Source organism: Neolamprologus brichardi, chromosome 9 (assembly GCF_056152115.1).
Source record: "Neolamprologus brichardi isolate AB-2024 chromosome 9, ASM5615211v1, whole genome shotgun sequence".
NCBI lineage: Eukaryota > Metazoa > Chordata > Actinopteri > Cichliformes > Cichlidae > Neolamprologus > Neolamprologus brichardi.
Genome location: NC_142112.1, coordinates 11,080,312 through 11,211,049, shown reverse-complemented (window position 1 = coordinate 11,211,049; position 130,738 = coordinate 11,080,312). Strand labels below are relative to the sequence as shown.

Genomic DNA, 130,738 nt, shown 5'->3' with positions numbered 1-130,738 from the left:
TGGGATTGATGTTGGTGAGCCCCACAACCAGTGTAGGAGTCGTTACTTTAAAAAAGTAGTTTAGACACATGACTTGTTAGTTTTCTTAAAGGCAACACAGTACATTACACTACTCATTACATTACTTACTACATTACTCATAGGATAGGATCTTCCCTTTAGTATTTCCATATAAACACAAACGGGGTTAAGGCAAAGCAAAGATGAAATATAGCACAAAGAGATTTCAAAGCGATCGCCATGGTGATTCTGCTTTTAAAAAACACACAGTTGGAAATGGAGCCTGTCCTTTTTACCTGTTGAGGATCAGGGTCCGGCTGCTGGGCTGGGGTCAGCATGCAGTCGGGCTTTAACATCATTCTCGGCTTTGGCTACACTGCAAAAACTCAAACTCCTACCAAGTATATTTGTCTAATTTCTAGTCAAAATATGTCATCAAACTTGTTTTTAGACTTTTTCCCACTTAATACGAGATATTTTTGCTTGAAATAAGTGGAAAGAAATCTGCCATTGGAACTGTGGGGTAGCATAACGTAAGCAGCAAGGAAAATGATAGGAAGAAAGCATCAGCAGACTGTTCAAGTTTCCTTTAAGTGTCCTTTATTTTCTGGCATCACCATTCAACAGTTTTTCACTCAAGCATAAGAACGCTGGCAGTCAAAATCTCACCTGCTTTACACAGAATTCCACCCACAGCTGAACCCTTATTAATCCCTACCATTGAGAAAACAGGTTAGACCAAATAACACAGTCTAGACAAAGAAACAGGAATAAAATCATTCTTCCACTTAACGAACTCATTTACCCAACTGACAGTTTGAAAAGTCAGTCTCTTCACACAATCCGACTCATGAGGTTATTTTAAAGTAAATAAATAATTTTACACAAAAGAAAAACTCCTTCATTTGGTTACACCCAATTAACCCGATCATTGACATCACACCCTATATAACCAAGAAGTACTGGGCGGCCCCTCTCATACACCTGTTTTATATACTGGACCTGCGCAAAGGAACACAGAATGGTAAGTGTAACCAAACTACATGAACAAATGAAAGATTCAAATCAACTAAAGATTAACTGACATTTAGCTTTAAGAACATTTGCACAGCTGTAATGAATGTAACCAATGCTGCCACAAACAGACCCGAGATAGTATGTAGAGCCAAGGTTACATCTGCAGTGTCTACATTAAAGCATTATGATTCATTATAAGATAACACAAGACAAATTAACAACATATGTGACAAATGGTAAATGAATTAAATCCCAGCCACTTTGTCTGTTTGTTTGAATTCTGTCTAAACACAGCTTTCTATATCTCACTGAAATGTTACTCTGTAGCTGATTGTGTCTTATTTTAAGAGTGATGAGATATTTTGACTAGAAATTAGACAAATACACTTGGTAAGATCTTGAGTTTTTGGGTTGGCGTGCAGTAAATGATAAATGGACTGATTCTTATAGAGTGCTTTATACAACTTGCCTCATTCACTCATATTTACACACATAAGTGCTTTCTATTCACACAAGATGGATTCACTGGAGATCAACTTGCCCAAGGGTATTTGGCATTAAGGCCGGAGCAGCCAGGGATTGAACCACCAACCTTCCAATTAGTAGATGTCCAGCCTCCTGAGCTACAGCCCCCCATCTGTGCAGATGCTTGTGGCTAATGTCATGTGATTACGAATTACTGTAATCACATTCAGTGTTGGGACTAACGCGTTATTAAGTAAAGCGTTACAGTAACTACGTTATTATTGTGGTAACGAGCACGGTAACTAGTTATTATGCCAAAATCAGGAACGCGTTAGTCGTTACTGGGATTTAGATAGGGTCGTTACTCGTTACTTCGTGTGGTGGCTATCGCGGAGCTTCCACAGATTCAGTAACATTAGCAAGTGGTGGAGGCCAGCAGGTGGATGAGAGAAAGGGGAGGCAGGAGGAGGAGCAGAGACCCGAGGCGGCCGCCGGTCCGAGTGTCAGGTGAACTGAACTTCAGGTAAGAAGTTATGACCTGCAGTCTATCTGAGTCAGATATAAACCAAGTTTAGGTGGAGTTTATTTTCGTTATTCTGACTTTTTCCGTACTGCGTACTAGCTAGCATGACGGAGTTTCTATACAGCTGGGTGGGTGCTATGTTACTGATGTTGAACTTTATTTTGTTCATAAGAATAATTATTAGAGTTGCCAACCGTCCCGTAAAAAACAGAATCGTCTCGTATTCAGAGAAAATATTGCGCGTTTCGTATTGAGGTGAAAAGGAACAGTTTGTCCCAGACTTCAGCTACAATGAAAAAGACACAAAGCTGGAGTTATTCTGTGTCTTTGCTGCACAGCTGCCTCTTCTTCTTTCATTCTCCCCCCTCTCTCTCCTGTTTCTACTTCAATCATGAAAACTGATCAATGATCAGCTGATCGGCTTTTCTCTCTTGTTTGTTTATCGCCCACTTTGTGCCAGAAAGAAACCAGCGGAGTTCGCGCTAAACAACAGCAGCACGTTTAAGCTTGATCAGCTGTTGTTAGAATTTATTTAATAGTAATTTCTAGTATCAGCTGATGTTTGCTGGAGCCACAGCTGTAAAGCTGCTGGTCATGATGTCGGTTTGGATATGTGGTGAGAGGGAAACATGAAGATGAAACCAGGTGATGTCCTTACTGAATCATCAGAGCTGTGATGGAGAAACAGGTTTACCTTTTAGGTGACATGAATGAGTTGACGGGAAGTTATGAACTGTTTCTGAGAGACAAATAACACCAGGATCCTTTTCTAAGTAGCTGACAGCTGGTAACTGTGCAGGGGCGGGTCTAGCAAAGTGTTGCCAGGGGGGCAGGTAGGGCATTAACGGGGAGAGGGGGGCACAAGGAAATACTTTTCTTTCTTATTCTCATTTAAAATGTCTAGCTTTTAAAATATAATTATCTGAATCTTACAACAAACGATTGATAGATTGATGCATATATACCATCAGAACAGTGAACATCACTGTCACAACAGCGTTTGTTTTCATTCAAAGGCTTTATGATTTTTCCTATAATGGCGGGCCGGTCTCTAGTCAAATTCCCCGGGACGATTTTTTTTTTGTCCCAGTCCAGCCCTGTATGCAGCTCATCTGCAGTCTGGTGTTACCCACATCTTCCTACTCGGAAGTCAGAATTTCCGAGTTCTGAGTACAATCAAAGCATCACGACTGCAGTTTTTGTGTTGGATGTAAAAAGCGCACATGATGCTGTGACGTAGGCTAGAATCATGGCCACGGTCAACGACGGTCCAGGCGTGGGATTTCTCTTGTGGAAATATGCACATTATTATTATTTTTTCTATTGTAGGTGGCACAGTGCACTTGTTGCAAGTAAGCAAGCTAGAAGACTGGCAAAGTTATGGAAGCAACACATTAACAAGAGAATTCTGAGTAAAACCAAAGTTACTTTCCCTAGTAACTAGTTACTTTGAAAGTAACGAGTAACTTGAAGTAACTGAGTTACTTTTGATAGGAGTAACTAGTAATGTAACTAAGTTACTAATTTAAAGTAACTTACCCAACACTGATCACATTACATTTTTCAGTGATGCAGTAATGTAGATTGTTACTAAAAAAGTTTCACCCAACACTGCCCATGACCCGGACCATGATAAGCCACAGATGATGGGTGGATTCATAAAGTTCTGAGGAAAAACCTCAAATGACCAAAAAAGCAGAACAAAATGAAGCAACAGTTTCACATTTTAGGAAACACTTTTTAGCTTCAGCGGAAAACATTAAGACACTTCATGAAATATTTGATGTGATAGAACGAGAACTGAAAAACAAAACCTTTTAGTGGAGACTTGACTGCATTTCAGTCAGCGTCAGTAGCATTCACAGATCATCAAGTTACAGACACATGGGCACAGCTGTTGGTGGACCCAACTTGTTTTGCTGATGAGGCAAAACAAGTTGGTTTTGCCTCTGTGTGACAGGAACATGTACATACATGTAGATGGAATAGTTTGAAATGGAGAGCAAGATGAAAGTAAACATCACAATACAATTTCATTAAAAGCTCTAAAGTACTTTATATTGAAAATGAGGCAGCCAGAGCTTTTTCATGTAATGATAATACTATATTGTTTTTAAATTGTGTTGATAGGCCACGTAAAACCAGAGTTATGATAAAAATATCTGCAATGTTTGGTTTTCTTCCTGAGTACTATAGTTGTTTATATTTACTGCTGGAAGAAACGGTGAAAAAGGCGTTTTATAAGGAAAACGTTCAAAAGCACTCTCCGACTGTGAGCAATAACAAAGAACCCCACACCCTTTCCTATTGGTCGAAAAATGTAACATGTCGACCAATCAAAAATTATATGGCAACATGGCATTTAGTGGTTTATGAAGGGGGGAAAATTTAGGAGTGATGGCGGTGTTTCGAGATGTGAGAGATTTGAGACGTTTAGTGCAAATCTTGTGTAGTTAGTGTGTAGTGTAGTCAACAGTTTTGTTGTGTGTGTCAGAACAACGAGGCGACTGCTGAATGTTACATCTCCTGTTGTCAGGCCTGCAGGTATCAAACTTGTGATGTTCTCCTTTATCTCATGGTGGACAGAAATTATTTTTTTGGAGTGGCACAAATAATTTGTGTGGCATCAAATTTGATGCAGAAACAGCTGATTGTTCTGTAAATAGTTTGAAATGTTTATTTAAAAAGATGCCTTGGCTGCATTTTTAGGTAAACAGCTGCAAAAAACTTTGTTTGCATAACTCAGTTACTTTTTTGAAGAAGTAACTATATAAATAATTGCCCAACATTGGTCATTATATACTGTATTTTGCAGACAGAGTTACAGGACTCTCTCCCAGACCACAGACTCATAATACAATCAGAGCTTTATTTAAAAAAAAGAAAGTTGTGTTTTCAAAATTGGAGTTAGAAGAGAAGTTATTTTTACTTCCAATAGTGTTAACATACTACACAGATCATGAACAAGATTTTTTTTTTAATTTTTAATTGTAAGTGGGCTAAAGCAGTTAATTAAAAGTAGTCTAACATAAATGTAAATGCTGTAATTTGATTATTTTAATAAACCATGTAACTTGGATGGATTCGATGCTGGTTTGACCACAGTGCACACGTCTGCTGTTGCTCACAGTAGGTGTGAGTTTGTGTGTTCGCTCAGACACATGAAAAATTAGAGGGAACATTGGTCACAAGTGGTAGTTTATTTATAAACCATGTTATCTGAAGTGGTTACATAGTTGTGAGATCATGGAGGCGTAACAAATTAATCATAAGAGCCAATTTAAACCTTACTCCATCATAAAAATAAAATTTAATAGCAGGGTCACATGTTAGTGATTGGGCAGAATCATTCAAGCCCGTCTGGTTATAGACCAGCCCAAGGTCAACCCTATTGATCCAGATTAGGTTTCCAGGAGGTTCGACCCTCCTCCTGCCTCCCCAAACCCACCCCCTCCACTAACATGAATTAGTAATGGAATGGACTGAAAATCCATAGTCAGTGCGGGCGCTGTAAATGATACAATAGCTGGTGAACATATTTGATAGTTATTCTTGCATAGTGTATTCTTTCTGCCTTCCCAGAAGCACAGTCTCGCTTTGGATCCCTAAGGATGATTTTGGGGGCATTTTAGGAACATCCTTAAGTCTTAAGAAGATGCTCCTGAGCCAGAGTCTTTGTTTTAAAGGAAGGAAATCGTGGGTGGGATGGGATTCAAACTTCCTCCTTTGTCTCTTTGGAGACTCTTTGATTGTACTATACATCTGCGATCTGAACTTACGGGAGTGTTTGTGAATGTGGTGGAGGGGGACTGTGGCGGAGAGATATAGAATAATCTGTCAGGGGTTTTGCTCTGCAGTCATATTAAATAGGTCTTCAGAGACATTTATAGAGGAGGGGGTTTGGTGGTGGAACAGCGCTTTATAGGACAGCTCACACCCTAACATTAAGGTGTCAAAACATCCAACAGCATCTTGTAATTGTACCTGTAATAAATGTCTTTAACAGTGGTCACAGCAATACTCAGACTCCATTCTGAAATTCCACAAAGGTTAACCAGTATGTAGCCTGTGGCTCCATGTTCAATATGTGGGGCCGTTTTACAGGCTTTCAGGCCAATCCGGGACTAAAAGCCAAGATATTGCCATATGTTCTGCTGGGCTCAGCATTTCAAAGGAAAATTGAAAAGCTATAACTGCTAAGAGGATATGGAGTGCTCTTGCCAATAATGGTGCAAAAGCCTGATGAAGTATCATGGCTGCCGGGACTCTGACACTGAGCCAAACCCAGGGGGCCGAAGCTCCCCGGGGAAATTTAGAGAAAAGCCGGGAGGAGGAGGCAGAGGAAAGAAAAACCGGCGCTCAGGAAATGGCAGTCACTTAAATATCATGTTCATTTACTCAACCACTAAATAGCAGAATGTATACAAAGACGTGTGTGTGTGTGTGTGTGCGTGCGCATATGTGTCAGAGAGCAGGCTAATATGCCACTTCATTTGACAAATTGCTGTTTCAGAGCTCTAGTTTAACACAGCGGTCAGCAGAAGCTCATACATAAGTGAAACCTGCGCATCAAACTACATTATATAACCATGGCCTTTACAGGCTCATAAACATACCCAACAAACAATTATAACATCTTTTTTTTTTTACTTATTTAGCAAAGCCACGTTAGCTATACTGCGCTAACAAGTTAGCAATTATATCCCGGGACAAACATGAAACTTTATGTGCAACAGGACTTCATGAAGTATTGATCTGTTTAACTCCTAAACCATGAAGGTAGAAGGAAACAGTCACACTTCAGTCATGAACAGAAGCTCAAATCAAACAGTCAATCACGGCTGTCGAGCACAGGCCACAAGAGAGACATCACAGGCTTCTGCAAGCCTTCAAACTTTAATAACAGAGCAGTCGTTTCCAAAATGACTAAACAAAACTCTTCCCAGAGAGCAATTTAACAGCCTTAATCACTTGTTCAGACACGAGTGACCATTTCGAGAGATCCTGATATTAACGTCACAGACGTCCAGCTGCTGTTAAATTAACAAAACAAAGGCTGATTTAAGCTAGCATCAAACTAACATTAGCTATAATATATATTCATCCATATATTGTTTTTTGCTAGTTCAACTGAGGGTTGCAGCAGGCCACATGCTTTCATTTTTTCCATGTCCTTCTATCAACACTACCAACACAGCCGTAAACAAACATGTTTTAGCCCACTGTAGTGATTCCTTCAGGGTTTTTTGTGAGTTCTGTTTAAGCTAAAGTTTTGGCGAGGGGAGCCAAAGTATGAATGGCCTAGATTTTCCCTTTTTTGGGAGAGTAGGGGTGCTAACAGAGGGGGACAGAGAGCTCAGTTGTTTTTATTGTTGTTGTTCTTTTTTGTTGTTGTTGCATATACCCCATACACTGTGATCACAGGAACACTGACTAGGACCCCAAACTTTCCTCCACTTGTAGATAAGCCATGTTTTTGTGAACTGTTAAACAGCTGCACCCTCAGAAAAGCTGTTACCAGCCTCGAGTCCTACAATGCTGCTTCTAAACTCCTGGGACAGATGTGATCAAGGCACCTCTTACCACCAATCTCATAGCCTCATAACCTAAACCACAGGTTTCAAGTATAGTCTGTTGTTTCCTTACTTTCCCCAAACTCCACTCTGTTTCATTACTTGATATGTTAAAAATAACACATCAGCTTATTTGTGACTAGCTGAGGCCACATTTTTATGGGAAAGCACTGCAGAAATCCTGGTAATTCCCCCGGTACTTCCACAAAGTTTTCTTTTTCAGCTGCACTTGTGGTTCCTAGTTCTGTTTTATAAAAATAAGCTGTAAGTGTTCTCCTCTCGTCCACATTTATGAGAAACTGTTGCACTGCTGTCTGTATGTCCTAGCAGGACAGGGTTTATCATGAACATAGGAAAGCACATGTCACGCCCACTGATTTACCATAATAGCTGCATGATAATGTAAACACATTTTTATAACATAATTATGTTGCTGTTATGCATACCAAAAGGTTGTCATATTACATTATTACATAATATAATTCAATTCAGTTTCAATTCAATTTTATTTATACAGCACACAAGTCGCCTCAAGGCGCTTTATATTGTAAGGTAGACCCTACAATAATGCATATAGAGAAAAACCCAACAATCATATGAGCTCCTATGAGCAAGCACTTTGGCGACACTGGAAAGGAAAAGCTCCCTTTTAACAGGAAGAAACTTCCGGAAGAACTAGGCTCAGGGAGGGGCGGGGCCATCTGCTGTGATTGGTTGGGGTGAGAGAAGGAAGACAGGATAGAAACCTGCTTGAAAGACTATTTATTAGAAGAAAATTGTAAGTAACACATAAGATTCATCAGCAATCCATGCTGACACAATGTGTTAAGACAGGAAATACACTGTGACATTTGAATACTAATTAAAAACATGTGCTTAGCTCTACAGTTACAGTCCGGGGGGGGGGGGCTTCTGGAGTAAGTAAATGGATATAGAATTGGTTGTTCAATTTCAGCAGTTATGTTTTATTATTATTTGATTTTATTTAAAACAAACAAAAACATCTGACTCAAATATAGGTGTGTGTCTCGTCCCTTTGCATTGTTCAAAGGATTGCAGAGTGACCAGTATGGGAGGTCAGTGAGAACGTGTGTGTGTGTGTGTGTGTGTGTGTGTGTGTGTGTGTGTGTGTGTGTGTCAGTCAAATGGTTGATTGGATTGTTCTGTGTTTGGCTCAGACTTCAAACATCTCCCTGGTGAATTACCCTTCAGCTACAGTAATATGAAACCAGTCATTAACCATGTTGAGATCCGCTGAGGTTTTCGGTGTCCTTGTTTAGCGTGCAGCCGTTATCCTGCAGCCTGGTCACCTTTTACCCATCACCTTAATCACAAATAAAAGCTTTACCCCTCCTTGCCCACCCTACCACCACACACACGCAGACAGTTTTGCTCCTCTTGCCTTCGAGCTGAATCCTATTACAGTGTTTCTCAGAGATAAGCCCTGGTGAAATCTATCTATAAATGAAATTTATGCATCATCGTTTAAGCTTGTAATTGCTTAGAGGCTCTATTTATTTTATTAGGCAGCATATCTTTTCTATTGGGGAGCTGAAAGCGTGTTAGTAGCTGAGATTTTGCTTTCTTTTTGGGTTGCTTTGTATTAAGGACAATGAGATGAAAGCTTCGCATGTCAAATCTCTCTCTCCCTTCCACACGTACATATATTTAGAGTGTTAAGGCTCTGGCAGTTTCGTGCTTTCTTTTCAGGGTGAGGTTCAGGGCTGAGTTTCACCACTTCCCCTCCTCGTTACCACATTGGGACTAGAGTTGCGCTAGAAAAACACCAGCGCAACCACAATCACCTCGCAACCTCTGCCTCTGCAGACACACACACACACAGAGCAGAGCAGCCGATATTTGCAGGTAAGGCTGGCCCTCCCACACTGCTGGGACAACATGGAGCAGTTCTCAGTCATGACTAGAATAACAAGGAGCTGCACAGAATTCAATTAAATGGTCTGCTCTTTGAAAAGCTACCACCCACCTGCCTGCATACACACACTCACACTAAGCTCTGTGCTGTAAGTAACGCACCTCCACCCATCTACCCACTCTTGTATGCTTTGGTCTTCCCACACATGCAGGAAAGCATGCATGAACACACATACACAAGCTAATATCCATTTCTCCTTTCTCAGTCTCTCTGCTGTGTGTGTGTAATCCCATTGTCCCGTCCTCCTCAGAGGAGCACGGACCTTCAAGTGTCGTCTCTAAAGCTTCCACCTAATTGGTTGCTGGTCGCTGGATAAGCCCATAAAAAAGGCGTGACATCTCTTTACAATGCCTTAAAGGTTCACCTTTTTGTCCTTACAGGGGCCCGTATGCTTCAAGGACTACAGAGCATCTCCCCACATTTCAGCTCTTCAGTTAGTGATGTTTCCTTCCTAGATGTCATCTCACAGGATGTCCTTGTGACCCAAGACGCTAAGAGAGAGAAATAAACTGGAAAGCTCCACATGTTGATGTGGAAACAGTGGAAGCTGTCACAGACTCCTTGATGATGCTTTTACTGTAGATGTCCACTACAAAGCCATAAAGCTTTGGTGTAGAAACATCCCGTACGTGCACAGAATGGAAAACTTTTGTTTTATAATTATAACCATGAACATATAAGACATTATATTTACACTGTAAAAAAAAAAGAAAGATGTTATCTCATTTAAATAAGCGGTTTTTATTTCATTGATACCAGTTTTTAAAGTGTTTTTGATTATTATATTTAGTCTTCTAATTTCTAAGTGGATATTGTATAGATAGTGTATAATTGTGCCTCTTAACCATTTTTTAAAATCTAAATATACATCTAACTGTTAATGTTGAACTAAAATGCCAATTTTAGTAGAGTTGTGATTCTGATTGAAATGACGTTGTGTTTTGACTTTTGATTCTTCTGAATGTTTGATGTGGTTTGTGGTTAAGAGTTAAGAGCAGAAGGTTTCTAGTAAGTGAATAAAGACTCCTAGTGTTCCTGTAATCACACAGTGTATGGGGTATATGCGACAAAAAAAAGAACAACAACAACAAAAAACTGAGATCTCTTTATTTATACAGCACCAAATCACAACAACAGTTGCCTCAAGGTGCTTTATATTGCAAGGTAGACCCTACAATAATACATACAGAGAAAAACCCAACCCTATGGGGGGTCACATGCCCCTATGGTGCCAGTGGGAAGGAAAAGCTCCCTTTGGGTGGCTGTAGCTCAGGTGGCAGAGCAGGTCGGCCACTAATCAGAAGGTCGGTGGTTCGATCCCAGGCTGCCTCCTGGCTGCATGCCAAATATCCTTGGGCAAGATACTAACCCCATGTTTGCTTGCTGGTGGACTGATTCTTATATAGCGCTTTTCTACTCTCACAGAGTACTCAAAGCGCTCTATACAACATGCCTCACTCACCCAATCATACCCATTCTCACAAGCACTTTATCTACACGACATTCATACACATTCATACTCCGATGGATGCATCGGAGAGCAAGTTGGGGTTAGTATCTTGCCCAAGGATACTTGACATGCAGACTGGAGGAGCCAAGCTACAATAGTAAATGGCCTGTATTTATACAGCACTTTACTAGTCCCTAAGGACCCCAAAGCGCTTTACATATCCAGTCATCCACCCATTCACACACACATTCACACACTGGTGATGGCAAGCTACATTGTAGCCACAGCCACCCTGGGGCGCACTGACAGAGGCGAGGCTGCCGGACACTGGCGCCACCGGACCCTCTGACCACCACCAGTAGGCAACGGGTGAAGTGTCTTGCCCTGCTATCACATTATTTATGTGATAGCAGTGATAGCACAGCTGTATGTTTGAAATCCCTCAGCCACAACATGGTCTCATCTTTAGATGGAAATTAGCGAACTAACACCCTGCTAGCTTCAAACTCCGTTAAACTTCATAAATCCTGTTTTCATGGATGCCTGGATGTTAAACTTTATTGTTACACCTGGGAGAGCAGCCACGCTGACCATTTTATTAAAGACAAGTTTGTAGCTGCAGCACGGTGGCACGGTGGTTAGCACTGTTGCAGCACAGCAAGAAGTTCTGAGTTCTGAGTTCAATTCCAACATCAGGCCAGGGTCTTTCTGTGTGGAGTTTGCATGTTCTCCCCGTGTTTGCGTGGGTTCCCTCCGGGTACTCCGGCTTCCTCCACGTCCAAAGACATGCAACTTGTGGGGATAGGTTAATTGGAAAATCCAAATTGTCACCAGGTGTGGATGTGCGAATGAAAGCGAGTGCGAATGGTTGTCTGTCCCTGTGTGTTGGCCCTGCAACAGACTGGTGACCTGTCCAGGGTGTACCCCGCCTCTCGCCCTATGACAGCTGGGATAGGCTCCAGCGCCCCCCGCGACCCTGAAAAGGATAAGCGGAAGTGAATGGATGGATGGATGAAGTTTGTAGCTCTCAGTGATGCTGCAGTGTTCGTTTGACTTTGGGACCTGAATCAGAGTTTGGACCCAGAAACCGCTAACGACGTCAGACTTAAAGACTGGATATGCATACTTGCACACTGCTAACACTTTGCCAATGTCAAAGTTTACAATAAATACATTTTTTCACACATTATAGCTTAATAAAAAAAAAAAAAGGGTAATAATTACTTTTATTATTGTAAGAGTATTTATGGACAATAATAATACTGTGTAACACATCACATGTAAACATGCTAGTTACAACACTGCTTTAATATTTAATATTTAAATGAGCATAAACTCTTGCTGGAAGTTTTAAACACTGTGGTGGTCTCTGTCATGGTAATGGGTTACATCATTTCATTTCATTAGGGACCTTGCAGTAGCATTATGTAGTTTAAGAGCAGTTAGCGTCTTGTCTAAAGAGTCTTTCTAAAGAACAGAGAGTCATGCAGTAAACATCCAGATGTGTTACTGAGCTGTGAGTCACTCAGCAGCCAACAGCTGAGCTCAGATAAACCGACTCTCAGCTCTCTCACGTTTGGGTCACCTCACCAGTGAGGTCTCTTTTGTCAATCCGCTCGTTTCTCCCTCATCTATTGCGCTCGTTAAGAATGTGTCCACCATCACCATCCCGCTGCGCTCGACCTTTGCCTGCTCCCAAGGTGTACATGCCTCGGTAGAGATGACCTTTAACCTACACCGTTCTCTTACTCTACAGGGAGATGGCGGTGTGTATGTGCATGTTTCATGGGAGTACGAACAGAGGTTAACAGAGGGGGATTTCCTGCGCTTTAGCAAGGCTTGTTCATCACTACTCCTTTCACCGATACCTGCGCTCCAAAGCACCTTCCAAATCACTCCCTCACAGTCTTTCTCGCCTCCTCCTCAACGTACTTTTCACCCCCAGAGCTGTGGTTTTCTTGCTTCTCCTCTGGCTGATCGGGACCAGAAACTTGGACGGCACCTGTTGTTTTGAATCCAACGATTATCAACAGTTTTGGTCTTCCTCCCTTGTGCTAACAGCAGAGTCTATCAGCTCCGGCTGAGCTGCTGTTGTGTCTGAAGCCCAGGCTCCAAAGGCTCCACGGCTTTTTGCATAACAGTGTAAAAAGTGCAAGTAATGAAAGGAGCCCCTGTTTTCTAATTACAGACAGAAACTAGAACAGAGAGTCTTGTTGGGGATAATTTCATATCATCACATTTGGATGAATACTTTGTAATAGTAACGTGGGCTTTTAGATTCAATACGAAGCTTTTTTTTTTAATGTGGCTTGCAAAAAGAAGCTAGAATGTGCCTACACAATAGTGAAACCACAGAGAAAAGTGGTGATTTGAGCCCTCATAAACGACACAATTCATTAACTGTGTTTTCTTCACCGTCGGCACGTGACAGCGGTGCAGGAGAACACAGTGTATGAATATGCAGGGTGCGATTTGTGTCTGTTTTTGAAACATGTTTATTCAGGGAGCACAGCGGGTACACGATGAAAGTTTATTTACCGCTGCTGTCGATGTGAATTTATTCAACTAAACATGTTTGAAACTTAAACAGAACTACTGCATTATCAAGAGTATTTTTATATATTTTAAAAGGACTCATTTGAGGAATATTCTCAGTGTCACCTTTTGTCCTTATTAAGATTTAAGCAAACAGGTTAACCTTTGGAGCTGAAAAAATAAGCCAAAACCTGCAGTTCCTCTAGCTGCCACACGAGACTGACCTCCATCTATACACTACCATATCCAACTTTGAACAAAACTATTTAATGTAACGTTCTATTACTGTGGATAATTTTGTCTGGTTAGTTTCTTTTCTATAAATCATCCACCTGGATAAACGAGTTAGTGATGTAACTGCTTTGACTGATGAGTGTCCCACCACAGGCAGCTTGATGTTGGTGAGTGCTGTGCTGTGCAGGGTCTGTGTAATAATAATAATAAGAATAATAATAATGGATTGGATTTATATAGCGCTTTTCAAGGCACCCAAAGCGCTTTACAATGCCAGTGTAGTTGGTGCTCAGTTTTAATACAACATCTGACTGCTATTATGACTTTGTTGCTTTGAAATTCTATCATCAGTCCATTACTTAACACTAATTAGCCAGTATGTCATACAGTTTATGAATGCAGCTCGGCAACCGAGTTACATAGAGTTAGCGGATAAATTAGCATTCCACCCTCTCATCCATCTAGGTAACTTTTAGCTTTAAAAAAAACAAACAACAACAACGCAGCGTCGGCCAAAATGCTAAGTACAAATTTTCAAAAGATTCAAAAAGCAGAGCACAAAACAACAGGTGACGAGCACAGGCAGTGTTAAAGATGGATGTAGCTACCGTAAAATCCTCCATTAGTTTTTGAAGTCCTGTTCTGAAGCTTTGAGATGAACGTTTCCATCATATCATATTGGTTGCAAAAAGATTTTACGCTGTGTACAGTGACGAGATGAAGAGAAACAGCAAGCTAATGGGATACACTATAATTAACATCATGAACACATTGCTAGCTTAAAAAAAAAGTGCTTAGCATTGGCGTTAGGTCTAGTGAGCTTGTAGTATACCATTAAAAACATGGCTAACTGTAGGACCTATGCACATGACATTTGGGCTTGTAGTTACCTGATGATGTAAGGCCCAAGTAAATGATCTAGGTCTTTAGCTCCTCAATATTTTATTAAACTAAGCGGCTGCAAAACTTTTTGGCAGACTGATGAGTTTATGATAGTGGTGAAAGAACCAAAACAATCAGTTCATGGGCCATAGACAACCAAAACAGCAAGCTAATAGGTGCTAAAACTTGCTGTAATACTCTGATCCAGACAAAGTGCTTCACATTTCTTCATTAATATCAAATATTATAGAAGCAACGATTACAGAAAAACAAACATATTCTTTTTCCAAACAACAGTAAATCAGAGTTCATCTACATCTCTGCTCAGACTGCTGGCCCGTGACCTGAACCCAGGTAAGAAGCAGAAAATGGATGGATAGTTTGTGTGAAAGTGTATATTCCCAATGAAGGTGAACTGTTGCTACGCATTGTTGTGTAGACATTTCAAATCAATTTGTGCTTCAGCTACACTTCCCCCTCATCTTGGGCAACTTGAAAGCGCTTATTCTAGAAATAACCTGGAAATTTCCGAATGTTCCCATCTTTCTTGGAGACACCATTACCTCGCCCCGGGGATGCCAACGTGGCTCCTGTCACCTACGTTCCTTAAACTGAGGTAAAAAAGTGCCAAAATGTGAACGATGGAGTTTCCGCCTGTCAGCGTTAGCAGTAGCTTGTGTGTTTTAAAATCTCTAAAACGACTGAGGCTAATTCACATCATTACTCAAAGCCTCAGCTGTACACTCGCACTTTCATTTGTTCTTCTTATCACAACCTTTAAAAATGACAATAGAAATGAGGCTCCCAGTCAGAGGGTGACAGAGGGAAATGAAGAGGAAAAAGGGGTGGGGGTGTGAGGGGTGGAGTGAGATGATGAGGAGGGATACTAATCAGTGCAGGCAGCATCCATTCTCTCCTTCTGTCTCTGTCTGTCCCCATTTCCTCAAGCTCTTTTCATTAAGACGCTGGTGGCCTCATTTCTGTGCCAGCGTCCAGCAGACCCTCTGACCTTTTGATGCCCTCTGTGCCCCCCACACCCACACCCGGTGCAATTGTTAAGAAATGTTTGGGTGTCCCTTTTTCACCAGCGGCTGACTGCTGCACGCCCTGCCGTGCCTTCTTTTCCATGCCATTTACTGGGTGTGGCAAGAACGTCAGAAGCAATCTTGCGTTGGGTGTAGCTGACCCACAATAACAACACGTTGTCCCCAAACGTTAAAGAAAAAGAAGACAAAGAGATATCATAAAATCCCACAGAGTACATGCAGCATGTGTGTGTAATCCAACCCGCCTCCCCTCTCAGGAAGGAGAACAGGTTGGAGGCCCATCTTTCTGTGCCAGATGGCTCCACATTGACAAATCAATTAAGCTCCACCTCATCACCAGGGGGAACGGCCCCTACCTCCAACACCCTGGGGTTCTCGCTCGACCACTCCTCCGTCTCCCCTCACCTTAATCACCCCCTTGATCCCCAGGAAAGCCTTGGCTGGGTAAAGGGGGCGAGGGAAAAAAAGATAAAACAAAGAGGCTGGCAGCACATGAATCACCTAGCATCAATATGGATGACTTCCATGCTAATGCAGAGGGGACCTGGAGAGGAACAGTAGCAAAAGCTTGATTTTGTCTGAGTGTGTGTGTGTGTGTTTACAAGCTCAGTCGGAGCAGATTTGCCATGTGCCAAAGATCCAAATGTCTCTAGTTGTTTTTCCTCCTCTGTGGAGGTGGGAGAAGAGGAGGAAGATGAGGGGAGGGTGGACGTTTGGGGAAGTTAATCCAAGGAGAATAAACAGCACAGCCTGGAGCAGGTATGCATCTGGGTCGCCGGAGCGGAGGGTGAATCCATGTTCTTCGCTACAACCTAGTGGGAGAGAAAAGGCACTGCAGAGAGCGAGAAAGAGTCATGTAGACTCGCGGTTGATCGGCAGGAAACTGTGGACTAAAATAACGTGTTGATAATGTATAGAAATCCAGGCAGAGCTGAAGGTCAAAGAGCATTCTTACCCACTGACACCTGAACATGTGCACTGTCTGTGAAATGTGATCCTATTAAACACCACGAAAAAGCTTTGACAGTGAAATTACTGTAATAACAGACAATAATCCCATCCCAACAAGAGTAAAACTCACCACAGCAGGCTTCCAAAAGAGAAGAGTCATCAATTTATGGAAAATATTTTAAAAAATGACAAAAACGCAAGCCTCGCTGTAAAGTTAAAAAGGTATTTACAGACTGAGGAAGTAAAAAAAATCCAACTAGTGTCCCAAAATAGGTGCTGGAGTCTACCCCTGCTGACATTAGGCCTGAGGCAGGGTAGACCCCGGCCATGTTGATAGTGTGCCACAGTGCTAACGCAGGCAGAGAGACTACCATCCACACCTACGACAGATTTAGAATCTCCAATTAGCCTAACACAGATGTGTGTGTCCTAATTTTGCCAAGATTGTGATTTTGCCTCAGCTAATCATTGTTTTTGATGTCAGAACAGAGCTCAGCTCGCCAGTCACTATAAAGATAAATAAAAAGGCTACAGGGAAAAATCACAGAAGGAAAGCCTTCAAATGTATCATTTAGTTACTATTTACTTTGATACTTTTATTAGTTTACAGTGTGCTGCTAAAACTTTCCTTTTTGATTACATTAAAATGCATTTTAATATCATATTTGCTTCTTCGCTTAACATTTTTTCACAATGGAAATAGGGGAATATTTGCTTGCATGGGTTTATTACTAATAGTAGAGGTATAGATTAAGCTCTAATGTAAAAGATACTGCTAAGCTAAAAGTTGCGAGTGCCCTGAATAGATTGGCAATCAGAGAGACACTCACATTCACACTTAACCTAACTTGCTTCAGTCTAAGCTGAAAGACAACAAAATGTTGAGCTGAGGAGCTGCACAGTCATTACGAGTACCACCTTTCACACCACCGATTAGTCTGGCTGTAAAGTTTGTTAACTCGTGGCAATGGTGACGACGAAAGTGAGGAGTGTGGGAAGGTATCAAAGCAAAAAAAGGGGGAGAGGCAGATCAAATGTGTCATCTTCCTCACAAACACCCCGAGTCGAGGCCTGAGCGGGGAAGGTAGGAGGCAGGTTTGCGCATTAGGAGGGGCGGTGGTGTGATGAGAGATGTGTGGGTGCCCTCCTGGCTTGGCTCAATCCCCCACGTCCCTTTACTCATCCGATCTGGGGGCAGCGACGAGAAAGAAAGAGAGAGCTGATGCTGAGACCCCTGGGGAGAGATTAGCGCTGACAGCACAACAAAGAAGAATTATGCCAGGGGGTCCTCAGCTCTTCGACAAATTCAAATGTAATGTATGGCTTTAACCACGCCAAAGCAGGATCAACATAATATATGATCGACCCACTTTGCGGTGCGCTCCGTTGGCAGTGATGTAAAAGCGATTTATGCCCGTAAAGATGTGCAGGCTAATTAAGTAAGACATTGGCACAGGAGCAAATCCAATGAGCTTATGAGAGAGCTGGCAAACTAGCGCAGCCCTCCCTCTGAAAGGTCTACCTGCGGTGAGAGAAAGAAAACTTCCCCGAGCTCAGACCAGAAGCAGGAACTGTCAAAAGTGGCTTGTCGAACGCGGACGTCCACGTGTGAGGCTGTTGATCTGCTAATTGAATTCTTGTTTGTGATTTGTTTAGGGTCCCTCCTCTCCTCGCCCGACAGCATTGGAGGCCCAGGGCCTCTGTAATTACGCTGGGCCTTTTCCACCAATCAGACAGCTGTGTTGAAAAGGCTGTGGTTGAAATGTCCTAATTACAGCCTCGGCGGAGACCGGCCCCACCAGGGGAATACATGCGCTGTTAGCTAACATATTCCAGAGCCAACAGTGTTAATGAGAGAGAGAAAGGAAAAACAGAACCACCCCACCTTCCCCCCCAATCCAGCTCCTTTCACATTAATCAGAGCACCTAGTTCTTCCTTTGTCTCACTGTCAGTACTTATCACGGCCAACCTCCACCTCACATCTCCATCCAGGCTGGAAGATCACTTCACAGCTGCCCTCATTTCCAAACGAGGAGCCTCTCCCTTTGCTGCCGATTGCTTCTGATTCCTGCATCAATTAAAAGCAACACACCGAGTGTAATCATCACTTGATGGCCCCCAAAAGCCATACATGCCACTGGCACATAATCGAAAGGTCTCCGGGGGGGAAGAAAAAAAAGAGAGGGAGGGTGTTGGTGCAGATGAAGGGAGGGGCAACCAGCTCAGCCCATTTCTCTAATGAGCTGCTGAACAGGCTGTGTCACGGACCTACAGAGGCTAACAAGTACCTAGTTTCCTAGTACCTAGTTTCCTAGTTTCCTGTGACGACGAGGAACACGTGGCGTGTTCCTCGTCGTCACAGGAAAGCAGACTTGATATTAATATTGAAGCTGGAGCATGAGGTTTTAACCACCAGTTGACAAAGCCAGGAAAGAAAGTATTTTTTATGTGTTTTTTTTTAAGCTTCGAGTTGATTGAAGTCCCGTTCCACCTCTGCATATATACAGCATGCCACTGTTGTCTTTGTGTTCTCGCTCTATCTACAGTTAATTTCCCCAGACCCCCATTGCAGCTGCCGCAGGTAGACCTCAGAGAGGTGTAAGGAGGAGGCCCCGTCTCTCCTATTCACCCTCTTTTCCTAAGAGCTGCCTCATTTCAATTCTCACTGACAACAAGAGAAAATACTGGAGCAGAAGAGGCGGGTTTAGACTACCCGTGTGTGTCTGCTACAACAGCAGCTGTAACTGTCCAAGGGTAAATAAATAGATATTCTGGAGAGAGCCCATTATCTGTCATGGAATGCTGATACAGTCTTGCCTTGTATTTATTGCCTACTTAATGGACTTGATTGTATTACTGAAGGTAAGGAGGAGGGGGGAAAAAGTCCATTGCCAGCTAGAAGGTGCTTTCAGCATCCTGCAATTACCTTATGTAAATCCTGGCCTGGAATGTTGATCCACCGCTATTTAAAATGCATTGAATTTCCATGGAAAATGATCCACTCCTGCCACCCGAAGCTCATTAATAACAACGACGAGTCGGGCTGACGTTTGGAATACTTACACGCTTACTTAGCATCACCATGCATGCGAGAACACAGCCCAGTCAGCCACGCGCTGCATCTATGACAGCACATTTGGATAAAGGATGGCTTTGAGTTCAAGCGCGCTGGCAAAATGAGTTATTTCTGCAACAGGAACTGGTTCTTCTTCTTGCACATGATGTTATACTTGTAAGCGCTCACACCATCTTCGGTTAGACAGCGTAGGAACGTGCAGACTTCAATGCACCCCCCTTTTTTTGTTGTCTTAAATTTTACCCTCACATTAAAAATGTTACAGTGTGTGGGCCGTGTTAAAGGCCAGCTCTCTCAAATAACTGAAGAAATGCTTTCTCATCTACATTTTTGCTTTTATGTCTCCAGGTTATGTGATCTCTCTCTGAAGTGTTTGTCCAAACCCCAGTGCACTTATAGAACCTTGGACATGTTGTGCTCACAGCTCAAATGCATTTAAAAATCCCTCCAGCTGAGCTCAGAAATAGCAGTTTGTCTGGTTTTTGTCATATGGAAGTGAAACAGCTGCATTTAGGAAGTCTAGAGGAGCTGCCGAAGGTCTGAGGTTGTCGGTAGAGTCACAGGTTAAAAAAAAAAGAATATAAAACAGCATCATTTTACAAAATGACTGATAGGACATGAGGGGAAAAGGTCCTACTATAGGTACTTGTAAAGAACTGCAGTGATCATCAGCTCATGTTCATACATCATGTGGCATGGGCCAGAGAGGTGATGAGACTGTCCCGCACTGTTATACTAGTGTAAAACAACTGAGAGTCCAGCATATATGCTGTATACCTGAGAATAGCTACAATAGTGACAACAAACTTGATAATACTGCCTTCTGTCACTCGTTTTATTCAATGTAACCAGAAATGGGTGAGTGCAAATACACCCACTCGGAAAGTGCTTACAGAAGTCAGGGCCACATGACGTTTTCCCCTGGACAGGAAGTGTTTTTGTAACCACAGGTTTAGTTTAAAGGTCATTACATCTCAAATGAGCAAATTTCTTTTTGAATAATTTCACCTCTGATTTAAATAAAACATTCATGGTCAAAGGTTTGAATATATGAAATTTTAACTTCATATATCAAATAATTTGTCCATCCATCCATCTTCATCCGCTTTATCCGGGGCCGGGTCGCGGGGGCAGCAGCCTAAGCAAAGAGGCCCAGACCTCCCTCTCCCCAGCCACCTCCTCCAGCTCATCCGGGGGAACACCAAGGCGTTCCCAGGCCAGCCGAGAGATATAATCTCTCCAGCATGTCCTGGGTCTGCCCCGGGGCCTCCTCCCGGTGGGACATGCCTGGAACACCTCACCCAGGAGGCGCCCAGGGGGCATCCTTACCAGATGCCCAAACCACCTCAGCTGGCTCCTTTCGATGTGGAGAAGCAGCGGCTCTACTCTGAGCCCCTCCCGGATGGCCGAACTTCTCACCCTATCTCTAAGGGAGATGCCAGCCACCCTTCGGAGGAAGCTCATTTCCGCCGCTTGTATCCGCGATCTCGTCCTTTCGGTCACTACCCACAGCTCGTGGCCATAGGTGAGGGTAGGGACGTAGATCGACCGGTAAATTGAGAGCTTCGCTTTTACACTCAGCTCCCTCTTCACCACGACGGACCGGTGCAGCGTCTGCATTACTGCAGCTGCAGCCCCAATCCGTCTGTCGATCTCCGGCTCCCTTCTCCCATCACTTGCGAACAAGACCCCGAGATACTTGAACTCCTCCACTTGGGGCAGGACCTCATCCCCGACCCGGAGTGGGCACTCCACCCTTTTCCGGCTGAGAACCATGGCCTCAGATTTGGAGGTGCTGATCCTCATTCCCGCTGCTTCACACTCGGCTGCGAACCGCTCCAGTGCGAGCTGGAGGCCCTCACCCGATGAAGCCAACAGAACCACATCATCCGCAAAAATCAGAGATGAGATTCTGAGGCCACCAAAGCGAAAGCCCTCCGCCACTTGGCTGCGCCTAGAAATCCTGTCCATAAAAATTATGAACAGAACCGGTGACAAAGGGCAGCCCTGGCAGAGCCCATCACCCACCGGGAACGAGTCCGACTTATTGCCGGCAATGCGAACCAAGCTCTTGCAACGGTTGTATAGGGATCGAATGGCCCGTAGCAATGGGCCAGACACCCCATACTCCCGCAACACCTCCCACAGGACACCCCGAGGGACACGGTCGAATGCCTTCTCCAAGTCCACAAAACACATGTAGACTGGTTGGGCAAACTCCCATGCCCCCTCAAGTATCCTCGAGAGGATGAAGAGCTGGTCCAGTGTTCCGCGACCAGGACGAAAACCGCATTGTTCCTCCTGCATCAGAGGTTCGACTAGCGGACGAACTCTCCTTTCCAGCACCCTGGCATAGACTTTCCCGGGGAGGCTGAGGAGTGTGATCCCCCTGTAGTTGGAACACACCCTCCGGTCCCCCTTCTTAAAGATGGGGACCACCACCCCGGTCTGCCAATCCACAGGTACTGCCCCTGATCTCCACGCAACATTGCAGAGGCGTGTCAGCCAGGACAGCCCTACAACGTCCAGAGCCTTCAGGAACTCGGGGCGGACCTCATCAACACCAGGGGCTCTGCCACCAAGGAGTTGTTTAACTGCCTCAGTGACCTCGCCCCCAGAAATTGGCGGGTCATTCCCCTCATCCCCAGACTCTGCTTCCTCCTTGGAAGACGCGTCAGTGGGATTAAGGAGGTCCTCGAAATATTCCTTCCACCGCCTGACAATTTTCTCAGTCGACGTCAGCAGCGCTCCGCCAGCACTATACACAGTGCAGGTAGAGCACCGCTTTCCCCTCCTGAGACGCCTGACGGTTTGCCAGAACCTCTTCGAGGCAGTCCGAAAGTCTTTTTCCATGGCCTCTCCGAACTCCTCCCACACCCGAGTTTTTGCTTCAGCCACTGCCCGAGCTGCATTCCGCTTGGCCTGTCGATACCTGTCGGCTGCCTCCGGAGTCCCACAGGCTAACCAAGCCCGATAGGACTCCTTCTTCAGCCTGGTGGCTCCCTTCACCTCTGGTGTCCACCATTTGGTTCGGGGATTACCACCACGGCAGGCACCAACCACCTTGCGGCCGCAGCCCAATGCAGCAGCTTCGGCAATGGAGGCGCTGAACATGGTCCATTCGGACTCAATGTCCCCCGCCTCCCTCGGAATGCTGTTGAAGCTCTGCCGGAGGTGTGCGTTGAAGATCTCGCGGACTGGGGCCTCTGCTAGTCGTTCCCAGCACATCCTCACTACGCGTTTAGGTGCACCAGGTCTGTCCAGCGTCCTCCCCCGCCACCTGATCCAACTCACCACCAGGTGGTGATCAGTTGACAGCTCAGCCCCTCTCTTTACCCGAGTGTCCAGAACATATGGTCGCAGGTCTGGTGATACGATTACAAAATCGATCATCGACCTACGGCCTAGAGCGTCCTGGTGCCACGTGCACTTATGGACACTCTTATGTTTGAACAAGGTGTTCGTTATGGCCAAACTGTGATTAGCACAGAAGTCCAATAACAAAGCACCGCTCGGGTTCAGATCAGGGAGGCCGTTCCTCCCAATCACGCCCCTCCAGGTCTCGCTGTCGTTACCCACGTGAGCATTGAAGTCTCCCAGCAGGACAACAGAGTCTCCAGGTGGAGCACCTTCCAGCACCCCCCCCCCAGGGACTCTAAGAAGGCTGGGTACTCCGAACTGCCACTCGGCGCATAAGCGCAGATGACAGTCAGGACCCGTTCCCCGACCCTAAGGCGCAGGGAACAAACCCTCTCGTCCACCGGGAAAAACCCCAACGTACCGGCAGCAAGCCGAGGGGATATTAGAATACCCACCCCAGCCCGCCGCCTCTCACCAGGGGCAACTCCAGACTGAGACAGAGTCCAGCCCCTCTCCAGGAGACTGGTTCCAGAGCCCAAGCCGTGCGTAGAGGTGAGCCCGACTATATCTAGCCGGTACCTCTCAACCTCACGCACTAACTCAGGCTCCTTCCCCACCAGAGAGGTGACATTCCATGTCCCTATTGCCAGTCTTGGCAGCCGGGGGTCAGTCCGCCAGGGCCTCCGCTCCTGGCCGCCACCCGGCACACAATGCACCCGACCCCTATGGCGCCTCCTGCGGGTGGTGGGCCTGCGGGAGGATGGGCCCATGTCTCCTCTTCGGGCTGTGCCCGGCCGGGCCCCATGGACTAAGGCCCGGCCACCAGACGCTCGCCCTCGGGCACCCTCCCCGGGCCTGGCTCCAGGGCGGGGCCCCGGTAACCCTATCCCGGGCAGGGTAAACTGTTCCCTCTGTGTTTTTTTCATAGGGGTCTTCTGAATCGCTCTTTGTCTGGTCCCTCACCCAGGACCAATTTGCCATGGGAGACCCTACCAGGGGGCAAAAGCCCCCAGACAACATAGCCCCTGGGATCCCTGGGACACACAAACCCCTCCACCACGATAAGGTTGCGATTCACGGAGGAGTCAAATAATTTGTGTTTTCTGAAAATGGTGTGTTGACTATTTCGGGGCTGTTATTCGCTGAAATCTGCAGCAGTGTTTAGCCCTGAATATCTCAACAACAGGATCAAAGTCTGAAAACTTCCCTGCTTTTACTTACTATGAACTATGAGGATTAGCTAGCTGAATACACATGGAATGAAATTGAATAAAAAAACGTGACACTGCAAACATAAACCAGTGATATAGCAGCATATAGTTGACAACCATGCAGACTAAAACCTGTAGAACACTTTATAACTTTAAATTCTTACACAACCTGATTCACTGTGATGGATTAATTCACACAGTGAATCAGGTCGTCACACAGATGCCGGTCCCTTTGTTTGCCCTGACAAATGCTGCTGCCTGAAAGCTTCAATCACTGATAAATCATTCAGTATTTTTAACTATATCATCATAAATATCATTATTGCAAATTTCGATGAAATATCGTGATATAATTTTGAGGCTATACCGCCCTAACTGTCATAGGTGACATTATATTAGGTACATTCATCCTGTATTAACAGCTTCAAAAACATATCGAGTTCGCATCAGTGTCAGCAGACGTCTAAGTTTGTGTTATCAGACATGAAACTGCAGCGCTGAGTGATGTCGCCCTGCTGCTGCCACAGCAATCATTAATGGTGGCGTAGCAGGCTGGTGGATGGATGCAGAGGAGGTGGAGGAACATTAGTTCGTCTGTCAAAGAGATGTTTGGACTGGATTGTCAAATGAAACGTCACTTCTAATGCACATTAGGATCTTCAACAAACACGTGGACAAATAAATAAATCTGATTTTTTGGTGTGTGATCTTATCTAGGTGATAAGGTTATTTGGAAACTATGTGATAATAGTTTCACTTTCAGCTGCAGAAGAATATTTTCACCAGAAACAAAAGAGAAAGAAAGAAAACCTGTGTAGTAAAAAAAATAAAATTAACTGTCAGTCCTCAGGTGTCCAGAAACACAATGTTTAAAAGCTCCAACGCTCTAACTGCTGCACAGCTCAACAACCAATCAGCATCATGGAATCTAAAAGGCTCCTCTTGGATGTCTTCATCTTGCAGCACTGAGCTAACAGCACCTCACGCTTGCTCTCTGAGCTATTGGTAAAAGCAGTTGGTAAAAATGTCTTTACCACAGAGTAGAAAAAGTAAAACCTCCCAAACCATTTTGTTCCTCATTCAGCCACTTTGCTGACAGCCCACCTGCAAATGAAGCGGGGGGAAGATCCATAAATCTTTTATGCGCCATAATGGCTTGTTCACATTACCTGCCCACACCTCGGCCTCCACGGAGCAGATCAGGCCTGAAAACCACTGCAAGCATACGGAGCATTTCAAACACTCAAAGCCTCTCCAGGCCTGCGCTGTGGTCACATCCATGAATTATAGAAATGATCTAATTGTTTTCTCATTTGGAAATACTGGGGGCCCTCCTCTTTGCATCTCAGTTTTAACGGCCTGCGGTTTTCAGCGGGGTGCACGACTCAGTGCTGCCTACCTTTGACACGTTTGTTGAATCCAGGGTGGTCCGTCCTGTCAAAACAGAGCCAGAGCTGGGGTATGAGTTAAACCTGTTGCAATAAATTAACACATAGGCAAAGAGAGCGGAGGTGGTTCAGAGTAGTGGCTTCAATCAGAGGAGGGCATGTGGTGGAAAGAAAAGAGCCTGGAGGCTGGATGAAAAGTTCTGTTTAACTCCCTTAGAGAAAGTACAGAAGATAAATACTGCCAAGAAAGAGGGAAAAGTCACACGAGGTATTCTGCTTACAGTATTAAACATACATGTGAGTCACATGTATGTTAAAAATCTAACATACATGTGACTCACACATGTTGTCACACATCGCACAGCTTTTGTCATCTGTGAGATACGGTCAGTCATAGATTCTAAACCCTCACATTAATGTCTGCGGGCTAATGTACAGGCTGAAATGTTGAATCAAACCAGGGAATCCACCAACAGCAAGCTTTGTGGTTGATCAACTGGAAAACTGTTTCCATTTCATTTGGGAGATCCTGAAAACCAGGTAAGAGTGAGATCTTCTGCTAGGCTACTGTCTTCAGGTGTTTGACCTGCCCATTGAAGAACTCCTTTCTTTGCTTTGAGGAACTCTCGGGTCGATTTTGCAGTTTGCTTTGGCTTATCCATCTGCAGTGTGAAGCGCCGTCTCATCAGTTTTGCAGCATTCGGCCGAATCTGAGCAGCGGTCCTGTACACTTTAGTTCATCCTGCTACTTTTGTTAGTAGTCATAATCGACAAACACAATTTACAGGTTTCTGCTGACAGCCAGGCCTGTGCCATAACATCGCCTTCAGCGTGTTTCACAGATGCTGTGGAAAGCTTTGGATCATTTCTCTTCTCATCATTCTGACAGAAGTTAATCTTCGTTTCATCTGTGAAGACTTTTTCTGTCACATCTGCAGCTGATCTGTCACTATGTTGTGTCCTCTTCTGTTGTGCTTCTTTATGTGTGTGTGAGCTTTTGCATTCTTTTTCTATTCGCTGGTGCTTTTGACCTCTCCAGGCCACCGTACTTTCACGTTTTCTGTCAGTCCAATCTAGCCTTGCTGTTTTTAGTATCCGGTCGTTAAGTGATGACGTGACGAATCCTACTTCCGGGCCTAAAGTAGTCTGCGTTTAATATGGCTTTTGTGTTGTTAACATGTTTAATGTTTTGTATTTTCTTCTATTTAATCTCAAAAAGCTCCTAAAACAGTCAGTGATCACTGTTGACCTCCCTCGGCTTTTATTACCGCTAATCATTTATTTAAGCTCAGTTTTTAAAACCTTAGGATGTAACTACAGCCCAGCCCATGCAGCAGTATATGAATGACTAACCTCGTATTGTGGATGGATTATCTCAGTTGGTCTCCTGGCTGAAGTTTGGTCCTTTTACAGCATCCTGCCATGCGATTGCATTTGTTCTTGACCACCGAGAACACTCACGTTAACTTTTATCGAGTGGAAAAAAGTTAGCTTGTTTATATTATGCTAACATAGCTGTGTCGCTAGCGGTCACGTAGCACATTATTATATACCAGCTAGCCAAACGTCAGTAACCCTACAAACATCACTGCTGTTTAGTTTTCTGTCTTCATTTATGTTGGAAGTGATAACAGAGCTGTACGTTTTAATTTGTTTCCAAAACCCCGCAGTCAGGACATGCTATATTGTATTTAGATAGAAGCTAGCGAGCTAACTTCCTGCTAACTTCTAACTCCGTTAAATGTCATAAATTCCGTTTTCATGGATGCCTGGATGTTAAACTCAATTGTTACACCTGGTAGAGCAGAACACTGATCATTTTATTAAAGGTGAAAGACTTTAGACAGTTTTTCAACTCTCAGTAATGCCATAGTGATCATTTGATATATGGACCTGCAGCGGAGTTTAGGCCCAGACACGGCTAGTGACGTCAGACTTAACGACCGGATAGGCAAAGGTTTACACCGTGTTGTAAACGCTGTTTACATTCACGACATTAGACATTATGATATTATCATCATTATTATGATACACCTACCTCCCCAAGAGTTTAGTTGCCTGCTGTGGTCTTTCAGGCCTTTTGGTTTTCTTTGTACAGCACTGCTAATTTGGCTACTCTTAAAGTTTTAGCTCGCTCCTTCACTCCATTAACATTTCTTTGGACCTCATACTGAGTTTCAGTGAAAAGATACCAAATGTATTGACTTAATTTGTCATTAAATAGCTTCATCGGGCCAAGAAACTACATATATATATATATATATATGCACAAAAAATTATATGAAAAAGAGGTTAAAGTTAACAAGGTGAAAAAAAACATTTTACCTAACTAAAATAAAAAGACTTAAAGGATATTCTGAAACTATAAAAACAGGAGGTGTCTTTAGTTGACGTCTTTGATGTGGCATTCCCCCGACAAATGCCACATCCCAAAAATCAAGGAAAATTAAACACTGGCGCTAATAAAAACTAAATTAAATTAAAGCAAACCCACTCTGGAATCTTCCACATATGGAGACGACTACAGAAAATATACACACAGGCTCTGTGTGGCTTTCAGCAAAGCAGAGTTTGCTCCACTTCGTGCTTCTTAATCAGAACTGACACTGTGGCAATTACCTAATTAGACATCAATTAATCCACACCCTTCAGGTCTGCAGCCACGTTTGACCTGAGACGTAACGACAAAAACGGCGTTTGAACGGAGAAATCAGATTAATGGAAGTGGAGCGGAAGAGGTTGGGCCGCGTTCAAGAAATCTCCAGAAATACACCGACATTTCATTTCATAATTAACAGGTAGGAAAATAATTGATTGAGACATGAAAGCTTAATCACTCAATTCAATAAGCAGGATATCAGTGCTGAGTAGATTAATTCAATTATGTAATTAAAGACGAGGGAAAGGGGGGAAGCTTTAGAGCTGATTGAAGGTTAAACAGCCTGCTAACCTTTTCTTCACTTCACATCCACACAGCCACCACAGCACACACCGACGTGGGTTTGTCTTGTTTTTTTTATTAGACATAGCAATTTCACAAACAGCAGTTAGCCTGAAAAGTACATTCAAATGTATGCCTGACCATGAGCAAACACTCCAGATACACCTGCAAACAAAAGTAACAGTCGGTCACGTTTTTTTTTTCTTTTTCACAATCTGTCTATTTTTCACGTTTTTGATTCAAACTTCAACAAAGTCAGACTCTTTCACTGGTTCGCCATCAAAAGCACACATACCTCAGTCACTACGACAGTTTAACAGCTACTTTCTTTACATACGCTCCAAAAGGGTTTAAAGGCTCTTCTTTGCGTTCGAACAGCCGGGCGCCATGTTCCCCTGTCTGAACACTTTGTAATATTAGCTTACGTGAGGAGAAGGGTCAGCAAATTCACGTGAAATGGTAACACTGAAGTTCCCAGAAGTCTGCTTTGTTGGTTTCCAGTAACACCAGGACTGAGGTTGGCGACCTTTGTCGCCACTGAAGTTTTAATGAAGTTCACGAAGGATTGCGGCCGGCTTAACGCAAATGTTACCAAAGCACGTTAGACTACACGACACACAGTTTGTTACAAAGTGGCAACACAGGGATGCTTCTGCTCCGATTTGATGCCATTTACCTCACTCGGCACACTCGTGTGTCAAAGGGTTAATGGCCAACACTGGTTGAAAGTGGGGGCGGGGGTGTCACTAATAAGTGGGATAAGTGTAATTCCAGTTCATCCAAGAGCCAAAAGACAGTCTGTTAGCTTAACACTGATTATTTTTCCACCTCATCCAAATACTCAAAGGGCTCACACGTCACAAACGAAGCTTCACGACACAGAAACCAGAACCACTGCTGGTCGGATTCCACCAAGAGGCGCGAGCAGCTCCACTTTCATTTACTGGCCACAGGGAATCCAGTGTATGTGAAAAACACCTGAATACTCAAATCCACCACATCGTCCACACGTCATCGCAGCACCACTCTGAAAAAAACTCATCTGGCCCCACTACTCGCAACAGGAATGGCAACTGAACAAGTGGGTGAGATTTATACACTTTGTTTTTTTCTTTTAAATCATCTCCAAAACCTCTTTAAGTGCAACACTTTAGGAATTTTTTTTCTGCTTGGTCCACAGCAATGTTCAGTTCAGTCCAGAAACAAAAGAGGAGGGGAAATGGAAAACAAGTCCGTGTTTGAAAAGTGTGGCATCCTCTTCCTAAGTAGGCACCTCTACCTACCAAAAATACTTTCGTACTCGAGCAGTATAAGCTCTACTATCTGGTTCTGGTAGACCATGTGGACCGCGATGTTGCCCGTCTCGGTCTCGGGCCTCAGCAGCGTGGGTCCGAACACGATGGCCACGCTCTGCGTGGTCATGCGGTTGGCCTCTCCGTGGTCCACCACCCTGGAGGGAAGAGGAGAATGGGGAGAAGAGGAGATTTAGAGATTGCACGTTTTATAGACAGCTTCAGATGTTCGCCGGCGTTCCGGTTTCATCTGGAGAAAAGTGCATTACATACATCTTTAAGGCTTGAGCCGGAGCGCAGAAGCAAACTTGGTAACACGACAGAACGCTCCAGGCAAGAGCATAATAGCTTTTTTAAATAGAATCTACATCCTTGCATGCAGATGCACAAAACAATAACATATTCATGGAGCGAAGGAAAAAAGAAGGCAGATTAAATCCCCCTGCTGATATATGTAGACCTCCATATACAGAATGTCACGCTATAAATTTCCTCATGAAACACCACTTCACAGGTACTGAATTACAGCAAACACGGCACCATATAAATGCAAATTGGAAAGCTAGGCAAATGTCATTGTGAACATATGATATTGCCACTGGCTGCAGTGAGCCAAGAATACACCGCTGGCTCAAGTTTGTGTTTGCATGTAGGCTGATCGGAACGAGGGAGAGTAAACAGCTGAACGGGTCCGTTTGAGCCACGCGTGTGAAACTCGTTCAAGTAAAACATGACAAAATAAATCAAAGAGGACGGGCATTAGAGAATACACACTTGAAGGCGTTTACTTTCTCCGTGTCGGATGTTCCTCATGAATGTTTATCACCAGTTATATTTTTCAAAGTGACTGCTGATGAGTTGGCCAACTAGTTATGATCCTGGGCTTCACACTGGGCTGGTTACAGTTGTCAGGCTGTACTTTTCCCATGTGTTGATACAGACACAGGTCCGAATATTTGTTTTTATTTGATGGATCTTCAGGGTAAAATGATTTATATCTGGGCTGAAACAATGGTTTGTCATTATACCTTAGTGTATAACAAAATACACAGTAATAAATAACTAACATACAACACAGTGGCTTTAATTCAGAGAATATCCGACTTCAATTGGGAAACCTAGAAGTGAACAAGTCTGACTGATGACTTTCTTACTTCTGAAGACAGTGATGAAAGTTCACAGGTTTCAGGATCTGAAGAAGTTATTTATTAAATGGATGAATGGAAAGTGTCCCAGCACACTGCTTACCTCCTCAGGTGTTTGAAGAGGATTTGCATTGTGTCATGGTTGGGCTTTGGCAACTTCTTGATTAAATCTTTGATTGAATTCACTCGCTGCTTGTAGTCAGAGCACTCTGAAGAGGAGAAGCAGAATCAGTGAAAACACATGGATGCAGTGCCACCTTGTGGTCACACCAGGCAAAGGATTTAACCTAAAGATTGAGAGCGGCACTATTTTAACCGTATAACTCACTGATGGCATTCACAAAGTCATTGAAGGATCCGTATGAGAACAGAGGCTCTGGAAGCTCCCTGAAAAACATCTTGAGAGCTCCGGTGGTGACGTGGATGTCCTCCCACTTGCTATCATTGAGATCCACCTTCTCATCTGACAGATGACGAGGAGGTAAGGCAGAACACAACTATTACCAGAAAACTGACCCTTTACATCACATCACATATAGAGATACAGTGTAACTAGATCTTACCATGATTCACAGCAAAGCGAAGCTTCTGGATCACTGCCAGGTTCCCGCTCACTCGATATAAGCCGTCAATATTAAGACCTGTGGGTGTAGTTGAGAGGAAGGGAACACAGACAGGAGCAGGGAGTGTAAACGACAAGGCCGCGTTTATGTTTCCTGACTTTAAAGCAGCAGCACCAACAAAGAGAGACTGATCAAATGCTTTTCTCTTCACTGCCTCACTTTGTGTTGCTCTGGAACAAACTGCAGGTAGTCTGAATGAAAACAGTTGAGTTGATGCTTGAAAGAGACTAAAATTACGCCTGATACAGAAGTCGCAGCATCAGAAGCAAAAACAATTTAAAAACAATTGAAATTCCACACAGATGTTTAATATTCTGAACTGGCAGAAAACCTGAGTTTACTTCTGAAAGACTCTGCCTCTCTCCGCCATGACCTGGACACAGGTCATGTTACTGGCCTGTGTCTATGCAGGGCTCGCAAAATCGCTAGCCCGACGTCCCGGGGCTAGCGATTTTTCCAGTCGGGCTACCAAAATCTATCTCTGCCCTGCCCGTCGGCCTATCGTAGGAAGGAAAAATATATGTCAATGCTTTTGCATTCTTTCGGAAATGTAGCTGGGTAATTATGTCATTGGCATCGGTGAGCCACTGTCAATATGTGACATATTGAAATCGCGTTTGAATTTGCGCTTGTTTTTTGCTTTCACTTTGCAATCGCGCGAACTGTGTATAGAGAGCAACAGCACTGATTGGTGAGTGATGATAATTTGCGCACCAATTCCTCTGACATCGTCTTATCAATCGTTAGCTTACTATGCAAACATGACAAGTGAAATCTCCTGCAGCTTAAACATGTGAGAGGTTGATCGCGCAGAGAATCGCTGAGCGTTATGTGAGTGCGTGTGTAAAAGCAGCAGGATATATATTTTAGTTCTGCTGAGCCAAATAAGACAGGTCAGGGTGAAGAAGTGACAGCCAAAGAAAAGCTTACCACAAAACGGAAAAGTTATGACAAATCAGACTATAAGGCAAAAAGAAAGTGCAGCTTTATGGTTTCATGGACAAAAGAATTTCTGTGGCTGCAATATGACGAGCTAAATAACCAGGGCTGCACATAAGTGGTCCGCAGGTGCGCATTCGCTGTCAAAATAAAAAACGCGCACAAGATAAGAAGTTGCAACACGTGTTTGCGTACATAAGCTTTTCTGGAGGAGGACAGACATTTGTTTAGAACTCTTAAAGATGTCGAAGAAGCTCCTTTAAGCAATTACTTTGGTGTTCCTCCACCTCCAAAGAAATGTCAGGAGTCCGAACCACAAAAGAAGCGCGTATTCTCGGAAAAGTGGTTGCAGGAGGTGAGCTGGCTTCAAACAAATGATGAACGCACAGAGATGTGGTGCAGAATGTGCCGTGAAAATCCCACTCTAGCGGACAAAAACAGTGCCTTTTATATGGACGCAAACGCGCGTTGCAACTTCTTATCTGGTGCGCGTCTTTTATTTTGACAGCGAATGCGCACATGTGGACCACTTATGTGCACCCGTGTAAATAACATAATGTTCTGCCGGGTGTGTTGTTGGTTTTCCCTCGATTTCTGAGTCGACAAGCGCCTTTGTTACTGGGACCAGTAATTTTAAGAAAGGCCCCCATTAGAACCCATGAGAAATGCAAGAAATGCATTATTGCTTAGTCTGCAATATCTTTCCCAGACAAACACCAATTGCAAATAACATACTAAAAATAAACCTGAAAATCAGTTGAACTACCACTGGCACAATTTAGCAGTCTTTGCAAACTTCAAAAAGCAAATGGCCTCGATCTTGGTTCCACTTGCCTCTTACCCGTGACTTCAGTGGAAATTTCAAATTCAGGATCTGACACAGACTGATTCATGTCCTACACAGTTCTTACAAGTTCATAGAAATTTCTGTTCAATTAGAACCAAGTATTTGAGTTGATAATTGTAATTTTTATAATTTGTAATTTGTTTTTCAACAATTTTTTGATTAATTTTTTGTTTCCTTTACAATATTATACTTTAATGTATAATATTGTAAAGGAAATAAAACAGGAAACAAAACATCAATCAAAAAATTGCTCTCTTTTTTATTCGGGCTACTTAAATTATTTTGGGCTACCAAAAACTGAAGAGTTCCTGCCCGAAGGGCTACCAGGGATTTTGAAATTTTGCGAGCCCTGCTATGTAACCTCGTCGGCTGGAAGATCTATTTATTTTTGTATTTACTGATTTTCAAACATTTTTTCATTTAAATACTTTTACACAGCCTCTTCCAGTTTACGACTCAGGTAATTGGCTCGTGTACTTTTAACCTCTGGAACTCTGTTGTTTAATGTGTGTGAAAAAATAATGCAACTGTAACAAATGACTGGCTGAACATGAAATAAAACTGAGCCGGAACCATCGCCATGGTGATGCATGATTTATAGCAACATATTCTGGATTCTTTAGATTAGAATGGGAGAGCTTAATGTCTGCATTTGTGAAGTTGTATAAAAAATCTATAAAAATAATACGCAGTGTGACATATGTGTATGTACGGGGGGCTCGTACCTGTGTTCTCCACATGGTCGATACACATTGTGACAAAGTTGGGCACTGATGTGTTCTCCCGCTGACACAGACTGGTCAGACTGCAGCCGAACACCTGATCTGTGAGCACACACAAACATTTATTTCCATCTTTCACCCGTCTGGTGGAACATCACACGTGCATAGAGCTGCTGTCCGCTTACCTTTAATGTATCCTTTGTCTCGGACAGCCTGGTATGTGGGTCGACGAGTCAGGAACTTCTTGAGCTTCATCCTGGTTTTCTTCTGGTCTGATGAATCCATGCTCACAGAGTTCTTCATTGCTGTAGGAAGACAGGCTCCATGTGAGTGCATCTCTTTTGCAAACACACTGAATGCCCATTCTGTAGCGCAGGGACACTCGCAGACTTACCTCGGCTCTTCTTAGAGTCCCGGTGCTCCTTCTCCTTGTCCTGTTTCTCAGCTCCCGGAGACTCTGGCATGTCCTCCTCAATGGCTTCATCCGACTCCCACGCCTGGACGGTGAAGACACATACGTGCTGTTAGCTTAAGCTGGCTCAGAATGAATTTGCTCTCAGTTTCTATTTATTCTGTCCACTCCTGAATATTTAACCTTTCACTGCAGTTTGTTTAAACAGGTGTAAACTGGGATTTCAGCTCTGGCTGGGCTTGCACTGAATTGTGGGAAAAGTATCTAAATTAAAGGTAAAGCTTCTGTGTCCTCCACTCACATGTGTGTTGATGGTCTCTGTAAGGGCGCGGTACCAGTCACTGATGACACTGTCGATCTCAGACTGTATCAGGAGCTCTGTTCCCTGACGGGTCTTCAGCTAGAGGAGGAAAGGATAAAAAGCCAAAACAGCTCAGCTCGTTCTGACATGTTTGAACCAAAATGACTGAAAAAACAAGAGCTGAGAGTTGGGAGCAGGTCCAATGGGTCCAGCACCTCGATGACGTGCTTCTTGCTTGATTTGTCCTTGGAGGCCCACTCCACTGTCCCCCCGCGCAGATCCACAGTGAACTCAGGCTTAGACTGATTGCTGCCAAACTTCTGCAACAGAGAGACGAGACACAGTATGAGAGACAACATCTGACACACACATGATATAACAGGGATGTCCTGCTGTGTCTGTACAAGGATGAAACCAGATATGCAACAAAGGGGTAAAGACTTAACACTGGACTCAGTAAATAACACAACAGTTAATAAAATAGTCATTAAATCATCCAAGAACCTCAGTTATGTTCATTAATATTGCATTGATGTCAGAGGAATCACTGGTGGAGCAGGAGGTACATATTGGATCTCTTCACACACAAAGATCTTTAGTTTTGTGTTACGAAAAAGCAAAAAGGCTATTAGTTATTTATATTAATGTCATGCATATTAATAAACACGATGTTTGGAGGTTTTAAATCTAACAGCGTTGTAATTCAGTCAGAGCTGAGAGATTTTAAATTTGGCTCTGGATATTAGAGTGACTTGCTTTATTTTATTGTGCCTCACTCTGGATAATGTAATATATTTTTGGAATAAGACCAGGGAACCCCTCTGACTCCTTGGGTCCTGGACCTATGCTTGGTAGGCCCTGTTAGCATTCTGTATTTACTCCCTGTGTCTATATATGCTGCCATAATATCAACTCTTGCCTCCTCTCTCTCCCAGTGTGCACTTTGTGCTTGTCTCTCCGTGCTCTCCTTCTTTTCTCTTACTCTTTACTCCACACACAACTACCAGCCAGAGGTTTCTTCCAGCTAAACGAAATATCAGTACTGCTTAAAAAATCTTTCAGTGACATCACAGAGAAACTGTATGAAACACACTGATGCAGCTGTTGGGTGTGAACTTTTCATGAAGGTTTGATTACACTTTGTTCTTCCTCTCTTTAAATCACTTTTCTATAGTTACTGGAATGCTGATTTTCTTTAAACTCTTTGCATTTTTTCTTTCTTTTCTGCATATTTTTACTCACTTAATATTTAAAGAGAATTCCAGAATTCACAGAGTTGTGCGTCCACATTGAAACGGGCGAAAACGCTTGCGTTCCAGTACTGCGCATGCATGAAACGCAAGACGATTCGACCTGCCTCATTTCTGCCTGCCGTTTATTTACTTTCCGACTCTTTGAAACGTCGCGGCAAAATGTCGAGAAAAAGCACAGAGTTTTTTTAAATGGACTAACAATGAGGTGGAGTTGTTGGAATTTGAAGAAAAGCTATCTGGGGGATGTACAAACTGATATTAATCTTTAATAGGGCTGTCAGAGCAAATAAAACAACTGCTGTATAATGCCCACCGGTGTTTAATTGGCCACTTGATTGCATCACATGACTAAAATGTGTCATTGTTTTCAAAAAGTCTCAGTTTTCGCTGTCCACACTGCGCAGAAGCACCCCTTTCAAGTGTATGCGTTTTTGAGAGCGTTTTCAGAAAACGCTGTCTGAGTGTGGACGGGACGCCAAAATGGAGAGAAAACTATGCTTTTCAAACAAAAACGCATTCGTGTGGACGTAGCCTAAATCCTGGCTGCTCTCCAAGCACCAGGTAAAATGTGCAAGTTTAATGCCACAAAGTGCAACAAAGATCAAAAATGTACGGTAGCTGCTTTCTTGTAAATTTAAGATAAAAGTATAAATATCACACAACCTTTAAAAGAATCCTTTGATCTCTCTATAAACTGCTGTTTCTCTAAAGTGAAGTTGAGGTGAGTCAAGCTTGACAAACACACGTCAGTCAGTCTCCTGGTCAGTCACAGCAGGGGTGAAGGAACAAATGGGAGAGAGGTGGGAGCGCATGCAGAGAGAGAGGGAACATACAGCGGCAGCCTGACCGGGCCTACAGTTCACATAGGAGACAGCGGGACGGGGCTTGACTGAGTGCTTCCAGCTGCTAAGAAGAGTGAGGAGCAGCTCTGGGATAGAGTCGCTGCGGTAGTAAGACTTCAGAGAGAAGAAGAGAAAACTAATGAACAGAAGTTGACAAACGTCACAACACAGATGGCATGAAGGCCGGTGAATACGCAGGAATATGGAAAAGGAAAATATCAGAGAAACAAATGGAATGATTTAAAAAAAAAAAAAAAAAGCAAAAGAAGAAGTCAGAGGTCACAGGATACATACCCAGCTGGTGCTGCCCCCCTGACCCTTTGCAAAGAGCAGGGATGAGCCCTGCAGCACAGTCCATGAGGAGGTCCAGTTCTTCCTGTTAGTCAGAACAAATGTGTTAATGAGATTCTGTGGATGCAGAGAACACTTTTAGAGAGTAATCACTACTTACCTGACTTTCTTTCCATTCTCTGTGATTTTGGTGACATTGAGAACTCCACACTTCTCTGAAGGCTGAGGAGAGAGACACACAGTGGCAGATAAAAACCTGCTGGAACACATGAATGAAAATACACGCACGCGCACACACACACACACACCGATCCTCAACAAGCAAATGGAGCAGAGCAAACTGAGTCTTAAAGCTGCTGTGTTGCCTTGTGTCATAGCTAAACACCACCAGCAGATGGCACCCTAATGCTGCAGTGTTGAAATAGTAGTTTAGTAGGTAGGTGATAGGTTTGATGCAGGTAAATATGGCATGCAGCAGACGATAGTAAACCAACTGGGTTGTTGAGAAGATTAAAGATGAGAAGTGTTGTCTTTACATGCAGAGACAGCAGGATGATGATATGCAGTGTGAAGTGCAAGCTGGGATACTAACGGTCAAGGGGTGCTTAGGAGATGAGGGGCAGGAGTCAGAGTCTGGAGAGCTCTGCTTGGGCACCGAAGCACACTCCTACCAACAAGAGGCACAGTGTGATAAGTCACTAATAACTATACATGACTATACATGAAGACAGTAGGTCTGAGGTTAGTGAGTGATGGAGAAGAAACCTGGGATGGAATCACAAGAATGAGTTATTGTTAATAGAAGTCATTAAAAGAGAAAGATAAAAAAGAGAAGTTACGGTTTAAACTGCAAACATCTTGGATTTCGGCTTCAGAGATGTTCAATATTTAGTCCAATAAGCTTCTTCTTTTCCTGATCTGCATCAACAACAATGTACACTGAAGAAACTAACAAAACACCAACATATAGGGTGTTGTTTTTAAATCTAGCCACTCTTTAGCCAGTTCTTTTAACTCATGCATAGTTATATCCCATATTAGAACCATTTCTTTAATGTGACTTGCTAAACTCTGCATCAGGGAGGGTTAAAAAAAAAAAAAAAAAAAGTGCCTAGTTGCATAATAAAAAGTGCAGGGACTAGTTTTTGGAGCTTTGCCCAAACTGAAGGCTAAAGTTGAGGATGTCTAAATCTCTGCAGCGTCTCCTTTCTTTTATCAGTTTGTATTCTGTGAGCTTTCCTTTCAGAAGCCCTGAGCAGAAAGTGAGAAAAGCTTGTGGTGATTCATTTTCTAATCTCTAACACGTTTATTTTCCTCCTGACTTAAAAGGTAAAAATCAATTTCAGCCCATGTTACAATGTTTTACTTTTTCTACCTGTGAAATGGGAAGAAAAAAGTTCTCCAGTTGAAACAGGTGAAAAGAAAATTAGCCAAGTTTGTAAAAATGTTTCTTAGGTAAAAAAACAAAACAAAACAAAACAAAAATGTATTTTCAACCTGTGAAAAAAGTTCTTCAGAGAAGCTTTGACAGGGGGGGAAAGCCCCCCACCCAAAAAACCATTACAGAAACAAACATTTTTGTTCTCACAAGAGACAAAAACAAAAAAGCACTCTCACAAACAAAGACACAAGCGAGACTGACAACTGACCCAGATGGTAACAGATGTTGCATTGTTAAAAGGAATTCAGGGACATTCAAGAGTCAGCGTGTGGGTTTGTGAGCTGTACTTTGTGCCTCTGGCCCGTTTTACATGTCACAAGATTGTATCACACACAACATGACGAGCAGGTGTCCATTGTCCTCACAGAGATATGCTGGCTACACACACCATGAAGTCTTCCCCAGAAAAAGCAAACTTGTTAATCCATTTTTTTGGCCATCATTTTCACAACAACCTGCTCTCTTCTTTTCACACACAGAATAATTCACCACCTTTCCATATGCTGAACTCAAAGTGCACACAAAACACAGCATGAACAACACAGGAGAGCCTTTTTCCATCAGCCTAACACTGTTTAACTCCACATTAGTGGTGGTCTCTGTCCTACCTTGTCATTGAGGTCTAAGACATAAGTGCTGTGCCTCCACTTAGTGAGGACAATGGGCTCCGGCTGCTTTCTCTCCAGGCTGCGACTCTTAGGAACCTCGCCGGGCTGAGGGGAGATGTTGTACTGCAACGACAGAGACAAGTGGTGATGTTTACGGTCCAGATGTTTTTCTAACAGACTTCAGATTCCCTTTCCCTACCTCTCCTTTTACTGTCCACAGGATCATTGGACAGAGGAACTTTCCTTACACGGCAGGCATTGTTTACAGTAAAGTCCACTGACTGTACCTGCGTGTGCACTGGACCACTGTTTACTCACTCTGCATACGAAGCGGTCTATTCTGATCGCCTCTAAAGCCTCCAGATTAGGTGGTAAAGTGCCACTAATAGCCAGTCACTTAGAGTTCAATGTAAACTTGGCTCTTCCGTGAGCTCTCAGAACTTCATCCACTTACAACAACAGCACTGGTCTCAACACTGCTAGGATGAGGCAAAGTGTGTTACAGTGCAGTGGTGCCAGGTGATGTAATACGACAAGACTTGTCATTGTCACAGGAAGGAACCTGCATTAAGTGGTGGATGTCTGATGTAAAGAGCGAAGACAAAGCACACGGACAGCCAAGTTCATCATGTAATCTTACCTTAGGCAATTCCCACTCTGACCTGGAGCCATCAGCGCTGTAGTAGTAGGGTCGGCCTTGTTCGTCCACATGTTTTATCCACTGTAAACATAAACACTGGTCAGCTGCAAATAAAGAAAAAGCATCTGATGGAAGTGCAGTCACTAAGGGTGACAGGTGAGGTCACCCAAACTCTTTTAAGCACAATCAAAATCAGATTCCACCTTCTCCTGTGTGTATTCAGACACATAGAGGGTGTGTCCATGTTCATCCAGCTCTTCAGACCAGCCTCTAGGGGGTGACCCATACTGGCTGTCAGACTGACTGGAGTGGGTGCTGTGGCAGTTTTCCTCTGAGGACAGTGGCTGTGGAGAAAGAAGGACAGCAATGAAGACCTTAAAGCAAAGAATTGGCTGAACCAAGGGTCACACGTATGACCACACATATGACCACATGGCAAGTTTGTTCTAACAGGACACAAAGTTATAGAAAAGCAGAGTAAAAACTGGCTGCTGAGTATAAAACTCCAACATGTGAGTTACAGTGGATGTTTTGCACTTCAGCAGCATCTCCATAGCTTCATTTTGATACCACTGTAAGCTACAACACCAACATTTAAAAGGTTCTCAAGTAGTTTTCAGCATCAATCATTTTGCCCAACTGTAGGCAAGAATGTAAACACAAAAATATATTTTTTTTTAAAAAAAAAGAGTAAAACTGTAAACATCATGTAAACATTTTGATGCAAAATGCTGCAGCTACACTACTTATGAGGACTACAAAGAAAGAGCATATTTCGCCAGTATCAGCTTCTCTTCATTAGGTTCCTGTTGAATCCCCCTCCTCACATATAAGGTCTTAAAAAAAAATCAGGCCCCATCTTATCTTAAAGACCTAATAGTACTGTATCACCCTGATACAACCACTTTGACTGCAGGTTTACTTTTGGTTTCTAAAATATTTAAAAGTAGAACGGGAGGCGGAGCCGTCGGTTTTCAGGCCCCTCTTCTCTGGAACCAGCTTCCAGTTTGGATTCAAGAGACAGACACTATCTCTGCTTTTAAGATTAGAAGTAAAACTTTCCTTTTTGATAAAGCATATAGACAGGGCTGGATCAGGTGACCCTGAACCCTCGCTTAGTTACATTTCAATAGGCCTGACATACTGGAGGCTTCCCACAATGCACTGACTGTCTCTTTTTCACTCACCTTTTTTCCCACTCTTTGTGTTTAATTCAATTCAATTCAATTTTATTTATAAATCACGGGGCCATCTGCTGTGACCGGGTGGAGAAAGAAGGAAGACATTTAATCATTAGTAATTAATCTCTGTCTTTTGTTTTGTCTTCCTCTCCTCACCCCCAACCGGTCGCAGCAGATGGCCGCCCCTCCCTGAGCCTGGTTCTGCTGCAGGTTTCTTCCTGTTTAAAAAGGGAGTTTTTCCTTCCCACTGTCACCAAAGTGGCTGCTCATACAGGGGTCATGTGATTGTTGGGTTCTCTCTGTATGTATTTACCTTAAAATATAAAAATATAAAAGGCCTTGAGGTGTTACATAAATAAAACTGAAATGAACTGGATTGTGGATGTGTAATCCGACCTGTGTAATCCACATAGTAGCTAATAGATAAATTAAGAGCAATGCTTCTGGCTGCTGGTGCCAGAAGAGAAAAAGAGTAGTGAAGCGTTCAACCAACTATATTTAGTGAATATAAAAGCTGAACAACCCAAGCATCAAATAACATTTGACGTGTTTCTTTTACTTTATTTATTTATTTATTGTTCTTACTTTATAGCTGACTAATGCTTTTATTTGTGTAAAAATGGTTAACAGTCACAGCTGGAAAATAACATATTGAACAACTTCACACTAGTAGCTGATGGTATTTGCAAATGTCAGTGGCAGATTTATCTGTCGTGTATCGCCACGTTTTTCCTCAGGCTGGTTTGAATTTCATGTTTTAAGTCTTTCAGCCGAGCAGCACAATCAACAACAATAAAACAAAGGTCCTGTGAGAAGCTGGAATCAACACGTTTGTTTTTTAGGCAATAATAAGCCACTCCAGTGCTCTATCAGTTCTACATCAGTACATTAATGCTTTACAAGGGGGCAGTGTTGGATAGTTAGGATGAAATGACAACCTACTAAGAAACCGAAAACATGGTTTCTTTATATCAAAGGCGCACTTGTCTTCCCACCTTCGTCTAACCACAACATCTTTTAAAAGTGAGGTTGACCACAACTTCAACAGAGCCTGTTTATTTAACGTGAACTGCCAGAGACGCCATTTACAGACCATCATGACCTGATTCCTGTTTCCACATCCACTCACACCTACTAAACTCACACCTTTGGCCCAAACAAAGGATTATTTGTTTGAATGCTTGTTCATGTTTGACATTTATGACTACGTACAGAAACAGATCATTTTTAGCATCTCTCTCCAAATACTTCAGGCACCCCTCACCTCACTCTCCGCTGTGCACTGACTGTCTCCTCGAGTACTGCTGGTGCTGCTGCTAGTATCCCTGGTGCGTGGTGGCTTCCAGGTCCGCTCCCCAGTGGCCCGGTTGTAGTAGAAGTGCCTGCCACTCAGATCTTTGTGGGTCTCCCAGTCACCCAGGATGTGGATTGGGGAGCCTGAGGGCACAGGAGGCAGGCTGGACTGAGAGATCTTCAGCTCCTGGAGGTTGGTATAGACGGGCGAGTCGGACCGGCCCTGACCTGTCGGTGACGTTGTCTGGAGGAGACAGATGGAGGAAAAGAGGGGGAAAGATCAGGATTTGTGGTGCATTCATTCACGGGTGGCTCATCTTTTTTTCATTTATATTCACTGAGTTGTCCTGGGAATTTACGACTGTCCTCGCTTTATTCTGAAAATTTAATGACATTCCAGGAATTCCATGACCACAATGTCTGCTGACATCCAAGTATGTGTTGGAAACGCTCGGCCCAGCTACAAACAGCAGCAGCTGTCACAGCGTGGACCCAGCGGTGGAACGTGATCAGCTGAGCGGTTTGCTGCAGCACAGTTAGCATTACAAACATAAACACAAAGAAATATAACTGTTGCACAATAATCTAATTTCTCCATTTAGAAGAAGGAAAGTGAGTGAGTGAGGAGGCAGACAAAGGCTTTGAGCAAGTCTGGCAGTCTGCACGGCAGGATGGAGGCGGCACATGTGGCTTGCAGTCACAGAGGTTGAAATCGCACTATATCAGTGAGATTTGAACCACATGCATTCAACAGAGTTATGTAATCATTTATCTGTCAAATCAGAGGCAAATGCTCTGAGGACAAATGGCTGCTGGTATTTTAATGCAAGAAATACCCATGTGGGATAAAAGATATGAAATCCAAAAGAAATTAAATGGTGAATTTCAGAGATTTTACTTCACAGTTTATGCATGAGGGTGTTTAATAGTTATATTAAACAATATGTAGATTGTTTTGGTATGAGCTGCCCAGTTTTTCAGACAACTTCTGCAGCAAGGCTCCTTGAATGTATTGGAACTGTTTCTACTCCTGTTCACAAAGTTATCTATTATCATACAAGCCTAAATCGTAACCTAAAACTAATGATAGCATGCTGTCACACTGGCATTAGCACTGCCAGAGGTGCAGGTGTAGTTTCAACTGTTCACTAAAAGGATTGCAGATTTTTTTGAGTAACTGGGTCTTAATTCCTGGAAAGAAATTTGGATTTTTGGTGCTTTGAGCACAATTTACTTCATCAAGAGAAGGCAGACATACAGCAAATTTCCCCCTAGCACACAAAAAGAGCACTACAGGTCAGAGGAAAATACAGAATTTTAAACAGAAAGTTTACACAGGACTCTGTGCAGGCCTGTGAAGAGCTGTCCCTTTAAATGTGGCTTTTTGCCATAACAGACAGCACTGTCACGGCACGGGGACCTAACAGTTAAACATCTCCTTAGCAACCATAAATATTGCTTCAAATTGTGCAACAGCAGGTTAGAAAGATTGAAAAATTTGGGGAAACAAGCGTTAGAAAAAAAGAAAAGAAAAGAAAAAAAAAAGCCCGTTGCACAGCAAAAGCAAGAGGAAGTAGAAGAGATAAGCTACGTGTCTTTTGTGCAAATGGCTGGTATAAAGTGCCGATGCGGTATAGAGATAAAAAGGTTTCTATTAACTAAACAGTTTGTCTTCCATTTAGATCTTTACTTTTACACAGTCTAAGAGATGCCGTCTGAATATATTTTCCTGGATTTGGACCTGGCTCTGCAGTGTCAGAGCAGATAAACATCAAAGACAGTTTTTGAGATGGTCTTTTAAAACTTGGCAGCATCCGAAGGTCACTCCACAAAAGGGAAAAAGCTAAGTTACCATGGCTACGACTCAGAGCGTTTAACGTTCTGTATGCTCTGAAAAAAATATTTGGGGCTTTTGGAGCTGAGCTGAGTCTGACCGGTGCCAGCTTTGGGTGTCTCTAGCGAGCAGGAAAGCATTAGATACAGAACGCTGTGCCAGCACTGCCTCTGTTTGTTACAGGTGAGGAATGTAGGGGTGGAAACACATTTCAGTTACAAGCTTTTGGGCATCTTTCAGGATGCAGATGGAACTTCCTGCCGGTTTTGGAATAACAGGAATATTTTTCAGATGAATTATTATTTAATATCCTGCACACGTGCTGGACCGGAGCAAAGGCCTCGTGGCACCCTGCTGGCTTCAGTTAGTTTTACCCGCTGCTTCTCAGTTTCAAGTCCAACACAGAGCGAGCAGCTGAACGAGGCAAAGCGAAGAGACATGACAGTTTGGCTGAACTCGAGTTCAGACTCGTCCGTCACCACCAGAATGGATCCAGTGTGCTGCAACTTTAACTGCTCTTTTTTATTAAAAGGAAGTAATACAGCAATGATGGAGTCTCGCGGCTGTGGAGAGCACGGCTGGGGTCAAATCCATTTAGATTCCACTCAGCCCAATCAAACCTGAATGCATCTGGTGGAGAAGTAATTTATATGCTTTAATGCCTGTTTTGACAGAAGGGAAACCAAAACATTTTTTTGGTTTCTGCATCCAGAGTCATTTCAAAATGATTGTAGTCTGAGTGGAGCGTGCACACGCTTTATTACTGGGTAAAGGAACACAGTTCAACTGCTGACCACACATGCTACAATCATTTTATATCATATTCTGCTGCCTGCATAGAGAGTGGTTGTCTTCTTTAGCTGCACTGGTCATTTTGCACCACCCTAACATGTAAGGTTTAAAAGGACGCTCAGCTCTTTGTTGTTATTAGTGTTATTACCAAAGACTGGACGAACCTCCCTCTGTGTTTCCACAGTGCTCCCCTCAGCCTGATTAAGTGCTGTTAATGTGGAACATAATGAGTAACAAGAAGAGCACAACCAACAGAGTTTATTACCAAACACCCGACTGATGACTACTGTACACTCAAACTTAAGGCAGTGAGAAAATGCAGATCACAGTCACTGTGTGTTAGCATGACAACGTAACCACAAAGCTATAGTGATAAACTCACTATAACCTTCACCAAATTCTGTCGTAATTCCCAATGACATGTAGATGTTTTGTCACATGAACACTCACTTTCTGTGTGAGATCAAGCGCACACCTTAAGGTTTCCAGTACATCAAACTTTATATATTATTTGCTTCCAGAGAAGGTACCATGATGGTGCACACACATGCACAGAGACTAAATCACAGGATGAAAACAAAACTAGCTTTGCTGGTTAAAAACAAAACAGGAAGCCAAAAAAAACAAAAAAACACAGCCTCTAACACCATGATTCACAGCTCTTTCATCCTCATCAAGCCATTCAGTGAAAGCTCATTACAAATGATGATCCACTGCTTTCCAGGAAGAGACCACTACCATCAAGATAGATATGTTTCATCGCAGCATCCAGGTGACGACTCAGGACCATTTCTAGTGTACACACAGAACTGAGATATCACCATCAGATTCCCTCCTTACTACAAATGGTAAATGGACTGGTTCTAACACTTAAAGCTCTTTAGCACTTTGCCTCATTTAACAGCTGCGCTGCAAGCTGGATGCATCAGAAAGCATGGGGTTAGCATCTTGCCCAAGGATATTTGGCTGCAGACTGGAGCAGCCAGGGTTCAAACTACCAACCTTTTGATTAGTGCTCCGACTTCTGACTTGCTCTACCTCCTGAGCTGCAGCGACCCCATGCAGGAGTTCAAAGTCTAGCTTTTCCTTTTTTTTAAGTTTGTTGCTAATCTGTATGACATCTAAACAAGAAAGAGGGGAAAAAGTGGCAACTCCCTCAAAACTAGACAGAAATGAAAATAGCAACATGAAGAGAGGCTGTTCTGTATGAGAAAGAAAAGCTTCATGCAATGTACACCATACACTAAAACACAACACGATCTGGTATTGCAGGAGACTTCAAAATTAAACTTGACATGAAGAGAAACATCACTGGCAGTCACCATCTGTTCCCTAAATTCAGACTGGCAAACTTTCACTATGCTGTTATTAATAATACCTGGAATCCAATGCAACAGTTTCAGGAGAACAAAGCTGCTGCTTGCTGCCAGTGCTGATGGAAAGGTCTCAAACTATAAATGAACAGTTTGAGGAAGAGCACAGAGGAACTAATTGTTATGGGACATCAAAGACCTGAAATCCATCTGTGCTGGCAACGCAGAGGCACTGTGCTATATTAATGCAGAGGGCAGAGATCTAAGCAAGCTGACATGGTGAAAATATCTAGCAGTCTCATTTGTGTCACCTTGTGTCCAGAGCTGCACACAAAGACGTCGTCGTCATCCTCCCCGGCTCTCCTGTAGCCTCTGAACACACTGAATGCACGTCGCATGGTGATGCACGGCGGCCATCAAGTGCAACGGGGCACACGCTGTGGTTTCAAAGCACCCCTCACCAACACAGATACAAAGAAATACACCGCTTTCTCTCAGTCCTTCTGACTTGTAATGTTCCAGCTGAAGGTAAGAGGAAATCTGAGACCTCACTTTGTGTGTGTGTGTGTGTGCGCGAGGTGGAAGGATTCTGTTCCCCTTTGCACTTGTCAAACACACACACACAGCGCGGCAGTGTACACAAACGCAACTGACACAACAGGAAACTGCTGAAATAGTGTGAGCTTCCCCTACGAAGAATGACTTTCTGTGGGTTTCGCTCAGACCAGCCGCCGACAAAACTGCTTCACCAAAGGCCAGACTCTATTTTTACCACAGTGTAGAGACCTGAGTGTGCTGAGGAAAGATAACACCCCTGATCACTACTCCTGTGGACTCTTCTTTCACATGGACAAATGAGTGCCATATGACAGATTAGGCAAAGTATATTTAAAGGAGGTTTGACAGCCAGTAAAAGTGATTAGGAGAAGAGGAAGGTGTTATTTAAGTTTTATCACCAACGGCAACAATTCTCTAAAGATTTTTGCAATTCCATGTGGCAACATGCTGAAGCTCTTTCACCATTACAACACTTAGTTTTGATCACCGATTTCACTTTGTATTGTTTCTAGATGATACCTGGCACACGACAGGGTGTTAAAAATTATGATAAGATGTGAGAATTTTGTCTTTTCATGACTTTAGTTGACCGCTACCTGCAAATAAATTCTTTCAATGAATTTGTATAAACACACAGGTTTACGCTGGTAATCTTTTAACATGTTTTAGGTGCCATATTTAATGTACTTGAGAAACAGTTGAAAAATACATCTGAGAACGTTACACTACAGCAGGAAAAGCCATAGTTAAACTTCAGGTATGACAAGCTGCAGCCGACTAAATTTAAAGTACACAAACATGGCATCAGTTACATATGTGTATCATGTGAAAGGGGTCACATGTCATGATGCATGTGCAGAAAATTATTCCCAGTACTGTCATATCTCACAAGAGCTGCAGGGACCAAATCACAAAATGGGATGTAATGACCGCACCCCCTCTGATAGCAATTACCCAAGGTAGGCTATTAATGCTATTTTAAATATGACTTGAACCTATCAATGAACACCAAAAAGTAATCAGTAAAATGGTAAATTAGGTCATAAATCAAGTGAGAAGTGGGGCAATTTCCTCATTAACTTCAAAAGCGCAAGCTTTAGTTGACATTCACCTCTTTTTGCAAACACTTTATTTCAACTCATTATATTTATTTAATGCTAAATCACAACAGTCGCTGCGTTATATTGTAAGGTAAAGACCTAATCAGACGAACCTCTGTGTACAAGCACTTGGTGACATTAGGAAGGAAAAACTATCTTTGATTAAGGAGAAAACTTCAGCAGAACCAGTTCAGGGATGGGCGTCCATCTGGGGGTGAGGGGAGGGAAACTTGACAAAACACAACGATCAATAACAACAGGGAGGCTTCCCCTGCTGGTCAACAGCAAGACTGCAAGTATAAGGCACTTCCTTACCTGTAAGGTAAGTAAGATACGATTGTCATGACAACCTTAATCTTATGGTCTATGACGGCTACTGCTTTAAGAGAATGTGTGCTTATGATGATGATTATTTTGATGATAATGTGCCAATTTTAAAGATAATAAGCACTATTTAACCAAAACGTATGACACATTAATTTAAATAATTCACTCAATTAAATAACACACTTTTTAAAACACTCTTTTTCAACAGTACCAGAAAATACAGGTACACCTGCTAAAATCTTCCCCGTGGTATTACACAGTAAAATATAGCAGGCAGCAAGTAAGAAGAACTTCAGCATGACGTCCTCCCACAGTACACTCACTGTAAATCGCTGCCCAGTGTTTATACTGTATTCTCAACAGGCAGATTCCTGGCTGAAGTGAATGAGATGTGGCAGAGAGCGGGGAAGGAGGGATCAGGACCCAGGGTCTCTGACAGGTAATTAAAAATAGAGAGGATCTAGGGGATGGGTGGAGGGAGCGAGAGAAAGAGAGCAGGTGATGAGGAGAGAGGGAGAGAGGTGCTGTTGAATACAGAACAGTCTTCTTCACAGCAGAGCAGCCTGTCTGTTGGCAGAGCCGTGATAAATGAGTTTCAGACTACAGGCCAGTACAGTATAGGATCTCCACAAACTGCATTAAGAATGCATTACGCAGGCTGAGTGTGTAGGCCTGTGTGGTTTCGTGTCGTTAATTCAACTCAGAGGTCTAATGGAGAAATTGAAGGAAGCTGGGAACGGACGTGCACAGCAGAAAACAAAACAACTGATTAGAGAGAGGTTTGCTAATAGATCCCGGTGAGCTTAGGCTCTGTTGCAGTTTGCTATCGCCCTTGTATTTATCGCCATATTGAGAAAAGCACACTATAAATCGCCTCCCTTCAGTCAGCCTCCTGTCCCACAGAGCTTGTACAATCGCTGGAGAAGGACCCAGCAGTGCGCTGTAAATTAAACCATAAATAATTCTCTGTGTAAAGAAGTACAGGTCAGGGTGAGGGCAGCAGGGACGCACAGGCTGCAGTTAAACTACAGGTCCAGTAGGTGTCTCCCTTGGGTTACGACAGTAGGCACAGGGGTGGGAGGGAGGAGAGTTTCCATCACAAATATCTGGCCATGAGGAGAGTACCGTGAGGGGGAGGGGTTTCTAGCACATGGCAACCCACTCTGCAGCATCTCCATCAATGGTAGCTGTGCAGCAGTTTGCAGTCCAAACAGCACACAAAGGCAGATCAAACACTGCATTTTCTCATTTCAATCACCGATTCACGATGCTGCTGCTACTGCTGTCAGGATCCTGACAGACTAAAAAAGCCGAACACATTACATAATGTTTACAGATCTCACTTCCCTCCTTTGTGACACAGAATCTACGTTTCTGAATAGACACAGATATTTAAAAATGAACAGAAACAAAATGTCTTTTATGTCTTTTAAATGTCTTTAAATTGTGGGTCTGAAATGACACAGCCCCTTAAAGACATCCATGCTGTTGCACTTGGTTTTGCAAATGAAAAGAAAGGGAAGTAGTTCCGCAAAGATGAAAGCACACAGCATGAAACAGAAGCTCAAACTTCCTTAACACGGCTCCACCTGTACTGCAGGCCAGAGACTGGATAATACAGACCTACTGTGCAGTGTTTTGGGTCTGATCACTAATAGTGAACAGCAGCACATAAATCCTTACTGGTAAATGTGATGTTATTTATTTGCTGGTAGGCAAATATTCTTTCCCACAGAGTCAATCTTAGGAGGTCTGCATTGAAAATTAAAGGCAGCAGAGAGATTCAACAACAAGCTCCACTCTCTGTAATAACTGTTGTTAAAATAATAATTCTTTATTCCTCCCTCTCGTCACCGACAGCACACGGGTCAATCTCACCTCTGAGCGTGGCTCTATTCCCCCGGTAACCGCCTTACATAATGCGACTGAGTAATTGAATTAGATGAAAGCAGGTTAAAGGAAGTGTGGTGGTAAGAATAGACGGCCTGGTGACTGAGAGAGCTGCGTCTGTGGCCATGGAGACATCCAGCCAATAAGGTGGTCACCACGAGAACCGTTTGAAGCTAGGTCATGAGGGTTGGAGAGAGGGAGGGCAGGGGAGAGCATGCAGCATCGCTGAAACGCTGCCTCAATCTGCTCCCATTCCCTCTGTTCTTTTGTCCTCAGCTCTCTCATCTTTCTCTGCTGACCTCTTCCCACCACCGCCTTCCTCTCTCGCTTCTGTTTCCCCTCTCAAGCCACGTTTCTCTGCAGACACACACACAGACACACACACTTTCATCTGCTGCATCTTTTGATAATCATGCACCAAAACCTCTTTGGCCATTCTTTCCTTCTTTATCCTGTGCCACCTTTCAGTCAGACAACGCCCTACTGCTACCCCTCCTTCTCACATTCATCATACTTTCTCTCCCTCTGCTCCAGGAGATATGATGCTGATGACGATGGCCACATCCATATGATCAGATTAACCTACATTTCCGCATTGCTAGTCATCGCTCCGAACACATTCGCCCACTCTCTCATCATAATATTTCTGGCAAAGCCCCCCTGTCTATTTTCCATGAACATGAGAAAAGACGCATGCACACACGCGCACCACTCCTCACCTCCCTTAGCAACCAGTTTAACAAAAAGAGAAAAAAAAAACGTGTGAATAGTTTGTGCAGGGAAAAATATGTTAATGAAACATATATATGCAACCTGCACAGGTAGACAGGTCAGCACTTGACAACCAGGGTTAGGCACAAAAAAAACAAACAAAAAGAAAAAAAAAGCAAAAACCAAGAGATTAAAATTGAGTCAGCATCTTTTCAGCGGTCGGCATGACGACAGCTCCTTTCATTTCACGGATCAGAAGGTTCGGTGAGGCTCATGCGCTGATAGAGATGCGAACAATTAACCTTTCGGTGTGGAGCTGATAAGGCTCAGCTAAAATGTCAGTTTGTTGTGATAAACCTCCAGATAGCTTGTTGGAGAATAACAAGTCTAATAGACACAAACTGTTGCTGCCTGGATACTGCAGACAAAAAAGGCTCCAAGGCTCCAAGTGCTAAAACGAGTTTTTGTTCCAAAATCATCTGTTTTACATGATTTAAGGCTTTTTTTTGTTCAAACAACATCTCTGCAAGGAACAGAGGGAGTTTCACTGCCACACACTGCCTCTCCAATCAGGTTTCCTTCTTGAAATATTAATTGAGGGGTGGATTTTGAGGACAGGGGAAGCCTGCAGCCATGTTCAGTCTCCTGTGCATAAGGGGGAGACTGTCGTAGAGCCAAGAATGAGTGTGCGGCACTGTGCTCTGCCTATCTGCAACAGCGCAACTGAGAATAACTAGAACGAGCCAATCAAAACCTTCATTTGTAAAGGACCCAAGGACCTGGTTACTTTACAGGTAAACATCAGATCACAGGGGTTGGATTCTATTTGGGCCTCAACACGAGTCAAAGTGTGCGAACACAGACGCGGAGAGAAACTCCTTTTTTAGTTTTGATCTTTTCTTTAAAGCACATGGAGACATTCCCAGACTATTTAAGAATGTGTGTGTGTATGTGTGCCTCTCAAATATCACCAGGTCAGTGCATGCAGCTGCTCACACTAGCAGGAGAGACAGATCAGAAACATGTTTGTTGCATGTGCTGCTACTGTCAGTGTATGATGTGATTTGTGTAACAAGCCGTTTCAGGTGGGTACCACATGTACCTTTGCTTCACCTGGCTGTGCTCAGTCTCAGTGGTCAGTGCCTCACTGCAAAATCCAGGCCTTGAGGGCGGGTGTCCTGCAGGTTTTAGATCTCACCCTGGGTCAACACACCTGAATCAAATGATTAGTTCATTACCAGCCCTCTGGAGAACTTCAAGACATGTTCAGGGGGCAGTTTAGCCATTGGAATCAGCTGTGTTGGATCAAGGACACATCTAAAACCTGCAGGACACCCGCCCTTGGAGTTCAACACCCCTTTTCTAGAAGCTCCATGCAGTCTCTATACTCACAAGCGTAAATGATTAAGTGCATACTTGACAGATCTGTGGACCTATTACACTCCAGTCTTACGTCTTGACTCCAACAGACTTCCATTGAATAGATTATTCATATTTCATTAACCAATTACGACAGAGAAACATATCTGCCTGTAGCAATCAATTCCATAGCAGTGCATGCAACATAGTGATTTTTGCTGGAATTTTTCTAGAGTGGAGCAAAGTTGCTTCTGTTATCATGCACAGCGCTATACAAATGAGCTGATGCAACAGAGTGGATGAATTCGAAGATCTGGACCTAGGCATATTAACTGCTCCTGTAGCTGAAAGCCAACCATAATGTTATTAGCAGGTTGGACTAGTCACAGCATACATCAGCACTTCAGTTTTCTCTCCACTCCATCTTTACGCATCGGTTCAATCAGCATGTATGTAACCACCTAACGTGTTCTCACTGGTTCTTTTGGATGCCCAGAGGTTAGTTTATGGTAGTTATGGACACCCCTGGCGCTCCATTGGCTAATAAAGTTAGAGGCATTTAATGTTGTTTTAAATTAACAAACTTCTGTGGGTTTAATTCACTGCAATGTTTCACTGTTTAAAGTGCTGGTATAACTATGCCTTTTCTCTGAGAAATACTCAGTGCAAAAGATTGTCTAACAGAGTAATAGATTGCAACAAAGAATCTGAATGTGCATGCTGGGGGAAGTTAAAGGCCACCGATCTGCACAGGAGGACAGACTCCCAGACCCCCCAGGAATGTGTCCAGTCTGGGTCATACCCCCCCTACTGTTCAAGTCCTTTTGCTTTTTATTTTCTGCCAAACTTGGAGTCAAACTTTCACTAAAAGCTGCGAGCCAGCGCGTGTGCTCTCGATCAAAGTGTGAGACACGCAGCCAGACTTGTGGGAAAGGATGACAGAGCCGTGCTGCAATCTGTTACCCACACAGCCGTCCAATAAAAAAGGAAGAACAGGATGTGATGGATTTTGCGTACGCTCCTGAGAGAGAACTGGAAGGGGTCTGATAAATGAATTCAGGCTGCACAAGTCAAACGACCTGCCAGCACCCTGACAGCATCAATTTGTTCTGTTTAGTTGCAGTGGGGTTATGGGGGTGGGGGGGTGGGGTATCGATGACGCGCTGAAGGAAAATTCAATTTCTTTAATGGAACTGGCGTTGCCAAATCTCACTCTTATTTCTCATTTCAAGTGGCCCTCACATTACAAAGAGCCTCTGTGTTCAAACTCGCTGCCATCAGGTTTTCTCTGACTGCAGAGCCAAAGCTAACAGAGGGGCTGTTCTGGGGTGACACCACTAAACATTACACATTACATTCTGACACTTCTGACTATGAAAACTTGCTTAATTAACACAGACAGTGTGCCTGTTTTCAGGTCCTCCTGTATCCAGGCTCACAGACTGCATTACTGCACCAACATCTGTTGGACATTAAAAGAGCAGCACCGGGCTACATATGCAACAGAGATATTTACAGCTGGTGTCTGATCCATTCACCCGTGGCTATGGCTATTAACAGAGCAGAGCTGCAGACAGCGCCACTGTATTTTAAGAACTATTTCGCAGGCGTAATTTTTGTTTTCTTGCCATGTCTTGGTGGCACGGGGCTGAAGCAGAGGCTTAGCAGCATTCCTCTGTGGCTGACAGCTGACAGCTAAGCCCCCAGTTAATGACTAATCCTGCCCTAATGCCTTCAGTGTGATTGGTTCAAGCTAATTACACCGACTCCCTTCCCTGGGTGCGGAATGGCTGGTCGGGTGGGATGGAGAAGAGGTCAAAAGGTGTGTGGACTTGTGCAGCAGAGATCTTGGTGAAAGAACAGTCAGAAAACTAACAAGGACCGATTCTAATCAGCTGATTAAGTTGATTGATTTAAGCAAAGCTTTAAAGCAGATTTGTCAAAGTTTTGATAGTTCTAGCTTTTCAAATCTCAAAGCAGCTTCTTTTCACTTGTTGCAACTAAAAGCAGCTACTCCAAAAGTCAAGAGTGCTGAGGCTAGAAAGCAGAAAACCCCACAGGTCTCCCCCAGTTTTAATTTTCACTCTACTCAAAATACAAGACAAGGTATTGTATTTCTTTGAAATATTTCATTAAAAAAACATAAACAACACAGCCTGATATGTAAAAACTGCTTCTGCTTTTTGCAGTTAAGGGCGATATGTGACAAGCCTTCCACTAGGACAAACTCCAATGCAGAGCAGTATATATATGTATTGACCCATGTGCCTGTTCATCTTAGCCAATATGATGCCTGACAGGAGCTTCCATGTAGTACTGAGGCAGGTTATTGGTCGGTAGTTGGAGGGGACCGGTGCCTTCTTGGGGTCCTTGGGGAGCAGGACCGTCCGACCTTCGGTTAGCCATTCCGGGTGTCTCTCATCAACTAGCAGCTGGTTCATTTGTGCTGCCAGACGCTTGTGGAGTGCAGTCAGCTTCTTCAGCCAGTAGGCGTGAACCATGTCGGGCCTGGTGCTGTCCAACTCTTCATACTAGAGACCCTTGCTTGGATATCTGCCACCGTGATGGTTACTGGACCCTGTTCAGGGAGGTTGCTATGGTCTGCCCTCAGATCGACTAGCCACTGAGCATTGTCGTTATGGGTTGCGTCCTTCTCCCATATGCTCTTCCAGTATTCCTCCGTCTCCAGGCTTGGTGGTGCTGTTCTCTTATTGTTCCCTTGCCACTGAGACTACACCTTTGCTGGTTCTGTGGAGAACAGCTGGTTTATTCTCCTGCCTTCTATCTCTCTAGTGTACCTCCTCAAGCGGCCGGCCAAGGCTGTGAGTCTTTGCTTGGCAGTTTCCAAGACCTCAGGTATGGACAGCTTGCTGTATTTTTCATGCACCTTCTTTGTCGCACCTTTCTGCAACTCCGTTAGTTGGCTAACCTCCCTCCGTGCTACTTTGATCTTGCCCTCTAGCCTCCTTCTCCATGGAGGGTACTGCCCCTTATGGCTGTTCAACTTATAGCCAAGCATCTCACTGATCACTGCTGCCGTATTGTAGATCAGCTTGTTAGTCTTGGTAAGCGTGGCTGTAGGTATCGTCCATAGTGCTGCATTATCATCATCTAGCAGACCTTCTGAGGGTACACGTAATATTTTTTATGTTGTACCTCGTCAGTCTCTAGCTGTGAGAGCAGTCCCTTCTTTCGAATGTTGGAACACTGAGCTACTAGTTGTTTCGCCGTCATTGTGGATGTTGGGTATCGAAAAATCCATAGGTCCCTCATCCTATTCATGTAGCCCCTTCCGCCAGGGTTACTTGCCCCGCCTCTCACCATGTGGTAGCTGGGATAGCCTGATAGTTTTCAGCGTTGCTTCTGAAAAAACACTTCTGCAGAACACACAACCTGCTAGAAAGATGGTTATGATCAGCTTCGAATGGATGAAAATAAGTTTTGAATATGCAATCTGTTGAGCCGTACATTGGTAAGACCACTGTTACCATGGGAACCTGCAAGCGTTCAGATAATCCAGAAGAGGCATGAGTGTGTTTTTTGACGTTATTACTATTTTTTCATGCCCGGACTTTATCTGCCGACAAACACTGCAGCACTGCTGATGCTGCAGCTAACAGAACACAGACAAGAGAACTGATTGGTTTGTTGTACTAATTATGTTCATGTACATAATATTTTTTTTTTAGTCTTAATTTTGGTAAAAAAAGCTTTTATCAATTAGACCTCAATTACACTCTTATACTTCTTGGAAGTCCACCACCTGGGACACACACATAGTTGGTGCCTTATAATTAAAATTCTCAGCAGACGAGTCTGTTACGTCACAAAAACCATTCAGATTCACGTCCACACAGACCTGTGTCACATTGATCCGGGAGGACCCCAAATAGTTGCCTTTCCTTTCTGTTATTTATTGACCGGGCTAACTCAAAGAAAACTTGACTTGATCCACTATCCTTGTAGTGCATTCCTCCGCAAATGCAGCAGCACAGGATCTGTGTTAACCCAGCTGCTTAAACAAAGCCATTATCCTTCCACTTGATGGTCTCATACTGAGCATAGCAGGCAGGAAAACCTCGGCTTTCATCACACACAGAGCAGAGCTGTTATTGGAGAAGTCTATCCAAATGCGGCATTCTGACTGACCCATGTTCGTTTCTGGTGAAATACAGATCTATTTTTATTGTACAACATTGCTTTACAGTAGATACGACACACTTTACTGAAGCACAAACTACATATTCAATCTGTAACAGCTCATTAGACAGAAAAACAAGGTCAGCGGAGAGCTGAAGGATTTCATTACAGAAACCAGGCTGTTATAGCATGAATCTACTGCCACACCAGCCTTTACTTTTAGGATTTTAGCTTCTACCACAACACTGATTGATTACAATGTTTTAAAATTTGTGTCTGAAAAAAGGTAACTACATTACCCAGGGTGCACCTTGTTAGCTGACAGTTGTGTTCGGGTGGTAGTTGAACAACAGGTACATACTGGTACTGGTAAGTATAAAATCCAATCTTGACTTAGAAAGCTGGAACGGGTATCATGACAGTTTATGGGGTTTGATTTATTCAGCTCAGCTCTGTGTAGTTTGATTTTCAAAGTTTTCTCATGGTCAACCTTACATCACCCGACTTCATACAAGGTTTTAGACGGAGCTAATGTCTCTGGGGTTTGTTCTTCAGGAGCAAGCGGGGGAAATATTTTCCTCATGAACATCAAACGTCAAGGCGTTTCCTTGGTTGGCACAAAAGCTCTATCCCAAGCCATAACAACCCCCAGTCCCATTATGACAGCATGTAATGGTACTGTGCCCACTAAATCAGCCAATACAACATGGCAACCAACACAAGCAGAATGTATCATTAACATGCCCGTTTCAGACTGCATTTCATTTTGCCAATAAGAGTATGTTTAACTGTGCAGGTCTTCATGTGCGTCAGCACCTGGTTTTTATTTTAATGAATCTGACTGGAGCCTGAACCAGAGGTCACTTCCACTCTGCAGCAGAACAAAGCTGGAACATTGGCTCCACACATCAGAAAGATGGAACGAGGCTTTGTTGTTGTGAGAGACGAGGAGAATGTGTGCATGTGCACATATCCTTTTAATACACGTGCAAGGGCTCATACGCACACGCGCACACACACACAGAGGACGTTTCAACTGTTTATAAAAGAAGCGTTTTACACACAAAGGCTTCAACATATAAAGAAAAACGTGTCAGTCTGCAGAAAGCACTCCCTCAGTGCTTCCTGTTTAAGTAGATTAGGTTTCAGAAATCACAAGCTGTATGCAGCAGTGGAGGTACATAATGACCTCATTGATGAGTTCTGGAAACATGTTGCTGTATATTAACATCTGTTTCCTTGGTTTGTCAGCATTTGCAGGCACTTGGCTCAAATTAATCAAATCCTGATGAGTCCTGAGCAGGTGAGAAGAAAACAGCAGGATGTGTCATGCAGTGAAGGCGTGATTAGACAGTTTCTCAGCTGAACTAAAACCAGTGATTCATTTCACGCTGATAACACCGAAACAGTTACATAAATAATGATGAAATAAATCCTAGCCGACTCCTGGAAGAGAAGGAATGGTGCACTCCCGTCCTTCACTGTCATCTCAGCATCCAAAAAATGTTCCTGCTGCAGACAGATGAGAACTTGAAGCAGGGACGGGGACAAAAACAGATCGAGTTACTGTCTTCACGGTACAGACGCCAAATATATTGCGAGTCAGCTGCCATCAGAGCTGAGATATCACCCTGTTAGATAATTGGGGCTTTTTTAGTGATGACAGCTTTTGCAGATTACTAAAATCTACACATTTGCTGATAACACGCTGATGACGTGTTCATTTTGCAAACTTAAACAAACAGTAGAGGATTAGGATAATCTTATTGATCTATGCTGCAGAAAAATTTCTTGTCACCCTCTTCAGGGATTCCAGAGGTCAGGGGTGGCTACTAAATGCTGTAACAAGCTAGCATGCTTTAGTTAAAGCCTTTCATACAAAGAACTGCTTCTCCCAAGTTAATCATCAGCTGTTTTCACACATCAGGATGTTCATTAGAGTTAGGTCATTTGTCATAGCTTAATTCAGATATTGCCACACTGGTGGAACAAGTCACAGTACACAGATATTATTACTATTAAACTGTATAAACAGAAGTGAAGTATTATTTTTACGCTAGCTGACAAACTGCGTCATTGTCTGGAATAATTTATCTTAAGACATTAATAAAGTAATGATTGCAGCTGATCGGTGTAGCTACTGTAAGTTTGCATAAGCACAGAATGACACAGTTTTTGCTATTTTGGTTCTGAAAGCCAAAGAAAATAGTGCAGTTTTTTTTTGTTTGTTTTTTTGTGGAGCCTTCAGGATCATCATTGTTTACTTTTACAAAATAACAGGATTTTAGTTCAAGTGCATGTCGATGCTAGTCCATCCAATCCTCACCGAACTTGGAAAAAAAACGACTGCTTCAACCTTTTACACACCTGGAAACTGAATTTTGTGTCCACTTGCGTCCTTTGTGTTACTTTTAACGGTGTATCTTTTACTATTAGTATAATTTTAAATACTCTACATCATTGTCAACAACAGCTACCCTTCAATAACATGTAATATGTTTGACATTATAGGTGACCCAGTGCTGTTCTGGGATATTTAGACTTTTGTCTTATATAAATTTTTTAACATCTGTGATTTCCCACAAAGTAGTGTAGATTATTCCCGTGCATGAAAAACTGGTCAGATGCCAACAGATTAGTCAAAACGAGTGCATGTCTAAAAAAAAGTTATACTGCTGCAAGAAAAACTGTCAACCTTAGGTTCAAGATGTCACATTTTATAAACACCAGCCCTGTGTTTGCATCCTGTGAAGCTGATTATGTAATACCTACAGTAGCCTGCTAAAAAAGGTCAGCCTCGATTTAAGTCACTGGACTGTAGTAAGTCCTGCTACAGAGGCAGCAGTGGAAGAACACTAGTTTTACACACAGAGGGGTGTGTGTGTGTGTGTGTACAAGTTTAGAAATCTTTGTCTAAACAAATTGGCATTGCGTCAATTAGATTTGTCCTCACTAAGATATGAAAACGAATGTGTGTCTGTTTTTATTGAAGAAGATTCACCTGCAAAAACAGAAATATGTCAGAATAAGTCTCCCTGCTTTATGTTTTGTATGTGACAAAAACATTTTTTAAGGTCTGTTACCTAAAATTATATTTAAAACAGCTCTCTTATCCAGACAACTCACTGGGGCTGCTGCTAACTGACGTCTAATTAATTCACCGTAATTACAAACATTAACTTCAGTGATTGATTGTTGTCAATATGCACAAGCCCTAAGGGGCAAATGAAAACCAAAGAGAACGGGGGTGCGTTACGGCTGCAAGCCTTCCAAGCAGACCGCAGGTTTGAAGGTGTCTGATACCTTTTCATGGCAGCAGATAAACCCGAGTGCAATCAATGACATTTCCAACATAAAGGCTCTATTATAGTTATGTGTTCCAGTTCCAGGTGCTATAATCCTATATCTAATTAACATCCCATGCATGAAAAACGTTTATGGTTAAAGCAGACATTTGGAATTGTCACAATACAAAGAGCGCTAATAACATTAATTACAGCGTTGCTCCATCCAGGTAACTGCAACAACGTCGTTGTTATATGAGCCGACACAATGAAAAGAGCTGCAGGAATTAGTGATTCACCGTTATGCAACAGGCAGACATGGTACGGGTCTTTCTGATCGATACTGGCCTACGGACTGAGATGAGAACTTTATGCATGGCTGTGGCCGTTTATCTATTATGTCACATCAGTTTTGTGAGCCATTTGAAAGCTAATCATTTTAAAATATTTGTGGCGCACATACAAAGGTGTCAATGAATAAAAAAAAAAGCATAAATTAAACACAAAAAAGTACAGATATTGGAGAATTTGTTGATTGAAAAACTGATTGCTGAAACTTGAAATAGTCAACACCTTATGAAAAAGTGCTTGCCCTACTGTATCAAGTCAACATGCTCCATGATAACAAATGCTAGAAGAAACAGTCATCACTGCTTTATACCAGCGTTCACTGAACAGTCAACCAATGCTGCAGTATTAAATGATTATATGACAGGGCTGGATTAAATGTGCCAACTCTTTGTTGTCCAAGCTTACATCTGCATGCTCCTTGTTTACTGGCTGCCGTCTTCCATAAAACAGTTAACGGGCAGAAATAGACGGTTTCACAGTTCACATACGAAGAATTTTTAAATTGTTCTGGGACATGTGAGGTATTCAGCTATCCTCCTCTTCACTGTCCTGTACATTGTGAGGAGGGCTGATGGAAAATACAGGCCCTGAGAGCCTGGTAGCAGTAGGTCTGAGGTCTATTGATGCTGTGAGCGATGAAGTGCAGAGACGGCACACAATACAAGGGTTCTTGGTACAGAGGATAACAATGACCAGTCAGCCTTCAGTCACAACAGCTGAGCAGCTGACTAGGACGGGGGAAATGGAAGAAATGGGGGGGGGGGGGTTAAAAGAGGTGTGAAGTGTCACAAGGGTTACTTGGTAGGAGGGAGGGAGCGGGCAGAAACATTGTGACATAAGCAGACACTAACAATAGAGAACAACAGAGCCACAGTAGGTACTACTGTGGTTGCTGTGGAGAGGTGGTGGGTGGAAGGGGTTAAGCCAACCTGCCAGTTATTATTAGAGAATAAAAGAACTGTCTGTACATCGTGTATTTCAGTCTTTTCTTCCTTCACACTGGAAGGCAGGTGTGTGGGTAACAGAGAGGAGGAGGGGGGTGCTTCAACTCATCAACCCATGTTGAGGAAAAACTTTAATTGTGAAGACAATCACCTCAGAGCACGCAGGCGAGGCACTGTCACATCTCACAATATCAGCTCTGTTCACTGACACAGTCTGTTCTCGTTACAGGCCCATTCAGGCTGAACTGCATTTGCCCCGTGGTTAAGTGAAGGTCAGATCCTCTTTATACTCACTCACGCCGACTCCCTTTTGATGCTGGAGGAAGAATGTGAAAACAAGCATCAACCTCTTCTCTCTCATGTAACCCGAAACAGACAGACAGCCAAGGTTTAGAAATACTACTGAGGATGCTTTAGTCTTACCAGGGCTGCCCCCTTCAAAGTCACTGTTTCAAAGCAGTTAAGGATCCCCGATTCAACTCAAAAGATTAATTTATCAAGATGATAACATGCGTTGTGCTCGTGGATATCAGAAGAGAGAAGGCAAAACCTTAGGTAAAGTAATTTCCTGCTAGCTGAGCCCCTCTCTAAAAAAACGCGGTCATGTGGGTGACCTCCTGTGGGTGATGCAGGCCCGGTGTTGATCTCTCTCTGTTGGTGCTTTTCCTGGATCATCATAATTGATATTGGTCCAAGTACCACATCGCAAGTCAACAATCACATTACTGTGACGTCATGGTTTCCTGCAATCCTACACACATAACCTTAGCCCCTGTAACTTTATCACTAACCACGATAACGCTCCCAGCCCTGACCCTAGCTTCCCATTTTGTGAGTCTTTTTGTCCTGAGTGGACATCAGCAGGTTTTTTTTCTGCATTGTAAAACTATGACATCATAACAATGTGATTGGTTACTTGTAGTGCTAAACCTTAACCAATATTCATTATGAAGATCCAGGAACAACACCAATGCAGAGATATCAGTACACACTGAGATGTAACCCTTAACAACACACAGCTGCTGCAGTTATTCAACCAACCAAGAAATGCCTTTGAGTAGGGGTGGGCGATATAAACGATATACAATAGAAACGATATAAATTTGGCCAACGATAGAGATTTTGACTATACCGCTCTATCGCGATAGCGCATGTTGATGATGTCATCAAGCTGCGCCTGTTTTGGTTGAAAGCATCGCAGCGGCTAAAACCATTATCATCTGCAAATTATGCCAGGCGACAGTCATAGCAAAGAGATGAAGCACTTTTGAAATACGGCAAAAGCCAAAAACTGTGCTTTATCGAGTGGTAAAAAAGTTGGCATTCATCCTCTAGCTTCACTGTGCTAATGTTATGCTAACATAGCTGTGTCACTAGCAATCACGTAGCACAACATTAAATACCAGGTAGTCCAACTTCAGTAACCCTGCAAACGCCACTGCTGTTTAGTTTTCTTTCTTCATTTATGTCGGAAGTGGTAGCAGAGCTGTACGTTCTAATTAGTTTCAAAAATCTCTCAGTCAGAACATGGTATGTCATGTTTAGGTGTAAACTAGCGAGCTAACTTCCTGTTAACTTCTAACTCCATTAAATTTAATAAATTCTGTTTTCATGGATGCCTGGATGTAAAACTTAATTGTTACACCCAATAAAGCAGCAACGCTGATGATTTTATTAAAGATTAAAGAATTTAGACCGTTTTAAACTCTTAGTGTTCGTTTGACTTTGGGACCTGAACAGGACGGAGTTTTGGACCCAGATTACTCCGCGAAGCTCCTCACTACGGCAGCCGTAATGCTCTGACAATCCATCAAGCAGTGCGGCTTACAAAAGTTGTACTAAAACATTTTTAACAGATTTCTGCAGCCAAAATTGGTTCAAGGTCAGTAAACACAACCAGAATTCATACATAAGGCACACTCTCGATTTTTGAGAAAATTAAAGGATTTTAAGTGTGCCTTATAGTGTGGAAAATACGTTATACAGAAGAAAAGAATATATCATGATATATATTGTTACCGCACATGCTTCAAATTATATCGCGATATGAATTTTAGGCCATATCGCCCAGCCCTACCTTTGAGTTGAAATAGTGTTTTCCCCCTCCAATAGCATGTTATTATGTCAAAATAAAGGAATTGGTATTTGAATCACTGTAGTGAACTGCAGAATCAGAGTCAACTGAACGGGGAGGTCCTAATTCTCAACCTTCTATAAGTAAGGCCCAGTTGAACTTGCCATTCGTGTGTTAAAAGTTACTTTGACACATAACGCCCACCTAAAGGTTGTTGAAGATGCATGTTCCCCATGGCAACCGGTTGCCTAATTCAGCAGGATAATGCACTCCACTGAACTTGTCGTCCAAATTTGCCAGATCCCAACATTTATGGGACATTTCAGTAAATCCCCATGAGACAACACACAAGACCCACAGGAGCAGCTACCAATGACATGCCTCGACTTTTCTGTTTTTATGTCACGGGGTTGAACGGTGTTAACCAGGTGGTTTTAATGATTGCGTATATCCTTTGGATGTTAGGTCTAACGTTTCCACAGAAGTGGATCTTGAGTGCTCATATTGTAGAAACCTACCGATCAACAGTTAAACCACCCTAAAGAACGCCTTGCTAAACTATATGGACAAAGATATTGGCCCAGATCTCCTAATGTGATTTCAGCCCCACTGCCACCAGTGTATAAAATAAAATACATTGTTGAAAAAATAGGTCATTCTAAAGAGCTCACTGAATTTAACATGGTGATGTAAGAATTCAGTCAGTTCATGAATTTTCTCCTCTCCTCGATATTTTACAGTCGACTGGAACTTATGCCCCCTGCTGGAGTGTGTGTATAAGGCATTTCTGCATTGGCTTCCATTGTTTAAACTTATGAGCTGTGGAATGATACTGTTTTGGTGACTGTCTGGTAAACAGACATAGCTCCAGTTCTATGATGGATGCTTTGATTATAGATTTCATATTATCATATAGATTGCTATATTGCTATTTACCAGTGTAGTTTGGATTACTGTCATCTTTTTTAGTTTTAATTCTCTGGAACTTCACTCGTCATAGTGACTACTGGGAGCCAACAGGTACAGCATGAGGTACAAAAGCAGTTTTACTGCGAAGCTGCTCTGCTGCTATTCTAATTAAATGATCAACTCGCACATTCAATTTTTAACGAGAAACGTAAAGTAGCATCTCTAGCTCTATATTTAGTATGCACTTAGGTGAAACAAGTATGCTATAGCATAGAGGTACTTGTTTATTCCTATTATTTTAAAACTAAATATACAGAAGTCGGATATCTAATAGATTAATTCCATACAAATGACTAATACTATCAATAACACATGGTTTTTACACAAGGAAATTACAACAGCAGCAGGGCTTGCAAAATCGCTAGCCCGACACTAGCGATTTTTCTGGTCGGGCTACCAAAGTCCATCTCAGCCCTGCCCGTCAGGCTGTCATAGGAAGAAAAAAATATGTCAATGCTTTTGCATTCTTTGCAAACGTAGCTGTCAGTATGTGACATATTGAAATCGCGTTTGAATTTCCGCTTGTTTTTTGCTTCACTTTCACTTTGCGATCGCGAAACTGTGAATAGAGAGCGGCAGCTACTGACTGGTGAGTGACAGATTAATTGCGCACTAATTCCTCGCTGATCATTATGCAAGTGCCTGTGTAAAAGCAGATGGATTTACGCAGGTATTTTAGTTCTGCAGAGCCAAATAAGACAGGTCAGGGTGAAGAAGGGACAGCCAAAGAAAAGCCGATCACAAAACGGAAAAGATTTGACAAATCAGGCTATGAGGCAAAAATAAAAGCACAGCTTTTTTTGGTTTCATGGACAAAAGAATTTCTATGGCTGGAATATGACGAGCTAAATAACATAATGTTCTGCCGGGTGTGTCTTGAGTTTCCCTCGATTTCTGAGTCGACAAGCACCTTTGTTACTGGGACCAGTAATTTTAAGAAAGACCCCATTAGAACCCATGAGAAATGCAAGAAATGCATTATTGCTCAGTCTGCAGTATCTTTCCCAGAACAAACGCCAATTGCAAAAAAACTACTAAAAATAAACCAAGCACAACAAGAAGTCCAGAAGAAACGCAGAACAAAAAGCTGTTTAGAACAGCGTGATGTTGCAAAGAGTGAACTACCTTTGGCAAAATTTTGCAGTCTTTGCAAACAAAGCAAATGGCCTAGATCTTGGTTCCACTTGCCTCTTACCCGTGACTTCAGTGGAAATGTCAGATTCAGGATCTGACACAGACTGATTCATGTTCTACACAGTTCTTACAAGTTCATAGAAATTTCTGTTCAATTAGAACCAAATATTTGAGTTGATGATTGTATTTTTTTTACAGTTGTTGTAATTTGTGTTTTAACAATTTTTTAAGTCAATCAAAAAATTGTCCTCTTTTTTTTCAGGCTACTTAAATTTATTTTGGGCTACCAAAAACTGAAGAGTGTCTGCCCGAAGGGCTACCAGAGATTTTGAGCAGTCTGCTGGTACAGCATGGTAGTGATTATCAGAGACCATGATCCCAGACTCACCAACACCTGCTCCACTTTTCCCCTCAGCCAAGTAGCCTAAGCCTTGACACATCCAGTCCCATTCACTAAGCCTTCTCTTACACAGTGCACAATGGCAGCTACTCACAATGTAATGAGGGGTCCTCAGGTATGAAAACATGGTCCGAAAGAAGAGAGACGAGTCCGGTCAGGGCTGGGGTGGGGTGGTCCTGAGCAGGTATGTCGATGTGGCAAGTAGTAGCTACTGTAACAACCTGACTACATCCACACAGTCGTCACGGAGAACAGAAGAGGCCTCAGCGGCCGATTAAAGGGTCTTAAGAGATCTATTTAGGGCTCTGGTGCTAGCCTTAAATAGGAGGACTCATTAGCTGAATGACCTGATCCTCTCAGAGACACACGGAAGGAGAGAGGGAGATGGATGTAAGGAGGAAGAGAGAAAGAAAATACAGAGCAAGATGAAGGAAATGGCAGAAAGACTCAGAAGGAACTGCTTGACAAGTGGCCGTACCATGGACAAAGGCTATAAAAAGGTCAGAGTTCACAACCTTAGGGTCATAAAATCTGGTTCACACGCTCCATTTAGAGTGACAGACGCTCCAGTGAATTCTGCACTGAAAACTGTTGTGAATCTACTCGCGACAAAAGCCAAAACTAATCTCAGCACTTTCTGAGACACAACAAGAGCTCAACAAAAGCCATCGGAAAGCCAATCGCAAACAGGAAATAACATCCAACAAGCCGCAATCATCAAATTGCCAAAACCCACCGCCATCGAGATTAGATTTTTGGCATTGTTGTAAGTCTGCCACCAGCTGTGTGTGAAAACAAAACAAAGTGATCACAGCTGATCCCAGTGCCCCCCTTTTTGTGTGTGGTTTCAGTCTGTGAATGGAAAGGTCAGCCAAAACAGACGAGGATGATGACAGATTAGAGTCACTACCTCGTTAGCCGGGCAGCAGATCAGTGGGAGGAGTATGTCGAGCACACATCACGGTTTTGTTTTGACGAGCCAGGTGACAGAAGGCATCAGTGCAAATGTTTGGTGTGGGTGGAAATCCGAGAAAGGTGTCAAACTCATACCCTGCCTGTGCTGCAGTGCACAGGTGTGCACACACACGTTCATAGACTCACCAAACACACAAATCTTTGTACTATAAAGGAGAAGATGTCGTTTACAAACTGGCCTGAAATGTACCTGAAATACAACACGATAATACTTTCTTCCTTATTTGATGTCACCTATTTATGTGAAGTAAACATCAAGTACTGATGCAGTTAAATGGCTTTTTTCCTCTGTAATGGACGGGCTTAGTGCTACAGAAGCAGAGCATGTAGCAGAGGAACTTCATAGGCCACGGACGACGTTTGGGTCCCAGTTTACTTTGGCTGACAGCATTAATGCTCATTAAACAGTAATACAGTCAGCATAAACAAGCAGCACATCAAAACATCCAAGGTTTCCCAACCAGCTCCTTCTCAGTGACATCGTTTCCGCTTCACACACCCATGTGAAGAGTTCTGCTTGTAGCAGAGTGCAATGAACAAGTTAAAGACAAACAAACTAGAGGGGCACTTGGAGAAAGCAATGTTAAAGCCTTAATGTGGATACAAGAAATACGTGTGTGTGTGTGTGTGTGTGTGTGTGTGTGTGTGTGTGTGTGTGTGTGTGTGTGTGTGTGTGTGTGTGTGTGTGTGTGTGTGTGTGTGTGTGTGTGTTAGGGGTAGGATCTCTGTCTTTATAGCAAAGCCAGGTTCACTTGAATACATATACTACTAAATACTTAAACAGCATTGTTTCTCAACTTGACTCCCGCTATATTAATGGTCAGTGCATTTTGTAACTCATTTCACCATTTAATATTTTCCATCCTCAGATAATCCCCACGCTCTTATTTTGAAACTTCAGGTGCTTCTTACCAGCCAAGCTTTTGACTTTACACAGCAGTTTGATTCTGTGCTGACCCTTCATGTCACACAGCTGCTTCTCCACACAGTCTCTCGTGGACTCCAGCTCCAAAGCCGTGGATCGCGGCTAACAACAGTACCTATTACCCAGAGCACTGCTCTGCCTTATTTGATCCTGCAGTTCAGGTGGAAGTGACAGGAAAGGTAGTCTGTTACAGATGTGGTATTTATTGTTCAAAAGTAATTATTTTGTCATTTTTTGGGATTCAGTAAAGTGCACGTGCCGCTCTTTTTGCATGTGTGGGCCCGCTCATGAACTCATTACCTGCAACTGTACAGGAAAACTTATTTCTGTCCTTTCACACGTTGAAAACTCCAAAAGTGCTTTACTTCCAATCGAGACTGCTCTGATTAAACTTTTCATCATGTTGTTTGTATTTCTTCGCTAGCCTGATATATCATACTTGAGTTTTTATTCTGACCAAAGACTCAATACAGACAAATACAGAGTTCAACTTGAGCTGTTATTTTTATGTTTCTATGTTAGTTCTTACTTTATTTCTCTTTTAGAGCAGGCTCGTGGCAGAGACAAAGGGAAGCTTGTCTATCTGTGCTCAGACACAAGATGACTCATTAGTGGAAAGAACAGAGTGGGAGCGCCTTGGAGCCGCCGAGCACGCAGGTTGCGGTGCATCAGGGTACTAACCCCAGTGAATCAGGTTAATTGAAAATCAAACGTACAGCGAGGAGTGCTTTTATCTCACAACAGCATTACAGGCAAAATATGAAATGGGATGGCAAGCTGCGTGAGTTGTGAGTCAGTGTGTATCTCCATCTCAGTGTGGGGGATTGTGTTTGCACCATGCATATGCATTAGTGTTTTCATGTAGCTGATTTCTAATGCTCCAGATTTAATGATCCTCCTCTCCAGAATGTGACCCAGATAAACGCCACCCTGCCGCCCTCGAGGTTCAAATAGAATAATTCCTCACATCTCCCTCTCTCTCTCCTTCTGTGTATCACCCTGTAGCCGTCTTTGGAGTGCTATAGGGTGTGAGGGGTGCGAGAATGTGCGTGCGTGCATTTCATCATGTGAACTGAATTATTAAGGCCCCTGGTTGCGATCACACTCTGCAGAAAGCTGACACAAACCATGATGAAGCTGAGTGTCAAGTGGTACTACTTCACCAGGAAACAGCCAACCACAAGGGAAATGGAAACTTCCTCCAAGAAAACAACCTCAAACCAGCAATCTGTAGTAAATCCAACTCACGCACAAACACAAGCAGGCAAACAGGAAGTGCAGGTTGTGCTTCGACAGCTTTCCTTAAATTTAGGCTGAAGGTTCTGAATATTTAATGAGAGTTTGAACAAGCTACACCACACAGGTATATCAACATAATGAAAATGTCTTGTTGCCATGTTGGGTTTTGTTGTAGCTGCTGAGTAAAAAAAACCTGAAAGGCAACCCAGGATGTGCAGGATATTCAGGTGTACCTGATACTCTCATAGGACAAGCAATGCAAAATATCATGGCATGACAAATACAGCAGCAGCAACATGTATAGAGCAGTGAGGGCGAGCGCTAAAAGAGGAGGGACAAAAGATGAAAAAAAAAAAGAGCTAGGATGGGGGGGATGAGGTGGTTTGGGACCGGCAGACAGTAACAGCACATCTGGGCTGGGAGAGGCTGACGGCAGGGACCCCCCACAGAGCTGAGTGCTGTACTCGCAGCTCGTCTACAATAAGGAAATGGAATTACCTTAGCAGAGCGAGAAAAAGAGCCCAGAGCACAGCAGGTGGTTTGGACAACTCATTCTGCTTAAGGCAGAGAATAGGAGGGGAGAAAAAACAGTTACTATATTTACAACTCTGCTTTTTATTCGTTTAGTCCTGATAAACAATACTATAGAGATACATGCAAAAATACTTCTGTGTATTTTCATTACAGAAGTGTTGATTTTCTTCAATCTGAAAATTTTAGTCCACTAAAGGGTCACAAAATATCTGAAGTCTGAAAATTATGTCTTCACTTTGCATTGTTTCTTTATGTGATCAAAGGTTTGGGCGACTGGAGAAAGATGTTAGCCATCACTGACTGAGTCAATTAGCGATTAGCTTTTTATTCCTTCATTTTAGTGATTTTGTAACAGTTGTATGAAAATCCTCAAATGTCTCCACAATGTGAACTTATAATGAGCTTCGAAAACTGGCCAATAGTTATCATTCTTTAAGAAACGATGGTATTCTGGATCATAGTAGCAAATTATTATTTTCAGTAATCCTAATCTAGATTATCAGCACCACAGTTCATCAATTTAAACACCATGCCTTTAAATGTCCTGTCATTATTTCTATGAAACAAATAAAAAACAAAGACTTTGACGTGGTGGACATGGCTAACTGGTGGTTGGGTAGGCCCAGTAAGGCTAGCAGAGGCAGGTGCCGGACAGCCATCCAATACGAAAGCAGTCCAGCTTTACTGATCCTTGGAGAGCCACAGACCTGTGGGGGGGCCTTATATGACTTAATTTCCAGATAGATCCTCTCATTTATGAGCTTATGAACCAGTTCATGCTGTACAAACGACAGTTCGAACAAATTTGGGGAGAAAAGAGACAATTACTTTATTTATTTACAAATATATTTCTAATATTTACCTTGAGTCATGTGGAAATTCGCATTAAAAAAAAACACTGATGGCTTTCGACTGGACAGAAAACCCATTGATACTGTATAGACGTTATCTACAGATTTGCTGTGTAAATAAATTCTTCAAAATGTTCATTTTCAAAGCCACATTGTTCTTGTCAAGCTATCAACGTCACCAGAGATTAATTGTTCAATCTGTGACCTTAGTCGCAGTGAAACAGTGGTTCGATGTATTGATTGGTCATTTGGAAGAAGCTGAGCTGACGATGTTTTATCACAGAAGAATGTCACACATTTGGTTACAGCTACTCGAACGTGAGGACAGGGTTGTTTTTGCTCTTCCACCAACATCAGCTGAATCCCACTGGTTTCTTGACATAAGTGGAAGACTTTGCTTTGGGCTCTGGTGAAAGGGCAGCGTCACCGTAGATTAGTTAATAATGATTTACCACAGCCTTTAGTGACAGGGCCAAGGAAAGTGGGCTACTAGGCTATACATACAATTAAAAGGGCACATTTAAATCTCCAGCCTCTCTACCCCACTCTACCCACTGGCCTACATAAAATGACTCAGGGTGTTCAGCTGTGTGTGTGTGTGTACACTGACAGAAAGATGCATTGTGTCACAGGTTATGGGTCAGGCAGCCCACAATCTGGACTCTGCCAAGCAGCCGGCCCTCCCCTCTTTGTGCCCCCGTCCCGGGGTATATCCAGCCAGAGAAAAGTTCCAGCACGGGAGCAGCCACTGTAAAAGCCATTGTTGCGTACAGTCTCTGCCAGAGAGAGGGCTGCCTTGTCATCTATACTGCCTGGTCACATGTTTGGGGTCTTTAGAAAGTGACTTGCATCATCAGCTAGCCACCGGTCTGCATGTGACACAGAAAACATGACTACACACTGAACTGTGCACTGTTTGCCACCTCCTGAGTTACACGTCAACATATTCTTGGCAGTGTGGCGCTCACATGCTGTTAGACTTGTATTCCTCTCATATTTGACAGAATCCCACTACCCATATTTAGGTTAGAAAATAAGAATTTATTAAATAAACAAAAAAATCTGGTTTAAAATGGTGGATTTTCATTATTCTAGGTAGGAAAAAATGATATAAAATACAGAATATAATCATACTACACTAAAGCACAAGGGAAAAAACCAACTATCACATGTACACGCTTTCATTGGCTCCAATATCTTTTAACAGATAAGCTTGTTCTCCTTTGTCCTCTGGTTGACCCACATAAAGGTCTTGGTTGGGTAATTGACTGTCACAGAGCTGCTTCTGTAGAAAGCAATTCAATTTCCACTGGGCGAGTTTGACCACATTATCGAGAATGCCGCCATTGTTTTTGTCAAGCCAGCAATGGCACGTAAAGGCAGTTCAGACCCGTGGGCCTTGAACAGAACGTGTACCGGGCAGCGCAGAAACTGGGGCAGTCGGTAACCCTGAGCCATGAGGTGGTCCCCTCCTGCTGAGTGGTGCTGACAGCAATCTGGAACGTGGCTGTCACTAGGTTGGATGGCATTTACGATCAGGGTCAGTGGGTTTGCTTCAAAGGAACAAAGGGGCATTGGAAATGGGACCAGATGAACCAATGGGATGGTTCAGAATGGAGAGGCGTTAACACTGCCTGTTAAGAACAAGAATGGATCAGTTTCCCAAAATGTAATCTTGATCCGTCAGCTATTTATTGGGGTTTTTACATGTATTTATAGTCACACTTGGACTATAAACTATGACTGGTGCGTAGAACTGAAAATATTAACCTGTATATGTATTGGTCATTATCCAGACATCTGCTGGTTACATTGGAAGCCCCAGAACATTGGTCTTTGCCCCCATAACGGTATCATCTGATACCATTGTAGCCCCTTTTAATCAAAAATAAATGTATTAAGGAGTCCTGACAGTAAAGGTTGTTTGCTCAGCATGACGGTTTGGATCAGTTTTAGCTGAATAAAAAATACCAACAATCTGCAACAACTGCTGTAGCCCTGGTTCCTTTTTGTTATCCTCCATCCAAACTATGGGATGCATCAGGATTCTGACAATTATAAAGGGTGAACTGAACATGTAATTAAACTAACATATTTAAAGCAAACTGGTGTTTCTGTGATTGGCTTTCCAACACCCTCATCCTTAAACACTGTCTCATACACAGCATGCTTAACATATCTAAAGCGCTGCAACCTAGTAACCAGTGGAGTGGGTGCTATCTGCCCAGAATATGTCACCATGGTTGCAAACGCCCACTCATTTTAGATCAATAGATGCTCAAGAGCCTGGGGACTGGCTGGCAGATCAACAACAAACATTTTTACTGACCACCAGGAGGGGGTCCTGGCCCGGGCCACCGAGCACTCACATAAGCCCCGACTCTAAGAAAGGCAGATTACCTTTCAGTTACCACCGAGGGTTTTTAAGTGACACCCCAAAAATAAGGAGAGTGAATTTGTGAATTAAGCGACAAAAAAGACATGGAAGCAAACAGCAAGCACTCTCGCATCTACCAGGCCATCAGTATGGCACACTTGGCATTTGGATAAGGTGGGGTTTTGTGATTTGCCACGCCACAGTCAGGGTCAAGATAAGCACATTGTTCACAAAAATGTTGGTGTGGGATGAACAGGAGTTTGGAGGGAGGGGTTTAACCCAGGAATGTACCGTACACAACCCCCTTAATCCAGATATGTAAGAAGATTGCATTCTAGTATGTGTATGTGTGTAGAACAGTGTGCCTAGGCTGACCAGTAAAGCCCCTCTGTCTCACAGTTGCCAGTGCAGGAAGCTTAGCCATTGAAGCCTATAACACTTTTCAGATGATTATGGCACTCCAGCACGGTCCATCTCTAGGTTAATCCACTCAAAACAATGTTCCAGTAGTAGCACTTTTCAGAGAAAACAAAGTGTCATATATGTTGAATTATACACAAGCTGATTCCCTGATGCATACAAACATGAGACTGTAATACAGAAAGTACACCAGAGGGAAGTGAATCACTGGACTCAGACAACTGACCTTTGCCATGGGGCTGCTTTCAGGATTTTATTTGTTTACTTAGTCAAGACTTAGTTTTTCCAATTTAATCTAGAAAATGAAAGATGAAACAAATTCAAAAATAAAATATTAGTCCTGATCTGTCTAGACACTTCCAGACCTTCACAACACCTAAAAATCTATCAGAGATAGACATAAAAAAAAGAAGCAAAGAAAATAAATACAGCAAATATCTCTAACCACCATCCCGTGCTAAAGTGCCAAGAACTGCCGCTCCTCTAAATGCCAGCATTAAACAACTTAATTACAGCCAAAACACAAAAGTGGTCCTGGCCAGTATGGATAATTTCTTACAATAAAATGATTGCACCTCAGGTAATTTATTTTAACGCATCTGCTTGAACTATGAGAATATTGCAGTTCAGGGGCTGCTTCAATTAACCGTGTGTTGTAGCAGGCAGCTGCTGATTTGGTTCATTTGAAGCGCTGAACTGGAAAACTTGACTGTGTTTAATGAGATCGTTTAGCAAATAATATGGCCTCCTGTATGGTACAGAGCTTCCAAGAAGTTTGTGATTCAGGTTTGGTGAGTGGAATTCTAGTGTTTAAGAGCCTGTTATTCTGTACTGATCAGCAGGTATGCGTCTCTGGGCATTACTAGCTCCATAAATGCTTATGCTGAGGTTAATGGGTGACACCCTGTGGCTAATGTTTATATCTTATGATCAGCATATGCCAAAAAGAACTGCTGGCTGACGGCCTTTCACTGTGGAAACAAGAAGAATTTAACCTCTATTAGTGGTTTCAGTCACATCCCACAGCTAGGGATCAGCAATACAGAAAGAGAGAAAAAAAAATCATAGCATGCCAAAATTTCAGATCAAAATTTAGATCAAATCATCCTTCTATCAAGCTTAAAAGTTTGAAAGTATTGGGAAAGAATCCCACAAAAACAAACAAAAAACCTTCTCTATATATCAAACAAGTTCGAGAAGCTTTGTACACAAAGAAGAACATTAACTGACATGTTAACTTATGCTCCAAAAAAGGTAAATCAAATACATTTTTTTAGAAAGCACATGAAGTGCAATACTGTCTCTGAGTGAATCTCATCTATGGATGTACAACCACAAACCTGATATATATGACACATATAGGGCCAAGTACTTTAAACAGATGCTTAAATCCAATATATTCAACTATGCTAACTGGCACCATGCAAAGTTACCTGTTGCATTTGTGATATTACTGTGTCTCTTCAGTTTCTGTTGCATGGTATGCTGCAAGAACTGTCGTTACGTTGTGTGTGCATTGGGTTGTGCAGGCCACCCAAAGCAGTGTCTACTTCTCTGTCTGTCCTTCTCTTTTGAGGCTTGGGTTGTTTCCTTTCCCTGTGTCAACCTAATTCTCAACTATTCTCATCATCACTGGCCTTTAGGATGACTTCTATCGACTGTATATTGACCGTGTCTCATGTATGCATCGATGAAAAGCTTATAATTATTTTTTTTTTTCATTTTATCGACCGGCTATAACCACAGCCAGTGTGAGAAACAACATTAAAGAAAAACAGCAGGAGAAGGGAAAGAAGAGATGTTTGATCAGATAACTAAATGTGTTGTTACGGAGAAACTGACATAAAGAGGTGCAGAAAAGTATTCCTGATTTATTTGTTCTGTTTTTGTATATTTCTCACACTTAAATGTTTCCGGTCATCAAACTAATTTTAATGCTAGACAAAGATAAACAAAGATAAACCAACTAAATACAAAATGCAGTTTTTAAAAGATAAAAAAAAGCAAGGCCCTGTGTGGAAAAAGTAATTGCCCTCTAAATCTAATAACTGGTTGTATCACCCTTGGCACCAAAAACTGCAATCAAGCATTTGAGCAATGAGTGCTTCACATCACTCTGCTTTAGTCTACCCTTCTTTGCTGTATTACTTTAACTGAGCCACACCGGAGGCTTTTCGAGCATGAGCGTCCAGTATAAAGTCATGTCAAAGCATCTCAATCAGATTTAAGCCCAGACTTTGATTTGGCCGACCCCGGGAAGGTTCAGCACTGTTGCAAGTTTTTCTCCATTTGGGGATAATGGCTGTCAAACCCTTAGAAATGGCACTGTAACCTTTTCCAGACTGACAGATGGCATGACTTTGTTTCTCAGCTGTTTCTTTAGATGGTGGCATGATGCGCTGCGTTTCACGTCCTTTTAGCTTGCTTCACTTTGTCAGACAGTTCCTGTTTTAGCGATTTCTTGATTCAGCAGGTCTGATCGTAGCTAACGAAACAAACTGAGCTTTCGAAAAGGTGTGGTTAATCACAGATAATTTATGATTTAACAAGGTGTGTGTGTGTGTCTTTTCCTTTAACAATTGAAATCACCATTTAAGAATTACACTTTGAAAGATTAGTCAAATCTTGAGTAAATACAAACTAATCTTAGACTAATACTATTTTCTGATGCTGTGTATGTTTATAGTTTTTCACAACACTAGCTCTGAGCCCAGTGAGAAAGACTTTGCCTTTAATGCTCCTTCATAAAAGTATTTGCCACAAGCTGTTTTGCATCGTGTAGAGTTAATCTGAATTAATTTAAAGAAGTTTTAAAAGGGGTGTGCGAGGCAGGGGTAATGCACTATGTCACTGGTTCCAACAATCCCCAACACTTGGCTGTTTTGCTCCCATTCAGCTAATGCTTACCTGACCAAGGTCCATCACCAAGGTCATGCTTCAAACAGCAAAGGAGGGGAGCAGAAAATAAGGGAAAGAAGGTGATCATGATTCTAAAGGTTCCACAGACCCTTTTCTTTAATGTTGCAAAGCTTCTCAGACGAACTATGAAGAGGATTTTGTCTCCACTCCTACACTTTAAACACGAGCCAGTCTATACGTTTATGACGGAAACTCTAATCTCTCCCTGACAGAATAATCAACGAGCTCTCAATCAGTTATAAACAGGGGTGCACATAAGTGGTCCGGTGCGCATTCGCTGTCAAAATAAAAGACGCGCACCAGATAAGAAGTTGCAAAGCGCGTTTGCGTACATATAAAGGCACTGTTTTTGTGGGATTTTCAAGGCATATTATGCACCACATCTCTGTACATTCATCATTTGTTTGAAGCCAGCTCACCTCCTGCAACCACTTTTCCGAGAATACGCGCTTCTTTTGCGGTTCGGACTCCTTCTGACATTTCTTTGGAGGTGGAGGAACACCTGCTTAAAGGAGATTGCTTCTTGACATCTTTAAGAGTTCTAAACAAATGTCTGTCCTCCTCCAGAAAATCTTATGTACGCAAACGCGCGTTGCAACTTCTTATCTGGTGCGCGTCTTTTATTTTGACAGTGAATGCGCACCGGACCACTTATGTGCACCCCTGTTTATAAAAAGAGCTGATCAACCCAGCCAACAGCACTGCAGAGCCAGCAGAGCATAGAGGGAGCACTGAGACATCCGTTACTGCAGACATATCCATTTCATTAATGGACACCGGGAGTGCCTCTCTGCCAATCAAATGCAAGGGCACTGAAAGGCTCCTGGCCTTGGAAGGTTCTTCCATGCGTTAAAGAGAACTCTGATCACCATCCTAGCGCCTATATTTTATCAGTAAGCTATTTCTGGTCAGCTATGAGGGAACGTACAGACACACATACTGTATCCCCTTAAGGCAGGGTTTGGTTGGAGGATTCCCCACTGAGCTGAAAGCCCATCTGAGAGCAATTATAGGACTTGTGCTGAGGCTGTGTTAAAATTGGATTTGCTGTTTGGTTACAGAGCTGTAAAGCTGGCAGAAGGATCCGGACTGATCCACAGCGGTATAGTGTGTCCACTCCCTGTGTATGCCCTTTGTTTTTCCCTCTGTAGCATCTCTGTTCGGTGACAGCTGCTCGTGGAAAGTTCTGGGGACAAAAACAGTTTCTGGAAAGTTGGTTCAGGGGTAAACGACTATCTGGGCCACGCATGCTCGACCGCGAGCCTAAAAATGACCTACACGAACAGAAAGGATTAAACAACCACTGCAGAGCTGGTTCAACTAATGCCTATAACCTCAGTGCCAAAAAAAATCAACACTAGCACTTCTTTGTGCTACTGAGTTTTATTTATTTTTAGGTCAACTAGTGCTAGGCTTTATGCCCAATAATTTGACTAATAATATTCTGGCAGTCTGACAGAATGTGAAACATAAAGAAAATATAATTACACATATAATAGACTATTTTTTGTAAGCTTCTGATGTATCTCTCTTCATCGTTCATATGACATTTAAATGTGACAAACGGTGTTTTCGTCCCAATGAAACACCAATAAAAGACATTTAGATTATTTCTTGCATACTTTGTCTCCACAAAATGATTCTGCTTTGTATTTCTAGGTACTCCTGCAGCACTCTGTAGTGTGTTAGGTCAAACAGCAACTGTACCAGCCCACAGCAACAACTCTACACCTTTCCATGCGCCTGTACACTCCACCAGATGATGTGACAGACCAATTCCATTCTCCTTTTAACAGTAATGACCTCTGGCAAGACAGCCGCCAGCAGAACAATTTCGGCGTTGATCGATTCACTGCTCATACTTTGCCTCTTTGGCAGCTGCATTAAGTAATTAATGATAGCAGCAGCATATGACGAAGACAATACGTGCCCCTCGATGCCTCGAGACTCCTACGCTCTGATGCTTTCACCAGTCCTCCCACTCGCTGGCAACCAGCTCCCAGCTGCAGGTCTCCTGAGGAAAACACTGAGAGCAGAGAGACACAGCAGATGGCTCTCAAATATTGTCTTTGATCTGCAGGAAATTGCTGCAGTGTTGAGCTAAATCGCTGAGAAATACAAGCTGTTACACTCAAAGACAGAGTGCAACAAGTCAAAGAGCAGCCAGAACCCAGAGAAGAGGGCGAGAGGGCCGCAAGAGTTTTTTATAACACACTGATTAGTCCAAACTCTGACTTTACATGCAACACCATTACCTGCCAAGTTGTGCATTTTGGATAGAAAAGCTGTTAAAGAAACAGTTTTTGAATTGTAAACATTAGAAGCATGGTGACGTGATTTCAAAATTCAGTCTTTATGCAGGCGAAACTAGCGTGGGCGAAGAAAAACAAACAAAATGCCAAGAACAGTGGGATACTGATGGTGCTTCACTTCAGCGCTGCGCTGACTGTGATCCCTCAAGGTGAAAGTACAAACCTCAAACACAGATGCAAAACACTGCAAATTCTAGCACTCTATTAGTCTGTTACTTAACACTAATTAGCAGATAAATGTGTCTGTGCACTGCTCCGGCACGGTTTATTTATGTAGCCTGCTAACCTTGGGTGATAACAGATGCAGCAGTTTTGAGCACGCTGGTCACTTAACAGCATATGTTATTTATTTAGCGACTGAAATAGTCAGTATACTTAACAATGGTTTTATTTAGGTTGATTTGTCCACTTTAAAACAAAAATAACACCAATTAGGTACTTTAGCCTCCTTTTCTGCAACAAGCAACTGTGTGCTGCCAGATACAGTTTTTATCATCAACACAGAAAGTGCAGTATTTGTGAGATTCTTAAGAATAGCTTGACCTGACCACTCATCCACACCAAGAGGCGGCTGGAGGGTGTAAAGGACTAGCAGCTGTTCAAAAGGCTCTGGACACAGCGAGAATCAGTTATGTAACTACGCACTGAGAGCCCAGTGCCCCGAGCATCATCACTTGTGTGCAAACAGACCTCTGTGGAAAACACAGCAGAGGGGGAGCTGGCAAAGTTACTTTCTAAATAAATCCTACACTAGAACACCCACACGTGCCCAGCACCATATCAAACACATAAGCGTACACACAGCAGTTGGTGCTGTCGGTCTGAGTGTTTCCAGGTGAAATGCCGCAGGCAGAAGGGAATGAGGTTTCCACATTGATTACAAACAATAGTGAAGGGGAGGGAGAAAGCATGGACAGGGAACGATCCAGAGGGGGAGAGAAGACCAGAGGAAGGCAGCTTGAGAAAAATAATTTAGCCGAGTTATGAAAAGCAGCCCAGATAGGTGTTCTTCTTACCTTTTCTGGGTACATGCTGTCCCAGTGCATCAAGCTACAGCAGTGAGCCGGGCTCAGAGAGAGAGAGAGAGACACGTTGAGTGACAGGCGAGGGACTGGCTAAACCACAGAGAGCTGCGGAGCAAGGACGAGCAGAGCGAGATAGCCGGAGTGAGCAAATTAAACAGGTGATGTACCCCCGTCATCCACTACATGAATAGGCAGCACGCTGCTTCACAGGCTGACAGGCAGAGCAGCTTTAGGGATGCTGGATACGAAGAACTGCAACTAAAAAGGGAAACAGAAGAGAGGCCAAGGCTTCGGTCTCTTCTGTGTCAGCTCTGTTCTTCAGTCACATGCGGCTCACTTACATGTCAAGTTTACACTCATTACCTCATCTTGGAAGAACACGAGGTAATGAAGACAAGTAATGACCGGTGGATTTTAAACACTAACCAACCTGTCACTCTCACTTGAAGGAGAAGTTGTCGTCTAACCAATGCAAAACCAATGTTGAATGATTATAAACTACATAACCTGCTTTTTCCCAATAACTGAGCAGATGTAGAATATTATGGCTTCCTAGGAAATGACTACAGGACAGCAACCCTATTAGCTTGTGACACAATAACATGTTCTCTTCCAGAGCACTTCTTTGTTACTGAAATGCCTAAGGTCACATGGAGTATGTATGCATTTCAGTAACAAAGAAGTTGTTACTTCTGGTTGTGCCCGGTTTTGTTTATGCCAACTGCAAATGAGGAAACAAGCATTGACAGAACTTCTGCAGATTAATATAAAGGGATTTGTGCATACACTGCAGCCTTCACCTGTTCTACACCATAACTGATAGATGGGCATCTGAGAGCAAACATGCAATGTAGTCAAAGAAGATATCAAATGATCTCCAACCTAGAACATGGTCTGTGTGTTGTCTGATTGTGCCAGTTTCCCCCTCAATCTTTAGCTGGCTAACAGGAGTGATTATTGGAAGTGTGAGCTGAACATCAGGGAAAAAGCCTCTAAAAGTGTGCACTTCTTTTGGGGACCACCAAGTGAGTAGTTACCCTTAGGGTACCCCCTGATGTCCTGACATGTCCGTGTAAGTTCTCAGTTATCCAGGTCATAGTTTTAGGAGCTTGGGGGAAAAAGGCGTCTGGACTTCTTTTTGTGAAGATATTTCAACTCTAATCCAACGGCTTCCTCCATTCGAAAGACAAAAGGTGGAGAGGGCCAGGTATTTAACCCCTAGTGGGGGTTGTCTCTTGGCCTCTTAGACGAGAGGAGGAACCTCTTCACAGGTTCAGCTGCCTTCTTTTTTCACGCTCTTAAGATTAACGTCTGAACCTGTTTTTTAGGAGCGCATGTGCGAGCAGCTTACGCCCTCAAATGCCATCGTTCCTCTGTTCTGAAGTGAGGAGTTTCCGTCATATTTCTTGCCTGTTTTCAGAACAAAATGACTGGCTGTGCATCAGAAGTTAGTGCGGATAATGTCTGCCTATGTAGCTTACTAGTGCTACCCTTGAAAAAGCTGGGAACCTCATCTTGTGGTCAACAAACCACATCTTTATCGATATATATATATGGAGGTGTCAAAACTCGTCATTAAGGGTACTAGGTGAGGTCATCAAATGTCGTCTTTATTGGGGAAGAAGAAGAATTAAACTGGTGTGACACTTTATGACAGATTGGTCTCTCTGGCTGCTTTCATGTGAACACACACTGTGACTTGATATGAAATCTTCTTATATCAAAACATTAATAAAGGAAAAATGGAAAGCAAACAATCCCCCATAACAGCAAGCCTTAATATCAGCTATTGTGGGTTTCTTAAAGCCTTGTTGCTTGGAGCTTGTGGATATAATCCTCATGCGCATGCGTCACAGAGGCATGCATCGGGATGCATGTGGAGGAAGAAATAAATAGAAACATCAGAAACATCAATAGAAAAATCTCATATCCCGATATAAGGCATTTATCGTCCCGACAACGATATATAATAACAAAAATTTTACATTTTCTGTAAATTCTGTTAATCTCGGGCAACTTGACTTGCGTGAAGTGTTTTCAGCTGGGCGTTGTGTACCTGGAGTCGAGTGTTACATAAGTTGAAACGGCCTCAATTTTCTTTGTGAGTATTTATTACACGGCATGCTGCGGGGAAAAGCCTGTTCTAAGCTTTTTCTTCTTTTTTTTTTTAGCACCTGATGACTCTTTTTAGCTTCTCATGCGTAAACACTCTGCATTCTATTTCACTTGATTCAGTTTATTTTGAAAAATCTCAACAGACTCTTCAGCTTTATTGTGAAAGGTTCATGTGGAAAATAAACATGCGGACGGCGGAGCCACGCGATGGTTTTACCGTCGTTGTTGCTAACGACAATGCATAAAAACAATCACTTGTCCGTCTGTAGTGTGGCTATATTAAATATAAGAGAAAGAGAGAACTTCAGGAAATTATACAGTGACCATCAAAACGATGAAAAAATATTGCCGTAAACAGTTGATTTTGCGACACCACGAAACAAACGATAGCATAAAATGAAACGATGGACATTTTTATATCGTCATCCGATATATATCGTTATATCGAACAGCCCTAGTCACAAGTTGGAAAGTGGACCAAGAGGAGCCATTCACTAAACTCCAGAGACAGGTGTCAGCAGAGAGAGAGCGAGGCAGAAAAGTAGAAGAGAAACCTCAATGCCCAGACAGAAGAGAGAAAAAGAAGAACTAGGAAGAATGCATGCAGCCAGATGCACGCACTCGCAGAGACAGGCGCTCACATGAGCACAGCAGATGCACTGTTTGCTCAAGTTTATTATTAGATTACCAAAAGGTCTAGTGCTGCACTTCTGAGGGAAAAGCAAGCCTTCATTGATTTTACTCGCTTGTTGCCTCACCGTGAGTGAGTGTGCGTTTGTAGGCACTGATGCAGGAATGTCAAGCACGCGCTGGAAAACAAGCAGAGGCCTCCTTTTCAGCCGGACCAGTAGCAAGTCTCGGCACAGGAGATGGTTACAGCACTGCTTGCACTCATATCTAGTGGAATTTACTGTCTTTGTGTAATAAGAGTGTATGCTTTCTTCAAAAGCTTTCAGCTTATTTGGAAATTGGCTGTAAAGAGTCCCTGCACATAATTTTAGGCTGCACGCACAAAGGGCCCATTTAGCAAAACATGCAATTAGCAGGTTATTGTGGTGCTGTGTGCTTAAGAACAGGTTGTTTCTGTACAGTAAACTCAAGAGCTTCCCAGGACACTCAAGTGGGACAGAAAGGCTTTCTCACTATCCACCTCACTGTCCTTTCTAAGAACAATACACACATTCTGCTTCACGTGGGAGAAAACGCACGTCACTGAACTTTAATGAGCCGATTCAGCACAACCAAAATAACAGCGGTAAATTCATCAAACCTTTCAGCGAGCGACTGCAGTTTCAAAGTGCATTTAGGAGTCTCAAGCAACCGCACATAGCGGTATATTTCATTACACTGCTAAACCCTTGATGCACATTCCCAAACTTTGCTCTGTTGCGCAAGTCAGCAAACATACAATGCAGGAGGACGGGGCCAACGTGTGCACGTGCTTCCCTCTGTGTTTCATACACAGGAAGAAGGAAACAGCAATGAGCAGGCCATCGACATCCCAGCATATGCTCACACATTCACAACACCTGCTTTTAATGCTCTCCTCCATCTTTAATGGTGACCTTGTAGTGTCGCTATTCTGGATCACTCATCTCACCGTGGCAGCTGCTTAGAGGTTCACAGCTCACGTGCTACAGCAAATCTCCTCATTAACCAAAAATATGACAATGTACCTGTCTGGGATGCCTTTGCCATCCCATAACCGGGTACGAGCAGCAATGTCAGGGTCCAGGGCCTCCAAGCCTTCCCCCTGTCTATCTCTCCTCCTCCAGGCACCACTAGCAAGCAAAAAGACCACAAAGCAGGCTGAAGGCAGGCAAACGCTGCCCTCAAATCAGCAGCTTACTTTCATTTTTAACCCCTCTGAGAATCCATCTGGATGCATACAAGCTTGTTATGTCACTGTGGCTACACAGCAGCCCTTCAATGAGATTTCTCTGAGAGGAGAAAAAAAATAAAAACAACAACACAATACTAGAAGAGAGCTTATTTAATGGGAGTGACTGATCCATCTTGTAATCTCAGGGAATTACCAGTTTCATCACAGACACAGAGAGCCTGTGAGAATTTACTTAACAGCCAAATGTGTTGGAATTATGAAAGAAAGGGAGGGTCCAGCAGTGTTTAGACACTGATTGTGTCAAATGGTATAAATCCTGGCGTGAGGGTGGGGTCTTCAAGGCCTTTCTACCTGTGAGTGCCTGCAGGGCAGCTGGTCGACTCCATGGCATAAAAACACAGATCCAAACACTTGCAGGGCCACCACATCTGCCCCTGTGTGACACATCCACTGAGAGAGAAAACAACCATCCGACCTCTCCAAAAATCCCACAGAGTGGCATTCATCTGCTCATTAAGTCACAGTGCTTTGGAACTAAGAAAACCGCTTGCAGTCAAAACGCTGAGTAAAAGCACTCCTGAGGAACCTGACTCAAAATAACTTTCTTTGTGGGGATACACACTGTGTGGTCAGACAAACAGACAAAACAACAGATAAAAGCAGAGTAAGCGTAGAGAAAACCAAGATGTTTATGTGGAAAAAGGGCTTTAAATCACATGTTTGCTAAATTCAAAAAAGAAAACACACAACAGATCCTACTGCGAGGTCCCCGAGAAGTGAGGAAAAGAGGCTTATTTTGCCCGTCCAATAAGAGCGTAGTAGCTATCTAGACGAGAGAGGAGGGGGAGGGTTGGTTAATAAAAGGGAGTTCGTTTGGATGGGGCTGTGTGACCACCGGCCCAAGCAACCTCCAGTGGTGCAGAGGAGGCGTGGATTGAACCGTCAGTCTCAGCCAGAGCCGGAGAGATAAGCAAATTACACAAGGAAAGCATGAAGAGACACAGAGGCGTTAATCGCCACCCGCACATCAAATCAAATCAATTAAGAGGGGGCCAGCTGGCACTTAAATCCTCCCATCCAGTCTCCATTCATTCAGAGGCTCCTTCTGAGTCGATGTGCTCAGGAGAGGAAATGTGTTTGTGGATGGGTACAGTTACTGCAGCTTTAGCCTCTTCTAATAACCTGATTTGTGGACATGGTTTGTCCTCCTTGGGTGGCTTTAAGTTGTAAGTGGGTTAAAATTAGTCTTATTAGATGATACTGCCACTCCAGACAGCCTGACAGCAAGTGTATTAGTGCCTGGCAGTCTGCATTTTCACTGCACTGGCATGCTGGGACACTGGACATGCTCGTTGCCATAGAGATACATCATGACATCATGGTTTTGCACCTTCAGTGAGGATCTGAGATAACTGTGACGTTTACTGCAGCTTCAACAGTGTTTGCTACCTCACGTTTAGACCAGCTTCAGCAGCTTAACAGAGAAGTTCCTGTATGTCAATGAGCTACTCAGCCTTCAGTGTTGATGGGCTATATGCTAATATATCGGCCACCGTTTTCCCCTTTCAGAACATGAAACAATCAGATTTCCCTAAAATTTGTTATGTTATGTTATAGGGAAGAGAGAGAGATGAGGAACATTGAAAGTGCTGCGAGGTTACGCAAATAAAAGTTATCATCTTGTTAAAATGGAGTCTTCACAAGCTTGGATTCTAGTATTTATGTGGATGCTAATTTGAAATGCACCACCTAGCTAATCTGTTCCAGATTAAGCACACTCTTCATGGCACTTGGCAGCTGACACCTCCCAGCAGGATACTATGCACCTCCACACCACAAAAACTTAAGGTAGTCACACCAGATCGCAATATGCACAGCGGGGCTGATCCAGCACGTGATTCATGCTGGATCAGCTCCGCTCTGCAACCCAGTGGACACAAAAGCTCTAATGCCTACATGCCATGCTGCACACCACAGCACTGCCATATCTATGCCACAAAGGTCAGAGGTGTCATAGTGGTGCGATGGTGGCCCGCCTTGGGTCAATCAGATAGTTTTATGTATGTTGTGGCAAGTCTCAATCACAATACAGTGGAACCCTGACTTACGAATTACCCATTTAACGAAAAATTCAAGTTACGAAGGCACTTAACGGCAATATTTCTGCCCGTGTTACGTCAAAATGCCCGCGTAGGCATTCTGACTGGCTGAGCCCACAATGCCTACAATGCCCACAATGCCTACAATGCCTTCCGAATCATGTGACAACCCCCTTGGCTTTCGTACTTGCACTTCGCTGTTCCACTTGAACGACATATTGTTGTTGCAGTTAGCAATTAGCCTATAGCGTATCGTTCACTCAAAAGGCGAGATGGGTGCTTCGACTTACGAAAATTTTCGACTAACGAAAGACCCTCGGGAACGAATTAATTTCGTAAGTCGGGGTTCCACTGTATTAAGTAAACACAAAGGATACAATTAACAATTTTTTTCAAATCGCATAAAAGTGAGTTTTACCACTCTGGCACTAACAAATGTCTGAAAACCAACTTCTAAAACACAATATTGCCTCAGCAGGAACCTCCCTCTGCCTCTTTCTCTTCAGGGGGCAGTTTGCTTGTACCCGTGCAATGGCAGGAAGCAGTGGAAGGAGAGGAGCTGAAAGAATTGGGCTTTCTGCAGGGTCATTCACTTGCCTGGCAACAGGCCAAACAGGACAAGCTAACACAACACCACAAAGGTACAAAGAGAGAGGGAGTGGGTTCCACCTGCCCCGGCGACTACAGACACCGCAGAGCTTGACGGGGAGCTCTGGCTAAATCCTGTCTGCTGTCTGTTACTTATGCGCCCCGCCAGCTCTACTGCAGCCTGACAAAAACCACCCCAAAGAGCTGCCCATGCAAATGTAAATGCCTGAGAGTGAAATGTGTTTATTTTGGCCAAGCATATAATTAATTCCAAAAGTTTAGTGAAGACAGGCAGTAACACAGAAAGCAACCCTTTTCTTTCTTTCTTTTTTTTTTGTTTGGGGGGGGGTTATGTCAATAGCGACCCACTAACCCGTTAGCCATCCAACAGTACATCTGTGGCTCTGAAGCCATAAACTGTGTTGGTGTGCTGCCATTCTCACTTTCCTTCACATGGCGCATCACACATGGCATTCGCACTCACACATGTTCTCGCTCACACAACGGTCCCCGCAGCGAGGCGATCAGGGGCTACAGACTGATCCACGACAGATATGACCTAGTTTCTATTCAGGCCCGTCTCTTTGTTCACTCCACAGTGGAGGAGGCTGCTGCAGCCCGTGGAACAAAGAACACAAGCAGCACTTGGAACCTTGGAACCAGCTGACCCTGCCTGGATACGGCCGGCCCAAAAATGGCTCGAGAAGGCAGAGCCACATGGCCTCCCACTGTTTTCAAATCTCCTCCTTTTTCCTACTTTGATCTACCAGCGCTCCAGACAAGGGAGGATAAGCCCCAGTTCCTGCAGTCTTCCACAGTCCCCCTGTCTGAGAGTGATGAGACAGATATCTTGTGGCCTGAGTTATCAGTCTGTGGGACAGGAAAGAAAGGGGAGGGAGGAAATAAATTTTATGATTTCAAAGTGTGTGTGTGTGTGTTGGGGGAGGGGGGGAGGGGGGGGGTCAGGAAGTCTGGATCTCTGCAGATACCTAAACCTTTGCAGAGATAATCTGTCTCAAAGCATTAGCCTAGCTATAATGATACCTTTACACACCTTCCTGTGGTACAGCAACATAAAAGTGTTTGAAAAGCTAAAGTGACAACAAACCTGCACACCCTTATACTCAATCTACCTGAAGACTCTCAGTTACAGAAGCCTGCATTTAACAAGCAAAACCATGAACATGCCATTTAGTCGTTAATGGCCCAACTACAACGCAACCCCCTCACCCCACTCCGTCTGTACAAACCAGACAAATTCTGCTTCAAGGGCAACAGCAGATTTTAATAAGCACGTGCAACTGTTGATGCTTTTACTCAGAACTGGCAAATGATCCACAGCTGATGAACGATTGCAGCTAAGCAAGATGATGAATGAAGAAGCTGGAACTTCTCTCTACGCAATGACAGAATGTGACTGGGACGAGGGCAGCTATTTGCAGATGGCCCAGAGGAAATGTGAGCAGAGAGTGAGAAATAAACCAGGGAGAGAGGAAGACGTGAACAGAAAAGGAAAAAAACCATAGCTGAGAGAACAAAGAAACAGAAAATGAATGGCGATCATAAGGGGAGCAGTTACAGAACCAAAGGTGTCACCCTGTGTGGTATTTGGTGCACCTGCAAAGCAATGCGCAAAGCAAGGCTTACTAATAGAAATTAAGCAGCAGCTTACCTGCATGTGTTCTGTTGAGCTGCTGCTCAGCTCGTCTCCAGACTCCGAGTCGTTGCGGAGCTTGTTCAGCCCCTCTCCAGGCAACTCGCTCAGAGGTGACGTCTTGCTGCCATCCGGGCTTTTGTGGTTGTTCCCCGATTTTGGCGTTGGTGAATCAGCCCGCGTCCGTGGCAATGTGGAATTGTTGGGGTGGTGGTGGTTGTTGTTATTGTGCAGAAGTACCAACTCAGCCACCAGCTTGCAGTGGTGGGGACTCCCCACGTTCTGGTTAGCATCCTTGGGCAGTGCAGGCGGAGTGACGCGATCAGAGGATGGAGAGGGGGTGGAAGAAGGCGACGGGCGTCCGAAGCTGGACATTTCTGGCTGAGGTCTGTTGAGGTTCTCATTGGAGGCCCGGCAGATGTCCAAAACGGCGGGCTTGGCCCTCAAGGCGGGTTTCTGGGGGGGCATGAGCGCCCTGCGCACCTCCCTGACGTACTGTGCTGGCACATAAAATGCCTTTGCGCCTTCATCCTTTCTCACCTGCCACCAGTCCTCGTTGGTCTTCTTCACCAGCATATAGCACTCTCCCTGCCGGATAGCCACCATCTTGTCTTTGGCCTTGTACTCGTAGTCATATTCCACCTCAATGTAGACCTGTCCCGGAGCGATGGGCAGCCCCTCTCTGTCAGCCATGTCTGTGGGAACAAGTGCTTGTATTCTGACCTCAGCTGATCAGCAATCTGGGCCTGCAGGGTTCCTCATATCTCACTGAGGAAGATGAGACAGAGGAGAACCATAAGTTGTTAATTTTTATTTTTTTTAAAGACTACAAAACTTTGAGCAAAGTTGAACACACACATCCAGTAAACAACACAAACCCTCTGCTATTTATATGGCATGGGTATCCACACCCCACTTTATTACTCACCTTATAACCACAACCACAAAGCGCTACTGCTGAAACACGCTCACATTATGACACAATGTTCCCCCAGTCAGACGTGCTCAGATGGTGAGTCAACCACAAGCAGGCAGTCAACACTGACTGGCCCTGATAATGGATACGACCACTAAGGATATCCAGCCTGGTAATCCGATCGTCCTCTGCTGAGCTAAAGGTGATGGCAACATGACCCCACACACTAATCTTAATGACTATAACGACACTGTGTGTTCCTTCAGTGGCTGCACTTAAAAATAAAGTCGACATCATTTTATTAGCTTCCTGCCATGCACTGTATAAAACCACTACCAGCCCATGGTAGCCTTTGTGTAGCTCTCAGGCACACAAGCAAGGCTGCACTTCAGTAAATGTGCTTCACTCATTTCATGTTATACTGTAATAGCAGCAGATGTTTTTTTTTTAATTTTATTATTTCAACACTTTTGCTTTTAATCATCATTATAGATGAAGCCGGTGTCGTCAACATGGAGTGTTTTTAATGGCCATTAACATGCAGTTTCTCAGGGTGTAAAGAGAAGTCCAATTGGGAGGAAGTCTATGGGAAAATCCACTTCCTTCTTCCTTGATCTATGGCCTCAATAAAACCTTTCCTCACGAGTTCATAGTTTCAGTCGATAATGTGAAATATTACGAAATAGATTGTTATGTTTACTGTGTAAATTTTGGTCCCAATTAGTCTCCAGAAAGACAACAAATAATGTATAAAATAATTTTAGCTCAATTTCACATGTAAAGAGCCATTCGTTTAGAAAACAGAAGCGATACAGTAGAGGTGGGAATCACCATACATCCCACGATACGATATTATTGCAATTTTTTAAAATATTTTGCGATATTCAGATCCTGTACATAAAGGTAAACTTTATTAATATTAATTTTATCTAATATCAAAGTACCACACTCAGTCTTTCTCTCATTTCAGTTTTATTGTTGACAAACTGAACGGTTTGTATTACAGTCTAGTCCAACTTAACTGAACGCAACCATCTGGTACAATTATAGCTATTCTGAACTATGCAATTTATGAAAACTATGCAGCCCCTTCAGCAACTGAAGAATTTGAACGTAAATTAAAACAAAATATAATTTTACATTAAATAAAAAAGTTTTAAACTTAATTAAAATAAAACATGTCTTAAATTAAAATAAGTAAACTGTCATGTTTATTGCTGCCATAAAAAAAGTGAAACACATTTGGACAGTGAAGGAATGTCAGGATTCTTGCTCAGAAAAAGGATCAACATGCTCTGAAGTCAGAGCACAAAAACCTTTTTTGTAACAAAATATCGATTTTTGCTGTCCCTGTATCGATACATTATTAGCAAACAAAATATCACGATACTACACAGTATCGATTTTTTCCCCCACCTCTACTATACAGCTTGAGATGTGCAATTTCAACATCCCTAAGTTCTTCCAAACTCATCGAGAGTGTCATTACATGGATATTACAATTTACAGATCACACTGGATCTAGAAAGTCATAAAACCTTCATTTAGAGATTTGTAAGGAAATAACAGTTTTCTGTTTATCATGATCCAAACCATTTGTTTAGATTTTAAAAAATAATAATTTAAATTGACATGCATTTTTAATCCGATGTGTTGTAATGCTGGCATCATCGCACCAGGAATATCTCAGTATTTTATTTAAAAACTGTATCCTCTTGCAGGCTGGTTCTGGACCACATGATTGGCATCCCTGATATGAGTCCTGCTCTGCAGCTTTGGCATCATTACTCATTAATGCAGCTACGAGACACTGTGTGAAACCTCTTAAAAGCTTGAGGCGATCTCTTTGCTATATCATGTACACTCAGTGTGTGAGTCAGAAGACAGCTGGGCCCCACGCCATTCCAGTTTGTTTTGGGACGAGACCTGTCATTGATCCATCGGATAGTATCCTTTCGTCAGTTAACCTAATATCTCCTCATATTGAATTCTTCTTCTTCTCCTGCCCCTGAAATACCAGCCACAACGGACTGAAGTCTAGGCGGCAAAAGCAGCTGCTTTTAGTGAGGCGTGAGAACATGCCGCCAAATCTACAAAGGGCCCCATCCTTACGTACAGAAATAGACAGCTACACCCAGAATAGATTTACAGTGGTAAGAGCCGTCTGGGCCAGAGTGGGAACCCATGAAAGATGTCCATAATGAGCTTTAATAGTGTCTGTTTCATCTGTTTCAACACTATGTTACAGTTGCATCAAGCCACAGCTTTCTGGGTGTGTGTCTCTGAAAGCAGCCCGGTCCAGGCTTGTCCCAGCACAACCTCCAACTGTAATGTCAAATTACACATGCATCAGCCTTTATGAATGACCGTCTCTTCAGGAACATGCAAGGGCAAGAATGCACCACTCAGACACAATCTACAGTTGACACCATGAGCAAAGCTGCCAAAGATGTAGTCACGCCTGTTAGAGCTTCCACATGATAACACCATTATCACCATAGTTTGCATGGCAGCCACTGTCCTGACTTCATCACAGGAAGCTAACACAGAGAGCAGTGAGTTTAAGCTCTTCGGTCCCTGTAGTAGTATGCAAGGTTGTAACAGATAACTACTAGCAACTGAAGCTGAGGCACCTATCTGAAAGGCTCCCAAATATACCCAAGGAAAACCATTTCCCACACTGACCACAAATGACCACAAAACCAAACGATTAAATCTGCCCTAATGGGAGCATAAACTGAGAGAAACTGGCTGAAGATCAAGCATGACATCACTAGCCTCGGAAGGGGCCCCCAGCTCCACTAGTCACTACTGTTAATAATTAAAAGCAACTTCTCAGCAAGAATGCAGCTGAAATTTGGAGCTCCTCGTCTCTCCATTCAACTGCTGTGGTTCTGGCAGAGGACTCGAGAGTAAATCTTGTTGGAAATAAATCCCCAGTACTGCACAGCAGGGTGTCACAGCACTGTGCAGCTTCACAGGAGCGCACTGGCCAACTTGTTGCTCAGCTCTTACAAAAAAAAAAAAGGGATGTTGTGCAAATACTGCCTGTCCCTGTCGATATGGACCTTGATAACCATAAACTCGTTGTGTTTCTTTTGTGGAGTTTTAAAAGGGGAGCCTGGTGGTTCGAAATCCTCAACCAGTGACAACAATCCGGTGACAGAAATAGGTCTCTGGTAAAACATTTTTAAAGATTCTTAACGAACATGTTTATGACTTGCACTGCTGCACACCGTTAACATGTTAAATCAGTGTCTCTCAGCTGGGTGGGTGCAGATGGAATAATATCAAGCTAGGCATCAGCAAGGAGATCACGACCAGAGCGTTTACCTGCATACATCTGCAGACAAGCCACTGTAGCAGCAGAAACACCCTGAGACCTGCACTGCCTTTGTCCCTATGCTTCACCCAAAGCAGATGTGTGGATGAGCAGCATCCACTCCAACATGTGCTCCTGCTGCATTGCAATCCCATCTATGCGGGTTATTTGCTGCATATGTGGATGAGCATCAATGGGAAATAAACGCTGCTTCTCCCTGACACAGTACTGGAAAAGCCCCCTCTAAAGGCAAGCAGTCTATAAATTGTAGGGGGGGACTCAGAGCATGCCTGAGGGGGCAGGCGATGGTGAGGGGCGGTATAGGTGGGGGGTAGGGTCCCTTCCACACACACACACACACACTGCAGTAACGCAACACAAAGGAGTTTAATCCATGACAAAGGGTCTCCGAATCGACATCACCAAGGATTCCCAGGAACGAGGGGAGAGGAGGGCATGCCTGCCAAAGAAAGCCCCCTCCTCCTCTTTATGTCGCTCCCGGACCGGGACAAATAACCAAAAACACCGAGAGGAAATTAGCCCATCAACACGGAGTGATGCTATCACGTGGAACCTTTAATTACCCTCTCAGTAGAATATCAACAACGTTTCTTTAGTTTATTTTCCCACTAGCAGAAATTTTCGGGGTATTTTCGAGAAGCTTCATGCGTGGACAAAAGCACTGCAGGTTGACTCGAGTACGAACCACCGCGCGCTCTGCAACAGCGTGCCATAGCAACAAAGTAATTCCGCCAGAAGCCAATAGCCTCGCGCTGACCATCGCGCCCTGCCAGGATAAAATCACTCACCTCGAGAAAAAAGAAACTCCCGCTTCGTCTCTCCGTGCTTCGTGCCGACCGCAGAGGTACTCCGAGGGAACTTTTTTCTAACCTATTTCAGTCCCGCCTGCTCCGACTGAGTCCGCAGAAGACCTCAAGTCCTTCAGCCAGCCTGTTCGCAATCCGCCGCCTCTCCACAGGCTGTCAAGTTCCGAGCGGAAACAGCGCACATCCGGTCAGAATTGCCAAAATAAATCTGCCTCCGTCAAATTCTCGCTATTGGAGACAATCACGATAACGATATCACCATAAGAGCCATATTTATATAATCATAATAAAAATAATAATATTATTAGTAACAGACAACTTTGCCTTTAGACTTTTCTATTTCTTGGAAAATCAATTACTCTTGATGCAGTCACACAGGCGTGACAGACTGTACCCACAAATGTACAAAACAATGGAAAAGAGTTTTATTAAAAAAAAAAAAATCAAATGTGCATTATTTACACATTTTGGACGTTATTTAAAAAAAACACGGTTATCAAATCAGCAACAGATAATTTTATTTCTTGGTTAGTTTATTGTTTTATTCGTCTTATGCTACGGAAACTTTAGAGGGAACTTTTGTTTTGAAGTTAATTTGCATCGTAAAGAACACATTGAATTATATCAAATATATATTTTTGCTCACTAAAATTTATATCACAATACTCCGGAATACTAATTTGTCCAAGCATAACAATCTCCTCGCTGAACGTAGTTGTACTTGTCCTTGGACTGTGCTACTATATTATCATATTATACACATTTCATTTCAGAGGAAATCCTCACACGTAAACAGACATTTGTTTTGTTTTTTAGGAAGCAAATTTTACTGTGTAACAAAAAAAAATCCCTGAAGGCTTGGGGAGTTAATTGAATTGCGTTTATAATCCTACATGATGTGATAAAGTAATCAGCAAAATTTTCAGTTGAATAGTTTTTAGATTTTTGATGGACTTTTAGTTTCGTGAACAAACAAACTTGTTTCCGGTTTGAGTTCGCGTACTTTATTGCAGCCTGTAGCAGTGGGGGCATTTAACACAGCAGTCGTCTGTCACTCCCACTTCGCCCGTCTGTCAACGCTGATAGACGGGTTTCAAAGCCTCGAGGTCTCCCTGGCCTCTCCCGGCCGAACACCCTGGGGGTCTTTGACTTTGTTCTGGTAAACTTGGGTTAGGTTGTAAATTTCCTTAAGGTAAAGGTCATGACAGTAAGATGAAATTATTTCCCTTCAGAACCAGGCTTTTAATTTTCACAGTCTTTAAATCGTATAACATCACTAAACATACACACTGAGCTGAAATTTCTTTTGGTGATCAAAGAAGAGTGTATTACCATCCAAGCAGGAACATGAATGATTTAGTGCCAGGAAGCAGGGAGGCTTCAGTGGAGTCACTCACCCAGACTTAGCCTCTGGCAATAACACTACAACCATAGTATCGTAGAAAAATGTATGAATGTGTGCATAAATAACTCTGTGTTAAAACACAACGTGTTGTTGTAAAGAGGAAATGACATTCCCGAGCACTGATTTCAGTACACATCAGTCTTGTTTAGAGAGGTTTTTTGGCTGTTTTGCTCTTTTTTTTTTTTAACATTTGCTAGTGTGCTAGCTAGCAACTTACTAACTTGCTTTCAGTATTTTCAGAAAATGTTAATTCAGACTTTTATCACTGAGGGCAACATAACACTTTTTCGTTGTGTATTGCTGTTCTTTTCGCTTTTGCTGTTTCTTAGAAGCCCAATCCTCCTTTTTTCCCAAGAGGTTTTTCCCTTTTCCCATGCTTCCACTGTAAATAATGGTGTGATCCAGATTAAGTCGGAATTTAGATTTTGGAATGCCAACTCAACTTGGATTTCCTACTCAGAGAGTCAGAGCAGCCTCACCAACCACAAGTTAGCAATCCAAGATGGCGGCCTTCAATATAAACAGTAGAAAACGAATCACGTTTTTTCCTCACTTTCCTGACTTTAAAGCTGGAACAGGCTAACTCGGGAGTGTCTGGAAAACAGCATGGGAATGCTTTCAGTGACTTGCCTTGGTTGAGTCAGGACACCATCCTGTGGTACAAGTTGGTATGACGCAAAAGAACAGCCAGGACCTTTTTCAGCTCCAGTTGATGTTGTTCCCGCTCAGTGCAAGATTGATTCTGTTGAGTTTTACTTACGCTTATATTATTTGTAAACAGAAATTATTCTTACATTTTGTTAAGATAATGCTATAATAATTGGTGTTTTCAGCCTCAGTAACAACATACATAATCGTGTGTATATGATTTTTAAAAGTCATCCCACAACAGAATCTTATCTTGTCAAAGTTTAGATCTCACTCAGATGTTAAACTGTTCAATGGTGCCTGAGTTGTGTCTCCCGCAAACTGAAAGTAAAAAAAACCTTCCCAAAATACAGGAAACCAAGTGTCTGATGCTCAGACTTTTCTGAGGCAGGATTCCCCCCTAATGTGTTAGGTAGGGAATTTGTTTTTCTTGTCTTTATTTTCCTACTCGTCTTCTGGCTGCTCTTTTTAAGGATCGCCACAGTGGATCATTTGCCTTCATGTCACCCTATCCCGAGCATGCTTCTCTGTCAAACCTCTGTTTGGCCCATGACATCCATGAATCTTTTCTGTGGTCTTCTTTTCCTCCTGTTTGGTTGTTTATTTTCATATCCTCTCATATTTTCTACATTAATCAGCTCATCAAAGTCCTCCTTTCACCTTTTCAACACTCATCATTTGTTTGCACATTTCCATCTCCATTCTTAATCACGCTGCACATACTCAATCTCTGTCTGCAGCCAATCACCACAAGTCCCTTTCTCCTTCCTCAGCGTCCAGTCTCACATACAACTCAGTATAAGCTTTTTCCTTTGCTACCCCTCATTTTAATAGTTGCCCCCCCCCCCCCCCCCCCATATACTCCTGTGTAGTTTCTTCATCTCCTCAACTAACCCCCCCTCCATTGAGTTATCCCAATGGTACAGGAAATAAAGTCATCAAGCAAGATTTCAAATTCAAGTTTATTAATAATTATTAATATATAAATTTGAAAACTGCAGTGGAAGCTGAACCCAGCACTGTAGTAACGGATTCATTTAATAAAATGTTAAACATTTAAGGGACAAAAAACTGCTGCTTCAGCATCATCGTTATTAGCTTATTAAGCTATCACACCAAAATATGACAGCGGTTCCAGATTGATTTTATTGAGGTATCTTTACAATAATAACAATTACACATAGGCAGATCATTCTCTGTTCTATAATGCTAGACACGGTCATGCTTTATGCTTATGCCTTTTCTGCCCTCTGCTGTCTCCAGCAAAATGTGCTGCAATGCAGCAGTGCAACTTCAGTGACATAAACTAAGACACAGTCGTGAAAAAGAAAGTTTTCACAGTAGTCTGTGCAGTCCAGTGAAAAACTCAGTACACCCCACAATTCAGTAGCTCGTATAACCTCCTTTAGCAGCATTAACTTGCAGTAATTGTTTTCTGTATAACTTTACATCATGTGAGAATTTTGGCCAACACAACTTTACATTGCTTCAGTTTGTTGAGTTTTGAACTGAATTTATGCATAAGGTCATTTCAATCAGGTTGAGGTCTGGACTGTCACTGAGCCAAAACAACACCTTTTCTTTTTTTCAGCCATCCTGTTGGAAATTTGCTGCTGTGCTTGGGATCATTGTCCTGTTGCATGACCCAATTTCAGCCAAGCTTAAGCTGTTGGACAGATGGTCTCACACTTGGCTTCATCTACCCAGAGAAGTCATGCAGTTCCTTCAGATACAACTTTGCAAACCTAAATCATGCCGCCATATTCTTTTCCAATAGATTAGACTTTCTCCTGGCAACCTTTCCAAACAAGTCATACTTGTGCAGTCATTTCCTAATCATCCTGTCATGAACGTTAGCATTTAGCATGCTAACCGAGGCCTGTAAATTTGGAGACGTAGCACTTGGCGTTTTTTTTTTGTTTTTCAGATTTTCCAAAAACTCCACAATCTGACCTTGGGGTAAATTTCCGGTGATTTTCCCCTGGGAAAACTGTGGAACATTATTAAAACACATCCGAATGTTCCAGACTAGCAAACTGGCAAAACATCTGTTTCATAGAGGCGCTCACACTCGCTGATGATCTGTTAATCAAGTGCATTTGATTAGCAGCACCTGGCTACTATGTGCCCTCGTAAATCCTATGGGAACAGTAAGAGTGGACTGCACAGAGTCCTGTCAAAACTTCCTTTTTCCCATGAGTACAACTAAAGTGGGGGGGTTTTTTGCCTTCAAAAGTTTTTGTGACATCTGTGAACTGCGCATGTCACATTTTAACCAATCAATAAGTCAACAAACAGACGAAAGAATCAAGGCCTTCGTTCAACCTTGTTTTCATCTCTGCTCTCATGCTGAGGTGGCCATCAAGGTCTGAGGCTACGTCCACACGTACCCGGGTATTTTTGAAAACGCAGATTTTTCTATGCGTTTGCACCTTTCGTCCACACGTAAACGGCGTTTTTGGTCACTGAAAACGGAGATTTTTTTAAAAACTCCGGCCAGGGTGGATATTTTTGAAAACTCAGTTTTTGCATTTACGTGTGGACGAGAAAAACGCAGAAAAAGCAGCGTCAAAGGTGTGCGCATTTTTTGACATCACACTGTGCGCCACGTTATTGTTTCAGTGAAATGAATTTCTACAATACTGTTACTGTTAATTGTTCTCTCTGCAGTATTTAAATGCTTACATACACACACACAGTTACTGTCCCTCCACACATACAACTCTGTTCTGCTTCTATGCCCCAGCTTTGTTTACTTTTTCCCACCGAGGCTTCTAGACTTCTGATTGGCCAACATTTCTGCACGGTTAGGAATATATCGCCACCTGTTGCTTTGGCATGTTCCTAGCAGCGTTTTCCTTCATTTCTGCTTTTACGTGTGGACGGGATTTATTTTTTAAAACGAAAACGGAAAACCTCTGTTTTCAAAAATACCCGTGTACGTGTGGACGTAGCCTGATACTGTATGTACATGCATGTTGGCACAATGTAAAATATTATCTGTGCCTGGGAAAAGGAAACACACCAGCCTGTCATAATAAAAGCGGATTTTGCAAGACACTATTACACGTTATGAGTGCTTACAGAGCTTAAAAGAGCAGCTTTGCAGCTTATGCTGTGCTTATATACAGTAAATACACAGTCAGACATTGGAAGAATAGTGCAACGATTCAGCTGATGGATGTCCATGTCAGTCTGCTTCTTTGGTTTTGTATCTGAGTGAGTATTAGTACCATCATGGGCTGTGAGGGGGAGAAATTTTGACAACAATTAATAATGAAGTCCATAAACTTGTGGATAGATGCAAAAGAATGAATGAGAAAAGAAACATGAATCATCTTAGAGTTGATAAGTTGGTCATCACTGGCTTGTCACGATTTTGTGTCCCCCCTTCTACAAGACTGAATTAATCAATTTTCAATATGATTAATTTATCTCTATCAACAGGATACGTATCAGAGGCTTTTAAGGCAGCTGTAATTGAGCCATTACTCAAAAAGCCTTTACTTGGCCCAGCTGTCTTAGCTAATTATAAACTGGGAGGCCATCTTCAGACAGAGGTTACTCAAAGTATTAGGATTAAGCAAACATGAACGCTAATTCATAAACCTGGGACTGCATGGAAACAGGGTGCATGTTTTTCTTGCCTGTTATTGCCTCCTCCTCCCTTAATGCCGGTAGGGTGGTTGTTCTGGATGAGGTTGGACCTGTTGACACTGAAGTTTATGGGAGCCCCTGGCAGCTGACCAGGTCTGATAGGCTTGGCTGGATTGGACAAAGCGAAACAATAACAATCATTTACAGAGGGAAGGTTAATGGCCCGCTGATATTTTTAAAAAACCCAAACACTAATTTCTTTCTGTTTGCGAATCCCATGAGAACATTAATAAAATACTGATGTATATGCTTCATTTTAGCGCCAAAGCTAGGCGGCTGTTAGCCTAGCTTTATCACTTTAGCGCTAAAGCTAGGCGGCTGTTAGCCTAGCTTTATCACTTTAGCGCTAAAGCTAGGCGGCTGTTAGCCTAGGTTAGCATAAAAATAAAAAACACCGATGATGAATGATTAGCCTGATCCTGTCCAAAACAACAACAAAAAAAACTACAAAACGTACAAAACCTACTATAATAATCATAGTGTTATATATATGCAGTGTTGGGAAGGTTACTTTTAAAATGTATTCCATTACAGAATACAGAATACATGCCCCAAAATGTATTCTGTAACGTATTCCGTTACGTTACTCAATGAGAGTAACGTATTCTGAATACTTTGGATTACTTAATATATTATCATGCTGTTTACAACTACATGAATGTACTATTGCTGTGATTTATTACTGTTACTGAAGGTCCGCGGCTCCGAACCGTAGTAAAGGGACCTCTGGCTAATACGGTGGGTTCTGTGTCGGGCTCGTAGCCGAAAACTAGCTTTACTTTGTTGTCTGGGTCAACTTTGCTAGTGAGAGACAGAGAGAGGTGTTGAAAGGCTGCTCCAACGGAACTTATTGTTTCAGAGGAAAACACAAACACGGTGTACAGTCGAGTCTTAATAGCTTACTTACAACTGGGCTCGTCAGGCACTCTTCTTGGCTGCAGTGGTTATTGTTATATTTACATGCTTCCAGCTCCCGTTTTTGCTCGATGACAGCTTGTACTTTTCGTTTTTCTCCCTCCTGCGCTGCTATATTCTTTAGAGCTATACCTGTAGCATTCTGCCTATTAGCTTAGCACAACAACAACAGGCGCTCTCTCACCCAGGAAACACGCAGAGAGAGAGCGTCACCCTGTAACCATGGCAACTGTAACGCTGCCGCCTGGAACAACAGACCGTAGCTGTCAAACAAAACCCAAACAGGCCTGACCCGCCACAACATGAAACAGGAAAGTACCGCCGTGTAATCCATTTATTTCAACAAAGTAACTGTATTCTAAATACCACCTTTTTAAACGGTAACTGTAACGGAATACAGTTACTCATATTTTGTATTTTAAATACGTAACGGCGGTACATGTATTCCGTTACTCCCCAACACTGTATATATGTTCCCTGGTCCCTAACACCGCCTAGATTTGTTAGACAATCTGGATGAAATTTACTATATAATCTGCCCAGGGTACCAGGATTATCAACATCTATATAGCTTTTGAGAATTATTTTTATAATGTGTCATACAGAACAGAACAAAACAAACAGCACGATTACGTCAAGCTTAGCTAACTGCTACCTTTTAGTCTGGTAAAAGACGTCGCTTTTTAAAACAGTGGTGCCACCTACCTATCTGCGCTGACCCTCTCCTGCCCATGTTTTTAGGCTTGGCGGCATCCTTAATGCGCTCCACCTCCTGTTGGTAGCGTTTACGATCATGGGCTGCATTCTCTTTGGCTTCCTTTAGGGCGGTCTCCAGGGCTTTGACCCGTTCAGCGGTGGCCCGCAGGCGCTTCTCCATCTTTGGGATTTCGCTGCGTAGGTCATTGTTGTCCCGTACCAGCTGTGGAATTTAAAACAGAAGAGAAAAATAGAGCTTTTAACACTGAGATGCCAGTTTGAGTGGGAGACACTCGTCTCACTTTGTTTGCATCTATTTCTTTTTTCTTCTCTTTTTTTTTTTGTGTCCCGTTTGGATCTTTAGCCATCAGAATTATTTTCTTAAGGCCAAGAAAGTTGCCTTGCGGATTTATTTTACCAAGTGGATCATCATGGCCTTGCCATATTGGTCCATTTGATTGACCTTTATTATAATTATGAATTTATTTTATTTTCGGTTGCTACAAACATGACTGGGGGATAGGACAGGGAGAAAAAAATCAAAGAAAGAGAGGGAGAGAAAGAAAACCAGAGGGGAGAAGAGACGGTGAGAAAGGGGGGAAGAAAGAAAAAAAAACAAACAAAACACCTGGATCACCTGTATGGAGAAAAAAAAACAGAAGAGAAAGCAAACAAAAAAAGAGCAACATAATAAAAACAGCACCATCACATTGCATCTATTTCTACCTGCTTGTGAACTCTGGTTAGCTGCTCCAGGTTGTTCTCCAGGAAGCTGATCTTTTGCTTCTGGGCAGCACTGCTCTCTGAGTCCATCTGAGCATTCTGTCCAAGCACAGCAAACAACTTTGTTATCTATGTAATTTATTTTGTTGCTTTCAGTTTTTCAAATCAGTGTCAAAGTGAAAAATAATTCTGTAACCAAAGAGCCCTGATCCAGAGAATCCCATCTGTGCCTAAATGTGGTGATAAGTAGCAGTTTTTGGATGAGTACAGCAGCGTAATATATTCTCTGTGTGCTCCAGGAAAGCCTGCACTGCCTTTGTCTATCTCATCAAACTTCCGCTGGAAGGCAGGAGACGAGCAGCACTGAGGGCCCAGGTCCCTAAATTACAGCTGCTACCTTTGAAGAATCAGATGGCCTACTTATTGCAGACACTTTCTGTTGTGTTCCCTGGATTCAATTAAAATTTCATTAAGGATGCAGATTTAATGGGAGTGTTGCCGGCGCATGAGCGAAATATGGAGCTGTTTGACTCACTCCAGGTAAACGTCGTGGTCGAGGCAAGAAGAGGTCGTGTGATATTGTGTAAGACAGGAGTTTTAACAGATGACAAATCAGATCACAAGATGGCGATTACTGTGATGATCCACCATGGCAACATTCAGGGAATGGGAGGTTACATATCTGCTCCGAGAGCTGAAATGTGTTCCGTCACAGAAACACTTTGAGGACTTGTACCTTTTTTAATCTTGTGGATAAGTCTTGGACAAAGAGCCTTCTCAGGTTGTGAAGTGTCTGCAGCTCCCGTGCCTAACACAAGACAAGAAAGACAGGTTTGCAAAGAATAACGGTGACAAGAAATTGCCCTCCAAACTCATGTCACAATGTATCATTTACTGCTGCTGGCAACAAATCTGGGTTATATCTGGGCTAGTGAGCCATATAAATAATATTGAGGCTGTACTGAGATGTCACATCATGTCAGTTCATACCTCATTATTGCACCTAAAAAGTACATCTTTGAGCACCACTACTCCTTGTGCAAAAATACATGCATGTGGCAGGAGGTCACATGATTAAAGCTGATTAAAGGAAACTAATTACACCAATTTCACTAGAAAGGCTTTCCATAATCCACCCACCCATAGACACCCATTCATACTCACATTGACACCAGAAGTGACCATATTTGCTAATGCTAGCTGAATGTTAAAAATGTTACGGTTTTTCCTCTTACCTCTGTTGTATTGGAGGAGACAGAAATCTCCATAGCAAATGGCCTGTATTTGTATAGCACTTTACTAGTCCCTAAGGACCCCAAAGCACTTTACACATTCAGTCATCCACCCATTCACACACACATTCACACACTGGTGATGGCAAGCTACATTGTAGCCACAGCCACCCTGGGGCGCACTGACAGAGGTGAGGCTGCTGAACACTGGCGCCACCGGGCCCTCTGACCACCACCAGTAGGCAACGGGTGAAGTGTCTCGCCCAAGGACACAACGACCGAGACTGTCCGAGCCGGGGCTCAAACCGGCAACCTTCCGATTACAAGGCGAACTCCCAACTTTTGAGCAGCAGCAAGCAGCCCAGCAATATACCACTGCTAACAGCTACTTACATAAGAGGTTTGTTGTGTAGTGGGTGAACTCATTTTCTAAGCAAATACAGATTTCAAAACTTGTGGCAATAACTGACCACAGTTTCCTCCAGTCCCTTCAGGTCCTGTCTGGCCTGCTCCCTCCTGTCCTGCTGCACCCTGCAGCACATGAAACAAGCGTTAATAAGACTGGAAAACAGTTCTGCTAAACAAGTTTGCATTTTCCTGTTAAATAAACGCGAGAGATGTTACGTGAGCTCTTCCAGCTGGCGGCTCTTTTCCTGGTCAGCAGCCTTGAGCTTCTCATGCTCCACTCTGAGCCTCTCCTGCTCCAGCATGATCTGCTGGTTCAGACTGCACAGAGGTCAGGGATAAAATCAGCCGAGTGATGTAAGTTTCGCTCAAAGAGACAAGCGTTAGGTGATGTGGTGTCTTACTCCTGCAGCTCAGTGATAAGCTTCTCCTTGGCGTCAAGCTCATCTCTCAGGCTGCTGATCTGCCTATGATGGGCCTCTCTGTGAGTCTGGATCTGCTTCTCCACAGCTTCCTGAAGAAAAAAAAACAGCCAGTCACTGCATGAGATGAGGTGGGCAATTAAAAGCACACTTTGTACGTGTTACACTACCTTGACTTCATTTGCAGACTGGATCTCGTTCTCTTTCTCCATGGCATTAACCTTCTCTGGAAGGAGAAGAAATGATCCATGTTATTGGGAACAACTGGGATATAACAATGGATCTTCTTTAGTTTCTTATGGCACAAACAAGTACAAACAGTATTTTTCTTAAGCTTGCCACGTCATGTAAACCCTTTTCATAGTTTACTGGAAACAAGATTTAAAGGAGAAACAGGTATTACTTTAGCATGACTTTCAGGGAAATCCATAAACACAGACACTTCTTTCAACGTTCAATGCTAATAATCAATACTTATGACTTATTCAAGTTTAGTTTTACAAATTCAGGTTTAAAACAATAAAAATGTCATGGTCCCTGGATGTTGGACCCAGGATTTTAAGTTTCTTTATGGTTTTAAGGATACCTTTAAGTTTGCCATTTATTATATTCTCAGTTTATAGGATTCTAGTTCACCTTCTTGCTTATTAAATCTATATCTTTTGTGATCCCTTTGTTCCCCCAGTGACGTTCCCGTGTCTGTCTAGTCTTTTTTATGTTCTGTCTCTGTGTTTAATCTTCTAGCCCTGTGTTAGTTTGGCATGTCATAGTCTGGGTCTCAGTGTGTATGCTTGTTCCTGTTTTATTGTGATAGTCTTGTGTCAAGTTTAACTTCCCTTGTCTTGTTATTCCTGATTTGTTCCCACTTTGTTTCCCATCTGTTTCCTCTCCCTTCATTATCTGCTGTGTATCAATTGTCTGAGTTTCCCCCTTGTTCTTTGTCACATTGTCCCTCTTGCCGTGGGCCCCTGTGAGTTCCATGTTTCCAAAGAGATTTTCCTAGTTAATAAGTTCTATTATTATTCTGTACCTTGATTCCTGTGAAGCCACCAGTAAAACTACCGTTAAGGTTGAGTTCTGTTCTCTGTGTCCTGTATTTGGGACCTGCCTGCTGCACCGCGATGCACAACAAAAAATGTATCCAAATATTTTTCACATGTGAGTTGTCACAAAGAATTAAGACAGCTCTGAAGGCAAAGTGGGTCCAACCCAGTACTAGCAAGGTGCACCTAATGAAGTGGCCGGTACATATAATAAATACATTTGTAAAGAAATGTGGATTTTACCCTATCTGACTGGTCAATAGCCCTAAAACAGCAGAGAAGATTAAATCCTTTTATTCAGGGTTGTTTCCAAGACTTTACTTTTTAAAATCAGTGTGTGAGACTTTGTTTTAAGGTCACCATTGCACCACTGTACCCACTTGCTTTAGCTTTTATGTCCTAAAACACAGGTGTCGAACTCCAGGCCTCGAGGGCCGGTGTCCTGCATGTTTTAGATGTGTCCTTGATCCAACACAGCTGATTTAAATGGCTAAATTATCACCTCAACATGTCTTGAAGTTCTCCAGAAGCCTGGTAATGAACTAATAATTTGATTCAGGTGTGTTGAAATAGGGTGATATCTAAAACCTGCGGGACACCGGCCCTCGAGGCCTGGAGTTCGACACCCCTGTCCTAAAACATTTGAGTCACTATACAGCAGGGGTGGGCAATCTCAGTCCACGAGGGCCGGTGTCCCTGCAGGTTTTAGATCTCACCTTGGGTCAACACACCTGAATCACATGATTAGTTCATTACCAGGCCTCTGGAGAACTTCAGCACATGTTGAGGAGCTAATTTAGCCATTTAAATCAGCTGTGTTGGTTCAAGGACACATCTAAAACCTGCAGGGACACCGGCCCTCGACTGAGATTGCCCACCCCTGCTATACAGACAACTATTAGTTAGTTTAAGGACCTCTTACAGCAGTTTCACTGCCTTCTCCACAACACAGCCAAACAGGGCTCCTTGTGCAAAAACAGAATGGAGAGCAGAGAGTGTGTTGCTCACCCTGGGCCCTGGTTCTGACTATTTCCTCACTGAGAGAGTCCACATTCTCTTCCAGCTGTCTTTTCTTCTGCTCCACATTCTGGAGGGACTCCGTCAGGGACTTGATTTTGGCTTCTTGCTAAACAACGACAGGCCAACGAAAGACATGAAAAGGACTCATACAAATTAAATGACAGTTCTTTTAGGCCAGACCCCATTGTTAGGCCCTATTGTTATTGATATAGAACCACATAATCTGACATCTTAACTATATGTCACTATGGCGACAGCATCTGAGATGGCAGCAGTTGTTAAGCAGCTGTTACCTGGGAGATGCGGAGCTGACAGGCAGTCAGGTCGCTCTCAGTCTCGTCCAGCTTCTGGGTGGTCTCGGTCTGTGTGCTCTCCAGCAGCTTGCTGCGCTTCACCATGGTCTTCACCTCTGACTTCATCTTGCTGATGTAGAGACGGGCCACAGTGAACTCTTCGTCAATGAGACCACTGCTCTCTTGTTGCTGAGGACGTGAGAGAACATTACGTAGGTCAAAGACTCAGACTCAGTCCCACACAGACCATCTATGGAGTTTAAAATAGATTAGGAGTTTATCAAAATTTCTTGAAGAGCATGCAGTTGGGGATACACTGGAAACCAGTGGAAACAAACCAAGATGCTCACAGTTCCTATTAAAACTAGACAACAAGCTGATTGACTGTCGTCTGATCATAAAATATGCAGAACATTTGTCTGCTGAAGCGTTTTCTGTGAGCATCTTTGTGCTTTTACCAGTTTTACATTTGAATCAATCAATTTCACACCATTGGTTCAACCAAATCTATTTTACCATTTTTTTAAGGACTATTGAAAGTCATTATCTGCAGAAATTCAACACTCATAGTTTAGTTTCTGTTTCTTATTTTTCAAGATTGGGTGCTTTTCTTTTTTGTGATAATAAAGGTTGATTTGAAGTTCTACTTTGGCTGGAACTTGATCAAGGTTCATGTTCTACATTTTCTGACTGAATCCACTAAATAAATTGAATGAGAGATACATCCACAGTGGAATTAAATGCTTGCAACCAGCCTATGCAAAACCATCCTCATTTTCAGCAAGGATCACCTGAATACCTGATGATGTTGATAGTTCTTAGACCACAAGTTGTTAGCTTGTGGTCTAAAGCACTGTTATTTCATAGTTTTAACCCAAATGTCACTTTTCTGAATATGAAACAGTGTATCAGAGCCAAACTGGGAACCTTGATGTCATTGCTTCCCACAGCGATGCCTATCTCAGCCAGGTCTTTGAGTAATGATGACATCATCTCAGTGACCCTCTTTTTCTGGTGGTTGGTCATCTCCTTCAATTTCTGAAGCTCTGAGTCAATGGAGGCCAAGGAGCTCTAGTGGTGGACGATAACACACATCACAAAGCATCTAGGATTAGTATTAGTGTTTTTACTTCCAGCAAATTCCCCCAAAGCTTCAAGCTCCTCACCGATTTCTCGTTCAGCTCCTCACTGAGAGCCTCAAACTCTTTGGTTTTGTTTTCAACTTCCTGACTCTTCTGGTCGTAGTTGACAGCCAGCTCCTCCAGGGCTTGTAGCACTTCCTTCACTTCCTCCTTGGAGGCTTCATTCTCCGCCAGCAGCCGGTTCAGCTCCGTCTGCAACGTGTGGTGGTCACGGCGAGAGGATGCTAATAGCTAGGAGAGGTAAATGATGCTCAGTGATGCTCTCCTATGGTCAGGTTTGAAAGTATGTTAAAAAATGTATCAACAGCAGGCACTACAAAACAGATTTGTGAACAGTGAAGAAAAATGTGCTCAATCTGGTGAGGCTCCTGTGCTTTCTAAGGGTGAGTTACAGTTTGACCTCTCCTGCAGGGCTACTAATGGTCTGCAATCAGCTGTCACACCAGGTTTATGCTAACAGGAGTGCCTAGGGGGTTTGGAACAGCGGGAAGGCAGAGGGGAAGGAAGGCAGAGGGGAAGGAAGACGGATGCAGTGTCACCTCCTCCTGATCCAACATCTGCTGCTTCAGCGTCTCCACCAACTGAGACTGCTGGTTGATCTCATCGTCCTGCAGGAAAGGCAGAGGAAAAGAGAAATCCAGTAATGTTTCATTCACATAATTCTCCTGCCAAAGAGCAATACTGAACTGCAACCAATTGCACCACCTGCTGGTCAAAAGAAATAAGTTCACCACAATTAATTAGAAGACGAATGTTGGTTTTCACATAAATATATTGTCTTTATTCCAATATCAAGAATGAATTTACATTATTAAAACAAAAGAGAAAGATGAAGTGAAGATATTGTGAAATTTCATGTGACAGGAATTGTGAAACCTTTCATAGTTTTCATCCTGCTCTCACAAAGTCAAAGTACTACCGAAATAGATTCAGTGTTCTAGTTTTTACTGTCATCCTGCTGGAGATTAATAGCATGTCTTGCCTGAGGTAATGTCTGTTTAAATATGTTAAAAAATCTGTCAGTTGCTACTGCATTGCACTTTATCTGCATGTTCTAATATATATCAAGCAAAACAGGCAGTACTGAGATTACACTGTTTGACAGATTTTCAGAACTGTTCAGCAACGAGCCAGCCTAAATACACAGTCAAGAAGGAGATAAAGACCTATCTATATCTGAGGCAGGTTATTGATATCTCTCTCTCTCTCTCTCTCTCTCTCTCTCTCTCTCTCTCTCTCTCTCTCTCTCTCTCTCTCTCTCTCTCTCTCTCTCTCTCTCTCTCTATATATATATATATATATATATATATATATATATATATATATATATATATAGATATATATATATATAGATATATATATATATATATATATATATATATATATATATATATATATATATAGATATATATATATATATAGATATATATATATATATAGATATATATATATATATAGATATATATATATATATAGATATATATAGATAGATATAGATAGATAGATAGATAGATAGATAGATAGATAGATAGATAGATAGATAGATAGATAGATAGATAGATAGATAGATAGATAGATAGATAGATAGATAGATAGATAGATAGATAGATAGATAGATAGATAGATAGATAGATAGATAGATAGATATCTATCTATATATATATATATAAAATTAAGAAAAGGCTCTGAAATGATGAAAGGGCTTAATTGTTGGAGGCTTGGATGTTTGCCCACGGGATGCTTTCATTCAAAGCACAAAGCTGAATATCTATCATTAGTGCTCAAACATTTGTGATATAATACATGCACATTCATGTGATACTGACTTGCATCGTTCAGTTCAGCTTAAATCAGTTCAACACTTAAGGTTTTTGAACTTTTGCATTTACGTTTTTTTTTAGCTGGTCTTCATTTCATCAGAGTCCAGGTGTTTCAACGCACTTGCAAGCATGCTTTCAGCATGAGCAAAAAGGCCACAGGTGCAGCAAATTTAACCAACACCAAAGCTGTTGTTTCGTTACCTTGTCATCCATCTCTTTGTAGAGCTTGGCCATTTCCGCCTCGTACTTCTGTTTCTCTGCATCTGTGAGTTTGACTCCTGGCAGGGAGCTCAGGGCAGGTTTGGGTGGCGTCTTGTCATTGTGGTGGGTGCTCTCCAGGGCCTGGACTACTTCTTTGGCCTTTTCTTTGTCAAACTGCTCATCCGCTGGCACACTCTCTCCTGCAGGGAGCAGCAGAAAGATGATATAAGAAGGTCTGTTTCCACCCTAAATAGCTCCCCATCAGAGATAATATTATGACTGCACACACAGAAATCCTTTTTTTAACAGGTTCTTAATACAAAAAAAAGAAAAGAAATGAAAACTAGTTAAAATTAACGAGCCTTCATGTGTAACATTAGTGCAGGACAGGCATGGTTTTGCATATTTTTCCAGGGGACTGTTTGTCGTTATTAAATATAGAAACAAGGAGCTCTTTCTTTAAAAGCCTCCTGTTAGGATCCATGTGCAGCTCAACTCTAATTGCTAAACACAAGTACACAAGATTTAACCTTGTTATGAACATATCCATACTAACATTAAACACATAAAAACAATGATCATATGTCTGCAAACTCCTCTGTCTCTGCTTTAATGACCCACACATAACCTGCCCATAATACAGCCTGTGGTCCTCACCGCTCCTCCAGCGGTTCAGCTCATTCTCAAGCCAGGTGACTGTGTTTCTCAGTGTCTTGTTCTTCTCCTTCTCTTTCTCCCATTTGCTCTTCCACTGCTCTGCTGTCAGTTCCACATTCATAGTCACTTGGTTCTTGATGGTCTTTGCTCTGGTGAGACACAGAGGTGAGAAAGTGGTAGCGGTCTGTTTTGAATACTAACAGCACACAGTTGAGGCTGGTTTTACCGCAGAGCCAGCTCAGAGGTCAGTGTTTCTGAGCTTAAGTCGGTGCCCTGTCTTTATGGAGTCAGACACCAAACCTATGGATCATTCATATTTATGACTGTAGACCACAGTCTTCTTTGCCTCTAATCTTTTAATATTAAAACGTAGCTATTTGTGGAACACCTTTCAGTTCAGTAACATCATTTGTACAGATGTGATGACAGGTTTGTGTCTACGTACCTCTGTCCAAAAAGCAAGGTAGACCTGGTCTCTGCATCATTGTAAGCCGAAGGTGAGCAGCAAATGACCATAGTTGTCCGACAGTTTCCTCCCAGGGAATCTTGCAAGATTCTGGTCATCTTACTGTCTCTGTATGGTATGTAGGACTAGGCAGATTGAGAGGGACCATATGTCGCATTATATGATCATTCTGCATGTCACAAACAGCATTTACAACAGTGAAGCATGTTGTGATGAAATGTAACTGAGCAATTAAAATTAAGGACTGTGGTCCACTATCATGTACTTACAAAATATAATATACTCAATTTGTAACATTTTAGCAATATAAAAACCCTCTATGGAAGCTCCTGAGCAGTAGGCCGATGGTTCATCTCAGGGTTCCTAGAACTTTGAAATAGGTGCAACTCCTGGGATATTCAGAGTGGCTTAGATCAGGTCTTATGATAAATCTATATGTAAAATGTATTCAGGTTCTATAATGCCGTCCTACAATAAAAAGAAACAGTAAATATTTAAAAAATGTCTCCAGCTGCAGGCTGATGTTCCTATTTTTGCACACAAGATTGTTCCACAGTATTGCAAGTCCTTTAACCTAAACAGCTACACAGGTGGTTTGTACTCTGATGATTTCACAACTTTTCATAAATATACACCTTTGCCTTCACATTTTAGCGTGCTGTGCTCATCTTTAGCATAATAGGTCCAATCTGGTCCAGTTCCCCCCAGAACTGGAAATAGTCATAGTAATAACCAAGAAAATGGAGATATGATGTGATCAGTAGATCAACATCTATCTTGCACACATTACATGGTGATGTGCACATTTATCCAGTGTGTTAAGTGTTTAAGGCGCAGACATCAGCAGAAACAGTACAACAAATTCTTCGAATTCAGCGATCTGCCTCCATCTCACCCTGTCCCTGTCATCCTCTTCTGTCACACCAACTCTCTGCATGTCATACAACACTACATCCATGAATCTTCTTTGTTGTCTTCATTTTTTCCTCCTGCCTGGCAGCTCAATATTCAACATCCTTCATATCCACTCTCCCTTCTCTGAACATATCAAAACCACCTCACCCTCGCCTCTATAACTGTCTCCAAACTGTTCATTTTTACTGTCTCCGATGAACTCATTTCTAATCTGGTCCAGTCTGGTCACTGCCAGTGGAAGTCTTAGCATCTTCAGCTCTACCTCTCCTGTTTTTTTTGTCAGCCACCATCTTTAAACCATACATAATGGCAGGTCTAACTTTCATCTTGTAATTTTTCCCTTTCACTCTTGCTGCTGTCCTTCTGTCAAATCATCCCAACGCTCATCTCCACCTTGCTTACACTCTCTTCTTCACCTCTCTTGTGCACTGTCTGTTGCTTTGGATGGTTTAAGGTATTTAAACTACCTCTGCTCCACCAGCTTCACAGCTATACCTGTCTCCTTCTTATTCACACACGTGCATTTTGTCATGCTTTTACTGGATTTCTTTATGCATGCTCAATCATCTAGGTGAGTAAATCCCAAAAGGTTGATTCTGTTCATCTGGACGTAGCGTTTCCAGTGGGAGAAATGTTTCGTCGCTCATCCAAGTGACTTCCTCAGTCTCAGCTGACTGCAGATTTCCCCAACCTTATAAAGAGCACATTGCACAATGACTGAGACTAGCACCACTGAATGAACAACGCTACGTCCAGATGAGCAGAATCAACCTTTTGGGATTTACTGGATTTCATTCCTCTTCTCTCCAGAGCATACCTCCACCTCTCCAGGCTCTCATCCACCTGCTCTCTATTGTCACCACAGATCCAAATGTCCTGTGTAAACATAATGGTTCACAGAGACATCTGCCTGGCCTCTTCTGTCAGCCTGTCCATGACCACTGCAAACAAGAAGCCGTTGAGAGCTAATGTAATCCCACCCCACTTCACAGCTCTGTCACCACGCTCATGCAAATATAACTTATGGGATCTTTTAAAAGATCTAATGAACGAATCAGCACGTTTGTGATAATAAACTCACTTCAGCCTCTCCTTTTTACGAATTTCATTCATAAACTTTGAATCACATTTTGGAGTGGCAGTAATTCTAACGCTTCACCAAGCAGAGTCGAAAACTGTCTCACCGAGCCTTCTGCCAGAGCTGAGATGACAATTCCCAGTGCAGACAGGGACTTGTTAATCATCTTGGCTTCATCCAGCACTGTACCCTCTGCTCCAGTTTTACCCACCTTTGAAACACAAAAACAGCACAATTGTTATAGTGAAGCTGAAAACTGTGTCACATTACAGATGCTCAGAACCTTTTTCTTTTAACAAGATCAGCTTAGTAAAAGAAAGTTGACAAAGCATGTCAATGGCTTTCCCGGAGTTTAGCGCTATGACTGGCCTGTTAACATTTTACACTTTACTGATGGAAGATTGCTCTAGTTTCCCCCCATGAACTGAAGTGGCAGCACGATAGCGTCATTAAACTTTTATCATACAGATCCATTTAATACAGACACACTTTGCCACTAGGGAAAAGGTAAATGAGAGTAAAAGAGCTGTTTCCACCCTGAGTTTTAAATCAGGCCTGGTTTCTACTCTATTAATAAACAACTACTTAAAAGCTACTCTTTAGCTGGTTCAAGTCAGAGGCGGGCTCTTGAAATTGGGAAAAAACACATTTGCAGAGGTTATGAAGATGAGAGAGGTCAGAGAGGAGGAGGAGGAGTACTGAGGATCATACTTTTTCACTCCCAGCCAGATCGACGAGGTACAGCTTGCCGGTTAATTTCTGTTCAGTCTTACTGTTTTCCTGCTTGATGTTGATGAGGAAGATGCTGTGACTCCTGGAGCTGTGCTCATTCATGTCTGAATGTACATGTGGGCACACAAACAAAAAACAGTTATTACTGATTACATTATTCTAGGTTTGCACGCTATAAAAATAATGGCCCATTGAAGTGTTTTTTTCTGAGGGATTACCAAGGTAAAAGAAAAGAAACGGGGAGTACAGCTGAGGACAATTATGCATAACAAGACAGGGAGGGCGCGGAGCTGAAAAAACTAACCCAAGATGCGGACCTTAAACGTAACACAGGAAGAACACAGAGACACAGACAGGAGGGGAGACAGGAGGGGAGAGAGAGCATGGGGAGAGCACATGAAGAAATACACGAAGGGAAGAGGAAAACACGGAACACAAGGAAAGCAAAGCACAATAACTCACATCACTATATAAGACAGTCACACAGAGGGAGACACAGAAGGCAACAACACAGGGGGAACACACGGGAGAGAAGACTAAACACAGAACAGAGGGCACAGAGAAACATGAGGGGCAGGGGATCAAAACCTAGGAACCATAGAATAAATCACAAATTAACTTGACATAATACAGAAACACAGGAAAACTAAGAACGCTGGGTCAAATGACCCAGGATCCTGACAGTATGTTCATATGTATGTATGTTCTGTTTACAGAAATTATAATTTTCCAACAAACGTAACTGATGCCATAATGGGATCCATGTAATTCAGAAAATAAGTGCATAATTAAGTCAGCTCAGCTTCAGTTTAAATCGTGTACCCATGGTTAGAAAGAACCTGACTTTAATGTGTTTTTCACAGATGTCTTCTTGGCTCAGTTTTTGGGAGTGTGGCAACAGTCAGGAGACTCAGTGAGGATGAACCCATGAGAAGCCGCAATGTATGAACTCACTTGTGACAGCCACGCTTCGGTTATTTTTGCCTTCATCTATGGCTTCCATGACCTCGTCAGGAGTGCAGACAAAACGCTCGGTACAGCCCTGGGGACACATGAACATCACAAGGAAATATTATTCTCAGTAGTCCCACAGCAGGACTGGTTTATAGAGACACATTTATTAGCTGAAGGGACCTTGACACGCTAACAGTCTCCACTGGATATTTATAAAAGGAGAGCTAGTGCTTCATGGTCTCAGTAGCTTTTGTATCTGCTTGGATTTCTTCATGCAATCATGGTCTATGCGACTTATAGCTGAATGCCAAATGAAATACAATGATCTGTAAAGCCTTCTTACCCTTTATACATAAAACCCTGCAGGTAAGCTTTCACAGTAGCATCATTGTTTTGCTCTGTTCTTCTTAACTAATGCATTAGAACCGGCTGGGAGAAGTTTGTGACTGTATGACTGCAGACTTTGAGTTTAATCAGAAACAATGTTGTGCCTCGAAAATGAAGCACGCAGTCTGTCTTACCTTGACATATGGGACCCTGTTCTTGTCCTCATGTACAGGAAGGTTGGTCTTTGACACTGTGGAGGAAAATGAAAGCAAAGAATGAATCATGGTCTCTGTAACAGGGTCTGACTGATGATGAGCCCCGTACATACCATCCAACAAGTCCCTAATTTTGTCCAAATAGATTTCAAAATATGAAACCTGCAAAACAAAAGCGCACAGTGAGACTTTATCAGACTTTTTCATGTGCGCCTGCCTCGTTGCTCAGCTACATACTTTGATGTGGAACTCCAGGTTCTCATCCATGGAATAAATGTAGTTAAAGATGTCTTGCACAATTCGAGGAATGATTCCCATCATTTCAGGGTCATGAAGCTTCCCCTTCAGGACATGATGATAAAAGTAAGACAGCACAGAATCTCAGGATTTTCCTGGCTATTTTTAATATGTTTGAAAAAAGCAACAGCTGATACTTCATAGTACCTCCATTGTGTGTGTTTTGCCTGAAGATGTCTGCCCATAAGCAAAGATGGTCCCGTTGTATCCCTCCAAAACATCTGTACGAAGAAGTAAGACATTTAGGATTGGGGTTTGGCTTTGTATTTCATGAACAGATTCCAATGCACAGCTTACCTTTGACTATCTTCTGAGCCACAGCATTATAAAACTCCTCCTGAGTTGTCTTGGACTGGAACACACGGTCAAAGTAGTATGGTTTGCCCTTTAAACAAGAGGTGGAAGCAGTGAGAAACAGTAAAGTATACCATCAAGAATTTAGAGTTTGCTGCACAACAGCAGCCCTACTTTTTCATGCTCACTGCACAATCTTTTTCCCCACTGTTTTCTACTTTTAGTTTGTGTTTGTAATATTTTATCCATTGTCCTTAGTGTCTCTCTTTTAGTCTTGTTTTACTTTGAAGGTCAGCTTTTTTGGGGGTATTGCTTTGCTTTGACTTCCTGTCTTTATTTATTTCCCACCCATGCATTTACATAAGCCTGTATTACTGTTTTCTCCTCACGCCATCTTTGAGTCATCTGCTTCTAGATCAGTGTCCCCCCTGGGTTTTCTGGTTTGAGATTTTATTTTTTCTTTCTTTGGAATTTTCTTTGTTGAACATGTTTGTTATATTTAGCAAATTATTTATATTTAATATATGCTTTGTTACTTCCTCCTCTGCCTTCAGGGTGTCCTCAGCTGAGGCACTTTAAGAGCATCAGATTAAAAACATAAGATACTTGATGTGACACAGCTCAAGTGTGTTCACAAGTTACTAAACAAGTGGGATATGTTTCTAAACTATTTCACTACAGTGAGGAACGTTTTGGGGGATGGCTGTGGTTTGGCAGGTTGAGCAGGTCATCTACTAATTGGAAGGTTGGTGGTGTACGAATGTTAAAAAGCACTTAGACATTAAAGAAAGTGAATGTTCATGTTCAACTGCTCCGAAGCAGTCACATCAGCCAATCACACTGCAGCAACTCAGTGCAGGCATGGTGAAGATGACCTGTTCAAGTTGATTTAAGTGGCTTTCATTAGCCTTAATTAGCCACTGTTAGTGCCTCCAAAATCAGCATTTCCAACCCAAAATATAGAACGATGTAAAGAAAATTATTATTATTTTACACAATTTCAGTTAATAGAATGTGAAAAGGTCCGCTTACTGTTTCGCACACTCACCATCAGCACACAGTCGTCCCCCTTAAACTTGGGTATGTACTGGTCTCCGCGGGCCACCTCAGAGCTGTTCAGCGGCCTGAAACGGCACACCACCTTGATGGTGCACTCCGCCGCCGCGTCCCCCATCGTCGCCGCAGTGGATGAATGGATGGATGAAGCGCTCAGAGAACAAAAATGTGGTGCTGCTGAAGTTGTCTGTCGCTCGGCTCAGAGACTTTCCCCGCAAAAAGAAGTCAAAAGTAAAAACTGTAAAACATACATTTATTTGTGTTTCTATTCAACACTTTTCAGCGAAAGCTGACAATAAAAGACGGCTAGAAGAAAACTAACAGCATGCTCGCTTGGGGCGCAGCATTGATGAAAAAGCTTCTTTGCAGGGCTGAACTAAACAACGATTAGAGCACATGACACATGAACAGAAACGTCACATTGCTGCTCAGGATCTGCGACGCTGTTGACCCCCCGACGGTCAGAAGTCACGTTTAAGTACTGAGTAGCTTCAGGTATTTTAAAAGAAAGAAGGTACATTTATACTGTAGGGAATTTGAAGTAGAAACTCTGGGTATTTTACAAGAATATATATCTCACAAGAAAGAAGAAACAAGTGACAGTGTGCACTTTTTATATAAGTGCTTTGGATATAAAAAGTAAACACACCCGTGTAACAATGCCAGATTTTTGTGCTGTTAAAAAAATTAGACCACAATAAAAAGAGAGCCCGATGAGGAAGATGATCCCATTACTGATGAGGACTGAGATGAATGTATCAGTGAGAATTGTGAGTATGATACCATGAATGAGGACGAATTGGAGAAGTTGTTGAAGATGAGACTGAAGACATCAGACTTCATTCCCCTCTTATACAGCAGTTACCTGTAGAAGACACTCTGCAGGAATATTAACAGGCTTGGTACTTAAACCTCTGAGACAGATGTTACAGGAAGCTGCTCTGTCAAGTTTACCAAAGAGAAGCTTGGAAGTGAGACTGCTCTGAGACTGCTCTGTGCAAAAAAAAAGAAGAAGAAGCAGAGAGGACACTGTGAGCAAATTCCAAGGATACCAAATCCTCAGCTTTTTAGCCCTTTAAGAGGCAGTGAAACAGACACAAACTACAGAGAGTGTGCACCGTTAAACTCAGCCCTCAGCCCTCAGCTCAGCAAAAATGAAGCCAAAACGTCTCTATCGCCCCCTGGTGTCTGGCTGCAGTATAGGTCATAAACCCCGCCTCCTCCATGTTAGCGGATGGGACTGGGGTCAGACTAAAATAAATTAATTCTCCTTAGATAATTTTTTTCCAAAGATTCTTTCTTTTGTTTTCAATAGTTCTCATCACGCTGATTGATGTTCAAGGGGTCTCTATTCCCATAAGTTTGATTCTAATTCCTACCGCGGTGATGTTAAATTGGGGTGAAACGTCATCATAAGAGCTTTGACTGACAGCTGCAGTCACGGAGAAACTTGCCTTTCTCTGTTCGCGAATAGCCGATAGAGCGTAGGCTCTGAGAGGACGCCCAGCGTTTACGCTACGAAAACACTACCGAGTGTGTTTACCTGACCTGGACTACCCGACAGAAGGACCCGAGGCCCCGCTGCATTTTTTCGGTAAGTTAAACGTGTTTGTAAGCTAATCCGTAACTGCCGTCCTTAGCTAGCTAGCTCCTCAGACCTAGCTAGCTAAAATGAGCACTCGGCTGTCAGGATTCGTTTAGCTGTGCAGGTGAATGAATTTACAAAGCTGCTGATGTCAGACCTGCATAGCTTCCGTTTTAAACACTTGATGTACTCAGCTGCATCAAGAGCATATGAGATTTTGTCTTAACACAATTAAATAAAACCTGATGAAGGTCAAAGGTCATTACTTGTATGTTGAACTACAAACTTGTCATCTGGAATTCTTTCACATTTATTTGCAGATAGTGTGTTATTTACCATAAAGTGATTCAGTTATTCATACCAGAGTAACCAGAGAGGATCATATATTTTTAAATATATAACTTTCTACAGGACTGAATATCATATCTTTATATAAAAGTCCGGAGCCTCTGGGGAGTATCCGAGTATTTATAACATTACACAAACCAAAGGTCTCCATCACAGTGTTGATGAAATGCTGGGTTTATCCATCTCCTGGGGCGGGCCTACGGAGGAGTGCTGAAGATTTCCCTGTGAGGGAGCTGCAGGTGAAGATCATGAGTCCTGCTTGATCAATGCCATGAGCTTCAGTCTTCCTGGTGTTTCTTAAATGATGCCTTTTAGAACTTCTGGCACAGGACAGCTGTGATGAAAGAAAGGGAAGAAGTTTCTCCAAACCTCTGGACCCAGGAAACCCAGCTTGGTCCTTTTCGTCTCCCTCACTAGTTTCTCTCCAGGGTGAATGTAGCTGTTGATATAATATGGACTCTATTATTAAATGAAAAGAACAAATTAGACTACACTACTGAAACGTTCTGATGTTTTTAAAGTCTCCATGTTACCAGGCTGTAGAGGGCTCTGAAGATTTAAACAGTTTTAGATCCATTACACTCACAGTCTTATGTTAAAATATCAAAGGACAGCATTATATGTTTCATATTAACAGTAACTCTGGGCCTCTGTGGAGTGTGCAGCTGATCTCATCGCTGTCTAAAAATGGATTAAAAAAAACATAAGTGTTGAAGACTATTAAGAGTAGCAGGTGTGTAGCATAGTTAACTAGCAACAAGCCTCCAACACAGTGCGTATGCTAGCGGCTAATCTAGCAAACGAATTAACAACAGAGTGATTTTAGAACTATAAGATGATAAACTGTGTGTCTTTTTTATAACAGTACATGGTTGTATTTACCTTAATTAAACGAGTCGTCAGTCGTGGTAAAGCAGCAAAAAAACACTCGAGCACCCGGGCTAGTAAAAAGTGTAGAGGGGCGGGTTTGCGGTCACGTCCAGCGGGTGTGTGGGCGGGAGCGTTACACAGTCGCTCCACCTCAAGTCCCTACTCCAAATTTGCAAGATGGCAGCCTCCATCTGAGACTGAGACCTGACATTTTTTTGTCTGAGACTGAGACCTGACTGTGGTGGGGCGTGGTCTGCGGTGGCGTGCAGGGAGGGCGGACGCACCTGCACGGCATCCGCAATCACGCCCGCCAGGTTAAAACACGGGGACTCAGGTGTGTGTTGGATTATGGTGTGTGGTGTGATGCAAATATTAAATAAAATGGCTCAGAACGCTGATCCCTGGACCCGCCGTGCCTTATTCATGCCACAGTGGTGCCAAAACCAAGGAGGCGGCACGGCGGGTTCTTATCGGAGCCAGGGAGTGGAGGAGCTGGCCCAGAGGGTGGCCAAAATGGCGGCCGCCCAGCGGGAGCAGGCGGCGGAGGTGCGTCGCCAGCGGGCAGAGCTGCAGGACCAGTCCGGCCGCCACCTGGAACGGATTGGGGAGCTGGCGGCGCTGCTCTGGGCCTGGGCGCCACCCCCACAGGTGTGTCCCGAGGACAGTGAAGCGGTGGAGGAGCCGCGTGGGGCACCTCAGCAGCCGGACGTGGCAGACAAGGCACGCGGGGATCTGCGCCTGCCGGAGGAAGGGGAACAGCCGGATGTGGGCTGCTCCTGCCGGAGACGGCGGACGAGGCGCGTGAGGGTCTGCGCCCCCCGTTGCACTGAGCCGGCCCCGCCCCCCGTTGCACTGAGCCGGCCCCGCCCCCCGTTGCACTGAGCCGGCCCCGCCCCCCGTTGCACTGAGCCGGCCCCGCCCCCCGTTGCACTGAGCCGGCCCCGCCCCCCGTTGCACTGAGCCGGCCCCGCCCCCCGTTGCACTGAGCCGGCCCCGCCCCCCGTTGCACTGAGCCGGCCCCGCCCCCCGTTGCACTGAGCCGGCCCCGCCCCCCGTTGCACTGAGCCGGCCCCGCCCCCCGTTGCACTGAGCCGGCCCCGCCCCCCGTTGCACTGAGCCGGCCCCGCCCCCCGTTGCACTGAGCCGGCCCCGCCCCCCGTTGCACTGAGCCGGCCCCGCCCCCCGTTGCACTGAGCCGGGGGAGTAGGTTCGGCCGGATGACTCTCCGGCCTCAATCGGGTGATGGGGGTGTGTGGTGGGGCGTGGTCTGCGGTGGCGTGCAGGGAGGGCGGACGCACCTGCACGGCATCCGCAATCACGCCCGCCAGGTTAAAACACGGGGCCTCAGGTGTGTGTTGGATTATGGTGTGTGGTGTGATGCAAATATTAAATAAAATGGCTCAGAACGCTGATCCCTGGACCCGCCGTGCCTTATTCATGCCACACTGACATTTTTTCTTCTGAGTCTGAGACCTGACATTTTTTCGTGTGAGACTGAGACCTGACATTTTTTCTTTTGAGATTGATACCTTTATACATTTTACCTTTGTACACAAATCATTTTGTATTGTAATTTCTGCCCATGATGTTTTGGATTTGTAGTTATGAAAATGATATTGAGAAACCGGATGGGAACGAGACAGAACTGTGGAGTTGTCTAAAACACATGAAATTTATATACACCTGCAGCTCAGAGCAACTTTCAAAGCACGTATCCAAGACTGTAGTGGAGGGTTTGTTTGTTTGTTTTTAAAATGGAGCAGCTCCCTCTGCTGGTCTCCAGGCTTTCCCGATGCCATTCTGGGAGAAATATCTTATTAAATTGAATAATGCCTGCAAAACGTCTTGATTCATTGCCTTCCGCTTATCCTGTTCAGGGTTGCGCGTGGCACTGGAGCCTATCCCAGCTGTCTTAGGTTGAAAGGCAGGGTACACCCTAGACAGGTCGCCAGTCTGCAGAACACATAGACAAAGACAACCAACTGCATTCACATTCACACCTATGGGCAATTTAGTATTTCAAATTAACCTAACCCCACTAATTAACTAAGTGTGGGAGGAAGCCGGAGACCCTGGAGAGAACATGCAAACTCCACACAGAAAGACCCTGGCCTGATGTGAGGCAACAATGCTAACCACCGTGCTACAGTGCTCATAGACTGTACAACCAAATCAAGTTTGAATAAAAACGCTGTCAGCTCTTATAGCTAAAGAAATCAATTTTAAAATTCTCTCCCTTCACTCCTCTGTGACCGTATGTCTGAGTGCAAAGATCTCATACTGTCAAAAGCCACCCACAAAGCTTATGAGGAGTCACACAAATCACAGTAATGATCTCACTGATGGAGAATAGCTGGAAAAAAAGACCTGAAAAGTAAACAGCTAATGTTGCTAGGCAAAAGACTTCAGAAGAAAGAAACACAACTGCCCTGAATTTGTCTACCATACATTCATCTCTTGGTGAAAAGTCCAAAATGAACAAGGAGACTTCAACATTGGGACTTTTTTCATCTTCTCTTCAGGGGCGGATCTACAGGGGTGGTAAGGGGTGGCATGTGCCACCCTAAAATAATCTCTTTCCACACCTAGTGCCACCCTTGCTTTTTGCATATGACAATGTTGTTTATTAAAATAAGCTAGCATCAACCCTTTGAGCCAAGCTACAATTAACGTTGAATATAAATTCTAAAACTGGATATATTGCATAGTGTTACCCTCAATCCCCACTGCTAAAAAATGGTTCAGCCCTGCAGACAGGCTTTACTTCTTGTTGTCAGCAGCAACCAATGCCTATGATTCTGCTGAGCACATTTTGAATCTAGAGTTTATCAATGAGGTCAAAGCGGGGATGGCCCCACTGCTCATACTGTTAGCTCAGAGTGCTCACGATGGTCTCGGCTTGTCTTAAGACAAAAATAAAAAGTAAAAACGGACAAAGTGATAACGTGCTCCGTGAAAGCAGACTGTGGGTTGGAAGAGAAAGAAACAGAGATCTGTTTAGTTTCACTTTCTGTACCTCGTGGTTGTCTGTTTAATTCAAAAGTACAGGAAGCAGCAACAGATGCAAATACAGTTATTAACGTGTCACACTTCTTCCTTTAATTCAAGGGCTTTCACAAAGTTATTGCACTAACTGTTTAGACATGACAGCCATTTTTATACATTGCCCCCCATTTTCAGAGGCTCAAAGGTAACTGGACACCCTGATATGATTTTAAATAAAATTGTTTTTAAAACATTGATGAAAATCCTCAGCAGTCAGTGACTGACTGAGGTCTAGATGCTCTGCTGGACCTTTACCGCAGCCCCTTCCTGTTTGTTTGTGGGTCTGTCTGCTGTCAGTTTTGTCTTTAGTAACGGAAGAGCGTGCTACGTTCACTCAAACAAGTTTTTTGAAAAGCATCTCCAAGCTTGATAGCTGGGCAGGCACAACTCCATTTATTGGTAATGCTCACATAGTACTAAGTAAAATGCCATCACCATTAAATGTTTAGAAGTAGATCATAATGGAGGGTCAGAATGTATCTTAACACTTTCCGTGAGAATATTTAAAGTAATAAGTAATATATATTATGGTTTCTTTTTGTTTCCATTTCAGTGCCACGGTGAACTGAGGACTCAAACGCGGGACTCTGATGGTTGGAAAGAACACAGTTTTATTTGACACTCCACCAGGTGTATGTACAATAGTGCAGGAAAAGTTCCTATATACAATAGTGCCAGAGGTAAGGGCTCCGGGAGATCAAGTTAATATAGATATATACAAGTTAATACGAAGGCACAGAATCAACAAGAGCTATGAACTAATCTTAAAGATGGGGCTACACTGGTGCGAGTCATACAATGATCCAGCAATGAGTAGCTTCCTTTCCTCAGCTTAAGTAGTGGCAGGCGCAGGTGTTCACTCTCCACAGGTGTGTTGGGCGAGGGCAGGAACCCACAATGTTAAACCAGAGCCACCTTTGCTGCAGAAACGCTTATCCATGCACATATTTAAATTGTCTGTGCACTCCGAAGTCACCTATGTAGATCACATGTTGATCAGACATTGCAGAGATCAGTAGATTGCTGGTGAGGTGATTCAAGCAAGCTTTTCATTGATGATTTCAAAAGAGGGTGGTTCTCTTGAGGTCAGCTAATATTATTGTTATTATTATTATGAAATATTTGTTCCACAAAACTAAAGTGTTGTAATTTGAATTTACTTATGTACACTGTGTGGAAATTGTTGACATATCCTGGTTTAGTAAATCAACTTAAAACCTCTACGGTTATACCAGCTAAAACAAGTTAAGTGAAATAAAATCCAGGTATTGCCACACACACTAATTAAGTCAGTTAAATTGGAGCTGCAAAGTATTTTTTTTATTGGTTTTACTAAATACAGTTAACCTACTTATGTAAATAGAACTTAATTCAGTATAATGACATATTTTCGTGTCTACATTAATCAACAAATTTAAGCATTTTTTGGGGTCACTTTAATTAGGTGAACACAGACCTAATTAACCTACTTAAATCAAAGCTGACCAGAGGAGTTTGGAATTACCTGATTTGCTTATGTTAGTTACACACAGTGGCGGAGCGAGGGGGGGGGGGTGGCTTACTGGGCTTAAGCCCGGGTTGTTTTCTCAGAAGCCCGGGGTCTTTTGGAGTGTAATTTTTTCATAGTTAGATGCCTGGCTGACAACTGTATAAAGCAAAAAACTACACACAATATTCGAAGCACATAGTGCACACTGTGGGAATTTACGACTGTGCGTAAATCCCCCCCCCTAATATTGGTATGATCCGAGCTCAGGCACTAAGCGGGGCGGGGCAGCTGCTGCCTACGAGTGCGCTGTTGGAGAAACGGAGCTAGGCAGACAGAGGAGAACTGAAGTTTGACCAGGTACTAAAGCAAATCATTCGTACTGTACAAATAATGTAAATATGACGGTGTATCACAAAAGATTGATGTCAAACTGATTACTTGACCCATATTACGTTACTTGCTCTTCAAGTGAATCAACAAATGGCGAAATGAAAAGCCGAACAACAACAATGTTGTTTCTTTAGATAGTCTTAGCTTACATGTGTGTTTATTTCATATTTTCAGTTGTTTCCCTCCACGGCTAAATAAATATTGAAATATCTTTTGAATTAGTTAAATGTCAGAATAAAGAGAGACAGAGCTGTCTATTTTTTATCACTTTCATCAAATTTAGGAGTACATATACACTAAGTTTATTGTTAATTAATAAGAAAACTCCAGATGATTCCATTCTGAGCTGAAGAAGCTTCTGATAGGTTAGTAGAGTCCATGTGAGTAAATTGGTGGCACACCTGTGGATGCATATAAGGCAAAACACAGAGCCTGTTTCTCATACACTAAGTTTATTGTTAATTAATAAGAAAACTCCAGATGATTCCATTCTGAGCTGAAGAAGCTTCTGATAGGTTAGTAGAGTCCATGTGAGTAAATTGGTGGCACACCTGTGGATGCATATAAGGCAAAACACAGAGCCTGTTTCTTTGAAATGGGAAAATCAAGAGACATCAACCAAAACACCAGAAAAAGAATTGTGGAGCTCCATAAGTGTGGCTCAATTTTGAATACAATTTGGTGCCATTTACAATTAAGAAATACAGACAGTTTCTCTCTTTACTCTTAAAGTTAACAAATATGTTTTTTATATTTATCAATCTAAAAAAATTAAACATTTAGTCTGATTTGATGTTACAATTAAAAAAGTGTTTGTGTTTTGATCTGAAGAGTTTGTAAATATCTGGTTTCAACTGTATATTTGATGATTGCCAGCACAAAGAGGGAGAGAGAGGAACAGAGAAGGAGATGGAGAATGAGGACTGAACAGAGATGGAACAAGAGCAGGTGAGACACACATGTTAGTCAAATGGTTGTTTACCAAAAGTATCACCGTATCACAGGTACTCATGTATCTCGTACCCAGTGTTGGGGAGTAACGGAATACATGTACCGCCATTACGTATTTAAAATACAAAATATGAGTAACTGTATTCCGTTACAGTTACCGTTTAAAAAGGTGGTATTTAGAATACAGTTACTTTGTTGAAATAAATGGATTACACGGCGGTACTTTCCTGTTTCATATTGTGGCGGGTCAGGACTGTTTGGGTTTTGTTTGACAGCTATGTTCTGTTGTTCCAGGTGGCAGAGTTACGGTTGCCATGGTTACAGGGTGACGCTCTCTCTCTGCGTGTTTCCTGGGTGAGAGAGCGCCTGTTGTTGTTGTTGTGCTAAGCTAACAGGCCGAATGCTACCGGTATAGCTCTAAAGAATGTAGCATCATAGGCAGTGTAGTCCGTGCTGCAGGGAGAATGGACTGTCATACCCGTTATGTGTCTGTGAGCGAGGGAGGGAGAAACAGGAAAAGTACAAGCTGTCATGGAGCAGAAACGGGAGCTGAAAGCATGTAAATATAATAATAACCACTGCAGCCAAGAAGAGTGCCTGACGAGCCCAGTTGTAAGTAAGCTATTAAGACTCGACTGTACACAGTGTTCGTGTTTTCCTCCAAAAACAATAAGCTCCGTTGGAGCAGCCTTTCAACGCCTCTCTCTGTCTCTCGCAAGCAAAGTTGACCCAGACAACAAAGTAAAGCTAGTTTTCGGTTATGAGCCTGACACAGAACCCACCGTATTAGCCAGAGGTCCCTTTACTACAGTTCGGAGCCGCGGCCCTTCAGTAACAGTAATAAATCACAGCAATAGTACATTCATGTAGTTGTAAACAGCATGATAATATATTAAGTAATCCAAAGTATTCAGAATACGTTACTCAATGAGAGTAACGTAACGGAATACGTTACAGAATACATTTTGGGGCATGTATTCTGTAATCTGTAATGGAATACATTTTAAAAGTAACCTTCCCAACACTGACGACAACGCATAAAAGCAGTCGCTTGTCCGTCCGTAGTGCGGTTATATTAAATAGTGCGCAGTCACCTTTGTTATATAGCAAGGTATTTAAAAAGAATAAATAAATATCCTGTTCATTTCAATACGCATGATCTGAGCATGCGCGGAATGACACGGAGCTATTCTTTGGCTGTATCCCAATTCAGGGTCTGCAGCCTTAAAGGCCGCATTTTAAGGCCGATTACGTCACAGCGATGCGACGAAGGCTGCTCGAAATGCGGCCCTCAACTGCGTCCTTCATTTCCCTGAATTTTAAGGACTTTTTTTTTTTTTTTTTTAATTTTATTTGCACAGAAATGTACAACAATTATGGCAATCTCTACAAAGATTCTATTTTTCCAACATGAAATAGTATCAGAACAGGCTGAATTCCAGCATATAGAAGATGGATAATGAACAGGAAGTACAAACAACAACAAATAAATAAATAAAACCAAACCCCAAACAGAATCAAAGCAAACAAACAAAACAAAACAAAACAAAAACAAATAAAGAAAAAATAGACATTATACCTTAGGGGTTTTCTAGAAGATCTAGTTCAATAATCATATGATTCAGAACCAGAGCTTGTTTTTTGTCCATAAATTTAACAGATGAGAGGAAGAGGCAGAGTTCTTTGTGAAAAGTAAAAAAGGATGGCTTTGTTTTCAGAAAACGACATTTGTGAATGAAGAATTTCCCCATAATAATATTACATTTAGGGCAGCACGGTGGCACAGTGGTTAGCACTGTTGCCGCACAGCAAGAAGGTCCTGAGTTCAATTCCAACATCAGGTCAGAAAGAAGGTCTTTCTGTGTGGAGTTTGCATGTTCTCCCCACGTTTGCGTGGGTTCTCTCCGGGTACTCCGGCTTCCTCCCACCGTCCAAAGACATGCAGTTTGTGGGGATAGGTTAATTGGAAAATCCAAATTGCCATTAGCTGTGAATGTGCGAGTGAATGTGAGTGCGAATGGTTGTCTGTCCCTGTGTGTTGGCCCTGCGACAGACTGGCGACCTGTCCAGGGTGTACCCCGCCTCTCGCCCTATGACAGCTGGGATAGGCTCCAGCGCCCCCCGCGACCCTGAAAAGGATAAGCGGAAGCGAATGGATGGAATATTACATTTAAAACATAATAAAAAAAAATAAATAATATCATTTTTAGAAAATTCAAGTAAGTTTGGAATCTTTGGAAAGAGCCAGTAGTGCACATCGTTCCACAGGGCTTTACAGAATATACAATCATAAAATAAATGTTCTGTTGATTCAATATCCCCATCACAAAAAGAGCAAGAATTATTATCAATAGCAAAGCGACGTCTGAGAAATTCTTTGGAAGGGTAAATACCAGAGAGTATTTTGTAGTGGACCTCCTTAGCTTTGGGAGGAATGGGAAGTTTTAGGTAATTTTTTCTGATCTCTTTCTTTTGATCACCGTAGAACAGATGTGAGATGGAATTTGGATTGGATCTATAAGGGAAAAAAACATTAGTGAATAATTCCCTAATTTGGGAGTTTTTCAGACTGTTAGCTGTAATATTATGCCCATTTACCAAGAGTTCAGGGAGGTCAGGGGATCTATAGTCAGGGTTTTGAAAAAGATTATATGCTGTACATAGAATATTTTGAGGGATAGCCTTAATAATTTTTTGAAATTCTTTGTTATTTATTTGCAGATTATAATTGGTGGTGAAATCTTCTAATACAATTTTACCTCTATCATTTAACAAATGCATCACTGACCAGATGCCCTTATCGTACCATTTTTTTTATAAAGATTGATTTGTTTCCAGTGTTTATGTAGCGACAGTTCCATAGGGGAGTGTTGTGTGGGCTGTAGTTATGTTTGTATATTAATTTCCAGTATAATAAAACTTGCTGGTGAAAGGAAGAGAGCTTTATGGGGAGTTTTTTTTATGTCAAAATCACATCTAAGTAAAAGATTAATTCCGCCTAGATCTGAGAATATTTTTCTTGGAATGTGAAACCAAAGGCTATTTTGACTTCTTAAAAATGACCTAAGCCAATTTATTTTTAGGGTGCCATTTAAGCTGTCAAATTCAATAGCTTGCAAACCTCCATCTTCAAAATGTTTGACTAAATTACCTTGCCTAATATAGTGGGTTTTGCGTTTCCAAATAAAATCAAAGTTTAGCTGGTTAATAGATTTGATTGCTGATTTAGGCACTCCTACCGCATATGCAGGATATACTAGCCTGGAGATACTTTCCATTTTGGTGAGAAAAATTCTACCCAGAATCGATAAGTCTCTCTGAGCCCAGTTATTTAAATGAGTTCTGCAAATTTGGATTTTCTCCCAAATATTAAGGTTATCTAAATCAGTCTTATTCTTGGTTATATACATACCCAAATATTTGACAGTGGATTTAACAGGAATATTAAAAGTGTTAGAAATAGTACAATCATTTAAGGGTAAGATCTCACATTTGTTTAAATTTAGATTTAACCCTGAAGCTTTTTAGAAAGTTTCAATAATCTGCAGAATTTTGGGGATTTCATTCAGGTTACTTAGGAAAATAATTGTATCATCGGCTAACTGGCTGATAGAGAGCTCTTTACCCAGGATAGACATCTTACCAAACTCAGCATTTTTAATCAGTATGGAAAGCATTTCTGTTGCTGCAATAAACAGCAATGGTGAGATTGGACATCCTTGTTTTATTCCTTTGCAAATCCTAAATCTTTGTGAGGTGCCATGTGGAAGACACACTGAACTGTTAGTATCTCTGTACAGTAATTTGGTTACATTAATGAAGTTACCTCCAAAACCGAACAAATCAAGGGCTTGAAACATAAATTCATGCTCTATCATGTCGAAGGCTTTGTAAAAATCTAAAAATAGAACAAAGCCTTGGTTTTCAATTAGGTAGTTGTAGTCAATCAAGTCCAAAATAAGGCAGATATTATTATGAATTGAGCGGCCTTTTATAAATCCAGACTGAGTGTCAGAAATAATTTGATTTATGCCTGATTTTAACCTGTTTGCAAAAATATGTGTTAAAAGTTTATAATCATTATTTAATAGAGTAATTGGTCTTAAATTATCAAGAAGAGTCGGATCTTTCCCAGGTTTTGGTATGAGTGTAATTACCCCTTGTTTCATAGTGTGTGTGAGAGAACCATTTTCTATTATTTCTGTAAGCATTCCAAACACAAGGGTTCTAATATGAACCCAAAAATGTTTGTAAAAGTTACTGGTCAAACCATCACAACCTGGTGCTTTATCTTTGGGTAAAGCACTTAAGGCTTTATCTAACTCTTCAATGGTAATTTTGCCCTCACAAGTCTTTTTAAAATTTTCATCAATTTTAGGAATCAGGTGTTTGATAGATTGAGGAAAAAAAAAAAAAAAAAGCCTCAGCCAATGGTCTAGAGTATGAAGAGGAGTACAAATTACTGTAAAAGGTAAAGATTTACCTTTTACCTTTAGATATTAAATGAGGGTCAGTGCATAGCTGACTATCAATTTGTAGACTATTTATGGCGTTTCTTTCTTGTCTTATCTTTTCTAATCTACAGAAATATGCTGTACTTTTTTCGCCATCCTCGATCCACTTGGCTCGGGATCTCAGATATGCTCCTTTAGCCTTGTTAATATAAATATCGTCTAAAGAAGACTGTACTTCTACGCTGTTTGTCATTATCATTAAAAAAGGGTTTCGAGCAGATGTGATTAAGTTCTCTGATAACTTCAGTTTCTTTTTGCTTGTTCTGATGAGCTATTATTTTACTGTGTTTAATTGAGATTTGACGTACTTTAAATTTAAAGAATTCCCACTTTTCTGTGTAAGAACTTATGTTTTCATTAACTGAAATAAGTTCTAGTTGTTGAAGTATTTCGTTACTAAAATTTTCATTGGTAAGCAGGGATGAGATAAACTTCCAGTAACCTTTATTATGAGAGTTTTTAAGTTGAGGAGTGACACTGAGATTTATCACACAGTGGTCGGTTAAAGGTGCAGCTGAGACACCCACATCTATACTATTCTGCATTAAACTGTCTGAGATTAGCCAGAAATCGATACGTGATTTAGCCGAACCATCAGGCTTGAACCACGAAAAGGACTGAACAAGTGGGTTTGCTAATCTCCAAGGATCTATTAGGTTAAGATTTAGACAGAAGTTGTGTAAAAATGAATTTATATGATGGGAATGGAATTTAGAGGGTGATCTATCAAGCCATTCGTCATAAACCATATTGAAATCTCGACCTAATATAAGATTGTTTGTGGAGTATTTGTGAGATAGTTCTTTTAGGTGACTGGTAATCTCAGTTAATAAAAGTTTGTTCTGAGCTACATTGTTGTAACCATAAATATTACATAAGATCAAAAAGCTATTATCCACTTTGAGTACACAAATTAGCCAATGGCCCAGACTGTCTTTCCTATGAGTTTCAATTTTATTACCAAAGTTTTTAAATAGTAAGGCTACCCCAGCTGATTTGTTAGTACCGTGACAAAGAATTATTCTTTCCGCCCACTGACTAGACCAAATATTTTCATCTGCCTCCACAGAGTGTGTTTCTTGTAGCAGTATACAGTTCGCCTTTACATTTTTACAGAACAAAAATATTGATTTTCTTTTAACACTGTCTCTTAAGCCCCTAGTATTTAAAGACACACAGTTAACATTGGAACTAAGGAATGACATAAAAGGGAAATGAGAAAGCAAAATAAAAAGAGGATGACTGTACTTCAAGTACCCAGATAGAAGTAGAACTCTATAAAATTGGGAGCACTTAATCCCTTAAAACTGAATTCACAAAGTGCAAACGACCTCTATGAAAAATCCTTACAGTAACGTACCAAACAGGTAATATAAACAGTAAGTATTGAACCTGCCTATTTAAAACTTTTGGCATTCTTAAAATTGGTTAAAGAACGTGACCTAAATAGAATTGTTAGCAAAACGCATTGTACTCAAAGAGTAATATGCTGACTGGTTATTTGGAATAGTTTGACAGTCACCCAGGGAATACCCGAACTCCGTTGATGTAACCGGCATGCCCTCGGTAGTAGACGCTCTTCCCTTCAGCTCTGGCTCGCTCCATTTTGGGCCAAACTGCAGCTCTTGCCTCCCGGTCTAGTTTGCAGAAATCTTGCTTGAAGTAGACGCCTAGCTCCTTGCACACCTGGGAATCCTTAGTCAGTTTCCAGAAAGCATCTCGGTAGTGCCTCATGGTGAACTGAACTATTATTTGTCGATGTCTACCCGCTTCTTTTTTCCCTAGACGATGGACGGTGTCCACAGCGTTGCCCAGTGAAGAAGCCCAATGTGGTGCGATCTTAGCCAAGATGTCAATAACTTATTTTTTTCTTTCCAGCCCTGGATTTTCAAGTTCCAGCGACGCATGTATCGTTCTAGTTCTAACATTCTCTCTTTCAGCTCAGCGTTTTCTTTGTTTAGAGCAAGAATGTCTTTTTCCAAACCAGACAGTTTAGCCTTACAGTCTTTTATATCGGCTGCGTTCATTTCAGCCAGCTTGGCAATGTTAGCCACCATTATCATGTTGTTACTTAGCTGCACGCCGAAGTCATCGATCTTGTTTGTTAGCTTGTTAATGGCTTCTATTATGGAGTTGTTGGTTTCCACACTTTGGGACACAGTACCCTGGCTAGGGGTTGTGGGTGCTTTGGTGGGCGTAGGTGGAGTTTTTCTTTTGGCTGACGGTGTTGAAATCTCCATTGCATATTCGTGGCCAGTGGGTGCGGAGCTCTTGGAAGCTACCGCTGGCTTAGCTGAAGCTTCTGCTTTTTCCCGCGTCATCTTCTTCTCCTTTTAACGGCAGATTGGGTCCGTTCAATAGGTTTCAAGAGGTGAATCTAGTCCTTAAAAACT

General features: G+C 42.7%; 2 protein-coding genes across 4 annotated transcripts; both read right to left on the bottom strand.

Moving 5' to 3' along the window:
- Positions 1-28,651: 28,651 nt before the first annotated feature.
- arhgap12b (Rho GTPase activating protein 12b) lies at positions 28,652-92,695 on the bottom strand. 3 transcript variants are annotated; one of them, XM_006804497.2, is made up of 19 exons: positions 92,523-92,695; positions 87,494-88,243; positions 42,391-42,663; positions 40,149-40,289; positions 39,946-40,026; positions 39,306-39,428; positions 37,849-37,923; positions 37,417-37,478; positions 37,260-37,341; positions 36,957-37,079; positions 35,086-35,190; positions 34,871-34,969; positions 34,552-34,654; positions 34,343-34,462; positions 34,161-34,259; positions 31,590-31,667; positions 31,355-31,489; positions 31,130-31,235; positions 28,652-30,039 (listed from the first exon to the last, which is right to left on the bottom strand). In XM_006804497.2, exons 2-19 carry the CDS (start codon positions 88,166-88,168, stop codon positions 29,865-29,867), a joined length of 2,655 nt encoding a protein of 884 aa, XP_006804560.1. In that variant the 5' UTR covers positions 88,169-88,243; positions 92,523-92,695; the 3' UTR covers positions 28,652-29,864. The 3 variants fall into 3 exon arrangements, with proteins under 3 accessions (XP_006804560.1, XP_006804562.1, XP_006804561.1); XM_006804499.2 differs by lacking the exon at positions 36,957-37,079; XM_006804498.2 differs by lacking the exon at positions 37,849-37,923.
- Positions 92,696-95,601: 2,906 nt separating this feature from the next.
- Positions 95,602-116,480, bottom strand: LOC102789051 (kinesin-1 heavy chain-like). The gene is made up of 26 exons (XM_006804496.2): positions 115,146-116,480; positions 114,101-114,188; positions 113,951-114,024; positions 113,744-113,848; positions 113,620-113,668; positions 113,486-113,541; positions 112,965-113,052; positions 111,990-112,114; positions 111,385-111,489; positions 109,265-109,410; positions 108,820-108,968; positions 108,163-108,362; positions 106,681-106,749; positions 106,166-106,372; positions 105,927-106,070; positions 105,000-105,188; positions 104,695-104,812; positions 102,814-102,869; positions 102,626-102,735; positions 102,441-102,542; positions 102,287-102,347; positions 101,321-101,392; positions 100,588-100,683; positions 99,871-100,084; positions 98,241-98,358; positions 95,602-97,835 (listed from the first exon to the last, which is right to left on the bottom strand). Exons 1-26 carry the CDS (start codon positions 115,269-115,271, stop codon positions 97,829-97,831), a joined length of 2,874 nt encoding a protein of 957 aa, XP_006804559.1. The 5' UTR covers positions 115,272-116,480; the 3' UTR covers positions 95,602-97,828.
- Positions 116,481-130,738: the final 14,258 nt, after the last annotated feature.

What these genes read in the sequence shown, in the direction of transcription:
- arhgap12b (XM_006804497.2), bottom strand. Translation starts at nt 88,168, where the DNA reads ATGGCTGACAGAGAGGGGCTGCCCATCGCTCCGGGACAGGTCTACATT. An exon ending in GCAAGAAGCACGTCATCGAG is followed by an intron (nt 34,970 to 35,085) that starts GTGCTGGACCCA and finishes TTCCTCCTCTAG; the next exon opens with CTGAAGACCCGTCAGGGAAC. An exon ending in TCGCTTTGCTGTGAATCATG is followed by an intron (nt 31,490 to 31,589) that starts GTAAGATCTAGT and finishes GTCATCTGTCAG; the next exon opens with ATGAGAAGGTGGATCTCAAT.
- LOC102789051 (XM_006804496.2), bottom strand. Translation starts at nt 115,271, where the DNA reads ATGGGGGACGCGGCGGCGGAGTGCACCATCAAGGTGGTGTGCCGTTTC. An exon ending in ACAAAGAGATGGATGACAAG is followed by an intron (nt 106,750 to 108,162) that starts GTAACGAAACAA and finishes CCTTTCCTGCAG; the next exon opens with GACGATGAGATCAACCAGCA. An exon ending in TATCCACAAGATTAAAAAAG is followed by an intron (nt 100,684 to 101,320) that starts GTACAAGTCCTC and finishes GTGCTTGGACAG; the next exon opens with AATGCTCAGATGGACTCAGA.